Consider the following 138521-nt stretch of genomic DNA (forward strand, 5'->3'; position numbering starts at 1 on the left):
CATGAGGGGACCTCCTCCTTCCTGGTGTGTCGTGAGCGCCGGCATAGGAGACGAGTCGGAGAGTGGTCACCGTGTGGTGTGTGTGACTGTGCACTGGGATATTTACTTGCAGTGTGCCTAGGTTTGTTGTACTGTGTGTGGGGGGGAGTCTTGCTCCTGGCAACTGGACTCCCGTGGAGAGAGGATGAGACGAGGGAAGGGCCGCCGTAGTGAAGGGGGGGAGAAAGGTTAGGGGGGGAGGTCCACAGAGCGCAAGCCGTCCATTTATGAATTGTGGTACTTTTAATAAAGTTCTCGTAGCTGTACCTCCGGTGTCCTGGTTGTCTGTGGTGGGTGGATCTTTTGGGAGAGCCTGTGCTGAGGTAGCGGGGGCCAACGTTGATCGCCCCTGACATAAGCTGGAGGTAAAAAGGTGCACGGCTGCGTGTAATTTAAGACGCTTAATTGTTTCAATGCAAGTCTGAATGGCAGCCCCGTCTCGGGCATAGGGTCATCTTGTTTATCTGATTGCAAATGAATGTCGTCTTTCATGGCCATAGTGTGGAGGACACAGCAGTGCCAGCTTCACCTTGCATAACAAACCCACCAGCTTTTCAGCACACCGATAATGCACTCCATCACTGAGCGAGTGTGTGTAGCCTCCCGTAGTGTTTGCCATGAGATGCAGAAAACTGAATGTTACATCTTTTGTTAAAACAAAATATTTCTATAATAATGAATTGAGTAATTAATATGTCCATGAACAAATCAATCTAAATAAATGGCCACCAAAGAGATCAGTGATATATGGTTTAATTACAATTCTAGATCCCAAAGCTAGACTGACCCAAACAGAACTAATAATTATGAAAAGTGAGATCAAGTCTTGAAGATAATCTTGTAGAGAATGTTACACTCAACATTCCACTCCAATTGTGAACATTTTTATTCATTTCATTTTCATTTTGACATAGGGAAAATAAGGTGTACATTGCTCTTTTACTTACATTTCCTGACTTTTTTTGCTTTGTTGACTGCTAGGGTCACTTACAGCTTACATGGAATGCGTCTTTAACATTTTTGTTACTGCTCATTTCACATGCAATACGAGTGACTTGCCATACCAAGTGAAATGAGTCGGTATGATTTGGACATGACTTTAGCTTAATGTACGACCTCCCAACCACTTTTCAAGGTCTGTGCATTTAAAAAAATACTATTTGAGAAATACTTTTTTCTCATATTACATAAGTAACTATCACAAAGTGAACATATACATCTGGATTTCCTGCTCTCCTTTTTTAATAACTGTAAGCAACAAAGTAAAATATATGCCAAATCATTTCAGTTATTTTGAAAGTTTCCAATATAAAGACTGCTTGAGATACAAAAATGCCTAAAGCATATTTAAATAACTTATATACTTTTATTCCAATCCTTTTCTCTTGTCACCACTCATACCTTGACAAGAGCTACAACAGCAGTGATGGTCTACAGGATAAAGGACCAAAAAAAAGAGACACCTGTCATCAAACTCATGATTTTTTGCTATCAGTTTATTGACATATGATTCACAAATATAGTAACCTTTATGGAAAGATGATGTACAATCTGGCCACTCTTAAATCAATTTTGATTTTATTGATACTACCGTACATATTTCTCTGATGCCTCATTGACTGACTGCTTTCAGCTGAACATACAACATCCAACATCCAAAATCCACATGAGTGCAATCTCACCCATTCAGTTTTACAGCATTTAATTGTCTCATTGTCTCCTTTGACACTGCTTTTGGACGCACCTTACATTGCTTTCTTGTTCAACACAAACCAGTCACCATTCACATATAATGAATGGATCTCACATATGCTGTACTCTTAGTGACTCTGACTTTGAGTCTTTCAGATGTAACTCTGTCACCTTTAATCTATTAAAAATGACATCAGAAAACTGTACCTGCAATCTTATATGTATTCTGTATAATGCTTACAATTGATAGTGCAGAAACAGCAGATAAAGGTACAGGTGTGATAGCAGCTTTACACAGTTGGACATAGGGTATTTTCACATGTGTTCAATCATCTATAGACCACTTCTATGAAGAAATATTTTGTTTAATAAAACAGTACAGATTTGCAGTCAAAATGAGAACTGTACACAGAAAATTGAAAAATATGAATTAAATAATGATCGGATTAAATGTACCATTAGTGAACATAAAAAGGCATTCTTTGTTGTTTTAGAAAAATTGGATGAAATTTATTTGAAATGCTGGTGTTTACTGCAGTCATCTAATAAATGAAACAAGAACAATGATATGATTCATCATTTGAATATTACACCACGAAAATCTGGCACAGAGAGTTTGTCCATACTGTAGTGCAGTCAATGAAAGTCAATTTAAAACTAAAATAATAATATGACTCACGTTAATTTTTGAGTGTTTCAGGGAGCTGGTATTGTGTAGGATACAGGGGTGCCTTTCCAGTTCGTACTTCATTTGAGTCTTTTTCCAAGATGATCATGATGTACTCTTAGTTTCTTTGACAGTATAATTGATGGAGTTGCAAATTTTGCAGGTATCTTTGGTGAGACTCATTTGTAGCAGGATTCCAGACTGGTCAGCATGATGCCTTCATTTTTCTTCTCGTGTCGACTTGCATCCAGCTGCTTTGATAAATGGAAGAACTTTTTCCCCAAAAAATTTTACAATCTAGGTACTTCAGTGATTAATGCAACATACACATCTCAAGGACAAATGTATTCTAAGTTGCTTTTTAACCTGTTTTGAGCCATTGCACTGAGTACCATACTGCATGCAGTGACTGAGTCCAAAAGGAATGATTTTACCTTTTGGCTGACATACAATTGATTTGTACTAGCTTACTGCATAAGAGTGCACTTCAATAATATCACATAATAACTGGCTTCACAGTGCTTCTTAAACCAAATGTGAAATAGTATTTGAAAATAGGCCAGAAGGTCTGATCTCTCAGTCCGTATACAAGAGGACTGAGACATCTTGGGAAGATGATCAGTCCCAGAAATGCTACATACTGTATGTTCAAGGCAGTGAGGCGGTCCAAGTATTGATACGCTGATATGATTATGGAGTCGTATGAGAAAGACGCAAGATACAGCCCCAGTTGAATCAAATGCAGCAGCACTGTTTTACGGGCCTTATTTGCTGACATTTTGTCTGAGGCAGCTGACCTGGCTGCCACCACAATACCGATATATGTGTAGATAATGATGGCCCCAACTGATGTGAAATAAATGCCAGAGAAGGTTTTATTTATAACTTCATAAACCTCCAGATGAAACACAAGGGATCTTGTACAGAATCTCCATGTGGAGGCAAATGTAGATCCTGTGATCACAAACAGAAATATGTCAGTCAGAGAATTTAATGAGCCCAACGCCCATATAATGCCAATGGCCACACCTGTCCACCTGCTGGTGGCGATCTCAGCATGTCTCAGGGGAAAGCAGATGGCGACGTACCGCTCCAGAGACATAACGGCCAAGTTGATTGGGGAGATAGGGAATATGATGTCAGCTGTCAAAACCACAGCAAGACACACATAGCGACTGAGGTACAGCTTCCCCACAGCAAATATGTACAGCAACAAAAAGATCAGCAGGTTTAGAGAATCCACAAAGAGCATGTTGGTCAAAAGGATGTAGCGTGAGGACTCCCGAAAGACGGCCTTGCTCCTCAGGGTGACCAGCATGACCAAATTGATGTAGAAGAAGAAGAAACATGGCGTCATGGAAAGGACAGCTTTAACCGGAACCCCCTTGTTTACTGGCAGCTCTGTGACATTGGTGTTGAAATAAGTGGCGTTTGACATGTTCTATGTGCATGTAAAAGAAGAGAAGAAGAGAAATGTGCATTGGACGTAACTCATTGAAATAAATCATAAATGGCACGATTACGTGACTTCTTGAACAGCATCTCAGATTACTAAAAACAAGGCAAAAATAAGTAAACAACATTTTGTCATCAGAAGACAGGCTACCATCTAGGGGAGGCATTCAATATAAAAATAAGTCAATATGAAATAATTACAGAGCCAGTGCTGTTTTTATAACTTCATTCATAATGCAAAGACAAAAAGACAACCACAGTATTGAAATGCTTGTCTGAATAAAACTGAACTACCAGCAGTTACACAAATCAATCTCAATAGATGAGAGGAATACTTACAGTCATCTAAATGTTCATGCTGTGTAAAACCCCTTAGGCAGTTGTAGTGAATGAAGGGAGAAGACAGTCTGTGAGAGGTGACGCCTGTCCTCCTCATATCAACCAAGCACAGAACCATGTGACATCAGACCCCTGTGTCATGTGACATCACAGCTACCCACAAAGGGGGCTAATTAGTAAAGAGTGAGAGTTAGACAGGTGTGTGTCTGACAAGTAATTAATGATTAATAACCTAAAAGAGCAGTCATAAGAGAAGACAGATGACAGGTATGCCCTAATCAGCCCCAATCGCCCAAGTGTATGCTAGGGTGGGATATGATATACTGAGTTGAAAGGGTGTACTGGGAATACTGAAAGCAGGCACAAGATGAGGAGGCGGTTCTTTGAGCTTTGATTTTAAGAAAAGTTTCATTCACATTGCTAATTGCTAATTAGGGTGAAACACTCTCCTTCTGCTCCATGTGTCGCTTTTTTCGCCTGCCATGAGGAAATCTCAGACATTAATAATAATTTGGAAATTTAGTAGCATATAAAAAATACAGTTTGGCACATACTTGATATGTGGAAACACACAATTTTTACTAATATTTATTTTTGAAGTATTTAAGATTTTACGTTTTTATCTTTTGTTGATTTTTATATTTAAAAAGTAAATAAGAACTTTTATGTTTCGTGCCTTAGATTTAGTACCGGAGTAAACACTTCTCTGACGGCTTTGATTTGTGTCTTTCTGTCCCATGTCCTGTGTGACGGTGACATGTGTCCAACAACATCAGCATCACCCAAGTGCTCTGCAAGATCTCACTGCAGCACAGTGGACAAGCGCAAAGCAAACCTGGCACTGAGATGCAGCCCACAGATTGAGGGAAGGAGACGTCAGATCACCCACGGCTGCTGGATCATCACTGCCCTCACCTGGTGTCAACTGGGGCTCCTCAGAGGCGCTTGAAAAGAAGAAGCCAGAAGCCACAGGGGCTGAGTTAGTTAGCTGAGCCTGAATGGGTCGACTCACTCGCTGACAGAAATCACTTCTTTTCAGACTGGGATCCAGAGAAATCATTTTGGCCCCTGAGCACCTTGTGACTGCCGGGAGTCCTCCCTCCCCTGAGTACCATTACCTCACAGACACCAGGACACCAGAGCACCACCCACCGCTATACCAAAGCATCCTTCATCAATCTGTGCTGTCTTCAATAAACGTCCCTGCAGGGCTTTTGCTCACTGCTCATTGTGTTTCCCGCTCAGCGTAGTTTCCCCGCAGCACAACTTTTAAATTCAAACCACCACATATCACAACACTGAATGTTTATATTGTCCCTCATATATACAGTGGATTCAGAAAGTATTCAGACCCCTTCACATTTTTCACATCTTCTTATGTTGCAGCCTTGTGCTAAAATTGTTTAAATTCATTTTTTTCCTCAGCAATCTACACTCAATACCCAATAATGACAAAGCAAAAACAGGATTTTAGAAATTTTTGCAAATTTATTAAAAATAAAACATTGAAATATCACATTGACATAAGTATTCAGACCCTTAACTCGGTACTTAGTTGAAGCACCTTTGGCAGTGATTACAGCCTCGAGTATTCTTGGAAGACAAGCTTTACACACCTGGATTTGGGGATTTTCTGCCATTCTTCTCTGCAGATCCTCTCAACCTCTCTCAGGTTGGATGGGGACCCTCGGTGGACAACCATTTTCAGGTCTCTCCAGAGATGTTCAATTGGGGTCAAGTCCTTGCTCTGGCTGGGCCACTCAAGGACATTCACAGAATTGTCCCTAAGCCTGCATCGTCTTAGCTGTGTGCTTAGGGTCATTTCCCTGTTGGAAGGTCTACCTTCAGCCCAGTCTGAGGTCCTGAGCACTCTGGAGCAAGTTTTCATTAAGGATATCTGTGTAATTTGCTCTGTTCAGCTTTCCCTCAACCCTGACCAGTTTCCCAGTCCCTGCCACTGAAAAACACCCCCATGACAGGATGCTGCCACCACCATACTTCACCGTTGGGACGGTATTGCGCAGGTGATGAGCGGTGCCTGACTTCCTCCAGGCATGATGCTTAGAATTGAAGCCAAGAGACCAGAGAATCTTGTTTCTCACAGTCTGAGAGTCCTTTAGGTGCTTTTTTGCAAACTCCAAGTGGGCTTTCATGTGCCTTTACTGAGGAGAGGCTTCCGTCTGGCCACTTTGCCATAAGACCCAGAACGGTGGAGTGTTGCAGTGATGGTTGCTATGCTAAACACAAACTTGCTTACAAAGAAAAGTATGGAAAAATGGGATAGCAGGTGCACTCCCGGCCACTCAATTGCTGGAATTAAACATCCTACAATGAATTTAATAGGTTTTGGTCATATTTATTGTGTTTACTGTCATCAAGTTATGAACTTTTTTGTTTGGGAGTGATCTGCTTACAATGTTTGCATGCCTCTTCATCTCAAAGGGTTAAACTTCATTTCATCTCTAAAAAACTTACCCATATTTCCTACTGGGTTACATATGAATAAAATATATGCTTTAGGGGAAGTTCCCAGTTTGATTGAGAATGAGTAGGCCTCTATGGTTCTTCCTCTCTTTCTGGCATTCCCTGAACTGTGACAACTGACCACATATCTGAATGGTTTTTCAAAAATAATTTCCTGTAAAAAGCTTTAAAAATGGGTTTTTTTTATTAGAGATAAAGCAAGTAATTAGCCTGAAAGGTGGCCATAAACCACATCCCTGGAATGTAGGGTAGGGTTGAAGGTAACATTGATTTGTTGAAATGTAGCAGAAATAAACATCACATTGTACATTGTAAACACCCTATCTAGCCTCCTCTTCTCAATTTGAGATATCATAATAAGCCTTGATCTTATTATGATCTTTCTCAATTAGTTAAATCCAGTAAAAATAAATAAATAAATAAATAAATAACAAATGCATAATATTAGCCATTGGGCACATATTTGTAGTTCAATCACATTGTTATCATTTCGTAAATTCTTGAAGTAAAATTGATCAAGGTATATTATATCCATTCATTAATGCAAATGAATACAATTTTTCACGTTACATACTTAACTATCACAAAATGAACATATACATCTGGATTTCCTGCACTCCTTATTTAATAACAGTGATCAACAAATTAGAATAGTAGTATAGCATATCTAGTATATGTACAAATAACTTAAAAATGTTATTCCACCTTCTCTCTTGTCACCACTCATATTTTGAGAAGAGCTACAAACGAAGTCATGGTCTACTGGACAAAGGTACAAAAAAGAGAAAAACCTCTCATCAAACTCATATTTTCTTCCTGTCAGTTTGGTCAGATGTGACTCATACACTTAATAATTATGGAAATATGATACACAATCTGGCCAACTCTTGAATCCATTTTGATTTTATTGATACTGCTGTACATATTTTTTTCAGATTCCTCATTGACTGTTTTCAGCTGAACATATAACATTACTTACACAGTGGATAGAGTGCAGCTACACCAATTCAGTTTCACAGTTTTTAACTGTTTCGCTGTCTCTTTTGACACTGCATTCGGATGCGCCTTATGTTGCTTTTTGTTCAACACAAACCTGTCACATTTCAAATATAATGAATGGATCTCACATATGCTCTGCCCTTAGTGATTGTGACTTTGGGTCTTTCAAATATTACTCTGTCACCTTTAATATATTAAAAAATGACAGAAAACTGTACCTGTAATCTTATATGCATTCTGTAAAATGCTTACAATAGATAGTGCAGAAATGGCAGATAAAGGTACAGGTGGAAGAGCAGCTATATACAGCTGGACATACGGTATGTCCATGTGTAATCATCTATAGATAGCTTATTTGTTTAATAAAATGGTAAAGATCTGCAGTCATCATGACAAATATACACAGAAAATAGACAAATATATATTAAATAATGAATGGATTAAATGTACTATCAGTGAGCATAATAAAGGCATTTTTGTTGTTTTAGAAAAATTGAATGAAATGTATTTGAAATGCCAGAGTTTGTGACACAATAAAAATGATATAACTCCTTATTTGAATATCACAATGTGGATAGTTGTCCTTCATTTTTCTTCTCATGTCAACAAATATTTTATGCTCTGAGTACTTAAGTGATTAATGCAACATACAAATTTCAGGTACAAATGTATTCTAAGTTGCTTTTTAACCTGTTTTGTGCCATTACACTGAGTACCATACTGCATGCAGTGACTGAGTCCAAAAGGAATGATTTTACCTTAGTGCTTTTGATCGCTAGGCTAACTTACAATTGATTTGTATTAGCTTACAGTATAAGAGTGCATTTCAATAATATCAAATAAGAACTGGCTTCACAGTGCTTCTTAAACCAAATGTGAAATAGTATTTGAAAATAGGCCGAAAGGTCTGATCTCTCAGTCCGTATACAAGAGGACTGAGACATCTTGGGAATATGATCAGCCCCAGAAATGCTACATACTGTATGTTCACAGCAGTGATGAGGTCCAAGTATTGATACACTGCTATGATTATGGATTCATGTGAGAGAGATGCAAGATACAGCCCCAGTTGAATCAAATGCAGCAGCACTGTTTTACGGGCCTTATTTGCTGACATTTTGTCTGAGGCAGCTGATCTGGCTGCCACCACAATACCGATGTATGTGTAGATAATGATGACCCCAACTGATGTGAAATAAATGCCAGAGAAGGTTTTATTTAGAACTTCATGAACCTTCAGATGAAACACAAGGGGTCTTGTACAGTATCCCCACTTGATGTCAAAAGTAGATCCTGTGATCACAAAGACAATTACATCAGTCAGAGAAGTTAATGAGCCCAACATCCATATAACACCAATTGACACACCTGTCCTCCTGCTGGTGGCGATCTCAGCATGTCTCAGAGGAAAGCAGATGGCAATGTACTGCTCCAGAGACATAAGAGCCAAGTTGAATGGGGAGATAGGGGTTGTGATGTCAGATGAAACAACAATAACAAGACATATAATACCATTGAGTTGCACCCTCACCACAGCAAAGATATACAGCAGGAAAGAGACCAGCAAGTTTATAGAGTCCACAAAGAGCATGTTGGTCAACAGGATGTAACGTGAGGTCTCCTGGAAGACGACCTTGCTCCTCAGGGTGACCAACATGACCAAATTGACATAGAGAAAGAAGAAACAGGGAGTCATGGAAAGGACAGCTTTAAATGGATTCCAATTGATCACCTGTTGCACCGTGACATTGGTGTCAAGAATAGTGGTGTTTGACATTTTCTACGTGCATGTAAAAGAAGAGAAGAAGAGAAATAAAAAAGTGTTTGCTTCATTTTTTTCTGATGTGCATGATTTAGCTTTTCCAGAAATATCATTAATGCCATAACTATGTGACTTCTTGAATATTATCTTAGTTTACTATGAACAAGACAGAAATAAGTAAACAACATTTTGTCAACAGAGCACAGGCCACCATCTAGGCGAGGCATTCAACATAAAAATAAGTCAATATGAAGCAATTACAAAACCAGTGCTGTTTTTATCACTCAGCTTAGTTTAGCTTCATATATAATGCAAAGACAAAAAGACAAACACAGTATTGAAATGCATGTTTGACTAAAGCTGAACTGCCAGCAGTTACACAAATCAATCTCTATAGATGAGAGGAATACTTACAGTCATCTAAATGTTCATGCTGTGTAAAACCGCTTGGGAAGCTGAAGAGAATGAAGGGAGAAGACAGTCTGTGAGAGGTGACAACTGTCCTCCTCATATCAACCAAGCACAGAACCATGTGACATCAGACCCCTGTGTCATGTGACATCACAGCTACCCACAAAGGGGGCTAATTAGTGAAGAGTGAGAGTTAGACAGGTGTGTTTCTGACAAGTAATTAATGATTAATGACCCAAAGAGCAGTCATAAGAGAAGACAGGTGACATTTATGCTCTAATCAGCCCCACCGGCCCCAGTTTATTTTGGGGTGTGGTAGGGTGCTTCAGAGGGTGTACTGGGAATATGGAACATAGGCATGAGATGAAGAGGTAGTTCTTTAAGCTTTGACTTCAAGAAAAGCTTTATTCACATTCACATATGCACACCATTAGTTATATGCTGTGACCTCCAGTGTTTGCTTTTACGGTGAAACAGTCTACTTCTGCTCCATGAGCCGGCTGGTCGTGTAAATATTCTTTTAACATTTCAGTCAATGTAATATTTTCTGGCAGGTAAAATATAGATTGGCAGGTGGAGAGGACACTGGTGACACAAAATGTGTTTCCCACATAGTCCTGTGACCCTTTACATTATTGTTTGTAACCAATTCCTTGTACTCTGATCGACCAATTTGAACAACTGAGATTTTTTAGCACATAAAAATTACACTTTGGCATATAAGATATGGAAACCTCATATTTTCGCTAAGTATTTATTTTTGAAATATTCAAGTTTTAAGTGTAGCAATCATTCAATTCTTTGTTTTATCCATTGAGAATTGGTGTTTTTTTACACATACACAACAATTAACATGAACATCAGCCAAAATCTTACATTTAGTGCCCCAGTAAATAAACACCTTTCTGAGGATTTTGTAAAGATTTGTGTCTTTCTGTCACATCTCTTGTGTGATGGTGACATGTGTGCACCAACGTTAGCACCACTCAAGTGCTCTGCAAGATCTCACTGCAGCACAGTGGACAAGCGCAAAGCAAACCTGGCACTGAGATGCAGCCCACAGGGAAGGAGACGTCAGATCACCCACGGTTGCTGGATCATCATTGCCCTCACCTGATGTCAACTGGGGGTCCTCAGAGGCGCTTGAAAAGAAGGAGGCAGAAGCCACAGGGGCCGAGTCAGTTAGCTGAGCCTGAACGCATCACTGACTCGCTGACAGAAGTTTCTTCTTTTCAGGCTGGGATCCAGAGGAATCATTTTGGCCACTGAGCACCTCGTGACTGCAGGGAGTCCTCTCTCCCCTGAGTACCATTACCTCACAGACACCAGGACACCGGAGCACCACCCACCGCTATACCAAAGCATTCTTCATCACTCTGTGCTGTCTTCAATAAACGTCCCTGCAGGGCTTTTGCTCACTGCTCATTGTGTTTCCCGCTCAGCGTAGTTTCCCCGCAGCACAACTTTTAAATTCAAACCACCACATATCACAACACTGAATATTTATATTTTTCTTCATTTATAAGTATATTTAAAGATACAAATAGTTCTCAATATCCTATGAATATTTGAGTTAATTCCTTATTTATCTATCCTTTACCTGAGTAAAAAATACTGACTAAAAAATTCCCCTTTGTAGCCTTTTATCAGGAATTATACTGCTGTTTATAACATTGTATCAAAGGGAAAGTAAAAATTTAGTTCCTTATGATCCAGGCATGTGTTTTGTTGTAAAAGCTGCAACTACCCATACTGCTTGTAACCTGCTCTTTTTGCTAAATAATGCAATCTGGCTTGGTCTGTTTTCATAATGTTCCTAATTTTTCACATCTGTGTAACTGGAGAAATAGCTTCATTTAAAGTCCTTATGAATCTGAACGTAAAATGATCTTTTATGACCCATTTATGAGGAGGAGTAGAAAATTATGGAAAGAAAATGATCTGGGCAATTCCACTGCAACAAATTGATGCATTGCATATGCTTAACTGTGCCACATCTATCTGTAGCCCTCCTCTGAGTATGTCTAAGATACACAGTGTCAGGACTGCGGCTCCTTAGCCGGGTTTGTTTTTGTTTTCGTTTTTGTTTTCCCTGTCCATGTGCTTTTGTTTTTCCCTGTGTTCCAGCCCTGCCCTGCTCTCCGCCCCGTCTCCGCCCACCTGGTCACCTGACTGGCAGAACAGCCGACATCAGAACCAGCTCGAGTCGGTTGGCAAGACCCTGGAGAGCTTTGCGGTTAGCCTGAACAACCTCTCCACTCAACTGCAGCAGCTCCAGCTCGCACAACTGTTATCACCCTGTTGACCGGACGTGCCAGAGAGTGGGGAACGGCAGTTTGGGATGCCCGCTCGCCTGTGTGTTCCTCCTACGCCACCTTCTGTGAGGAGATGAAGTGGGTGTTTGACCGTTCCAGATACGGTCATGAGGCTGCTCGGGAGATGTTGCAGATCCGTCAGAGAGGGGACTCGGTCTCCGATTACGCCATTGACTTTCGGAACCTCGCTGCGACCAGTGGCTGGAATCAAGAAGCTCTGTATGACACGTTCCTCCATGGATTGTCTGAGATCAAAGACGAGCTTGTCACCCGGGATCTGCCTGCCGATTTCGATGCCTTAGTTGACCTCGCCATCCGTGTAGACCACCGCCTGTCCGCTCGTCGAAGGGAGCGAGCAGAGTCCCGGAGATCAGCGGAGGAGTTCCGGAGGCCCCCCGAGTACCTGGATCTGAAGGGGGTGTTTAGTAAATCCCGCGCCACCTCCTTGCCACCTCACCGGCCCTATGACTGCACCATCGATCTCCTGCCTGGCACCACTCCACCCCGGGGCCGCCTGTATTCTCTGTCGCTACTGGAGACGGAGGCCATGAATAAGTATATCCGGGAGTCCCTGGCTGCCGGCATTATTCGCCCTTCGTCTTCTTCTGCCGGAGCGGGTTTCTTCTTCGTGGGCAAGAAGGACGGCTCGCTCCGCCCCTGCATTGACTACCGGGGGCTTAACAGCATCACAGTAAAGAACCGCTACCCCCTTCCTCTGATGTCCGCTGCATTCGAGTCCCTGCAGGGAGCAAGGATCTTCACAAAGCTCGACCTCCGCAATGCCTACCACCTGGTCCGCATCAGAGAGGGGGATGAGTGGAAGACTGCATTCAACACTCCGACGGGGTACTACGAATATCTGGTCATGCCCTTCGGTCTAACTAATGCCCCATCTGTCTTTCAGGCCCTGGTTAATGATGTTCTCCGGGACATGCTTGGTCGGTTCGTGTTTGTTCACTTGGACGACATTCTCATCTTCTCCCAGCCGCCTGCCGAACACTCACGCCATGTCCGCCAAGTGCTGCAGAGGCTATTGGAGCACCATCTGTTCGTTAAGGCTGAGAAGTGTGAATTTCACCAGAACTCTGTTTCTTTCTTGGGGTGTGTCGTCTCTGAGGAAGGGGTCCAGATGGACCGACGCAAGGTTCAGGCAGTTGAGGAGTGGCCACCGCCGACCTCCCGTCGTGAGCTCCAGAAGTTCCTGGGGTTTGCAAATTTTTATCGGCGGTTCATCCACAATTACAGCTCCGTCGCCACTCCTCTCACCTCCCTGACTTCACCCGCCAGACGCTTCTCCTGGACTCCGGCTGTCGCTGAAGCATTCCAGGAGCACAAGAAGAGTTTCACCACTGCGCCTGTGCTCATCCAGCCTGATCCTGACAATTCGTGGTGGAGGTGGACGCCTCTGAGGTGGGAGTAGGGGCTGTACTCTCTCAGGTGTCTGCGCAGGACAACAAGCTTCATCCCTGTGCTTTCTTTTCCCGTCGGCTCTCCGCATCAGAGCGCAACTACGACATCGGCGATCGAGAGCTGCTGGCGGCCAATCTGGCGTTGCAGGAGTGGAGGCACTGGCTGGAGGGCGCTAGTATCCCGTTTCTGGTGTGGACGGACCATAAAAACCTGGAGTATCTCCGTACTGCAAAACGCCTTAACCCCCGTCAGGCTCGCTGGTCTCTGTTCTTTGCCAGGTTTGACTTCGTCCTCTCCTACCGCCCAGGTTCTAAGAACGGCAAGCCTGATGCTCTCTCTCGCCAGTCTTCTTCACCTGAGGAGCCACCTGAACCCAGCACCATATTGCCCGCTCGTTGCTTGCTAGCCGCGGCAACATGGGAGATCGAGTCCCTGGTGCGCTCAGCCCAGCGGGGTGAGGCCGGTCCCAGTGCATGTCCTGATAACCGCCTGTTTGTTCCCGAGTCTGTTCGTTCGCAGGTTCTGCAGTGGGGACACTCCTCCAGGCTGGCCTGTCACCCAGGGGTCAGACGCACTGCTGCCCTCATCGAGCAACGCTTCTGGTGGCCGACTATGGAGGAGGATGTACGCAGCTTTGTCTCCGCCTGCTCGGTCTGTGCCCAGAACAAGCCCTCCAATCGCCCTCCTGCAGGGTTGCTGCGTCCGCTGCCGGTGCCCAAGAGACCCTGGTCCCACATCGCCTTGGATTTCGTCACTGGTCTGCCCCCATCAGACGGTAACACTGTCATACTCACGGTTGTTGATCGGTTCTCTAAGTCCGTGCACTTCGTAGCACTGCCGAAGCTGCCCACAGCCAAAGAGACTGCCGAGCTTATGATCACCCATGTGTTCAGGCTGCACGGGCTGCCAGTTGATGTGGTGTCAGACAGGGGGTCCCAGTTCACTTCGCACTTTTGGAGGGCGTTCTGTAAATTGTTAGGGGCATCTGTGAGTCTGTCCTCAGGCTTCCACCCACAGACTAACGGCCAGACCGAGCGGGCTAACCAGCAATTGGAGACGGTGTTGTGTTGCCTGGCCTCGCAAGACCCCAGCTCCTGGAGTCGGCTGCTGTCCTGGGTGGAATACTCCATCAACTCCCTGCCATCTTCTTCCACCGGCATGTCCCCGTTCCAGTGCTGCCTCGGCTACCAGCCCCCTCCATTCCCGGCTCAGGAGGAGGAGGTTGGCGTCCCTTCAGCGGAGGCGTTCGTTAGCCAATGTCGGCGGACCTGGAAGCGCACCCGGACCGCGCTTCTACATGCTACTGCCCGAATTAAGCGGGCAGCTGACTGGCATCGGTCCAAGGCTCCCCGCTATGTCCAGGGGCAGCGGATGTGGCTTTCCACACGTGACCTTCCTCTCCGAGTGGAGTCCCGCAAGCTGGCTCCACGTTTCATCGGTCCCTTCCCCATCACCAAGGTCATCAGTCCTGCCGCAGTCCGGCTCAAACTGCTGCCATCTCTCCGCTGCATCCACCCAACCTTCCACGTCTCCAGGGTCAAGCCTGTCGTCCGCAGCCCTCTCTGCCCGGCTCCGCGAGCTCCTCCACCTCCCCGCCTGATCGATGGCTCTGAGGCGTACACTGTACGTCGCCTGCTGGGAGTTCGGCATCGGGGCCGCGGACTGCAATACCTGGTGGAATGGGAGGGTTACGGCCCGGAGGAACGGTGCTGGGCCCGTGACATCCTCGACCCTTCCCTCATCACGGACTTCCGTCGGCAGCATCCTGGACTGCCTGCCGGGACGCCTGGTGGCGTTCGTGGGGGGGTACTGTCAGGACTGCGGCTCCTTAGTTGGGTTTGTTTTTGTTTTTGTTTTTGTTTTCCCTGTCCATGTGCTTTTGTTTTTCCCTGTGTTCCAGCCCTACCCTGCTCTCCGCCCCGTCTCCGCCCACCTGGTTACCTGACTGGCTCCACCCGCCTACCTGCACACCTGAACCCCATCTTGTCATCAGCCTTGCCCTATATATTCCTTGTTTGTTTAATGTCTCATCGCGAGTTCGTCTCAGTTTGTCTGTGTCGCTACAAGCCGTTTTTCCTGTTCTACCTGCCTGCTGTTTTACTCTTCTCTTGCCCGTTTTCTTGACCACGTTTTTGGATCCGGTTTTTGGTATTGTTAGCCGTGCTTTTCTGGTTTTCTGACTTCGCCTGTTTTGACTACGTTTTCTGGATTCCCCGTATCGGCTTAATTAAACTACGCTTTGTGCACCCTATTCCGCTGTCTGCGCCTGAGTCCCTGCCTGAGCCCTGACACACAGCTGGGTTTGAAAAGGAAACAGATAATGTACCATAAATGAATGGAAATGATACAAGGTGTAAGTTGTATGGGAAACGATTCACTTAATAGAAAATAGAAAAAAAACATGCATTTTGTAGTTACGTAATAGTAATTTGAATGCATCAATTAATTCCCCTAAAAGAAAATAAAATAAACAGGACTTTTCTCAGTATCTTTGTTTTAGAGTCATCCTGTGTTTGGGTGCACTCTTAAAATGAACATAAGTGTGAATGTCTATGTTCCATAAAGACACATTTCCACCACACTGTTGTATCACTGACAGAGTCGGTGTCTCCAGCAATGATGCTTCTGTCTTATGCATGCTGTTGTCAATGACATTAAGCCAGGTGGCTCGCCATCACGATTCTTGTAATGGAGTGCATGTGTGTTCCATGGACCTTTGTAAAACGAACAGGCATATCCGGGGCAAACATACAGACTCCCAAGTTGGAGGAAAAGACATAAATTTTATTTCACAGACTCCTTTGTTTGCCTCCTCAGGGTATGCAAACATACCCTCACCATGGACTCTACAAACTAACAAGGCAACATGCAAGGTGCCCAAGTGGATGTGTAGGAATTTCTAAATCTTGGACATGGCTGACTTCCTTTATAAGAGCAGCATTCAGTTAGTAGGGGGAGAGCTGGCTAAGAGGGCAGTAGTGTCAAGAGCAGCTGTGTAATTAACGTAGCCTCTTTTTGCCTGCTTTAGGCAATTATTGTTTGTATTTTGTGTTCTCTTTGTTTGCACTAATATTTTTTTCTCGTTTTTATTGTTACTTTATTATTATTTTTGGTGTTTTACTTTATTATTTTTTTTCCATTGCCTCTTGGCTATTTTACAACAATTCTATTAAACTGATTATCTGTTATACCCTACTTCTATGGTCTATTTTAATAATCTCAAGTATCAACTCAATTAAATATCCATTTTAACCACACAGTAAAGTATTCAACTATAAATGAATTAGCAATTCATTTTACTACCTAGAATAAACTGAATTTAGTTATATATTATATATATATTATTTGGCTGTAATAAGTGCTTCGACTTAATTAACCTCTGTGTTAATGTAAATTATCAGCATGAAGCATATTAAGACTTCAATAGAATAAATGTGTCTTCCCTTTTTACAGTGTACCATTCATTTAGCATACCTGGCCAAAAAAAACTAAATTAACATGAGGATGCTAGTAGCAGCATAATGTAAATTGTCACAAAACTATGAACCATACTTGGTAATTCAACCAAAATGAAAAAATTCTAAAGATAACACATGAATGAATAAACCCATATTCATGGCATAGTAGCTCAAATCCTTACTTTATCGAGGCATTCCATGAATTTTACATCAATTTATGAGAAGCTATAACCGTACCTGGCCTCCTTTATATCAGAGTGGACATGCTGTTATGCTAAAAAGGCAAGCTCATTCACTAAGAGAAAAGAATGGAAAAACGGGATTGCAGATGCACTCCTGGCCATTCAGTTGTTGGAATTCACCTTCCTACAGTGAATTTAATAGGTTTTGGTCACATTTATTGTGCTTATTGTTATCAAGTTATGAAAATTTTTGTTTGTGAGTGATCTACTTATAATGTTTGCGTGCCTCTTCATCTCGTTGGGTTAAACTTAATTTCATTTCTAATAAGAAGTTACCCACATTTCCTACTGAGTTACATATGTATAAATATATGCTTTAGGGGAAGTTCCCAGTTTGATTGAGAATGAGTAGGCCTCTATGGTTCTTCCTCTCTTTCTGGCATTCCCTGAACTGTGACAACTGACCACATATCTGAATGGTTTTTCACAAATAAACTCAGTACTGCTATAAATATGGAAGTTTTTGCATGGAATGCGTCTTTAACATTTTTCTTACTGCTCATATCACATGCAATACAAACGATGTGCCATACCAAGTGAAATGACACGGTATGATTTGTCCATGATTTTAGCTTCATTTACAACCTGCCAACCACTTTTCAATTTCTGTGAAATCAGATAATATTATCTGAGAAATATATTTTTTCAAATTGCATAATTAACTATCACAAAATGAACATATACATCTGGATTTCCTGCTCCCCTTTTTTTAATAAGAATAAACAACAAAGTAAAATTTATGCTAAATCATTTTTCGTTACGTTGAAAGTTTCTAGTCTAAAAAGAATACTTGAAACGAAAAAATGGTAGGTATATATACAAATAACTTAAAAGCTTTATTCCAGTCCTCCCCTCTTATCACCACTCATACTTTGACAAGAGCTATGACAGCAGTGATGGCCAACCGGATAAAGGAAGAAAACAGAAAAACACTTGTCATCAAACTCATGTTTTTTCTGTCAGTTTATTCAGATATGATTCACGCACATAATAACCTTTATGGAAATAGGATACACTATCTGGCCAACTCTTGAGAATCAATTTGGATTTTATTAATACTACTGTACAAATTTCGCAGATTCTTAATTGACTGACTGCCAGGGCTGGCCCAATGCATAAGCAAACTAAGTGCCTGCTTAGGGCCCTTGTGGCCACCAGAGGGATCCCAAAAGTGCTTGAAATGTCCCACGAGAGCTTGAAATGTCTTTTTTGTGATATATTATGTCAATGGTAATCATACAAAAACGCAATATTATTTTATAAAATTGATAATGGGTGTGTTAGATTTACAGTATGTGCGCGAATGATCGAGCATTGACAATAGTCAATAGTATTGGCAGCGCTGAGGCAGTGGGAGGCAGCCAAATTAAATTCTTCTTAGGGCCCCATAAAGGCTTGGGCCGGCCCTGCTGACTGCTTTCAGTTAAACATAGGACATTACTTACATGAGTGGTTGGAGTGAAATCTCACCCATTCAGTTTTACAGCATTCAATTGTCTCATTGTCTCCTTTGACACTGCTTTTGGAAACACCTTACATTGCCCTTTTGTTCAACACAAACCTGTCACCATTCACATATAATGAATGGATCTCACATATGCTCTGCTCATAGTGACTGTGACTTTGAGTCGTTCAAATGTTACTCTGTCACCTATAATCCATTACAAAATGACATCAGAAAACTGTGCCTGTAATCTTATATGTATTCTGTACAATGCTTACAATAGATGTGTGCAGAAACAGCAAAAATCGGTACAGGTGAAAGAGCAGCTTTATACAGATGGACATAGGGTATATCCACATGTGTGCAATTATGTACAGATAGCGTCTTTGAAGAAATATTTTGTTTAATAAAATGGTAAAGATCTGCAGTCATCATGACAAAAGTACACAGAAAATTGACAAATAATGAATAGAATAAATGTACTATCAGTCAACATAATAAAGACATTTTTGTCATTTTAGAAAAATTGGATGAAATGTATTTGAAATGCCAGTGTTTAATTCAGTCAGTTAATACAAAAAACGATAAAAGCGATACGACTCATATTTGAATATCACAACATACATAGCGGGCACAGGAATTTCTTCCATACTGTGGTGTAGTCAATGTCCTTAACTAAAGCAAAATATAAAATAATAATATGACTCACGTTAATTCTTGAGTGTCTCCGGTAGCCAATATTGTGAGATACAAGAGTGCCTTTCCATTTTCAACCTCTTATTGTCCTTTTTTTCCAAGATGCTCATGATGTATGTTCAGTGTGTTTGACAAAATAAATGATAGAGTTCTAAATGTTGCAGCTGTATCTTTGGTAAGACGTATATCTAGCATAATTCAAGACATCAACATTTCTGGTCTTCATAATGCCTTCAGTCTTCTTCTCATGTCGCCTGACATCCAACCGCTTTGATAAATGGAAGAACTTTTTCCCCCAAACATTTTACAATCTAGGTACATCAGTGATTAATGCAACATACACATCTCAAGGACAAATGTATGCAAAAGTTGCTTCTTTACCTGTTTTGTGATATTACATTGAGTAAGATACTGCATGCAGTGACTGAGTCCAAAAGGAATGATTGGGCCTCAGTGCTTTTGGTCACTAGGCTGACATACAATTGATTTGTATTAGCTCACAGTATAAAAGTGCACTTCATTGATATCAAATAATAACTGGTTTCACAGGGCTTCTTAAACCAAATGTGAAATAGTATTTGAAAACAGGCCGGATGGTCTGATCTCTCAGTCCGTATACAAGGGGACTGAGACATCTTGGGAAGATGACCAGTCCCAGAAATGCTACATACTGTATGTTCAAGGCACTGAGGCGGTCCAAGTATTGATACGCTGCTATGATTATGGAGTCGTATGAGAAAGACGCAAGATACAGCCCCAGTTGAATCAAATGCAGCAACACTGTCTTACGGGCCTTATTTGCTGACATTTTGTCTGAGGCAGCTGACCTGGCTGCCACCACGATGCCAAAATATGTGTAGATAATGATGACCCCAACTGATGTGAAATAAATGCCAGAGAATGTTTTATTTAGAACTGCATGAACCTCCAGATGAAACACAAGGGATCTTGTACAGTATCCCCACCTGGTGTCAAAAGTAGATCCTGTGATCACAAACACAAGTATGTCAGTCAGAGAATTTAATGAGCCCAACACCCATATAATGCCAATGGCCACACCTGTCCTCCTGCTGGTGGTGATCTCAGCATGTCTCAGGGGAAAGCAGATGGCGACGTACCGCTCCAGAGACATAAGAGCCAAGTTGAGTGGGGAGGTAGAGGACGTGATGTCCGATGAAACCACGATAGCAAGACATACAAAACCACCAAGGTTCACCCTCACCACAGCAAAGATATACAGCAGGAAAGAGACCAGCAAGTTTATAGAGTCCAAAAAGAGCATGTTGGTCAACAGGATGTAACGTGAGGTCTCCTGGAAGATGGCCTTGCTCCTCAGGGTGACCAGCATGACCAAATTGGCATAGAGAAAGAAGAAACAGGGAGTCATGGAAAGGACAGCTTTAAATGGAACCCCATTTTTTACCTGTTGCACTGTGAGATTGGTGTCAAAAATAGTGGTGTTTGACATTTTCTATGTGCATGTAAAAGAAGAGAACAAGAGAAACAAGAAAATCTTTGCTTCATTTTTTTCTGATGTGTATGATTTAGCATTTCTCAAAAATATATGCCATAACTATGTGACTTCTTGAACATTATCTTAGCTTACTATGAACAAGGCAGAAATAAGTTAACAACATTTTGTCAACAGAGCACAGGCCACCATCTCGGCAAGGCATTCAACAAAAAAATAAGTCAATATGAAATAATTACGAAGCCAGTGCTGTTTTTATCACTCAGCTTAGTTTAGCTTCATATATAATGCAAAGACAAAAAGACAAACACAGTATTGAAATGCATGTTTGACTAAAGCTGAACTGCCAGCAGTTACACAAATCAATCTCTATAGATGAACAAAATACTTACAGTCATCTAAATGTTCATCTAAATGCCGTGTAATGCCGCTTGGGAAGTTGAAGAGAATGAAGGGAGAAGACAGTCTGTGAGAGGTGACACCTGTCCTCCTCATATCAACCAAGCACAGAACCATGTGACATCAGACCCCTGTGTCATGTGACATCACAGCTACCCACAAAGGGGGCTAATTAGTGAAGAGTGAGAGTTAGACAGGTGTGTTTCTGACAAGTAATTAATGATTAATGACCCAAAGAGCAGTCATAAGAGAAGACAGGTGACATTTATGCTCTAATCAGCCCCACCGGCCCCAGTTTATTTTGGGGTGTGGTAGGGTGCTTCAGAAGGTGTACTGGGAATATGGAACATAGGCATGAGATGAAGAGGTAGTTCTTTAAGCTTTGACTTCAAGAAAAGCTTTATTCACATTCACATATGCACACCATTAGTTATATGCTGTGACCTCCAGTGTTTGCTTTTACGGTGAAACAGTCTACTTCTGCTCCATGAGCCAGCTGGTTAAGTATTCTTTTAACATTTCAGTCAATGTAATGTTTTCTGGCAGGTAAAATATAGATTTTCAGGTGAAGAGGACACTGTTGACATACAATTTTTTTGCCAGATACTGTCGTGACCCCTTATATTATTGTTTCTAACCAATTCCTTGAACTCTTGATTTAAATATAAAATCATTTTTCTACTTTATCGATTTTTATAGTTAAAAAGTAAGTAAGCAGTTATATTGTTTGTGCCTTTGATTTACAGCTGCAATAAACACCTTTCTGAAGATTTTGATTTGTGTCTTTCTGCCCCATGTCCTGTGTGACAGTGACATGTGTCCAACAGCAGCATCACCCAAGTGCTCTGCAAGATCTCACTGCAGCACAGTGGACAAGCGCAAAGCAAACCTGGCACTGAGATGCAGCCCACAGATTGAGGGAAGGAGACGTCAGATCACCCACGGCTGCTGGATCATCATTGCCCTAACCTGGTGTCAACTGGGGGTCCTAAGAGGTGCTTGAAAAGAGGCAGGCAGAGGCCACAGGGGCCGAGTCAGTTAGCTGAGCCTAAACATGTCACTCACTTGCTGACAGAAGTTTCTTCTTTTCAGACTGGGATCCAGAGGAATCGTTTTTGCCACTGAGCACCTCGTGACTGCAGGGAATCTGTCCTCCCCCGAGTACCATTACCTCACAGGCCCCGACACCAGGACACAAGAGCACCCACTGCCACACCACAGCTCCCTTCATACCTCTGTGCTGTCTGCAATAAACATCCCTGCTGGGCTTTTGCTCACTGTTTGTTGTGTTTCCCACTCAGTGTAGTTTCCCTGCGCCACATATTTTAAATCCAGACCATCACATATCACAATACTGAATATTTATATTTTTCTTCATTTATAAGTATATTTAAAGATACAAATAGTTCTCAATATCCTATGAATATTTGAGTTAATTCCTTATTTATCTATCCTTTACCTGAGTAAAAAATTCCCCTTTGTAGCCTTTTATCAGGAATTATACTGCTGTTTATAACATTGTATCAAAGGGAAATATAAGTATATATAAATGTACAAACATTTCTCAAGCCATGATATTCTATGAACATTTGCCTTAATTCCTTACTTATCTACCTCTTTCCTGAGAAACACTTTCTAAAAAAATTTCCATTTCTGGCCTTTTATCAGGAATTTTATGACTGTTTATAACATTGTGTGTCAGGGCTCCGCCCCCTTAAGCCGCGGTGTTTTGTTTTTCCCTGTCCATGTGCTCTTGTTTTCCTTGTGTTCCAGCCGAGCCCTGCCCCGCTCCCCGCCAACCTGATTTCCTCATTGCCTTCACCTGCCTGCCTGCTCACCTGCATCCCATCTCCTTGTCACCCCAGACCTATATCTTCCCTGCGTGTTTCTGTCTTGTTGCTAGTTTGTTTCAGTGTGTTTGTTTTTTACCTGTCTCGTCCCCGCCGTAGTTTTCGCCGCATTGCTGATCCTGCCTGTTTTCCTGACTACGATTTCTGCCTGCCGCTTGGACCCGATCGCTTACTACTCACGTGCCTGGTTCCTGACCCTGTCTGCCCCGACTCTCGATCCTGGATTTGCCCCCGGACTGCTTCTCTGTGTTTCGAACCCTGCCTGTCTCTGGTCTTACGAATTGCCTGCCGATTTCAATAAACGCCTGGAACCGAAATATCCTGTGGTCCGCGTGCGTGTCCCAGTCACCGGCGTAACAGAACGAACTAGCCAGCGTGGACCCAGCGGACCTCCTACAGCTGAGGGCAGCCCTGGAGGGAGGGAGGGAGATGCTGCTGATCCGCCAGGGGCGTCGGTCGGTGTCGGATTACGCCATAGATTTCCGCACCCTGGCCGCCACTAACGGGTGGAACGCGGAGGCGCGGTACGATACCTTCCTCCATGACCTCATGGAACCCATCAAAGATGAGCTGGCCACTCGGAAGCTGCCTGCCAGCTTCGATACATTGGTGGACCTGGCCATCCACGTGGACCAGCGCCTGTCGCAGCGACGCCGGGAAAGAGCATCCAGCAGTCTGCCCAGCCCTGTCCATGAACAGCCCCCCATGACGGCGGCCAGGAGCCCTGCACCTCCACCCCCGGGAACTCCAGAGCCAATGCAAGTCAACCACACTCGACTGTCCCCCGCAGAACGTCAGCGGAGGATCAGCACCCAGTCCTGCCTGTACTGTGGGCAGCCTGGCCATTTTGTGGCGACCTGCCCGGCAAAAGCCAGCGCTCACCCGTAGCGAGGGGAGTACAGGTGAGCGTAACCCCCTTACACCATTCCCCTCAAACCCGCCCTTTGTTTTCAGCCACCCTGCTTGTCGGAGGTCAGGTCCATGCAATCTCCATCCTGATCGACTTGGGGGCCAATGGCAGTTTTATCGACGCCGACCTGGCAGCCCGGCTGCGCCTGCCCCGCATCCCGCTGCACTCGCCGCTGGAGGCCCATGCTATCACCGGGGCCCCTCTGGTCCGCGTTACCCACGCCACTCCCCCGGTGAACCTCCTCGTCTTGGGCAACCACCACGAGGACATTGTGCTCAACGTCATCGGTTCCCCGCAAGCCGCCGTGGTCCTGGACCACCCCTGGCTAGCTCGACACAACCCCCACATTGACTGGGAAGGTAACCTGATCCTGGGCTGGAGCCCTTTTTGTCACTCCCACTGCCTCCGGGACGCCATGGCCCCTGTATCGCTGGTTGCTCCCACTCCCGAAGATTTCCCAGACCTGTCAGCACTGCCGCCTGAATACATGGACCTGAAGCCGGTTTTTTGCAAGTCCCGTGCCACCTCGTTACCCCCTCATCGGCCTTATGACTGCGCCATCAACCTGCTGCCCGGCTCGTCCCCGCCCAGGGGGCGCCTTTCCTTGTCTCCACCGGAGACAGAGGCCATGAATAAATATATCCGGGAGTCCCTCACGGCCGGTCTCATTCGCCCCTCCTCCTCGCCTGCAGGAGCCGGATTCTTCTTTGTGGGGAAGAAGGACGGCTCCCTCCATCCCTGCATAGATTATCGGGGCCTCAATGTCATCACGGTAAAGAACCGCTACCCCCTGCCGCTTCTGTCTTACGCCTTTGAGTCGCTACAGAGGGCCAACCTTCTTCATGAGACTCAATCTCCGCAACGCCTACCACCTGGTCAGGATTCGAGAGGGGGACGAGTGGAAGACGGCGTTCAACACCCCATCCGGTCATTACGAGTACCTGGTCATGCCTTTCAGGTTAACAAATTCACCAGCCGTGTTTCAGTGCCTGGTCAACGACGTCCTTTGGGACATGCTGAACCGGTTCGTGTTCGTCTACCTGGACGACATCCTGATTTACTCCCGCTCCCTGCCTGAACACGTCCAGCACGTCCGCCGCGTCCTCCAGCAACTACTCGAGAACCACCTGTACGTGAAAGAGGAGAGGTGCGCCTTCCACCAGAGCACCACTTCCTTCCTGGGCTTCGTCATCACGGCGGGAAGTATCCGTATGGACCGGCAGAAGGTTCGTGCAGTCGCGGAGTGGCCTCACCCCACCTCCCGTAGGGAGCTGCAGCAATTCCTCGGCTTCGCCAATTTCTACCGCCGCTTCATCCGCAATTACGGTACTGTAGCGGCTCCCCTCACCGCCCTTACATCCATCAACCGAGTGTTCACCTGGTCTCCGGTAGCCGAGGAGGCGTTCCGCGACCTGAAAGCTCGGTTCACCTCGGCACCTGTCCTAACCCAGCCCGACCCTGCTTGTCAGCACGTGGTGGAGGTGGACGCCTCGGACGTGGGAGTGGGGGCTGTCCTGTCCCAGCGCTCGCCTGCCGACAAGGTCCACCCCTGTGCCTATTTCTCCCACCGCCTCACGCCCACCGAAACGTAACTACGATATCGGCGACCGGGAGCTACTGGCTATCAAACTGGCACTCGAGGAGTGGAGGCACTGGCTGGAGGGGGCGAGCATTCCGTTCCTGGTTTGGACTGACCACAAGAACCTCGAACACATCCGATCGCTGGTCCCTGTTTTTCTCCCGTGTTAATTTCACCCTGTCCTACCGTCTGGGCTCTAAAAACGGTAAGCCTGACGCCCTCTCCCGCCAGCACACTCCAGCCAAAGACATCCAGGAGCTCAGAACTGTCCTGCCAGCACGATGTGTTGTTGCGGCGGCCCTTTGGGACGTTGGGACCGCCGTCCGCGCCGCCCTCCAGAACGAACCGGGTCCCAGCTCTTGTCCCCCTAACCACCTCTTTGTCCCCCAGTCCGTTCGTTCCCAGGTCCTGCAGTGGGGGCATTTGTCTAAGCTCGCCGGCCACCCTGGAGCCCGGCGCACCGCGGCGTTCATTGGCCGGCGGTTTTGGTGGCCCACCATGACGGATGACATCCGGAGCTTCACCGCCGCCTGCTCGGTCTGCGCCCATAACAAAACCCGACCCCCCGCCGGTCTGCTGCAACCCCTGCCTGTTCCCAGACAGCCCTGGACCCACATCGCCCTGGACTTCGTTACCGGCCTGCCCCCATCCGACGGTAACACCACCATCCTCACCATCGTAGACCCGTTTTCCAAAGCCATGCACTTCGTCCCCTTACCCAAACTGCCCTCCGCAAGGGAGACCGCTCTGCTGCTGGTTACACATGTGTTCCAGGGCCCCAATTCACTTCTAACTTTTGGAGGTCTTTTTGCAGGTTACTGGGCGCCACTGTCAGTCTGTCCTCCGGTTTTCACCCCCAGTCCAACGGCCAGACCGAGCAGGCTAACCAACAGCTGGAGACGGTGCTACGTTGCCTGACATCTCGGGAGCCGTCAGCGTGGAGCCAGCACCTTCCCTGGGTCGAATATGCCGTTAACTCCCTTCCCTCTGCTTCCACGGGGCTATCGCCCTTCCATTGCTGTCTCGGTTACCAACCTCCCCTGTTCCTGGCCCAAGAGGAGGAGGTCGGGGTCCCCTCGGCAGCAGCATTCGTCCGACGCTGCCGCCGCACCTGGAAACGCACCCGACTCACTCCTCACCCACGTCTCCAGGATCAAGCCCGTCATCCGCAGCCCTCTCTGCCCAGCTCCCCGGACTGCTCCGCCACCCCGCCTGATCGATGGAGCCCAAGCCTACTCTGTACGCCGTCTGCTGGAGATTCAGTGTCGAGGGCGTGGTCTCCAGTACCTGGTGGACTGGGAGGGCTACGCCCCCGAGGAGAGATGCTGGGTTCCTGCCAGGGACATACTGTCAGGGCTCCGCCCCCTTAAGCCGCAGTGTTTTGTTTTTCCCTGTCCATGTGCTCTTGTTTTCCTTGTGTTCCAGCCCCGCCCAGCCCTGCTCCCCGCCAACCTGATTTCCTCATTGCCTTCACCTGCCTGCCTGCTCACCTGCATCCCATCTCCTTGTCACCCCAGCCCTATATCTTCCCTGCGTGTCTCTGTCTTGATGCTAGTTCGTTTCAGTGTGTTTTTTCACCTGTCTCGTCCCCGCCGTAGTTGTCCTGCTTCTTCGCCGCATTGCCAATCCTGCCTGTTTTCCTGACTACGATTTCTGCCTGCCGCTTGGACCCAATCGCTTACTACTCACCTGCCTGGTTCCTGACCCTGTCTGCCCCGACTCTCGATCCTGGATTTGCCCCCGGACTGCTTCTCTGTGTTTCGAACCCTGTCTGTCTCTGGTCTTACGAATTGCCTGCCGATTTCAATAAACGCCTGGAACCGGAATATCCTGTGGTCCGCGTGCGTGTCCCAGTCACCGGCGTAACAATTGTGTCTATGGGAAAATAAAAAGCTCCCTATGATCCAGGCATGCATTTTGTTGTAAAAGATGGAACTGCCTTTAACCTCCTCTTTTGTAAATAGTAAATCTCTGGTCAAGTCTCTTTTCACAATGTTCCAAATATTTCATATCTCTGTATCCGCGGAGGCACAGCTTAATTTAAAGGCCTTCTGAAGCTGAATCTAAAATGATCTTAAACTCCTTCAGCCCAGTTATGAGAGAGCTGGAAAATCAGGGAAAGAAAATGATCTGTTCAATTCCATTACAAAAAATTATGCACTCCATATGCTTCACTGTGCCATATCTATCTATAACAATGTACTTTGGGAGGAGTTCCCGGTTTCATTGAGAATGGCTAGGCCTCTATGCTTCTTCCTCTCTTTCTCTCGTTCTCTGAACTGTCATAATGAAACACATATCTACATGGTTTTTCAAAAAAAAATCAATGCTGCTGTAAAAAAGGGTTCAGTTGGATGCACTATGGAGAAGTTACTGGCCGGAAAGATGGCTATAAACCATTACCCCCTGAATACAGGGTAAGGTAGAACTTAACACATTTATTTGTTGAAGTTCTGCAGAAAAAACAGAGTAAATGTCTAAGGTAGCCTCTTCTTCACAATTTTTTTAGTTAACTATTATTTTGAGCTTTATCAATTTATTAAATCCAACTAAATTAAAATGCATAATGTTAGCCATTGGATACACATTTGTAGTTTATGCATATTTTTACCGTTTAGAAAGGACAGAATTTGAATTGGAGAGATGCACAGAAATATTTGCACAAAACTGTGATCTGGTCAGATCATCTATGATCTATTGATTAAGCATAATTTTAAAGCATAATTAGAATTGTTGTGATATACATGTGATTTATCAGTTGCTCAGAACTTCCCTAGGCACAATTAAAACAATACTCCAATGCAACATATTTCAGAGAAAATTCTTTGCTATTAGGAATAATCACAAAATGTATTGCTCATGTGCTTGATCACAGCATAGAGGGGCGAGTGCAAGAATTTACAGGGAAATCAGACACATGTCACAGAAGCATTCTTTGTTTTAAGTTGACTCAGGTCAATTTCAAGGTGACCATTTAACATTCATTTTCATATTATGGGCATGTAGAGCTGGGTGACTATCATTTGATCAACCCAAACAGAATATCTTGCACAAAACTGTAACAGAAATGTGGCCACTAAGGATTCAAGCCCATTACCCTTTGGAGTACAGTGTTTCACCCCCAACTCCACACTGCTATAGTGTAAAGAAAAAAAAAAGTGAGGAAACTCTGGAGGCTTCTGGAGAGAGCAGTGAGTCTCTGCTTTAAGCTGTGCTGAACTTTGCTCTTCTTCTGAGCACTGACCTTCTAGGCAACATGACTGTGACACGCAGGCAGAGGTGAAAATGAGACGTCGACCACAAGTTCAATCTTTCCAACCGATAAACATACAACGGACAGTGATAGTATATCACATTCTGCTTTCTTTTCCTGTAGGTAAACAATGAGACTTTGTTCAAATAAATACCCTCACAACTGTGGCACTGTGAGAGTAAAACTGTTTAACCTTTCCATACAGTTCAGGGTTTTAGTAGTAATTTCGTACAGAAATTAATTCTTCACTTGACAACACAGTTGTTCACAATGGAGGGACTCTTCTCTTGATGACAAATATCATGATGATCTGTATCATTCAATAGTCTATGTTTTTATCAATGTGTGTCAGTCTAGTATTCAGTAAAGACTCTAGGAACCTGTTTTTAACATTGAACGTTACACATTATTGTCATAATTTACTATCATTATTATAGTAATTTACTGGAGTGGATTTGTATTTATTTCGATATATAATCAATGTCATTTACCCTATGTAACTATACCAAAAAAGGTACGATAATATCACGATAAAAAGTCCACGCTGCAATATTTATCGCGATATTAAAAAACGAAGAAAAATAATGACTTGAAAAATGTCCTTTATTAAATAATAAATCAGCATATTCGTATAAAATGTGTTTTTCCTTTTAACTTAAAGTGCTTCTGTTTTCCTTCTTTAATAAAATAAAATAAAAGTAGCCAGCCCTAAGAATGTGCAAAAATTGGCATGAATTGTCTTTGGCAATGAATGATTGAATTACATGTATCTACAATTCAGCGGCGGCTCCTGCCAAATTGCTAAAGGGCGGCAATTGTTGCGATGATGGCTAAGGCGACCCGTTCAATGGGTAAATTAACAGCTAGCTAACTAGACATTTTCACATTGCATTGTCCAAATTAGTCAGCTAGCTAACTTGACATTGCAAACAAAGCGTTAGCTACTTCGCAGCCTAGTAACCACGTTTTCCTGTTCATACCAGCTCCGCGAAAATCCCTGGTTATACGATCTCTCTCTCTCTCTCTCTCTCGCAGCTATACTAGTGAAATACCCATGCAATATCCTGGTAGATTTTGTCACAGTCGCGATATCGCGAAATTCGATATATCGTTACATCCCTACTAACCACAGTTCTACAATTTTTTTTTTAGCCGTGAGCTTGTCTTCAACATTGTTATAATGTACTCAAAATGCTCACATTTTTTGTAATATTAATATTAGCGTTAAATTGGTTGTCCAGTGCATATAAAGTGTGACTGATAAGATGTCTGCAGGAATGGAGTCCATGTAGCAATAGTGAGAACACCTGTGTGTAGGGGCGACTTTAACATGTTTATGGATATCTCAGATATACATTGCCATCTAGTGGAGAAGCTGTAACATATAAATAAATTTATAAAGATAAGGGAATGTACTGTATGCAGTCCAGATGTTACATTACATTCATTTAGCATACTTTTTTTTTTTTTTTTTTAAATCCAGGGCGACTTCCAACACAAAAGAACAGAAGTGTATCCATTCAAGTTGAATGAGCAATAGTGGCAGACCAGGCTAACAACACCTTCAAACCAGTGAGTGTGAGCACAACACCATTCAAGCACTACCACAAGTCAACTTTTGCTAACCTGACTAGACAGTCTAAAAACTAAGGAAAGCCACAAAAAGAAACTACCATACATCACAGTCACAAGATCACAGAAACCATCACACATTACAATACTGGATATTAAATATTCCAATACAAGCAGCAGGTGTTAAGGGGTGGGGATTGAGGTGGAACTGAGATGCAGTCTGAAGAGATGAGTCTGCATCAGAGGATGGCCAGTGATTCTGCTGTCCTGATCCCTGTGGGAATTTAATTAAACCACTGGGGGACCATCACAGACAGACATCTTGTCAGAGAGGAACGGCCCCATTGGAATGGGACAGTCAGTTGGCCTGTGGTTACAGAGCGTAGTGATCTGGGTGATACATACAATGTTGTAACAGTGCAAGTGACAGTACGATTAATATAGTTAGTATGCATTCTCCAGCATAACCTGCAAATTTACAATTCAAGCAAAGTCTCAAAGTTCAACTGTATCCACACTCAAGTTCAAGTGTGATAATTGGGAGTTGTCTATAACAATATACAGTATATTACACACATTGGGTCTAGAAAGTCTTTCAAAATGTCTTGTATTTGAAAAGTGACAAGTGAAATCACTTTTTAGAATTGTTAGCAAATTGTAACCAACAATATCTGACAATCAAATACCTCAGTTTTTCAAAAACAAAAACTATTAAAAATGAAAAAACTTTGAATGTCTTGGTTGCATATGTTCTTCTTTGCAGTAGAGCTCGAGTTCAATTATATTACGACGGGACCACTTCTAAACAGCTCTCTTCAAGTCAGTCCAGAATTTTCAATGGAGTTGAGGTCAAGGCTCTGACTGTGTCATTCCAGGACATTGATCTTCCTCTTTTTTCAGCCATTCCACTGTGGATGTGGCTGTGTGCTTTGGGTCATTGTCATGCATCTTCAGCTTCTTTGCAGAGAGCAGCAGGATTTTTCCTGTAAAATCTTTTGGTATTTTGCACTGTTCCTGTTCCCCTATATCCTCATCAGAGCTCCTTTCCCTGCTGAAGAAAAACAGCCATATCGCATGATGCTGCCACCACTATGCTTGACAGTATGGACAGTGTTCTTAGGCTGATGGGCTGGGTTGGCTTTACGCCAAATGTATCATTTGGAATTAAGGCCAAAAAGTTCCACCTATGTCTTGTCAGACCACAAGACCTTTTTCCACATGGCAACAAGAGATCCAAAGTCTCTTTTTGGAGGGACAGCATGATCCAGGCAAGGTTCTGGTGGTGCCATATTTAACCTGTTTTTTTATTATGTTTTTACTATGTTCCATGATATAGTTAAGTCTTTTGATATCTTTTTATAATCCTCCTCTGATCTCTAACTTTCAGCAATTCAATCTCAGAGATGTTTTGATGACTCCTTGTTACTCATGGTTGCTTCCTTACATTGCCAAGCACTAACAAACAAGGAAACCTGCTCAGAAAGCCTACAGGAGCAGCTGATTTTATCCTTATTATTATTGTTATGATTTTTGTTGTTATTTGTTTTGAAAATTTTTGTTGGTATTGTAATAAAGATCATTTAGTTATATTTTGTGATTATGTGTGTTTGTGGCTGATTCAGTCATGGGTGTCAAGGAAAATGGGCTGGCTCTGCAAAATTATCCTCTAAAGTTCATGTCTCGGTGTTGTACTTTGATGACAAGTTTCAGTTACGTATTAATGAGTTTAAAAAGATTTTGCCGTTTGTTTTAAAGTAAGCAACCATTTATCAAACTGATTTGGATCTAACACCTGACATGAAAAAACCAGCTATAACCTGTTTTTAATATACTTCTGCAGCTGTACAACTTACCTTTGATTATGATTACAATTCCAACAGCTGATATGATCCAGTGTGCCTAATATCTGTTGTCTTTATTATCAGCATGCTTCCATTAAAGTGAGTTACCTTCATAAACACAACATCCAGTGGTCAACATTTTACACAAAATGACACTAGAGCATATTTTTAATGTTTGGATAGCCGAGGAACAAATTAAATAAGAAAAAGAGTTAGCAATGCAGGACCAAAAATGCAAACTGGCAACAAGATTGTCTCTAAGGACCTGACATGTCATCATGCAGTTACCCCACATTCACGCTTGAGTTGATTGAGAGCACATGAGATAAGATACTGAAGGACTTTGTACAGATGTTTTAAAACATTAGAACATTAGAAATGTCAAAAACCCTCTGGTTTAGTAACTCCTAGCGCAAAGGTGAAGAGTTGCTTTTCCGTCAAGGAAAATCGATTTTTTTCTGTAATCCAAACAGCAATGACCGTGACTGACACGTTTTGTTGAAGGAAAACGGATCAATTTCGGGTCATCAGTGGCAAACGGAGTTCACGGCATAAATACTTCTTATTTCGTTCTTCAGCTTCACACACAAGTAGGCCTACAACTATGATACAAGGTGAAACTGGTGCTTTGGCTAATATATTACTTGGAGCAGGGTATTGGTGTGTGGTGTGTGAAGAGACCACAAAGGAAAAGCAACTTTTAGCGCTTATTTTTGACTTGCGTGCTACAGGAGACAGTGCAGCTAGCTAAACTAATTTTGTTGTCGTTATCTACATGAGGGGAACTATGCGCCTAAGTATCTGAGGTTAACTAGTCTCTAGATCAATCAACAGAAATAGAAACAACAGAATAAAAAATAACACTTAGGTGGCTGAAATTGGTTACTTGCATTGGTGTTGTAAATTCCTAGGACTGTGGCTTTTTGCGAGCCACCTACCTTGCTGACCGGTAACCCAGCTGGCTAGTTTGCTAACCTCAGCAGCTCTATATGGAGCCTTAACAGGAAACGATCATCTTAACGTTGTATTAATCCAAACAAAGGTGCCTTGAGGCTAATGCAAGGAAGCTATCCTTACCATATTCTAAACCGTCAAGATGCAAGCATTTCGTCATTGTTCGACTGCGGGCTTTTTACATGCACGGACCGACTTCCTACTTCCCCATTCCAGTATGGCAGCGTTCAGGAGAAGCGTCATGTCTGTTGCTTTAAGGTATGATTGACATGAATTTTATCTGTCTCAAATTTGCATTACACAGGTTCCGACTCGTTCCAGTCCGAATATGTTTATCTTGAATGTTTTCTCTAATTTTAATTGTCTTCTGTAATGCACCCTCATGTTAAATTAGCTAGCTAGCCTAGCTGTCAACCAAAATAAAACCATGCGTAGCATGGCCCTGGTAGGTTTGACATTTAGCTAACCTAGATTATTTACAATTAGCCAATCAGACAGATTTTCTTCTCAGCACAGCGAGTGTTCAGGTGGCAGTTTTGGGTTTGTTTTAAGATGCCCAATGCTGTTAGTGTTTTACTTGCAGATGCACTTCCGGCGTTCTGAGCAGCAGTAACATCACCACACGCAAGCGTCTGTCAGGACTTCCCACCGTGATTCGGAAGAACTGGATTACCCTGTGCACAGGCGGCGGGCTATGCGCTGTCCCGTTCTCGCAGGTAATTCTCATGAGTAAACTATGTAAATCATACGCACAACCATTGCTGTTTAAGTTATGAATTTCTGTCAGAGGATAAAATTCCATTTTCAGAATTCATGCACTGAGTATTAATGAAAGCTGCGTCATTATTGCGAAAGAATAGAAAAGATTCCCTTCTTTTACATTACATTATTGTCATTTAGCAGACGCTCTTTCGATTTACACAGGTTACAATTTTTCCATGTTATCCATTAATACAGTTGGCTGTTTTACTGAGGTAATTCTGGTTTGCGTGTCGTGCTCAAGGTTAGAGCAACAGTGCCTTAGAGAGGAATCAAATCAGCAACCTTTTAGATACGACCCTTGCTCTTTACCACTATGCTAAACTCGAACATAAACGTCACCGGTAACCCTAGGGGAAGCTCATTGTTTATTTGCTCATTGCGATTGTCGATATGTGTGGAGCAGCAAAGCACTAATCAGGGCGTGCAGAGTAGTACAGCATCTTAGTTTCACCTCACTCAAGATTGGGTTAAGCGTGCAGGACAAACGTGTTCATTGGTAATAGAAAGTGGCAAAATGCTTGGGATCTGATTTGCGTGTATTTTGTGTAGTTACATGTTGAACAAATTTCTGATAAGAATCCTTAAATCCTTATTTGGAGAGGTGTTAAAACCAACTATAAACAAAATTAGTCACTTTGATTTGAATATACCACTGTGATCATCAACCTTGGTAGAAGTGGTCCATTGTACCAGTGCCATTAATTCACAAATTGAGGAGAAAATGTTGTCTCGGGTTCTGAATCATAACACACAAGGTGTAGTCTCCAACTCACTGTAATGTATGATAACATTCTCTTGACATTTAAAATGTAATAGAGACGCGAAGAGTGTTGTCTAGGTTTCAGGCCCTTCGTGTTCATTTGTTCGCTGAAGCCCCCATTTTGGTCATGGGTTGAAAAATTTGCCAGTGTGTCCTTTGTACAACTAGTCTGAGAGAAACCTGCAACGACTGTAGGTCAGGTTACCTACTACACAGGTAGGATGTCAACACAGTCACATTTCAGGGAACCGAAGGAAACAGTGGAATGTCATGGTTCTTTCTTTCTTCAGCAGCAGGCGGAGGGGCTCTCCCACGAGGCTCTGATTCGCAGGGCTTCCTCCTTGGTGACGGACAGCGTTAACACTTTCCTCTCCCAGACCACCCTGGCCCTGGTGGACTCCCTCACACAGTATGTCAAGGTATGAGGTGCTTGCCCAGACTGTAAAGATGCCTCATGTAGAGGCCCTGTACATACACTCTCAGTCAAAAGTTCTTGATTTTTACTGTCTTCCACATTTTAGAATAATGGTAAAGACATCAAAACTATGAAATAACATAAATAGAATTATGCAGTCGCCAAAACAGTCAAAGTAGCCAAAAAATATTTCTTAATAGAAATTCATACATAGGCATCAACTTTGCTACTCATATTTTTCTCAGGAAACAAATTTCAAGCATTTAAGTCTTTGGATCAAAATGTCTGAATGCTTGTTTCCCACTATCTTAATCAGGTCTTAACTTTGGATGGGTTCTGTAGCTACCAGGCCTAGCTGTGACTCACAAAAAGTGCAGATGCGGATAAAATCGCAAGTGTATTTTCCAGTCTTTATAACAAGGTCCATCTGGGAATGGTCCCAGAGGGATATAGTGTTTGCCGGGTTTAGTTTCAGTCATACGCTTACTAATCAGTCATTGTCCTGACTTAATAAATCTGGCCTCCCTGCTTATTTGTTAGAATGCTTGCAGTTAAAAGAGGGCTGGAAAATTTCAGAAGCTGCTGCCCATTTACAGGATTTGAATAACCCAGCTTAATCCTTTCAGTAATTCCATAGAAACAACGTATTTTTTAAGGGGAGTAGCATGTTTTGCTGTATCTGTTGAGTTTATACTTACATTCTCCACTGTTTTATTTTATTTATGTACACAGTGCTCTCTCCATGACTGAAGTTCTTTATGTGCTTGAGGTTGTCTGGGTCATTGCTACTGCAATGAAATTGAAAGATATGATCAATCGAACAGCTGGTATTTTTAAGTCTCTCACTTTCCCTGGTCTTCTCTGATCCCTGACATGACAGCATAGAGACCAGGCCATGTAGATTGATTTTGATATGACACTGACCATTTGTGGTTCTGTTCTGTGTAAATAGGCTGCCCACACGCTCATGGCCTTGCAGAAGCGCTATGTATCTGTCATCAGTAAACTGAGCCCCGAAGAAGAAGAGGCCATATGGCAAGTGATCATTCGCCAGCGTGAGGAAGTAGGTGTCTCTGTCACACAGCAGGGGCGCTAAAGGTCACATGCACACACGCACACACACACACACACACACGCGCACACACGCACACACACAGAGTCATGGGCTTTATCATCTATAGATGATGCAGTATTTGTCCAATTGATAGAATGTTACAATGTTGCAGTGAAACAGAACCCATGCTGCAGCTACAATAGAGGGTTTTTCTTTCCTTCTCTTTCTTTCTCCCTCTCTAGGTGAGTGACAGACGACAGGAATGCAGGCGTTTTGAGTCGAGCTGGATGAATGCCATTAACCTCTCCGAGATGGCAGCTGAGACAGCATACAATGCAGGTGTGTGTTTTTGCTTAGGTGTGTTTAAGTACACTGAATGCTTAAGGTCAGATAATTAGGGGTTGTAGTTAGGGGACAAAGGGCTTAAGACTAGCTTGAAGTTTATGATCACACACAAAGAAGGCAGGCGTACCTGTTTATAACAACATTACATATGTAACACTTGCTGTTGCACTTTTTAATATGAGTGATGAAAACTGTTATGGAAAAGAGAGATGGGGTTGAATGTTTTGGGTTGTGTGCTCATGGTGATGAAATGTTTGAGTGTATCACGAGGCAAAGAAGCTTTGTAGTCTTTTGTAAGAGCTGTCAGCAGCATCATGTTTCTGGATGAGTTGCACTTACTGCTGAATTAATTTAGTTACCATCCAACAGGAGAAATTAATGATGCAGAAAAATACTTTTGATATGTAGTTAGCTGGAATTTTTGAGACGGAAATTATGCAAGGTAGAAGTGCAGAGCTCTCTGAATAATAAGTATTGTATTATTTTTCCTTCTTTTTCCATGATAAAATGAGTTAGATTCAGCAGAAGCACAGACAGTTACCACACACACACACACACACACACACACACAGGTTATGTTGCGATATCCTGTGTGTGTGCTCTGATGAATTTATCACTCTCCACAGGCTGTGTGCTTGCAGCCTTCAAGGAGGTGTGAGTCACACCCCTGTTGAAGAAAAGGACTCTCGACCCATCTGCCGACCAGAATTATTGACTGGTCTCTTTCCTCCCCTTTCTCTCTAAGACACTTGGAACATGCAGTGGCTAACCAACTATCTTCTTTTTCTCTCCCCAAACAAGCTGCTTGACCCCTTTTAGTCTGGCTTCAGGGCTGGTCATTCCACGTAGATTGGCCTCTTCTCCATCACTGAAGCTGTTCAATCAGCTAGAGCATCCTTCCACTCTTCAGTGTTAATTCTTCTGGAACTTTCTGCAGCCTTCAATACAGTGGACCACACTGTACTTCTGTCTACCTTGGCTACATTGGGGATTGTTGACAATACTCTTCTTTGGCTTCAATCCTACCTCTCCAGATGCGCTTTCAGGGTGTTCTGGAACACTGGTTTGTCTAGACCTCACAGCCTGTCTACAGGTGTCCCTCAAGGCTCTGTACCTCGCCCCCTCCTCTTCTCTGTTTACATACATCTCTTGCCTCTGTCGCCCTCCCACGGCTTTTCGTACCACCTCTATGCTGATGACACTCAACTTCATTTATCTATTGCGCACACACAAGACACACAAGTCTCTGCACACATCTCTGCTTACCTGAAGGATATTTCACAGTGGATGGTGGAAAACTCTTTAACCTTAACCTTAAAGCTTAACCTGGCTAAGATTGAGAAAGTTTACATCCCTTTCAAGTCCTCCCTGTTTCAAGACCTCTCCCTCAGTCTAGACTCTACAAGGCTGTCAAAGGCCTTGGGTTAATGCTAGATAATCAACTGTCCTTCTGCTCTCAGGTTGCAGCAGTGAGGTATGCAGATTCCTTTTGTACAACATCCAAAGGATCCACCCCTACCTCACCATGTATTCTTTGCAGCTCCTAGTTCAGGCCCTGGTACTCTTATGCCTGGAATACAGTAACTCCCTCCTTGTCTTCCTGCGTGTGCCATCAACCCCCTGCAGCTAATCCAGAATGCAGCTGCACAAATTTTCTACAACCTCCCTCAACATGGTCAAGTCACACCCCTCCTCACCTCACTTCACTCGCTTCCTGTTATTGCTCACATCAAGTTCAAAACCTTGGTGCCGGCATACAGGACAGTGAATGGGACAGCCCCCCATACGTACAGCCAGTCTTCAGACTGTATGTCCCACCCAGATAACTACACTAACTACACTGCATCCATGAGGCATGGCACAATGACACAATGCCTATCTGTATTGGTCCCCCAGTGGTGGAATGAACTTCCCACCTGGGTCAGGACAGCAGGATCACCGGACACCCTCTGATGCAGACTGACGACCCACCTCTTCAGACTGCATCTCATTTCACTTCAATCCCCACCCCCAACACCTGCTGCTTGTTTATTTTTACCTATTACTTGTGTACTTGTGTATTACTAATGTGTGGATTCTGTGATCTCATGACTGCATTGTATGGTAGTGTGTGTACATGGCTTTCCTTAGTTTTTAGACTATCTGGTCAGGTTAGCACAAATAAATTTGTGATAGGGCTTGAAGGGGTGTTGTGCTCACACTCACTGGTCTGGGAGTGTTGTTAGCCGGGTCTGCCTCTATTGCTCATTCAACTTTAATGGATAAACTTCTGTTCTCTTCCGCTGGAAGTTGCTCAGGATAAGAGCGTCTGCTAAATTAATGTAATGTAATGATAACAGCACCTCTCCTCTCCTCATTTGTGTCTCCAGGGGCAGACCAGGCGTCCGTCACTGCACGGACCAACCTGCAGGTGGCGCAGGCACATGTGGAGCAGGTACGGCAGCTATCGCTGGAGGCGGAGAGGAAGCTGGCAGAGACCAAGGCAGAGGAGATGGAGAGGAACACGCAGTTTGCCTCCAAGACTGTAGATGAGGACATTCCAGAGGCCTACCTACGGGAGGATTAACCTCCTTCACCCTTTTGAATACCTCACACACTATTAACCCTCAGTAATTGGCCCCTTTACTCTCAATTCTGTCCTCAAACGCACCACTCATATACTCTGCCCCTACTGTAACACACACCATGCCTGTTTCTCTCAGTTGCCCAAGGTTACCAGTGGCAACATCTAGCATATCCTATAGGTAGTTCACGTAACTGACTTTAGCAAAATGCCATATAAATGTTGACACTGCTTCCAGTGTTAGCATTCTGAACTGAAGCAATAAAGCTGGAACAAAACTGCATTTATGGGACAACAGGAAAAGAGACGGTTTATTTCAGGAGGATGTCAGTGATTGAAGTGACTTTTTGACATTACAAGTCCAAACTTGAAATATATGCCAATGTAAGTGTTTTGGTGTAATCTTGTCAAGAAACATAAGGGAGAAAATTATAAGTGCAATTGTATTTATCACCAATTCTGTTTTTTTCCCCTTTCTACACCAAAGGCTAAAACAGATCAGATACTTTAATCTATTGTAGCCTCAGAATGTTGTGTGAAGACTATCATGAAGTGTGCTGTGGTGTGGAGGTGACACTTCTGAACTATTTTTAGGTGTATGTTTGAGATTTGCTTGTATGTAAATTCTAAATGTGAATTAAATATTTGGAACATACATTTATATTACGTTATTGTAAGTTAGCAGTTGCTCATATCCAGAGTGACTCACCTAGGTTACAGGTTGAGGCAATTGTGTGTTGAGTACCTTGCTCAAAGGGTACAACAGCAGTGCCTCAGTGGAGAATCAAACTGACAATGTTTTGCTTTCGAACCCTGTACCTTTCCATTTTGCCACACTGCTGCCTACACTGAATGAAATTTAAAATGGGCAGAGGCAGATGTCAGCTGTTGTGCTCAAACTTGTATCTTTCTCCTGTCCAACGTCAGATGCTAAGTGCAGCTGTGTTGGGTAGTATTTGAATGAGTGAGACCCCTGAGGAAAACCAGGTTGTTGCTGAAAGTGTTTGTGGTTGGCCAGCAGGGGTCAGTGGACTTTCTGGATCAAGCATGAGACCAATGTAGAAGATGCCATCTGCTGGATGAAACATTAAACAGAAGCTCTGACTCTCAGGTCATCAAAGATCCTATGGAGTGTACTGCAACATGCAGGAGGTTGCCTTAATCCCCTGGCCATATCTCCATTCCACAGTCTGGTTATTTGATCGTGACTCTCTTTAACTGACTAAATTTTCAACAGCAGTTGAAAAAAAAACTCAACCATCATAATGAATGAACTGCATTTGAATAATATGGGCGATTTCGGTTTTAAAAATGTTACAGTTCTCAATTTCATATTCTTTAACGTTAATACATTAATTTCTGTTAATTGATATATCCAGTCTGATTAAATGTATTACTCATACCAGCAGATGGCGCAGTACGTCTATTAAAACGAGACTGCATTCATTAAATGCGTTCCGCCGTTTTTCTCAACTCGATTCCGCTAAGGAAGAATATCGAAGTTTTAGACGTGGAAACGGGCTAAAAAGGAGATGGGTGTAGCTGATACAGTGTGGAATTAGGGGTGACCTCCAAATGGAAAAGATCTTGCTTCAATAGTATGGTAACGTGTCCTGTACAACAAAGATAAAAATGGATTTTAACCGTTGGTGCCGTGTAAAAGATTTCACGGTGCGAACGGCTAACATTCAATATGGGTCCTGAATATGTGACAGGCTACATTCAAAATATCAACAAGGTATTAACAAACCACCAGGTGCTATCTCTTGTCCCATGTTATTTTCTTACGGTCTGCACGCATTCGGTGGTAAGCAGCTTTTTCTTTCCCCGAATACAGTCGGAGTGGGATGGGGTATCTTTCATGGGAAGTAGCGAATCAAATGAACCTTAACTCCCGCGCGGAATCTGAATTACAAACGTCCTTAATAGATATTCCGTCTGCGTGGACACAGAAACTACACTTCACTGCAGCTGAAATGTTGGATGGATCTGCTGTAACGCGAATGATTATATCATTTATGAAATAATGAAATAATATGGTACTAAAATACATGAATATAGGTAATACTTCTTTGTATGTCTATGTGTTTCCTGTTTTATTAATCAATTACTTTCCTGCCCAATGTCGGCTGCGTATATGTACTGTATGAATGCCAGCAGTACCTGGCTCCAATTTCCCTCAGGTCTCAAAATGATCTAATCCTAAACCAGGTCATAAATCCCACTTATTCAGCAAAAAGGCTTTTTCAAGGGAGTGCTGGTGAGTTGTAGGCTCTTTTTTTTTTTTTTTTTTTTTTTTTTAAAGTAATTAACAACAACATAATACAGCTCATCAGTTAGGATTGATAGTTTCTTGGACACGCTGTACCCCCATCTGATCAATACAGCCACAACTTAATTGTGAAATTGCAACCTAAATAGAATACATTTCACAAAAAGAGGAGATGATAGTATATCTGTCAGGATCACATTAATCACACTTTCATGTTGATTTTCTATGAAGTAGTTGTCTGGATGTTGAAATTACAATAGATAATTTTGTGAAACGATAATATAAAATGTTTAGAAGATCATGGACTGTCATTCTGTTTGGTATTTGGTAATGATACAGTCTGCTCTACAAGCATGAAAAAAACAAATCCAAAATATGAGTGCCAATATAATTACTGACATTACTGTAAACCAAGTTACAACAAACAAGGTATGCCACGTTACCTCACACAAACTGAATAAGAACTACTCTGAAGCAAAGCACCCCACTATTTCCTTAAAGTCATTCATGTAACATCATCCTGTGTTCTTGGTATCTAACTTGACGAGACTGTGATCTTCAAAACTTTATGTGTCACATCAAACTCTCAAATGTAGAAAAGTTTTGCTGTGCATCTTTCTCCTTCATAAAATCCATCAGCTCAGCTCCATCAGCTCTGGCAGTGCCTCCAGCCAAAGCCTCTGAGGCCTGCGGTCAAGGACAGATACTTGAGGCTCTGGAGCAGAGGGTGGAATGTTCACATGCACATCTGCACAAGAAATACCACCCCCCCCCCGCCACACACACACAGACACACACTCCATCCGAGGAATCTGGTAGTGCTTTGCTACCAAAGCGGCCTTACTAGTGTGGACTCTATTTTGCCATTTTGTGTTTCTTCTTTTCTGACAGAAAACAGTCACAATGGATGAAATCCCAGAACGCTCTCATCACACACCTAGAGCTTGTAGCTTTTAATGGAGAGTGACTGATGGGGATAACACCCTAAATTTAAAAGCATTTGGTAAAGAAACAACTCCTGAGGTGGCAGCACTAGGAGGCCTGAGAGCGGAGGGCCAGGGTCACAGCCATGGGAGAGGAGCCTCCTATTGCACTAATGTGTCTGTATGTCTCAGCACCAAGTCCAGTTCTCAGGCAGTTGGATTTGCTACTCATGAAGAAAGAGGCTCCATTTGGCCATCAGTTATCAACTGAGCTACCCAACCCACTGCAGACAGAACACAGCAAACTCACCTAAACCTGAAGAGTTATTCTGCCTGCAGTCTAGAGTATATCTAGCTCTGGCAAGGTGATATGTAATATTTATGCAGATATGATGCTTTTTATTAATGCAATATTTTTGTTTTTCCTAAGTATGACAATAAACATCAAAAGTAACTTGTTCTATGTAAAAGCATCTGGTTTCTAGATTATGTATGCATATTATGAATCAGCTAGCAACTATAGGCTACTGTGATTGGGCATTATTTTCTCCATCCCAAGGGATACAGTGGTCTTGTACTAGCCAGGTTTCTACTAGGTTCACTGTGTCAGCTTCTTAGGGACTTGTCAAGCACTGATAGCTTATTGGGCTGCTATCACTGCTGCTCCTTTAGTGCACACAAATGATTCAATGCATACATTTTTGTTATATCATATTTTTGGTTTCTATTTACTTATAAATGAGAGAGAATGAGAAATAATTAGCAGTACATTTATGCCCTAAAGCTTATTACTATGCAGAAAAAACATAAAACTGAAAATAAAATGATCATTCTGTAAAGATCTCCACTGCTCTCCCAGCCTTCCCTCACCAGCAGAGATTAATGAATTATTTGTGCTTTTAGTTTTGCATGGAAGAGCACCATAGGAGCTCATCAAATAGCCAATTAGTGTCATTAAAGGAAAAAAAGTAAACTCTAGAAACAATTAGCATGCTTTCAGCTCAGATGAGTCAATTTGCTCATCATCTGTCTGCCAGCAAAAACACCCTCCCAAGGCAGGGGTGACATCAAGCCCCGGAGCTGTGTGTGTGTGTGTCATCACATAAAGCTAGTGAGTAGGCAGTATAGCTGGTCTGGGCTATATCATTTGATAAAGTAAATATAATAACAACATCAATGCCATTTTGACAGTAGAAGAGATGGGACAGTAACCAATGACACTACTCCATCCTAGTGTCAGCTGCCCGAGAACTCCCTCACTAACGGTAATTATACATTCTCAATAAGTATAGTCATACATCATGCATTCTCAACAAATTCTCAGTACCCCAGGTTAGCTGTGTCCACAAAGCTGACAAATGCATACATTTGGGCAGCAGTGTAGCATAGTGGTTAAGGAGCAGGCCTTGTAACTGAAAGGTTGCTGGTTTGATTCCCCACTGGGGCCCTGCTGTTGTACCCTTGGGCGAGGTACTTAACCCATATCTGCCTCAGTAAATATCCAGCTGCATAAAGGGATAATATTGTAAAAACCTGTAACCAATGTAAGTTGCTTTGGATAAGAGTGTCTGCTAAATGCCAGTAATGTAATGTAATCTAATACATTGGTAACTGCAGGGAGAAGGTGAGTGAGGTGATGAAGGCACAACAGATGATCACATGTATGCAGCAGTGTAAAAACTGAATTCTCATGATGCATTTGGGGTAGATGGAACTAAGACAAAGTCATCCCTGTTTTTCCCTCTCAGCTTCATTCAAACCTATTCCATCTACCCAGGTGTTTGTGTTTTCTTTTTTTACTCTCCCTCCATTTTTCTGGGTTCTTCTTTTCTCTTAATTTTAGGCCTTTCGCATCTCTCAGACAAGCACAAGCACCACTGTACTGAGTGGTGTAGAACCCTGAGGCAGTGAGAACAAAGCATAATGGGAAGCTAGGGACCCTCTATCTGAGATCCACATGTAGTACAGCTCAGCAGGAGGTCTCTTTGACAGTACTGCCTCTACCTTTAGAGAGAGACAGACTGACACTATCACAAGTTCTCTTTAACCTGTATGTGCTTTGGAGACCCATGTCTATTTCTGTTGCTAATAAGGCAAACTGAAACTGAAAAACTAAAGTGCCAGAGAGACAGAAATGGAGATACACAATGAGGGAGAGGGGGAACCTGTCTCTACACAGGTACTACTCTACTCTGCCATCAAGCAGCTCCCCACCAGACAGGGTAATTGGTAAAACCAGACATGGTTTCTATCAAAGAGCTGCAGCTGCAACGTATTGACATTTGCTGTTGCTTGCTGAGATTGTTGCTTGGCAATTTACAGTTGCTCATCATACCTCCAGGAGAACCTCCCTCATCAACTTGCAGTTGCTCGCTGCATGCCCAAACACCCGTTTCACAAACCTACCGCCATCCTCCATGCCTTTGTAGCGCACCCCTCCCCCCCTCACTTTGGAGAGCACTTCAGACCCCCTTGAGCATTCCACCATGAGTGGAACAACAACCGGGGGGGGCTCTGAATACACAAGAAATAGATTACCTTCACGGGGGTAAAAAAAAAAAAAAAAGGTTTCTTGGGGTGTTGTTGCCACATTTTTGCTCTATTTCCTTGATGTGCGACAGTGCACTGCAGGTGTGATCACATGGTGACAGCTCTTTATGGTATGGTTAGGGGAGGGACTACAAGGAAAGAGGTAAGGCATATCAGGGGTGGACTGTTCTACCCTCTCCCAGTAATTTTTTTTTTTTTTTTGCAAACCTGAAACAAACCCTCTCTGCTGGTCTGAAACAAAACCAATTCTCTCTCCACGAGTCTGCCTGACTCTCTCAACCAGTCATAAACAAACCTGTCTTTCTCTCCAGCAGTTGAAGAATCAAACAAACCCGACTCACTCTGCTGATCAGAAACAAACCCAACCCTCTACTCTTGCCTGATCAAACCAGACTCCGCCAGACAGACCACAGTTCAATGACTTTAGACTCAAAACTGATCTTCAGTTCCAGTTTTGGATTTTGTTTTCTTTAGATGAAGGAAAGGGCAGTACTATGACCAAAAGATATAGAAAACATTTGCATTTAATTAATGACTTATTACTTTGGCTTATTTTCCACAGATTGATTTTTGGTGTTCAACAAAAATGAAATTGTATTAATCCTACTTGATGCATTAACAAAACCCTCAGTGTCTTCCCATCATGGAGAAGGAGAGATGGCATGTGAATTTGATTTTTCTTCTTCTGCTGTATTGGATATTTACATGTCCTAGTAATTAGAATGAAACTACACGGAGCTGCCCTGCGTCACAGTATCACAATTGAGTATGATTGGATTGGAGCTGTGGGGGAGTCTCTGTGGAACAGGTTTAAATATTTCAGGAGCCTGGGTAGACACTGCTCGGTTAAAGCTCCATGGGAGGAGCATAAGCTTATACCCAGTGTAGCAGGACCAGGGGAGTGGTAGTGGAAGGGAACTATATGCCTGCAGAGTGGCTCCATTGCCTGACACATCTTCCAGCCAGCCCACAGCCACACACCTGTTGCCAATGAACTCTCCGCTGGCTTATTTAAGGCTCCTCAATGTCTCATTGGGTGTGAAGTACTGTAGAAGGGGGAAAGAAAGTATGGGGGGGGGAGTGGGTATTGTTTTGACTGAGCTGACAATTGAATCTGTGTACTGAGAAATGTTTGTATAAGAAACTGCATTTGTGTTTGCTCCTGGATCCTGTTTTGCCTGAGTTTTTGCCTGCTGACTTGGATTTGGTTGCTGCTCTGGGGACCAGTTTAGCTGCCCAGTGATAGAGAGAGGGACTGGGGGAGGTGCAGGTAGGCTCCAAATGGAGTTTTTGTTTTCTTTTTTGCTTTCTTTTTTGTTCAGCTCCATTGCTATGGGCAATGCATACTTGTCACAATAAAAGTCCTGTGGTCCGTTTTGCATTACATTGTGTTTGGTCTGTCAATTTATTGCAAAACCAGTGATAACTGAATCTGTTGCTGTAGACTGACACAGGTGAATTGCATCATAGAAAAACAATGCATTATTGTATTTGGGTCACTCACAATTGAAGGTTTTAAGTTAGAGTTTATGCTGTATCTGCAAATACTTCAACCTTAATACATTTTTCATGACAGAACAGAATCATGAGGATATTGTCATTAACTTCAAAGCTACCATTTAATTTTAAGCAAATGAATAACACTGGCACACACAAGTTCAAATGACCACAAACTGAATGCTCAGAGAAATATACATCTCATTTTGGCTTGTAAGGCAGAAGTCTGCTGCTTCCTTCAGTCCTGACTTTGCATGTGGGACAATAGACAGAAACCATCCTGCAAAATAGCAATGCATAACTATGTTCTCAGAGAAGGCAGAGCTGAAATTTGAGTGGCAGTATAGATAGATTAGGGTACAGTAAGCAGTACAGTCAAGTTGATGAGGCAAGGGCTGTGGAAGAAGAGACAGAAAAAATACAGTGCAGGGAAGAGAAATCGGAAATGGACAGGTGGTAGGACTACGTGAGATAAAGACAGAACAGAAATGAGAAGGTCAGACTTGAAAATAGAACAGGAATAGAATATTGACAATAATAATCATAAAGAGAGAAAAATGAGAGGTCTCACCAAGGAAGTGATAGAATGAGAGTACTAGTGCAAATCTACAGGAGACTGATCTTTGTGAGGGGTGGCAGGGACACTAAAGCTCAGATGAATGAGGGCTTATCCTTTCAAGCAGTCTGAGGTCATGGAGTGCTGCTCCACAGTAGCCAGGATCAGTATCTCCAAAGTCATGGCTTTTTGTCTTTCAGGGTCAGGGGACTGCAGTGGTTGAGTCCAGTTATGTCATGAGTGCATGATGCATAATGAGTGCATGTTGGTATTGTAAAGCACACATGTAGGGCCAGATGCAAGTATTCCCTTGGGTTTCAGAGAGTTACAAAAGACCTACAACATTTTTGGGGTTTGCAACACTTCCTTACAAAATGCAGAGAGGCTTAAAATACTGAAATATATACCCACATCAAAATTACTAATGGCAAAGCTAACACTGGCCATTGCTTCAAAACACTCATCCATATTATTACAATTATAGGGGTATATGATGGCATTCCAGGAAACTACAACATTCCTAGCAACGGTGGCACTCTTTATTGTGTTCCCCAATACTGAACAGGGAGATTGGGAATGGCACAATGAAATTTCATTCAAAGATACAATTTACAGTTCCACTGATTACAGCCTCATTCACATACATAGCAGATATAAAATTGGAAACAAGCTTCAGTACCATCTGAAAAATGACAATATCAAGATTAGAATACTCCATTATAGTTACCTAACCATTATAAAAGCATACATGTTTGTATTATAAAAACAGTAGTGAATAACCTATCAGTGCCCTGAAGTGTTTCTTCTACACAGGACGCTGTCCACTCGTTTTATTTTCATCCACTTGACCTTTATTGGAAGAGTCAATACTTGCTAAACTGAGATGGTCAGTATTTGGATCACTGGCCTCTCACCCTGAATAAATTTACTAAATGTTTTTTTAACAGATGGCATTCTTCGAAATGACCATGTCATCAGCTGCATTTCCTGCTGTTTCAAGAAAAAATGTCAGCTGCCACAGAAGTTTTTCCTGTTCTAAATATGGATGGAAGACTGACAGATAAAAATGCAGTACGATATCAAAGCTACTCTACCTGCTTTTCCACATTCAAATAAACCTTAAATTAAAAGACACTTACTGGGTTTTGTAAATATATGTATGACACTGCAATTTGTGTGAAAACAACTGGAAAGAATGTGTAGTTTTGTAAAATGTAAGACCCTCTACTTTTTGATTGTGTCTCTCATTTTAAGTTTCATTATGTAATCAACTGAGAAAAACTGTGTTCAGAAGTCCAATATTGAGATCTTACATTTGGAGTGTGAGACAGAGAGGCTGTGTGTGAAGCTCTCATGTTAAGTTCTGCCACAGAAGGTGAGAGCACAGCTCATGCACAGCCCCTTACTCCCCTGCCTCTTACAAACCCCACTCTTTGAGTGAGGTGACAGAGTGAGCAGGCAGCCAAGACTCATGACAAAAACAAAAATGCTGACCCGGTTTGATTCCCACTCCACAGAGGTACAAATGGATGCTTTCCACAATTGCTGCTGGCTGGGATTAGCTCATTATCATGTGTGTGTGCCCCAGTTAATGGACAAATATGACTGATAAGGAGTGGCAGCGGGTGAACAGATTGGCTGCAGTGGATTAGGGCTGCTCATGGGGGGTGTTTGAGAAGGATTAGTGTGTGTGTGTTTGGGGGGGGGGCTAAAAATTTTGCCTAAAAATTAGCAACCACCAATAGCAGGTCCCCAGCTACATGTGGGGAGAATGCACCAAACAGTTGGCGTACAACTAGTGACTAGTTCTGGACATAGATCCACATGCCAAAAGTTGTTGTCGTGTATAATTTTTGTATGTTGAAATTTTCATTAAAATATTATGCATTTTCCCCTTGAAATGAATGAATTGAGATGAATTGTTTTGAACCAGCTTTGTTGGGATTGTTGGGATCTGAAAGGGTCTTTGAAAGTAAAATGGACATTGTAATCTGCTTTAATGCATAGCAAACTTGCCAGCACCTCCATGTTGTCCTCACTTAAATTTGAATGCCATTTTATAGCCATGGATTATCTTTTCTCATTAGTGTTCAAAGTACGTTTTGGGGGATGAATTATATAATTTAACTATGTTCCATATGGGAGTAATGTTCTTTTTTGTGACTTATTTTCGTGAAGCAGAAATACACTATTTAAACATTGAGCTGAATATGCTTCTCTCCCGTGCTGCTTGGGGAAACACATTATGGGAGAGTCATATAAAATTTCTCTGTAATATATACCTGCAAGTAGACTCAGACCAATATATCAGGTATTCTTTGCTTATTCATTGGAGCACCTCTTTAGAGTGTGGTTAGTGAACCTCTGCCCCACATTGTAACTGCAAGCGTGCCAGAATGTTTCCAAAACACTATTTTCGGATGGACATATAAAGTGTAAAGAGCTGTTATGTATTCGTGTAGCACTGTCACCATAGTACTTGTTGGTATTTGTTGCACAGAAGGAATGCGCATGAGGAAATGGACAAACAAAATCCAACGTGTTTATGTAGCAAACACTCTTTTGTCCTAGCTTGAGAGGAGGCAGTGAAAGTTACTGTTTTCTTACTTGCACAACAGGAGACCTGGGATTCCACTGGTCCCATTATGACCAATTTGTACATTCCCACGTACAAATCAGGATTTTTTTTCCCATGAGGCACCAAGATGACATTGGGTAAATCTGGGGACAATCTGCTGAGCAAGGTCAACATTATAAGTCAGTGTTAGGGACTAAACTTGGCTACTCCTTTGTAACAGAGGAGTAGTAGACCACACAATTACTGGTAGATCAGAGTGAATATTTACTTTGCAAAGCATTATATCACTGTTTGACTTCTCTACAACCTTCACATTTATGCCACAGAGTTGGCATGCTGTGGCAATAAGATGTAAAACTAAAATGTACTACTTACTAATTTCATGTGTCTTCATGCTCACTGTTTAGCAAGGGAACTTTGGTAACAGAACTGGAATTCTTATTTCAGTGTTATAAAGATATTTGGCTCCTTGACCAGTTTCCAACCAATTGCAAGTGTAGACCCCTCTCCCTATACTCACACAATATGAAGGTGAGGGGCAAAACAAAAAATGTAAAAAAAAATGTAAAAACGGTGAATATGTCACATTCCTCTAAACCCAAACCATGTAACCTCTGCTGTGATTTATACTGGAGAGGAGGATGTCGTTGCCTGTAACACTACTTAAGGGAGCCATGCTTTACAGTTACTGAGAGTAAACAGCTCATTTAGGAGAGGTAACAGAGTAAACCTTACAAGTAAGCATTTTGGATTTATGAATGGAATACTTTAAATACTCAAACATTAAATCAGGAAAGGGCTTTGATTTTCTATAGTGATGAGATGTGAAATAGTACATAGAGTAGAATCGTTTACTTTTTAAATTCATAATGGTAGTTAACAGGTTAACACTCGATTGATCGCCCTCACCTGTGCTAACTGTGCCATACCAGTGCTCTGCAGCCAAATTGTTTGTATCCCATTCATCTCCTCTTGTATGCAACCTGAAGAATGGCGAATGACACCCAAACATTACAGTTATACAACTACTGTACCCCCAATTAAATTATGTAGCCAGCTAGCTAAATGTAATGCTCGTAAGAAAATGAAAATCATTAATTTCAAATAAGAGGCACCCGATGCACGCCCATTACCCCTCAGACTCTCTCATCCTCGAGGACAGCAAACTGTGGAGTGAGGTAACAGACATCCTGGATTCCAGACAAACCAACAAGAAAAATGTACCTATTCAGTTTAGCTGTTCGATGGAAGTCACGAAGTCTTTAGCTATAGTGCTGTATACACATGGTACAAACGTAAAATTATTCAGTAAAGACAAATGAATGATTTCTCAGGTGACGGTTGACATTGTTTTATCGGTCTGTGACAGTATTATGACAGTCAGGTGTGCCAACCACCCCCCCATTTTTACCCTAGTAGTGGTACGGTCCAAACGCAACTGGGTCCCTATGGAGTAGTTGCTGAGGAGGCACCAGACTTTACAGCGAAAACGAACGACTTGGCGTGTGGAAATCATGGCGGGGAGAATGTCACTTCATTGCCACGGGAATTATCCGCTTCTCCTGGGACTGAAAGCCGTCGTTTTTAGTATGTTGATCAATGTGACAGGTACGTAAAATCCTTCTACTTGTTCGGCAAGATCACCTCCTAAGAAGTTCACAGAGATAACGCCGCTGGAGTTGCGTGTTGAGCGAGTGTGTTTGAGACGCAGACCTTGCGGGGTGATGCATAGCTAGCGGATACGTCGGTAAATGTCATACATAGCTAGCAGAAAGCTGAAAAGTTATTTGCAGTCTTCGTAGGGGGTTCTAGTATTTCTGAGAGACTTTAAACCGTTACAGATTGCAAAGCATGTTTGTTAACTTGACGGGGTGTATTTTATGATTCTGCCGTCCCTGATTGATATAACGTTACATGGCTAAGGCCGGATTTGATATTAAGCGTGATCAGATATGTATGTGTGTGTGCTGGAATGATCCTGTTGATGGGGTGACCTGTAGCTGCCATGGAAACGTTATTCGCGCAGAAAGTAGGCACTGAGAGCAGTTGAAAAGGCCGACTTTCTGGTACCAGTTCGCAGACAATCGTTCACGCTACTACTCAGTACAAAGGCGCACGGACATAGAAAACAGTTACAGACATGGATTGTTTTAGCTAGTTTGCATTCCCCCTGAAACGCGGCACATGTATAGAGCTGGATAGTTCACTAGCCGGCAAGCTAACGCTAGGTGGTCCTTCGGAAACGCAAATGCCAAGTTAGTTAACTCCAGAACGACGGCTGTCTGAATTGTACTACTTTGGTTCGTTATCAAACCAGCAGCCGAGCTTTGCTTGTATTTCGGCTTGCTAGTTTCCAGGTGACCGGTAGAAGTCAAGACGTTGCTTCGATAAGCATTTACCATCGACAGAAAATACAATATCAATACACGGTGTTGCATAGTTAATATGCTACCTCTTAAAAGTTAATTAGCCAGCGAGCCAGTTATCTCTGAGTCTTATTGCTCGGCTAATCTATTTTACATCTAATCTCTTTGTAATACTGTCTCATTAGTGGTTCATTATTTCATGGCAGTCCCTTGTCCCACCAGTAGCTAGCTAATTGTTTCTGATTTGGGCCATTAAAATAACTTTTCAATTATGGTATTTTCACAGCCCAAATTAGAATCAATTACTTTGTGCTCGGAGTGGGTGTAAATGTTGGTACGGCTGTTTCCCAACAGCTGTGTATAGAATGAGTGCCCTGTAATTTTACACGCAAACCCGACAGATATTTGATAGTATTTATATCTTGGCAAAGCAAAAGGCGACGCATTTATATGAACCGTAACTATAACTATCTTCATTACTACAGTGTTTTCAGTGTTACATGGCTGGTCTGGATTTACTGACTGAAGAATACGTCTCAAGGTATTTATTTATTTTTTAGGGAAATCGACGTCTTTAACACTTATTAAATGCCTTCAAGACGACACATGCTTATTCCATTTGTGGTTCTGCGCTGATTTAATTACGTTGGTTGCGTTCGTTTCATAAGTCCATACTAATTAGTACGATACTGAACGCATTGAATTTATTAAATTACCATTTTTCCTTAAATTATCTCAGTACGAATTACACTTATTAAAAAAGCATTCTTACAAATGGCCACGGAAGGTCTTTTAAACGGTGGCCTGGTGATGAAAGGCGAAAAAGAACGCAGCGTGACGGGTTTAGATTGTGACCGTGGAGGCACCTGTCGCGCCTGGCCGTTTTGATGTTCGGCGGTAGACCGTGTTGAAACAGTTGCTGTTTCGAGGGACAGCTGTTTATAAAAATGGATGTGGGGCTAGTGGGAAGAAGGGAGACGTGATGGGGCGACAACAGAGTGAAAATGCACAATGTGGTCGTTAAGGTAATGGTGGCACTCCAAGACAAATAGAACGACAAAAGAAGTGTTCGAAACCCTTTCTTTTAAAACACTGCTGGGTACGTCTCTATGATAAATGTGAACATTTTGATGTAAAATATTTATAAGTGTTTAGTGCCTTTCCAACTCGTGTTTACATACAGCCCCTCTTCTCGAGCTGCTTTCCCTTTTGGATTAATAAAGTACTATGTTATCTTATCCTATCTTTTCTTATCCTCCAAATTAATGTTTCATTCAGGAACGTGATCCATTTTAATTCCGAACTTTGCGACGAGATAGCGCTCGGGGCCACTCAGAGTGAGCCTGTCCGATAGATTGGCTAAACTCTGATGAACTCTTGTGAATTCCTCTATTGTTTCACATTATATTCTCACACAGGGTCTCGTTTATTATGTTAAAGAAAAGGAAACAATGAGCGCTCTGTCTCTGTGCCACATTGCCTAATGTGTAAACAAATCTTTTCTTTCCATTAGATAAAGTTTTCCTAACAGGAGTGGTTATTGAATTTCGGCAGTATTTGAACAGGAAGCAGATCTTGGCAAAACTTCTCATCATTTTAATGTGCAGTGCACTTTGATAGATTTTGCTTTCTGCCTGTATTCACGGAATGCTGCCTACTGTGCGCTAATTTAAAAACTACACCACCCACCCCTTTCAAAAAAAAAAAAAAATCCATGACATTAGTATGTCCACGACTGGTTTCATCATTATGCTCATTACACTCTTCTGAGAACAGATAAGATTGTACATTTGCGATATGATAACTGCAAGTAAAGGTAAAGGGTGACTACAGTAGTGTCATCATTTGCCGCAGGCAGGGTAATCTCTCTATGTGCTTCCCTGGCCACCTTAATGATGACTTGCACACACACCCAGACACGCTCACAAACAGACACTTCATCACGAGACCTTTTGTCATGTCGGGTCGCAAGGCCCCCTCCCTCAGGTAGCCCAGGCACAGTCATTAGCTGCCAGTAATGACTGACAGCGGCAGCAGGGATGGCCTGGACACAGCATAAGAAAAACAGTTAAAATACCACACGAGAAAAGGGGGATTACCTCTGGTATGCTTCTTGGTCTCCTTGTTTACTCACTCATTGCCCACCAAGAGCAAATGTTCTGAAGTACTACTCTGTTTCTGGAGTTTGGGGTCATAATTTCATAACCATGAACTTTGCATAAATATTGTCACCATACCAATGTGTTTTGCCCCAGGAAACTGTAATAGCATTTATTTGGTATTAAAACTGAGACTTCAGGTAAGCATCCTATATCCTTAGGTTAGGCCAGTGTTTCTCAACCTTCTCCTGGAGTACCCCCTGCCCTGCATGTTTTAGATCTCTCCCTACTCCAACACAGCTGATTCAAATGATCAACTCATTATGAACTCCTGAAGCTGCTTAATAAGAAACTGATCATTTGAATCAGCTGTGTTGGAGCAGGGAGAGATCTAAAACATGCAGGGCAGGGGGTACTCCAGGAGAGGGTTGAGAAACACTGGGTTAGGCCATTTGACTATTAAGTCTTCAGATCAAATGAGATCGTGTTGTGTGACCATAAGAAATAGCCATGACGTATCTTTAGTACATCACTTCCATTGCTTTAAATTACACCTGCAGCACTAGATGCGTGATAGAGTTGTTGGCCAAGAGGCTGGACAATGCAGTGGTGCTTTATGAACATGTGTTTGTAAATATTCGATTCAAGAATTTGTATCTTCTCTTTAAATTTAGATGATTTTGTCTCCACAGCAGTACTATATCTGTACTGGAAAACTTCTGCCTTTCCATTATTAATTCAGCAACTACACTGTTGATCCATACATGCTTTTGCATTATTGCAAGAGATGGAAGGATGGAGAAAGTAAAATATGTGACCAATGAGGGTTAAGGCAGAATGGGCTAAACCTGAATACAATTTTTTGCATCAGTGTGCTGTATAGTTTGTTCATAAATGTTTACTGGTTCAGTGGCTTGAAAGTTGTCAACTCATTGCCCAGCCAAATCATCTCAAGCATTTAAAAAAATACTCTTTTGCACATCAGCCTGCCATTCAGAGTTACTAAGCAAGGCTCCTGATTACTGTTCTGTGTGCATTTTATGTACAGAATGCACAGGAGGCACACTAATGGGTAAAATAATGTAGTCAGAATTCTATGTTTAGACAGAACACTATTGCCACTACCTCTCCTGTAGCATCCAGTAGCAGCAATGTTGGGAGCCATGCACCTGTGCCTGTTTAGGTTCATCCTAATTCCTCCTGGGAGAGGCTGTTTTCAGGTTAGGAGGATCAGATGACCTCCTCTGAATTGTTTTGTGAGATTGGCCATTCTACTAGTTATTTAGGGAAACTATTTTTTTTTTTTTTTTTTTTGGGAGGGGTGTTGTGATGAGCATACATTTTATGGGCAAGGGGAGAGTGAAGCAGGAATCTAGATGTGCTCAAAGAAAGTGGCCTAAAAATTACTTTTGAGCTAACAGTATATTTTTTGTTGTAAGTCACAGCGGAATCCAGGGACTTGAAACACATCAGAGCAATGAAGCTAATATTCCATCCTTCTGGCAATCTCACAATGCTATCATATTTCCCATATCGTACTGTTGATAAAGTAACCTAGCACTGTATTTGCAAAAACAAGATTTTGTGAGTAATTTCTTTTCAAGCTAAGTATATTTGAAGTAGTGGATATTTAAACTCTTGTAAAAGATAAACTGGATAATCCTTATCATCTGTAACATGTTAACTAAATAAATCCACATCCCAACTTACATTATTTGCTTGGGATAAACCTTGCATGTAATACTATTCTTACGGTTAGTGTTGTAGTTATGTTCTAGAAGCATAATAACTCACACACAAACAGTTGACAGCCAGGACTGTATTCGATTATTTTTCTTTAACATGGTACTTGTTATACTTATTTTCACATCTACCTTCTACCTTCCATCACTCTGTGTGTGTCTTTGTAAATGTAAGATCTTTCCATGCCCTCTGTAAACTGACAGCTACCTCAGCCTGTTGTGATTATCACAGTGGTGGGTTAGGTCGGACGCCCCCTCTGGTGTGGAGGTCAGTACCCTTGACCTTCAGCGTCTCAGACCCCTTCCTCTCTCAGTTGCTAACATGTCAGCAACTCCCCTTACCTCCCTCTTCCCAGCCCTAAATGGCTTCCCTCCATCTTTCCCTCAAAACCCCTCATTTATTTATCGATCTCTTAGTGTCCCTCTTTCAACATCTGCTTGCTCTTCTTTAATTCCCCTTGCTCACTCAGTCTCTTCTATCTTTCTCTCTTCCCTCTTTCTTGAAGTCAGTAAAAGCTTTGATGGGTGATGGGGGAATTGAAACATTAGAAGACTAATGTGAGGTTAACTCAATCCACTTGCTGGCTCCTCCGCTGTCTTGTTTCCGGTACTTAAATCATTGCTGCTTGGCTCTGCCCCCCTCCTTACTAGTTTATAGATCGAATGACTATGGTTATGATGATTGTGGAAACAGAAATTCTCCTTTCTAATGGACTGCTCGGTTTTAGAGTACATGTATTGCCAATACATGATGGTTTAGTTCAAGGTTGCATCAGTGCTGCTACAACCAAGATTACAACCATGTTGCTTCAACATTGCAGCAAACATAATGTGTCTGCTGGAAAATGTACACAAGAGCCGGCACAAGAGTGGGCAGTGGACATTGTGGCTGTAGGTCTTACCATTACACAGAGCAAGATATACAGTACAGGTACAACATGGTTTGCAACAGTGTGAATGTCCGCTCAAACCTGAGGTGTTAGTGGTATTACCTACAAACGAGGTCAAGGTGAAGATTGTTTGCTGTTTTTCTCCATAGTAATAAAGTCTACAGATGCTGATGTGATTTGCTATGAAAGTACTCCTTACATGTCATGTCATTCACAAGGTCAGATTTACCACTGAAGAGATGTATGTTAGGAGACAGCATTCAGTTGCGTTTGTGAAAGCAAAATGAATTAGCTTTTTTGAGGCTCTGCTGGTTTCTTTTATGAGTGCTGGAATAAGTCTCCTCTGTCTGTTTCTGTCCCTCTGAAAGGCATGATGGGGCTGATAGAGAAAACGTCCTCTGCCGGCTACCTCAGCATGTGATTGTTATTGTAGATTAATGCACGGAATAATATAAAAGAATGGAAGTACCACCACTAAATGTTCCTGTAAGCCTCTGATTGAGCTGTCTTATAGTTATACCTTTCACTGTTGGACCTGTTGATAAAAATGATGAGAGTTCTTTAGTTAGGTAACCACCTAGCAACTTGTCAAAGAAGGAGCAAATCAACTACAGTTAGAATGAAGATTTCACTTGCATTTCACACTTAAGACTTCACACTTTATTATAGGTAAAAAGTGACCCGTAGCTAGCTAGGTGATGCAAGTAATTGAACAAAATAAACCACTGCACAAGCCATTTTATGAGGTAGAAGAAGTATTGATAGTTAGTTGGCTAGTTAGTTAAGCACTTGCATAAATCAACAGCAAAGGCTAATTGTCTAGCTAGCTACATAGTGAGTAAGATAATGGTTCTGACTCCTGCATCATAACCCATTCATAGGTCCACATAATGATTGGTGAATCTGCATGGTATGGGCTGTAAACTGAGGCCAAATTTCACTCCAGTCATTCATTTTATAGATTTGTAAAATAACATTAGCTAGTTAGCTACTCTTGAAAGTGCGTTTCAGAAGGATTTTGGAACAGCTGTCTGCCCGCAGCTTCCAAAGATTAAGACGAGGGAACAGTTCCAAAGTCGGATGAAAAGACCTTAGTTACTGAAAGTGTTTGCTTCATTCCCATATGTTTAAGAGGAGTGTAGAGTGGAGAGGCTAGGCGGGATCTCAGCTAGAATGTTGTTTATTCTTTCCAGTCGTCTTGTACTGAATCAACTGAGAAAGTGGCTTTTGACACCTCTAGCAAGCCACAAGACACAAACTGATCCAGCTGTCCTGTAGGAAGCTGGTAGGGATGTGGAGAAGCCCTGTGCTTTCATACCTCAACCTTTCTGTTGTCTTGTCACGGGCCACTCACTGCTTCGCTAATATGATTAGATATAGGATGAGCATTTGTGCTTCCAGTGTGCATTGTTTTACTGTTTACTGCTACAATGGCTGGTCCTCTTAGCGACTGCTTATGGACCACAGAATGGTTGGTAAATGAATGGGGAACCACAAAGATGTCTAAATCTTTTAAGTGAAAAAATACAAAGTTTTGTTGGGCGTGGTGTGTGTGTGTGTGTGTGTGTGTTTGTGGGGGGGATTAGGTCATTGCTAGAATTATTTGGAAATATAAATGCACAGTGACATTTGTAATTAGTCACCACTGAACTACAGTTCCTGGCATTTAAAACTGTCTGCGTGGTTGTGTGGGATGTAACTTGGCCGAGGGGTGTCACATTTATCGTGGTACATGGGGCAGTGTATGTAGACGGCATGATACCGGCCAGCAAGGGTTTTTTGGGTGGGTCTGTGCATTGGTCCATCAAGTACTGTTGCACCTTTTTCCATCGCAGAAGAAATAGTACAGAAATGAGCAAGCGATGTGACCAAGCTAAGTGGCGATGTAGCTGGAAGAAAGTCATGTGGTGACAGAGGAGGCAGTATGCAATATGCAGAATGGAATACAACTGAGGTGCAGTGGGTCTTATTCCCAATTCCACTAAAAGATCACTTGTTAGTGTAGTGTCTCTATAAGAAGGAGATGAAGTCACCTTACCTGCGTTTTGTGTTCTTGTTGAGCTGAGTTCAGATTTGGTGTTCTGTAAAATGACAGTCACAAGGGCAACTAGGCACTGAGATTAGGTTGCCTTGGGGATAACAGGAGTGGGTACAATACTAAGTGATTCCTTTTGAAGTGAGGTTAAGCCCTCCCCTTCCCCCGCATCCACATGGTGGCTTGTTTTAAAAACCCTATGCTCCGGAAGCAGGGTCATGCAGCCGTTCATTGTGCTATAGTAAGTGTAGCAGATCATGGACACTGTGACCAGGACAGCTGTAAAGTCTAATATAAAGGTGTAAAAAGGAAGGGCTCTGGATTCATCTTGAATGTAGTTGACAGGTGAACCGGTGAAGCAATATGTATAAATATGTATAAAGACATGCAGATATGTTAGAGGCAAATTTGAAGATGACAACAATGAAAGCTTTGATTCGACTGTGCTGTGGGAGGGATTTAGCGGGTGTTTTTGCAGTGTGTCCTCTCTTTGCCTCCTTTTTGTGATGGGGTGAACTTCAATCACCCCACAGAATGTTTCCTCATTAATCCTATTAGCTTTTCTGTCTTTAATTGTGAGCAAGCGGACCGTTTGGGCTAATCCATACACTGACCCACCAACTGGGCGTACAAGTCTCAAGAATTGAGTTTCTGTGTGTGTGTGTGTGTGTGTGTGTGTGTGTGTGTGTGTGTGTGTGTGTGTGTGTGTGTGTGTGTGTGCGTACGTGCGTGCAAGAAACAATTGCCCCCCCCCTTGCATTAAAAACAAAATTGGAAATGCATCATTGCAAGCCAGCTGACTGTAATTTCCAGTGTTATAGAGGATGAAGTCTGTTTGTAAGTGGAGTGGTGTATTTGCTCTCTAGTAGGGAAGCTGCCATTATTATTTACCTAAATGTCCACGTGTTATTTTTATCTCCGTCTTCACACCGTGGTCTCGCTGCGTGTCACACAGCGATAAGAGAGCAGGTTATTTTAAACGAACGCCCACATCTCAGCACAATGCTCTGCAGTTGTGCAACACTATAGCAACGCTGGGAAAAGTTACACAAGTGTGTCCGTTTATGAGGCGTGCCGTGATGCGGTGACTCGGTAACACCTAACCTTGTGGTGTCACCCTTCCTCATGGGCAGATGAGCCCCCCCACTCCCACCTTGCTAGCCTGCTCTCTGCCCGATTCTCTCCACTCACTCTGAAGTAGTGCTTTTAAATGAGGTGACTATTCCTCCTTCCTCGTGTTCATGCTGTGTTATGCTAGGGTAATATGTGTTGCCTGCGTTTTGTGTCCATGTGTGTAGTGTACTAGTGTCGCGTTTTGTGTCCACGTGTGTAGTGTACTAGTGTCAGAGTTTATGATAGGAATGGACAAAATAGCTGTCTGTACTGTCTGGTTTTGAACCTCCCTGATCTCATTGTGCTACACTGAACCTTTGCTGTGCTTTTTGTGTGTGCTATAATTGTTTTTTTTTTTGTGTGTGTGTTTTTTTGTGTGAGTATATCGGACTAAGTAGGTCTATTGTACTATTAATTCTAGCAATACACCTAGTAGGTTTGTGATTACTGTTTGTAAGTTCAGCCTGTCTCCACTGTTTAGGCCATTTACATGTATTTTGTCTTTGTATTGCACAATATGTGTGTTTAAAATGTATTTTATATCTGTATTGTACTGTGAGCGTGTCTGTACTATGTGTTTGATTGTATCATGTCCCGCCCTGTCCCTGTGCCAAGCTCGGCTCTGCCGCTGCTGCATTCTGTCCTTGTGCTGTCAGGGGCTGCTCTGACCTTCGCCTCTGCAGTCCTGGGGACCAGAGAAAACGGCCCATGAAGAGGGGAGCGTGTCAGTCCGTGTCTCACACCAGAGATCTACACACCTCCTCTTGCTGTTAAGCATGGCATGCAGCACACCACAGTTAAGAGGGCTCCTAACATTAAAAAAAAACATTATATACGTCATACGCGTCACGTGGGACTGTGGGCGTGCGGCTCTGAAAGAAGAGCATGCTCATTTGAATGCACAGCAGCGTAATTTGTAAGAGGCAACACATTTTGAGCCTCAGCAATGTATTTTAAGCACATTGCTTAAAATAATGTGGGGTGGGGTTGGGGGGGGGGCAGCCAAAAGAATGTTTGGAGGCAGTAAAGTAATTAAAAGTAGTTTCAGAACTCAAGACCTGCAGGCTTGATACAAAGAAAGAACACGTAGAACTGCTCCGTCAGAGGGGAAGGACAGAAATGGGCCTCTTGTCCGAGCTGTGAATTAGCCTACTTGATTATTGGAGGGGAATTCAGGGAGTGAGGACATCACAGAAAATGTTAACTGTCATTTTGCCGAAGATAATCAGCGCAGTCTGCTTTTTTTAAGGTTTGGAGATTCTGATTTCCCTGCCAGGTGTTTTGATGATTTTTAATCCTCTCAGAGTGAACCGCTAAGAGTTGATGCCTGTGCTTATCCAATTGTGCGCTGTGACACAGATCAATATTAAACGATGTGGAGATGCTGCAATAGCTCAGCACCAGCACTAGAGAGTGTGTGTCCTGCTCTTTTGAACACCACTCCCACTACAGAGAGGATTTAAGAAAAACAGTGATGGACTGGCGAGTGTTAAAAGTAGCAGGGCTGGCAGGGCAGAAAGGGGCACAGTGTGTGGTTTGGAGCCGCTTCACCTCTGTGATCATTTAAGTTGATATTAATCCTGATGAGGCACTGAGCCGAGGTCTCCCAGTCAGACTAAAACTAAGTGATCATCTTCTGCAGGAAATCTGTCAACCTTGGGTACTTCATTGCGTGGTTGAAGGATTGAGAAAGATTTGACAACAGAAAGGCATTGCATCAAATAACCCCACCCCTGCCCCCGCCTTGACAGTTATGGAGCAGTCGGCCAACACTCCCCATCAACAACCCTTGCATCCATTAGTAAATGGCCTAGCGTGACCCCTGCTAGTTGCAATATTCGGTGCTCCAGCAATGCAATTATCAGAAAGGTGTCACATTCATTTTCAGCATTGTTTAGCATGGGGTTTGGGGGGTGGGGAGGTGGGGGGGATCGTATGACAGGGTTATTATTAGACCCAGTGTAAGGAGGTTGAGTTTGTAATAGTTAATGATGCCTAATTGTAACAGTTTAAAAAGGTAAAAATAAGAACATTGGAGGTGACCACGCAATGTCGGGGTGCATTTCTGCTTGTGCGTGCCCCTGTAGCGACAGCGCGGAGACTCGCCGTTCTGCAGTGCACCCGGTTGGAGTGTTCAGTGTGACTGAACTGGAGTAAACCCCCCTTCTGCGTGGCCGCACCCCTCCTATTCACTGCGCTCCACTGTTTTTTCTCCTCTTCCTCTTTTTCTGCCAGAGGGGCTGGGCACGGGAAATGGGCCAAAGGGGTAATCACTCAACTTGTTTTTTTCGTTACCTCTCTTCCTCCTGGAGTGTTTTCCCCCTGTTATTTCGCCACTTTTCTTTCTTCGCTGCGCGTTTCCTTTTGTTTTCCTAATCTTTGTGTTGTGGGACCTGAGCACACCGGAGGGAGCAGGAGAGATTCAGAGATTAGTTGCGCTGAAACTAATTAGGCCTGCTAAACTCTGCACTTCCTGTTGGGTGTAGAGGGGCACCCAGCGAGCGTGTGGGTTGTGTGGATAGGTCTGAGGGTTCCACAGATATGATTTCAAAGTGTTTATCCGAAGGTATTGCGTATTTCTATTTTTGCTGCCTTATATATGCCTGTTTTCGATGCAGAAGTGTATGTCCTCCCTTGGTATAAGTGAAGAGGGAAGACATACTCTGCTGGGAGGTGATGACCAAGATGCTATAGTGTAGCATGAATTGAGTGGGTGGGCATGTTGTCTGTTGTATGCAGGTAAATCACAGACATGCTTTTGGGGCAGTATAGCATAGCGGTGAAGAGCAGGGCTTGTAACCATAAGGTTCCCCGCTGGGGCACTGCCGTTGTACCCTTGGACAAGGTACTTAACCCAAAAAATTGTCTCAGTAAATATCCAGCTGCATAAATAGATGTAAAAATTGTGACGTATGAAAGTCGCTCTGGAGAACATAGGTTATCGCATCTGCTAAGTGGCAATAATTTAATGTATGTTCTGTTTTTGTCTGTTTTGTCCCATTCTCCATTTTCCTCTCCTGTTCATGTTCAAACTGAAAACCCGAAGTATGGCCTCTTCTGTACCTGGCAGTCAGGAGAAACGGAGAGGACCATAAATTTACCATTCTGGAGATTAAAGTCTCTGGCTTGTTCAGGTTTCCTTTTCCCATGATTGCTTTATTTTCCTCTCAGAGCAGAATAGTGCAGATCGCACCACTGTGCAATATCTGTTGTTTATTATCTGTCACCGGACACCTGATAAAACCTTTCTCTGTGGTGCCCCCCTCAATCTATTCAGCAGGACACTATAGTACAGGGTTAACCGGCTCCAGTGTCGGAGGGCTCCGGGCCAGCAGGTTCTTCATCTCTCTTTTAACCATTTGAGCGCTCACAATCAGTGAGGGAAGCCAAACTGCCATGATTAAGCGGCTGAGTGTTCCAGGCATGTCACTCCATGATCGTGGTCAAGTTGTCTGGCTCTGGGGATCTCACATGCAAAGTGAGCCTAGATGTGTGTCCAATTCAGTCCAGCTTTCCACGAGAAAGCGTATACACCAAGGTATTAATCTGGACTAACACACCATCGCATCAAACAACCTCTGGGACCTGACCAGCCCATGACACATGATGCAATTTTTACCATGTGGAACTTTCTTTTTTTATTTTAAATCTGTCTAGACTCTCTGTGATCCACAGAATCCATGTTATGTTGCATTGTTTTCTTTTTTCCTTTTTTTGGTCTGGTTCTGTCAGTTATCATATAATTGCTTGGCAGATTCCTTTTTCCAGAGCAACTTGCATACAGTATCTTACATTTCATCCGTTTGCGAATGGGTGTGATCCATTGTTTGTTTTTTGTTTTTGTTGTCTCATGCCTGAGAGCCAAGCGGGTGCAGAGAGACTGCTGAAGAGAGGAGGAGGAGGAGGAAGAGGATTTCCTTGTTTCCCTGTGGTGTATACTAATCTGTGTACTGTGGTCTTTTTGTGGTTTGCACTGTGTTCAACTGGAGCTAGTTTCAGTGTCTAGAACTTTGCTCTAGACAATGATTATTGCCATTTGTATACTTTTTTATTATAGACCAGTAAAAAAAAAAACCAAACCTGACATTTAACAGGAAGAACTGCCGAGGGAAACGTAATTAGCAGCAATAAAAAGGAAAGTTTCCATAAAAAAACGTCTTGCTTACTCAGGTTATTTCGTTTGGTTCTTGTTGATGAATAGGCCAGAACTCGTTTTACTCAAATGAGCTGTTGAGGTTATGATAAAATGTGGGGTAGAAACACTTTTTCAGTCAGAGCTTTTTCATTCTTTCCCTTCTCTGCCTCTTTCACTCTCACACTCTCTGCCCCTCTCTGTCTCTTTGCCTCTCTCTGTCTCTCTGGCTGCTCTGTTAGCCAAGTACCTAACGCTCATCAGTCATTTATTTCCTCTCTTGCCCTTTTGGCTAAATGAGCGTGATGATAGCATTTATTCACTTATTTCTTCCAGCTGCATACCTGTTTTAGGCATTAACAAAGAATGTGGCTTTGTTTAATTATACTGGGTGAATATTGAGTCACTTTTTCCAGGATTTTATGCATTGTCTTAAGAACCTTCTGTAAAATTCATGTCAGTATCTCTCTTGGATGCCCTGAGTTGTGTCCGACTAAGCAAACAGTTTTGGCAAACTCTGTTCGCCTTAAGATTGGGCAGACAACTGCACACAGTTGACCATAGAGTTTTGACAGCTCTAACCATTTGTATTTATCTCTGCTAGGAAATGTAAGAAACAGTCTTGGGTCTGTGGTCTCATCACACCATCTCTGGTCCACAGTCTGTGTCTCATAGTCTCAGGCAATCTGACACCATGGTAGCTTTTCATGGGGCTTCCTGGTTTCTCTGAATTAGGCAAGACTTTCTCAGTCAATGCTGCTGTGGGAGAGGTTTGAAGGAGATGCCATGCAGTGTGATGTTAATGAGTGTGAGCAAGCAAAGAAGGTTCATCTCTGCCCTCTCATATATTTATTTCAGTGTGCAGTCTACATGCTTTGTTTGAGCCAGACCCCGATAACCTGACCGTTAAGTATGTAAAAGGTCATAATTTGGGAAGGTGACCGCGTTGGCGTCCTCTCCGTGCCTCGTTGCGTTTCGATTCTGCCACCAGAGCTAGGAGCGCATTGCCTCACTCCCATCACGAGTCAGAATCCTGTGCAGGAGGGGAGTCGGTCTGTCTGTCTGTCTGTCTGTCTGTCTCCGATACACAGCGGGGGCAGTTGCTTGCAGAGAGTCAAAGTTTTCTGCATGACAGAACATGCACCGTCAGCATGGTAATTGCTGGGGGTGGGAACAACAAACCACCCGCAGTGGGGTTATGGGAAACAGGTGCTAGTTAGTCTTCCAGTCCTCTCTCCCTCTCTCTCTCTCCCTCTCTTTCTGTCTGTCTATCTTGCCTGTTTGCATGTGCATAAACCCTCCACACACACACACACACACACACACACACACACACACTCAGACCCCCTCCACCCCACCAGTCACATACTAGGAGACATTTACAACTCCTGTACAACAGCATGCTCGTCAGCGCACCACTTCACCAGTCCTCTGACAGATTAAGTGTTCAGTCACCCCACTCTCTCTCTCTCTCTCTCTCTCTCTCTCTCTCTCTCTCTCTCTCTCTCTCTCTCTCTCTCTCTCTCTCTCTCCCCCCTCCGCCCCCCTCTCTCGTGCTCATTCCCCTGCTCCCCTGCCAGGAGTCCCTTTGGAGAAAAGCTCTGTGATCTATTATTCATCACTCGCTGAGTGGGCTGACGCTCAGCTACATCCGAAGTGAGGTACTCGGCCCGGGGCTCATTTAAAGGGCACCTAGAGGTGTTCTGTGAAAAACGATCAGTAGCGCACCCCACATCTTAATGTGTGTACATTGTTGATTTAACTTGATTTGAAATTCTCTGGGAAAAGTTATTGGGGCATTTGTGCCTGTCTTGGAGCTGGTTGGTTAATATATGGTCTACCAAAGAGATTTCCATGGGCTTTAATACTTTTTTTTTTTCCCCCGTCAGCGATGGCCATGGTTCAATTTAAAGAGTGGGACTTTTACCAGGTGGTTGAAGGTGAAATTAGGAATGACTCAAGGACACGCACGCAGGGTTCCATGTGTGTAATTGTGTTTTCTCAAACCGGCTGGCACACACATGCGTTCCAGCGCTTTTTATTCGGGCTCACCTGAGCTGGGTTTGGGGGAGGGAGGGCGGGCGGGGAGGCCCCTCCAGGCATTCCCATGTTTCTTCTCCGCTCCTCTCCCAGCGGTGTCTCCCCACGCTGCGCTTTGATGTCAGCTCATTAAGGCAATTCACTTCACCCCCCGCTGCTCCCTGGAGTGGAGTTAAACCGCATTGTTGCGCTAATTTATGCACTTAGGAAAATGTATGAAGAGTTTGCATCAGTAGATGTGTGTATTAATTAAGATGCAAACGCAGAAAGCAATCTGCATCTCAGGAATACACGTTGACTCCTTCAGACTGTACATCTAAAGTTGTGAGTTGCTCAGATGGAAAGCACTGGTGGTGTGGGTCACCTAATGGTCAGCTATCTGGCCTGGGCTGCTGCTTCTTAGTGCCAGCCTAGTTGTTTCAATATCACTTGATCCTTGGCTGCTATAGAAAAGCCCAGGTGGCTTCATGCCTGCTAGTGTACTGTAATGTTGGTCCTGGTCTATAGGCCTGATTCCGTTTGCTTGATGATGTCATGACAACACAAGTACACAGTGGAAGTCAGAGCTGTGACAGGGGGATAGGTGCAGGAGGGGTAGCTTCCTTGCTACTTGACAGTAGTTAGATAAGTGATGGATTCTGAAAAGTACCTTGGAGAATGCAATTTTTTCACTAACATAGTTTTCATGTAGATATTCTAGAATATTCATTCTCTTCACATGATATCATTGCAGTCGGTCACAGCCCACTTTGTAGAAATGTAACCTAATCACAGCAGTTCCATGTTGGCAGACCTTTCAGGTGGCCTTGGACTCGAGCTGACCTGGTGTCAGTCCTGTAGTGAGAAATAGATAGGAGTGTCATGGAGCTGTTACTACTGCCCATTTTGTTCTGTTTGATAGCCTTGGCACAAGGCTGTTATTGTAAGAGTTTCTTATTTTTCACATCTGTGAAATTCACAAAGTGTCTCAAGACAATTTTAGATTACAAGACTTAGTTAGACGTAGAAAGTTGAACGCAGTATAGCCTGTACTACTCTTTCATACTATCATCAGACATGACACAATATCTTTAATTCACTCATTCCAAGCCTTGTATAATTATTTGGCCAGCAAAGGTGCGTGTTTTGAGTTCAGAACTTGCATTTAACCAGTGCTGTGAATGTTAGCCCCGTATCGTTGGGAAAGTAGGTCAGTTCGCAGTAACGTGCACCGCTGAGAACCAGGCCGGTCAAATGGGCCATACGTAACGCGTAAGCACGGTGTGCCTGGATGTGCGTGCAGCGGTGGTATGAATAATGCAGCGACGAACGGGCTGCCGTGCTCGGGACGGCCACCCTGCCACAGCGGCGGCGCGTGGGGCCGGGGTCGCCCCGGCAGGCGCTGACTCCTCCGAAACGAGACGCCTCCGATTCCCGGCAGCTGGGAGGTGGGCGGACAGCAGCGCTTGGACGCGAAGCACCGGTCTGGCGCTCGTAAGCGGCGGACTTAATCCAGGGCGTTACACTCTGGAAACCCCTAAACCTGGACAGGCTGCGGTAAAATATCCAGCTGTATAAACGGACACGTGAAATGTAAGCTGTGCAGCGCTCCCTAGATGAAGGCTCTTGCCACGCCACTTTGCCAAGCACTGTCAGAGCTTAGCTTTTGAGACAGTATTGCTGGGTAACACTGGCAGGTTTCACCATTCTACAATATTATTTATTTGGAACGACTTTGTAAAGGATGTAGATGGGTTGGTTATTGTGTCCTCGACCCTCTCACTGAGGGCTTGTAGGACAGAGGTTGTTTGTCCACCCCCCACCCCCCCCAGGCCCCAGCACACCCCTTTGTGCTTGTTTGTTGCCCTGGAAGTTTTTAATGAGGGCTCACTGTATGTGGGCATACCGGGACACCCAGTTACAGGCCTGATTAGATTACAGTAGTAAGGGGCGGGGGAATTGCTGTGCGTTTGGTGTAATGTAGTCACATTGGTATGTGGACCCTCCGGGGGGGGGGGGGGGGGGGGTCACAGTCATATTTGTCTCAATGATGGGAGCGTTGGGAACACTGGGGACATCCCAGTGCCTTGCTGTCAGGGGGTGATGGCAAGGCTGGCACAGACGAGCCTGTTCCCCCAGCACCTGCCCCCTAATGCGAATGGTGCTGTAAGATCCTCTATTTTCAGTCTTCCATCATGCATTACAGGTGCTTCCCTGTGACTGTCCTTCAGTTGGTTTAGAGAGAGCAGTGAATGTGCTGGGGTGTGTGAGTGTGTGCTCCCCGTGAACATCCAGGTGCTTAGGTGTGTCTCAATTTAAATGTTGGCCCAAAACGGAGAGGTCCACTCCAGAGATGCGTTTTTCTCCACAGGTCGTCTCTGTCTTTACATTTACATTGTATTTTTGTCATTTAGCAGACACTGTTATCCAGAGCAACCTACGTAGGTTGCAATTTTACCCATTTGTACAGCTGAATATTTCCTGAAGCAATTGTGGGTTACATACCTTGCCTAAGGGTTCAACAGCAGTGTCCAAGGGGGGACCGGCAACCTTTCGGTTACGAGTCCTGCTCCTCAGCCACTATGCTACACTGCCGCCCCATGTGTTGTTTTCATGTTTTGTTGCTACTCCTAGCGCTCCACTGATCAGCCCTCAGCTCACTGACCTTCCCTGTCCTGGTCACCATGTCCCTGGGCAGAGAGCTGTGGGAGCTATGGGAGCTTAGGGCACAGGGGAATCTCTCAGGCTCGGTCTGAGGCGGCCTGCTTCCAGCGGTAAACCTGCGGCGCACGCCGTGGATTACGTGGGGCTCTGGAACTCTGCCGGGGGCGGCCGGGAACCCGTCCCTTCACACGGCGTAATTGGCTTGATGTAGAGAAAGTGACCCTGGCACTCTTTTAAAATATACAACAGCAGCCCACCGCTCTAATGGGATTTCAGACCTCCGTGTCCTGGCTGGGATTCAGCCAGGTTTCTCCCCTTGTCTCTCTCCCCTCCCTCCCTCTCTTTATGAGCTGAGCTCCCTTCCTCTATTCCTGCCCCTATCTCCTGGATCTCTATCCGTCTCTCTCTCCCCGCTCCCTCTGAAATATCTGTTCCCTGATCGCCCTCTCTCTCTCCTTCTCTCTCCCTCCCGCCTTCTTGAAAATATCAGAGTCCAAGAATAAAGAAGAGTAAGTTCACTTGATCTAACTCCTTGTTTCCATCCACATCTTTCTGTTCTGACTCCCATGGCTGTGTTCTGGTGTATGCGGGGCTTCATAAGGTAGCCGGTCCAACTCAACAGCTTGCGTTCTCACATGTGCAGGAGAATGTTATGTGTTGGCAGGGTGGTTGTAGTTAGACAGGAAACGGATGAAACAGGTGGTGTTTGTCAGACAGATCTCAGTACAGCATTTCCTGTAAAAGGCAGAGCAATAGATGCTGACAAACTTGGGCCAACTGCTGGAAATATGCTTATTTCTGTTTTATTGGTGGTAAACCAGGATTGCTCAGTGCAGAGGTTAGGAAGGAGCAAAAACTGCGCAAACTGGTCCTAAAGATCTTTTCAGTGGTAGCATAAAGAGCAATGCTGGCCTCTAATTACTGACGAGATGGCAATGGGCATGATGGGTAAATTTAAATGAGCAGAATAGTAGAATAGAATAAGGTCAGGAGGACAGCAGATATAAGTGGGAGAACAGTATCTGTTTGTGGTAGAGGTAAGGGGGCTTTTTGTAGATGGTGATATAAACACCGTCTCCATGCAGTTGTGCAGTCAGCAGTCCCTGACAAGTAAGACATTTCCGTGAGGTTTTACATCTCCAGAGATTTTAGGCTGCTTCCCTTTAAAAAAAGATTGGGGGGGGGGGGGGGGGGGGGGGCAACGTAAAAGCAAACCATGTACCAAGTACAAAAAAAAAATCAAAGTGGGTGGTATGTCTCTCAGGAGAGATTCCAGTGCAGATCAGCCCGTTTTGGGGACAAGGCGAACAGGGAGGTGGGGAGAGGGAGTGAAATGGAGAGGGGAGAGGGGGAGTGGCAGGATGGAAAACTCTTTCTGACCCACAGAATTGTGGGAGAATGCCACATGCTCCAGGCCGCAGTGTGTAGCGCGCGGGTGAGGAGTCCTCGGGATTTGTTTGTTGTTTCGTGCCCCTCCCCTGGCTGTCTGCGGTCCACGCCGTCCTGTGCTGTGACGCATTGCCCCACACTGCCCCGTGTTGTGTTGCCTGTTCTGTATTTCGCTGGGGGACATTTGGAAGTCTGTTTACTGGAGAATTTTTGTGGCAGAAAGCATCCATTTAATGCTCAAGGGTGCACACCCAGTGCCCAAGCCCCCCCGGGGTGAAACATACACAGGCAGGCACACGTGTACATGCACAAATTGACACTGACAGACACCCCCCTTTCATGAAGCTTTGCCCCTTTTCTCATCTTCCTCTTTTTCCTCCTCCTCTACTTGCAATTGGCACATCAGTTGTTCACAGTTCACATTTGTGTTTGGTTATGCTGCACTCTTTTCTGTTTAGCTCTGGTTGTTCAAAATGTTATTTTCATCCAAAGCAAGTTAAGGTCAAAAAAAAAAGAATTGGATGCAGAGAACGTCTCCACACATGTGCGTGCATTTTAGTCGCATTCCGGAAACTTCTGAGAGAAGGGGCCTTGGGTACGCTCCCCCACTTCCAACCTGACCTCCAAATATCGCACATAGAAGCAATGCAAGACCTGAAATAACCCCTGCAGAGTCTAGAAACCACACCGCCGGCATTTTCCCTCAAAGAATGGTGAAGCAGTCAGCGCAGCGTCACCCATGCTAAACTTTCCATGTGTGTGCAATCTAGCGACAATGAGGAAAATATTAAGAAGGAGCAGTTTCCTCTGAGAGGAGCGCTGAAGAATGTCTCCGCTTATGAATGGAAATCCCGTTGCATAGCTCTGCTCATGCACGCAAAGCCCCCCTGCCCCCCCCCCCCCCCCCCCCCAGCTCACGGATCCTGAGGCCGGGACGAGACGCTGGCAAACGCTGCCTGCAGTGGCATCTGGAGAGAGCAGTTTGGACTCCTGCACGTTCGCTGTGCTCGCTCTGGAGAAGAGCATCTGCCAGAATTACCTAGTGTAAATGAGGGACGTTTACAGTACATTTACATTTATTAATTTGGCAGACGCTTTTATCCAAAGCGACTTACAAGGTGAGGCAGAGTAAAACACAAGGAAATAGCCATATAAGGAGTCAATAGAAGGAAGAAACGTTCCATTATAAATGTAGGCAGTAACTGCACGGTGCTTTGTGTTTGCCCCTACCGCTACGCAACTGTCTGGCCAGACTCCTCTCCTTTGGACCCCCCCCAGCCTAACCCACCTTTAACGTTGTTCGTCATGTACTTCACTTCCCCTCACCTGCAAAAACCGCCTGAGGCAGTGGTGTTAATGGACCTTAAGGAGATGATTGCAGATCTGCAGGAGCTCCCTCAGACTGTCCTGTTAAAAATACACTCTGAAGAGGCTGCCTTTGGAGAGAGAGCACAAACTCTCATGCGTCTGGTGCGCAGTCACATAACTGGGCAGCGCTGGGTTCACTGACTACTTGTAGAACACGGTTCAGGCTTTGAGTCTTTGCACCAAGAAATATTTGCACCAGAAATGTATGTTAAATGCACCTATCATGCTATTGTAGATGCCTTACTGAAATTGTTAATGGTGAACTTCTGTTAACATGCATGATCCTCCAGATTGTGTAATCCATGGGTCTGGGCCTCTGGGTCCACTGTCATTCAAATATCTGTTGTTCGTTATCTAGTGAAAATTGGACAGACTGATACTCCATTGTTGGGGGGGTCTCGTGTTTTCTCCAGTACCAGTAAAGTATGTGTCCCTTTGACATCTGTTGTAGCCACTCTGTTCGACCGCAGACAACCGTGGTCCCAAGCCTGTGGTTTGTCACCAAGCCCTTCATTGTTTGGGCCTTTAAAAACTTTTTACAGCAGACACATGAAATTTCTGAGACTTTCATTTCTTCTGCAAATGTCCAGCACAGGATTATGCCAAATTAACAGCATATACAAGCAATGCTCTGAAGTTAGAGGCCAGACAGAGACTGTAAACCTCTGTCTCCCTCACCAAGAAGAAAAAATCATGTGAGAGTTCAGACCAGTCAACCTGCAATAGAGCCTGACAGGACAGGACGGGAAAAGCCAACATCCTCCGTTCCCTCAGCACAGCACAGAAATGGTGTGCCACCTTGTCGTAGTGCTGTAAACGCTTTCCTAAAGGGCTTCAGCAGACATTCGAATAATGCTCAGATAATCATGTTGTTTTCCATCTCTTGAAAAATGCTTTCCAAAGACACGTGTTATATTAATCCGAATTTCACAGAGCAGGAAATGGCTGAAGCAGGCGTGTCTAAACAGAATGTGTCAATGTCCGACGGGACCTTCCCAAAACAGCATCTGCAAGCCCTGTTGCTGTCTAAGTAAATCAATTAATATTGGGAAAATTGGCCCACACGCTCTTCAGGTGTAGGATTTCAGTAAAAGCCTAAACTGATAACGTGTTGTGTTTAGAGACTGTCTTACTAAGAGAAATGGATTTTTAGGGATAAAGTTTGCCTTCAGATAGCTTTTTTTTTTTTTTATGCTGAGAGGTGATGTTTGATAGAGGGCTGAAGTCACCCTCCCTCTGACCGTGCTTTCCTCTCTCCCTGCACTCTGTCTGCCTCTCAGTGGCTCTCTCTCCTCTCCCCTCAGCTCACTGGTCCTGAAATCAGAGAGAGCAAAGTGCAGCAGCAGCAGCAGCAGCAGCGCCTCAGCTAATGGCATCCCATTTTAAACGCGCCTTTTCTGAATCACTATAATTAGAGACTCTCGGCGGCAGGCAGTTCTGCCATTATGGAATTTTAAAAAGCTCACGCCTCAGACAGAAGAGTTCCTTGTGCCCGCCTTTGACTCGCTCATAACCCTCATCACTTTAAAAGGAGGAAATACAGTAAATGGGACTCTAAATAGCTTAATTGAATCTAAATGTCTTACTCGACCATTTCTTCATCTGAAAGAAAATTGCATGGTGACCATACCTGCTGTGGTTGTATGCCTGGCTGTTCAGTGTTCTCCCGTCTTCCTGGATATTGGTGTCTCTTTTCCTTAACCATCTAATGCCAGGCATGCTACTGGTGGAACACCACCAGAAGGTTGTGTGTGTGTATCTCTCTCTCGCAGTCTGTCTGTGTTTCTCCCTCTGCTTATACAGTGTATGTATGTAAATGGTGATCTCACTCACATTTTTGACTTGCTACTGTAGCATTACTTTCACTTAGTCATTGACAATAATAAACACAAAGATATAGCTTAGAGAGTTGCTATAAGTAGTGGGTGTTGTTTTGCATTTCCTGGAGTTTCCTCAGCAAGCTCACAAGGATATGGCATAGAAGCATAGTAACATGCACAGTAAAAATTGTACCCACATCCTGAGGTGGTGGCACAAAACTTGTGTGGTTTATCTGCCCTGACTCTCTCTCTCCTGCAGTAGTGAACTCATGGTGTGTACACTCACAGTGCTCATTTGCAACTTGCAGAAAACTTCAATGAGCCAGCTTACTTGTGTGCCTCATAGATGTGTGCTACACTGTGTACTGTACCTCTTTGACTTTGTCCTCTTGGCTAGTAACAAGATGTCACACTTTCTTTCCCTCCAGTCTCCCCGTGGGGCTGCCCAACTCTGCCTTTTTTGAATCGTGTCACGAAATGACCCTCATGACTCAAAGTCACGGTCACGAAACGAGCCCAGTTGATATTCAGTGAAAATTAAGGAAAACTCAGAAAGCTTGAAAATGTCAGAAAAGATGAATGGAGAGAGAATGACCTCCAGACTTCTCTCGCTGACTTCTTATCGATTCACTGCAAGGAAGTAAATAAATAAATAAATAAATCACCTGTTAACCGAGTGAGATTTGCTCTTTAAAATGGCATCCTTTGACAACAAAGAATTAAAATTATACCTCTGGGCAACAAATTCATGATTTATACTAACTGGAGTGTGCATGTGTGGGTGCTTGCATGTTGGTGTGTCAGAGTTAGCGGGAGGCTTTACTTGTATAGGGAACAAGCATGAACTACTTTGTTGACACGAGGAGACTTGAGTGGTCAGGCTATTCCAAGCAGGTTGAAAGTAGATGCGGTCTGTGTCCTAGCCCGTTGCGTGATTTATTTTCCTTTACCTTCTTTGTAGTGCACTGCATGGTGGTCCAAATCAAGAGCGCTAGGGGTGTGACACAGGATATGAATCTGCAATGAAAATGAGTTCATAGCACAATCCCTGCCACACAAGCACGCTTCTCTTGCGCGCTTCTTACCATCAGAGTGAGTGTGGGAGTTTCTCTGGGATTTGTGAGCGTGTTGCGGGTCCCTCTAGTTTCAGATGAAAGCACAAGTTTGCCTTTAAAGTAAAAATGGAACTGAAATGGAAGCTGTCATTATTGACAAGGTGGTCCCAGCACTGCTGTATACTGCACCCCCCACCTTTTATATTTGATGCCAAATCAGTATTGAGTGCATCAAGAGAGATTTAATGCTTTGAGATCTTAAAAGCCGTGCTTGTTAGCAGCAGAGCTCACTGCTGTTTCTGCTGAGATTGAGTCATCAAGGTTTTTTTTTCTGCTGAATAAAGCATCTCTTTTCCTTGCTTATTTACTTGCTTTCTCTCTCTGTATGCCCTTCCTCTTCTCTCCTTCACATTCATCCCTTTCCCTTTGTCTTGCTCTCTGTCAGTCCTAGTTTCATACCCCAACCTGGAAAAACGCAGTTCCCACCACGGCCAGTTGAATGAGACCTGACTGTGGGCTGGGAGAGTGTTTTTGGGGCTTCACCCTGTTAGTTAATGATGAAGATTCCAACTGCTTTAGAGACCTCAAATGGAAGGAATTTCTGGGAATCCTCAGAAAGGAAGAGGGGATTTAAACAGTTTTTTTTTTAATCGGCAGTCTCTTGTGTGATATCGAGTTAAAGGTACAGACCCAGCCCAGAAATCCCAGACAGTTGACTGTCCCCCTGGAGTCACCCGGGGTCCCCCAGTTCAGCATGGGCTGTGTTTTTAGGCACGCTGTCCTGGAGGAGGGACACACCTAACGCTGTGTGTGTCCTGCTGTGTTGTGTCTTCCGCCGTTCTCAGTGTTGCGTGTGCAGCTATCCAAAAGTCTGTGTTTTCTCGTCACCTCAGTGTGCCAGATGGACCTTTTGCATGTCATCCTAAGAAGCGTTCGTGTGTGCATGTATTTCCTTGCATGAGAGAGAGACAGACATGGAATGGGAAAGAGCGAACGAATAATGAACAATGATGACGTTAGGGAGAGGAGAGATCAAGGGGAGCTGGGACTTTCCCACAAGAAGGTTGAATTGTTTTCTAAACCCTTCTCCCCGCAGAAGTAGACATCGTGCCTCCGTTATAAACACTTTCCATTAATTACACCGCATATGGCAAAGGTTTGACTGTGGAGAGAAAGAGAGAAAACAGCTGAATATTGTTTTTGTTATTATTCCTGGTCTTTTCTGAGACTCGCGATTGAAGTCAAGGATGAATTGTTTCCATTTGTGATCAGACTGTAGATTGTCTCCATCGTGCGACCAAACCTCCACCCCCACACGTCCTAATTTTTTCACTAATTTTCTGTTTTTCCCCCTTCTTTAACAAGAGGAGTCTTCTAAAATGCTGTTTGATTGACAGAGTCTGGAGCGTGCTTGGACAACCCAGCAGATTTATAATGTCTTAAGCTGGTGGAAAAAGCGAGAGAGTGTGAGGGTGGGAGTGGGAGGAGGAGGAGGAGGAGGAGGAGGAGGAGGGCAGGGGATGCCGTTGCAGAAGAATATTGGAAATCATCATTTTTCACATCTCTCATTCCGTCTGCCAGGTCTCATTTCTTCAGGCAGTTGTCAGTTTAACAAACCCCGGGTGACGACACTCGAGAGGTTCCAGAGCCGAACCTGCCGTTCTGTGTTTTGATCGGCACTTTAAAAACCAGAGGCGAGAACTCTGGGGGAACCTGGGCTTTTTGTAAAGGAGGAGTTTGTTAGGTAAAAACGCACATGACAGACACAGCCCACAATGCAGACAACAAGAATTTTTTTTTTTTTTTTTAAACCTTCTCTGCTTGAGTTGAAACCTGCAGCAGGGAGTGAAATTACATTCAGTAAGATAGACGGAAAAGAAACTGCTGATTTGTTTAAAAAGTCAGGGGCAGAAATACAGGAATTCAACCCTCTTGCTATCTGTTTATGCCATTAGAAGGTAAGCATGAGGCAATACACTTAGCTCATAATGCGATGTGTTTTGCGAAATGGGGAAATATTATTTTCTTTCCTTCCTCGAGATATCAGACCCCTAAATAACAACATTTTGTCCCATGCTTATTGGAAAGTAATGGCTTGTGTATTACTTGGATATGTCACACATCTGAGAGAGGTGAAGAGTAGCTCACAACGGCACAAGACGTCCCTGCCTGGTATAACCCGAAGGATTCTGAATGATATATTTTTGTTTAAGCATGTGACATGTATTCCATACCTTTTGAAGTGTTCTTTTGTGTACGTTTCAGCATACACCATTGGTTTTTAATAAAGTCAGTAAAGAGACCGTGTGAGCAAGAGATAGACACCAAGATAGAGAAAGGCACAAACTCTTGTTCATGGATGTATTGCACTACACTATGCTGGCATTAATTAAATCAGGAAAAAAGTCTCCACACACTGTGATAGTCAGATCAAGTTCAGAGCTTTCTGTGTTGGTGAACCAGAGTCTCTGTGGTAAAAGGAAAAGGACATGTGGCTGTAGACTTGTACTCCGAGCAGCTTTCGCACCAGGAGATGACATCAGAGCGTAAAGCAGCTTTTCAATGTTTAAGGGCATGTATTTAACAGCTTGGTTTGGGCATGGTAATTACAGCGGAGGCTCTTGCATTTCAGCACCTTAGATATAGCACCCCTGCGATTTCACAGAAACACCCTCGGAACCTCAGGTTGGCCTCTAACATCACACCTCCGAAACGAGTCTCTCACACATGGGGACAATAAGTCCTGCAGTGACGTGCCACCCGGCTCCTTTAACCTCCCAGACCTTCATGACTGCACCTCGAATCCATTCTCCATGCACTTAGAGGCGCACTCTGACATTGACACTTGGCTGTTTCACCGCCAGTGTGTTGGGTGGCTGGCTAAGTAATAATAGCCTGGAGTTTGTGTCAGTCCGGATCTGGCTGGGGTGCAGGGAGTAACTGAGAACAGCCTGCTGCCCTAATTAGTCGCACCTGAGTGTGAGGGAAGCGAATGGCAATGAAACACAGGTGAGAAGTGCTTGCTGGGAAATGAGAGAAGCAGAGAAGCTTGTTTTAACTGTGTGTTATAAAAAGAGTTTCATATACTTTTTAAGATTTCCTTGCATTCTGAACTGCAGGGCTTTGCCAGGGTGGCCCTTCCACAGTTTTGTAATTCGCCAAATGTAATAAAGCCTAGGTGTGAGGGAAGTTTGCTCATTCTCCCCCCCCCCCCCCCCCCCCCTCCGCACTGGTACCCCTGGTTGGGATGCCTATAATGGGTAAATTCTTCCAGGCCACCAGCTGGTGGTTACAGCAGAACTGATGAAATCTGATGAATCATTCGGCCCGACCACAGTCTCCGCGCTCTCTGGGAGAGATCGCTCTGATATGCTGTGTCAGAGGCGTTGGGAGGGTAACATCCCTGCTGCAGGGGAAAAAAAGGGTGGCGTGAGCACATTTGGCAGGGATCAGCCCTGCACGATCGCCCTGCTGAAACCCTGTGCGGTCTTACAGTTTCACATCTGGCACGTTCTGTAACCCATTTCTATAGCTGCATTTTTCCCAAAGGTCTGCTGAGGTCAGGTAGCATGAGCGCAGCATAGGAGTGTTCCTCCTCGGATTCGTGTTGACCTCGTGTTTAGAAAAGGCTGGGACTTCGGGGCACTAACGCAGCACCAACTCACAGAATGTGGAAGGACAGAATGGACAGGGCCAGTAAAAGCCTGAGGATGTATGACCTTTATTGGAATGCTTCACCCTCCTGCTCAGCATGAATTTATCATAATGTACTCTTGGCAGGAGCTTGCTCAATACAAGTGAAATGTGTATTTTGCCCTCTTTTTCCCAGGAGCTTGCACAGAATGTACCTGTCTGTGAAGTAGTAGGAACTGGCAGAGTACACGCATGCCTGTGAAGTAGGAGGACCTGTAACAGAATGTAGCCCTGTGTGAAAGATCAGGAGCCAGAACAGAATATACCTGTCTGTGAAGCAGAAGGGTGGTAGAATGAACAGGATGTACCTGTATGGGAAAGGTCAGGAGCCAGAACAGAATGTACCTGTGTAATAGCAGCTCTCTGTACAGCTCCCCTGCAATATCGGTGCCCCGCAGAGCTTCCAAATGTGTAGAAAATTGATTTGAAATTAAATTGCAGCACATCAGCAGCACTCAAATCTCGCACATGAACTGCCTGATAGGAACGAATAGTGATGTTTTTCCAGCAAGTGCCCCTCCCTAAGCTGCTGGCTCGAGTGACCTGGCCATTTGTCAGATGGTTTATTTATTTATTTTTTTGGGGGGGGGTGAGGGTTATTTTAGACCCTATGTGCATTCCACAGCGAAGACTCAAGGCAGCTGACCAGGTCATTGGCCCCGTTGGTGTGAAACCTGAGGTCGAGGGTTTCACTTCAACTCTAAATAGTGATTTTAACCCTATGCCATTACACCTTGCGCACGCGCGCGCACTCACACACTCACACACTCACACTCACACACACACACACACACACACACACACACACACACACACACACACAGAGGACATGGCTAATATGTGAATAGGTGGTTGAGTTGATGGTTGAGAGGCCTTTTGATTCATGTCTTCCAGATGGCCTGTTTCTTAATCGCGGCAGTTAGGCCTGTTCATTCAGGTGGAAGAGTGGTGGCATATATGATGGCGCCAACCATGCCTCTAACATTCCCATCATGCATCTAACATTTGGGAAAAAAATGGAGGGAATGGTTAATATCCCTCTGTGTGCAGCACCTGTGTTTGACACATGGAATTGCCTCTTTGTGTTAGGCTTGGCTCCAGTGGACTGTCACAGTGAAGAGCCCCCCAATTTGGTTCTCCCTGTCTGAAACACCTGCGAACAGTCAAGTCTGAAGTGTCCCCTGCGCCTCCTGTCCCATGAAAATGTGTGACCAACTGATTATTTCGCTCCCTGTCAATCACCTCACCTCCCCCCACTCCTTGCTGGTGTTCATCTCAGATGTAGTCGGCTCAGCTGTGCTGGCTTCATCGTCCGAAACACATCCCATGACTCTGTTGATGTTGTGAACTCGAGATGCACACACGCTTGGCTTTCGGCTCCAAGAACAACAGCAGTGTCGCGGCTCGGTGTTCGGATTCCCAGCATACACTTTCACATCTCTCCTCTGCTTCCTCTTTCTCCAGCTTTCGCCACGCCATTTTCCGCTGTGAAGGTGGTGAATCGCGTAGATCGGAGCCACAGCAGAAAGCTGCTGTAGCAGAACGTGCTCCGTGTCAGCAGATGAGCCTGCTCTGACCGTCCTGTCAGACGAGACAAATGATCTTATTTCAAACCGTTCTGTGCATACACATTCATTCTCCTTAGTGTGTCCTGCGCGTGTGAGAGGAAAGCTGACGAAGGAGAATGAACAGTGGTGAATCCGCGGAGATGGCCGTGCACTAGCTGCCTGGACAGCTGTTCTTACCCAGCCCTCTGCTTGCGTCTGTGTGTCTGTGTCTGTGTCTGTCCGTGTGTCTGCGTCTGCATCTGTGTGTCCAAGTGTGGGAGAGTTTAGAACTTTCATCTCCCTTAATTTTTTTGTCTTTTCCCAAGATGCGGACAGGCATGTGTGTTTCTGTGAGCAGTTATTTCCAGGGAGTATTTCAATTAGTGGGCCACATTGCGGAGCAAGGCCATGTGGTGCTGCAGTATCTGTAATCTGTGGGGTATCTTCTAGGGCCAAGGGGAAAAGGCAGGATTGCTAATAGATTTCTGTGTTGTTCTTCATACCCTTCTCTTTAAGTAGATGGTAGTCATTAAACATACCCTACTTCACTCTTGGATTGCTTGTGTTAAGGATGCAGATTTTAAGGGCCATGGTGGTGTGGAGGAAAAGGACCAGGCAAGTGGGGGTGAGGTAGGGATTCAGTTCTTGTTTCTAATTTCTTCTGATTGGTGAAGTGAGTCTGTGAGCTCCAGATGTGCAATAAGCTTTTCTTCATGCTCTCCCATTCTTATTTTTAGACACTTCTTGCCTCTGTCTTTATCAGTGGTTGCCTTCTGTCACAGCAGGCTTTCCCCTGTGATTTAGTTATTAATATCCATACAGACTGTAGTCCCTTTTAGTTATTAATATCCATACAGACTGAGATCCCTTTTTAGATAGTAATACCCATACCGACTGACGTTCCTTTCCCTCAGAATGTGAAAGTGCCGAGACCAAACATGGCAAGAAATGACCTGGAAAGGAGTCGTCCCGTGGATGTGTGTCTGTCTCCCATCATCAGTCCGCTTCTTCCAAACAGGATATTCTCTTTGCTTTTCTCTGTCCTCCTTCCTCCCTTTTCACGGACCTCATACTCTCCCATGAGTGCTGGCTCTCGGCCGCGGTATTGTATTGGCGCGATCGTCGCCGTCTTCGTGAACTCGTCCTTGGCGCATTCTTGTGGAAGTGTGTATACTCTGGTCACCAGCCAGACAGGGTCCCATGGTCTTCCTCTCCTTGCCCCTCCTTCCCTGAACCCCCGCCCCACCCTCCCTTGCGCCCAGCCCCTCTCTGTCTGCCTGGAGAATGCTTCTGTGACTCGGGCGCGGAGCTGAGATCAGAGAGATGGGGAGAGATTGGGATGTGAACGGGCTCGGGCTTTGGGGAGGCGGGGGTGGGGGTGGTGTTGCTGGCACAGCAAGCGGCCGGCCGGAATGTTTGGGCTCGGTTGCCAAGCAATGCGCAGGGTTTTGATTTACGATGACGTCTTCCGAGCAGCAGCTTGTTGCAATTAGTGATGTCGGGGGATAGAAATTTAAACCCAGAACATGCTTCAAATTATATTTCACATGAGTTTGTTGCATTTTCTCATTTTTTCCAATCTGTGTTATTTTTTTCTTCTGCTTCAATGCACAGTTCACAGGACATAAAGGTTAGGAGGTGGATGGAATGAGTTTGATTCCTGATGCTGATCAGGGCCTCCTTCTGTCTTTTAGTATGTGACCCCACCCCCATCACCCAGCAGGATTTCAAAACCAATTAATGATGCATAAAAGCATGAAGCTCTAATTAGGATCAGGTGGTTCAGCACACAGACGCACTTGCCACCCGTGTCTTCATATTTCATTTAATGGAAGGAGCGAGCGTCTGCTTGGTTTGTAACATGGCTGGACTGGGTGATGCTTGACTCTTTTAAAGGTAAATGCTCTTCACCCAAAAAAACATTTATTTATTACACCCTTCTCAAAATAAGAAAGTGATTGGCTGCTGTACTTTTGGTCAAATGTTTTCCCATCCGTCTATCTGTTTGGACCTTTTATCAGAAATTTGGTTTTATGTAGGTGCAAGTTATCTATTTTTATTCAACCACTAAAGGAAAGCAGGATGGCGGAAAGCGCTGCTACCGCCACTCCTCTAGGCCGCGTTTGAGAATCCCACAAAGCGGCCATCTGTCTCGCCTCTCCTCGACAACAAAGATGGTGAAAAGCCCCCCTGCCGCCGCGCTGAAGTCTCTAACGACGGCCCTGCTGTGAACAGGCCTCACGCAGGCCTGCTGCTGGTGGCTGTGAGAACTCACACCGCAAGTGACCGTTTAGGAGCAGCGCCAAACGCCACACGCTGCCAGTAGCTGCAGCGGGAGGAGTACAATGCCCTAAAAGGGGTTTTTTTTTTTCTTCAACACAGCAGCACGGTAGCATGTTAAAGAAAAGCTTTCCCACAGGAGCACAAGGTAAAATCACAGCAAAATCGGGCCTTCTTCAGCTCCCGTTTGCATCGAATGAGCTGTATAAATGTAAGGGCCAAATAAGAGCATCTCAGACCTAAGCTTATAGTGGGTGTTTGCATTCAACAATGGCAGGCGTCTTAACGGCTACAGCAGCTGTCAGACCTGCTGTAGGTAATGCTCTGTTACTTCTGTCGCAGGCCAGCAGTTGCCTTCCCCACTTAACACACACAGCAGTTCAGCTGGCCACAGACATCAGTCGTATTTCTTCATTCATGCTGGCAAATTGCTTTCTACATTGGATGGAAATAAACTGCATGGTTTACAGGTTTATTTGTACAGGAAAATAGGTGGCAGTGTAGCATAGTGGTTAAGGAGCAGGACTCGTAACCGAAAGGTTGCTGGTTCCATCCCCGCTGGGACACTGCTGCTGTACCCTTGGGCAAGGTACTTAACCCACAATTGCCTCAGTAAATATCCAGCTGTATAAATGGATAACATTGTAAAGAACTGTAACCTATGTAAGTCGCTTTGGACAAAAGCGTCTGCTAAATGAATAAATGTAAAATGTAAATGTAAAATGACTGCATTTACCCTATATGCCAGACTGAATGGGGGAGGAAAAACTACCTAGCCTCATGCAAAGGGAGAGTATGTGAGAATAAATGCATTGTGTGTAGCAGTCAGCAGTGAGTTCAGCGATGTTTTGTTTGCTTCTTTGTGTTTACAGAGCCTGTTTTAACAAAGCGGCCACATTACAGGATTACGTGAGAATTTGAACTAGTTAGAGGATTATTTACTGTCCCCACACAGTAGCCAGAGGGAAATGAGTAGTGTTGGAGAGGACCGCAGCTGTCGGGGTGGAACAGGACGGCCAGCCGTCCCCACGTTACCCCTCTCCCTCTAGTGCATGTCTGGTTCCACCACTGTGTGTGGTGGTGGTGCTGTGCTCGTAATCCCTGGCAATTAGTGGCAAAAGAGGGAGATTAATGCGAGGGAGGAGGGATTGAGGGAAGCAGCAGACTTTGATCATTTGTTTTTATGAGTTTTTCTCAGTTGCAGAGGTGATTTGTTTTAATGTCCCCTGCATATTTACTGTAATTTCTCTTGTAACTAGCGTAATGTAATCTTGGTGTATGTGGTTGTAATATTATTGTCCTGCCTGTGGACAAGTCTGTTGTGCTCTAACCATCTCCTGTATTGCTAGTATTTGGTGTCATAACTTAAGGCCAAGGTACCTCCAATAATGTGTACACACAGGGCAGTTCTGGTTTTTCTGTAGTCAATATGGTACAGACAGAGAAACAGTGGGAACAGAGTGAGTATAACTGTGAAAGAGAGGATGGGGAGAGTAGACGGGCTTGTTCAGAAGTGGATTCCCACGTTATTGCCAGGAGTATCAAATCTCACACCACACTGAGTTCAGCAGCATGATGTATATTTTCCTCATACTGTGCCACAGTGAATCATGCGTGTTAATATATTTCAGCTTGATGCAGGCCATTCACGATCGCTCGCGTCTCGTTTTAAGTCTCCCTCGTACATGACTCTACAATGTAAGCCTGCAACAATTTATATATGATGGCACCAGTTTTCATATAATGTGTCTGGGCCTAAACTGTGTAATGCAAATGATTTTTTGTATGTCCTGGAATGTCAGAACAATAGGTGATGCAACAAAAGTCAAATCAGAATGGGGGACCGTATGGCAGCAAGCAGGGTGATGGAAATGGCGGTGCTCTTTTCATAAAACACCATTGACTGTCGTAGAATACAGGTTTGCTTTTTAAATGCAGTTCACCTCCTGCTGTTTTGGAAGCCCTTTCAGTACAGCTCTCTCCTTTTTACCACTCTCTCCGTTTCTCTTAATGGTGATCTGTCTCCTGTGTGATTGATCTCCCCCTCCTCTTCTGGCAGAATGTGATGGAATGGGCTTTGTGAGTGGCATTCCGTAATCTCATTGCCTTGTATTTCACTCTCTTACTGTGCCCCTCTCACTTACGTACTTGGGTGCAGAGGGTCTTGGTAACAGACACAGTTCACTCACCTCAAAGCAGTTGCACCCCTTATCAAGTTGCGCAAGTTCAGGGGGGAATGGAGAAGGTTTGCACTGTGCTGGTCATTTTGGTTGGGGTGTGAGGGGCTGTTCGTTTTTGTTGGGTGTGTCTCAGAGAGCAGTCACACTGCTCATGTCAGACGACCAGTGGCTTGTGCTATGCTGTGCTCCTAGATTCAAGACCAGAGGGTGGTCATGAGTTTGAATCCCATGGTGCTCTACTGTGTTGCTTCAGGAAAATTCCACACTTTGGAGGCCTCTGTTGATCAAATAAATAATGCAGTTGAGGAGTCGAATGCAGCTAATGCAGCCATTGATCTGTCATCTTTTATCTGGCACTGTACAGGAAGTTATGAACTGCACTCAACTGGAAACGCATACAGTAAGGGTTTTCTTTCCCCGCGAGGCAGCACAGTATGAATCCAAAGAACACGCAAGCTTGTGCGTGTCTGCACACACCCAGCCGTTTACACAGACACACTTTTTCAAGAATAGCCGAATGCTGCTGTCATTGCAGAATGTGGCATTGTGAGATGAACGTCACCTCACTGTAATGCCACAGTTTGTCCTTGTCCTGCCTGTTTTCTCCACCCTTACTCTGCTGCATCAGAGAATAACTCTGGTGTGTTGGAAGGAAGGCGTAGACAGCGTGAAATGCTCGTCTGTTCCACTTCTGGCCTTTACCTTCTGTCCATTGGTTGTGGCAAGGGCTTGTTGTGTGTTTTGATATTGTGTTCCTCTGTTGGTGGTTAGTTGTCCAGGTGCGGTTGCTTGTGGCGAGGGTCTAGGTGTTGTGTTTCTGTGTTGATATTTTCGAACTGGATTGAGAGCTTTTGGAGTTAGTATATAGGTACATCAGTAGTTGCCCTTACCTTCATGCCAGATTTCCACTGCACACAGAGGCAGAGCAGTGCTGGTAGCCTATGATATGCACAGCCAGCAGTGTCCCACAGTGGAGGCCAATGACCTCTCTTTCCAGCTCTGATCAGTTTCGTCCCCCCCCCCCCCCCCAGGTGTGCTCAGCAGCCAGGTGCTGGTGCCGGAGAGGGTGAGCGCGGTGCTGGGGAAGAACATCACTCTGGGCTGCAGGGTGGAGGTGGGGGCCAACCTGAGCCTGACCCAGAGCTCCTGGGAGCGGCGCCTGCCCTCGGGCACCGTCACGCTGGCCGTCTTCAACCCTCAGTTCGGCATCTCCATCTCCCCGGACTACGAGAAGCGCCTGTCCTTCCGCTCGCCCTCGGCGCACGACGCCACCATCGTGCTGGAGGACGTGGGCTTCGCCGACATCGGCGTCTACACCTGCAAGGTGGCCACCTTCCCCCTGGGCAACACCCAGGCTTCCATCGCTGTCAGCGTCATGGGTACGGAGACACACCCCTCGCTCACACACACTCTCACTCGCACACACAAACACACGCCAGCACACACACGCACGCACAAACACGCGCGCACACACACACACTGCCCGTGTCTGTAGGTCTGTGCTCATGTGTGTGTGTGTGTGTATGTGTGTGTAAATGTATGCACTTGAAGAAGAGCTGCCAAATCTGTTTATTGTAGAACAGAGGCATCTTTAAAGTTCCTCTTTTAAAAGGCTGTTGGCAGTACTTTGCTGAATGTCTCGTTCATGGAGAGCCAGATTAATGAAAGTCACTGTTTGAATTCTCAGATTGTGTAAATGAGTCCTGACCAAACTAGTTTATTAAAATTCTTAATTCCAAATTCATAATTCCTTTTTCTGAGAGTTAAGATATTTATGCACCAACAATAAGCACACATACACATAACATACACACCTGCTGTCTGACTCTCATGTATTTACATGTGGGCATACAGTACTTACAGAGGCACACACACAGTAAGCCTGTGGGACCAGCAGCCATCCACTCTAATGACCACTGCTGGGCTCCCTGACCACAAAGTCAGAACAGGACGCCCTGAGCGCTGGCTGACAGGAAATCGTTACCCCGCCCCACTGAGCGAGACGTATTGGAACCGCGCTCCTTCCCGACATCTCCCCATCTCCAGCCGGGCGAGGCAGGGAAAGGTGGCCTGCAGAGCGAACTAACCCCCCCTCCACAGACATCCGGACGTCCCCGTACGGGTGCGGGGAGCTATAATTAGGGCAGCAAGAATGCAGGGTGCAGGGGCACGCGCAAGGGGGCGAGGCCCCTCTATTTTTAGGGACTCTGGGTGCAGGCTTATTTAGATTTGCCATTCCAGGGACAGCGAGGTTTCCAGACACGGGGAGATGCCTGAGGGATTAAGGTGACAGGCCTGTGTTCATCGCTGTATCGCGTGAGGGCTCCTGAAAGGTGGGGACTGTCACCGTGACGGGAAGTGCCACAGCTGTTTCGGGGGCAGGAAGAAAGGGAGGGAGGGAGAGCTAGCACAAGGACAGGAGAGGTGGGAACGGGGTGGAAATTTTCCAGTGTTTATAAGGAAGAGAGGTGACGGCAACAGGAACGGAAGCGTAACGTGACCCCCATCATGCGGCACGGACGGAGTGTGGTGAACGCTCCTGAGAACTTCCTCTCAGTACAGCATGTCGGAAAATATGAATGAGGCTGTGAAACGGTACTGCTGCGGTCTCGTTGTAAAAGGAGCCACGCAGGTGGACATTACACAGAATGTCCCCCGCTACACACACACACGCACACACACACACACACACACACACACACACACACACACACACATACCCGTCAGCACAAATCTATTTGGGTCTCTTCATTGAGCTACTCAACAGTGCAGTCGCTCAACAGCCGGCTTTGTAATGTGATCAGCTGAGAGAGAGAGAGACTTAGGATCACTACTCCACACACAGCACTGAAACCTATACCACAGCCTTTACACTCCAATCCCTAAGGTTGCAGAGTAAATATCCATTCACAGCACTAAACACTAACCCTACACTGCACCTCCACACTAGCTCTGAACACTACACCACAACTGTACACACTTGCTCTGAAGATTATACAACCATGAACATGACACAGTATCTCTATACTGCAGCCCTGAGCACGATGTTGGAAGTGTGGCTGGATGAGATTTGAGATGTTTTTTTGTGTCCATCTATAATAATGTCCATGCTTCCCCATATGTCTGTTCATCTGGAAACCAATATCTCTCTCTGTGGTGGATCTGAGTAAATTGTTTTCACTCAATGACAATAACAATAGAACAATTAATTATTAAACAATTAACCTCACTGGCTGCAATTGAATGAAGTGAGCTCAATGATTGAAAAATAGCAACTGGAAGGTGAGGATCCTTATTAACACATGTAGTGCCTCCTTCACACTGGGGTAGGTCTGAGTAAATTGTTTGTCTTGGCTCTGCGGTTAAATCTGGCATCTCTCGTTTGGGTAGATGCCGCCTGGCCCCCCAAGCTGTTGCAGGAGAGGAGCCCCAGTTGTAGCATGTGCAGAGGTGCTGAATGAAATGAGTTCAGAATGCGGTGCAGTTCAGTGAAATGACCAATGTGTGCACACTGATACATACACACTCATGTACACTCACACACTCTCTCTCTCTCTCACACACACACACACACACACACACACACACACACATAGTCCTGCAGTGTTCATCCTCTGTACCATCCTGCTCCATATCCATGCTCACTATCTCTTCATAGCAGTGAAGAGTCAGTCAGTCTAGAGAAAGGACATTATTAACAGACATCTGAGCTCTTCTCTCACTCCAGTTTTTAGGTGTTACTGTCTTCTGTCCCTTCAGCTGATAAATTCACCTCCTCTCCATCTTCCCACTGCTCTCTCCTTCTTGCTCCCTCAAACCTGACTTACTCATTCTTCTCCTCTGTTCTCTCTCTCCCTCTCGCTGTCCCTCTGCACCCCCCCCCCCCTTCCTTCCCCCCGTAGTGGAGCCGAAGGTGTACGTGTCGGCGGGCTCCATGGCGCTGCTGGACGGCGGAAACGAGACGGTGGTGGCGACCTGCACGGCGGAGCGGGCGCGACCCCCCGCGAAGGTGTCCTGGGAGTCGGACCTGTTCGGCCGCTCGGAGGAGCGCGTCCACGACGAGCCGAACGGCACCACCACCACGCAGGTGCGCTACACCTGGCACCCCACCCGCCACGCCCAGGGCCACACCCTCACCTGCGTGGTGCGGCACCCCGCCCTGCAGACGGACTTCCGGATACCCTACCTGATCAACGTGCAGTGTGAGTGCTCTCGAGGGGGGATTCTGCCTGCCTGGAATGTGCTTGTTGTGCCCGGTGTGTGTGTGTGTGTGTGTGGGGGGAGGGGTTTGCTGGAAAGAGGGGTTTTTTCTCAGCTTGGGGAGGAAAGGCACGTGACTTTGCGGTAGATGAAAGTAAAAAGACTTATTCAGACTCTGACAACCTACCGGAAGTTGGACGCTTCCCGGACAGCTTGTTTTGGCAGCAGATTGGCGATCCCGTTTTGGTTTTATGATTCTGCGAGCATCTGGCTTTCATATTACCACAGTATATTAACGATCCAGACAACAGGCCGTGATAATTACAGACATCAGTAAGGGACCCTCAGTCTTCTTTCAGAGGAGCAGCAGCGTGTTTTGAGAAGCGCTGTGTGTCTGTGGAGCTTACACAGTCCAAACCAGCGCTACCCCTCTCCCTGTCTCTCATAAACCCTCTGTGAAAGGAGCCCTTTAGTGCCGTAATCGTGAATCCATCTTTCCTTGGCCAACTGCACTCTGGTGGTGGTGACTGTTTGGAGCATTTTCATTTCCCTTTAATGAAGCCGTTTTTATTAAATATTGATGAAGGCCCACCTGCCACAGGAAGTGGGCAGAAAATGACATGCACTTCAGTACAGTGCATCTGGCCTGCCATAGCTAGAGACAAGGACAGGGATCGAGACAGCAGGCAACCACCCAGCACTAATAAGTAATAAATGATTAGACAGACACGTATAAAACTAATTTTATAGCATGTGTGTCTATGTATACAACTGTCATTTTACTGCTGTAATAATCATTACATTTGCAATGTATAATCTGTGTAATATAGTCTTTGGTTTAAATGTTTTTTTTATGCTATGTACTATATGTTGGCAGTATTTCCACAGTGTAGGCCTATTCTAATGCTACTAAAGCATAATTGAATTGAATTGAATAGGGAAAAGCTTTTAGGCTTATAACACTATATAAAGCCTGTTACAGGCACATCCTCTCTGCTGGTGCTTGTAGAAGGCATGACTGCATGGCTATAAAACCAAATCTCTGGAGGGCTCTTGTATGCCTGCATTGCTTCAATGACACTGGGGTTGCTTTCTAACATAGGAAGAATACACACAACCCCAAACTATCTGTTGTTGGCAAACCTAGATACAATTGGAGCATGAAATTAATTCTGAGTTCTATTTGGGGGTGTCATATTTGAATAAATATTTGAAAATTAAAACCCGAGGATACATCAATCAGACGGGCCTTACAAAAGGCTTACTGGTAAATGCGCCCTACCTTCAGCCAAATTCATTCAGAGAGCAGCAGTAGCTGACCTTGCAGACGGTCTATAAATGGATATTATTACTCTATGGTGCTGGGCAGTGGGTGCTCAGCAGTTTGGTCCCTCAGTGGTGCTGGATTTTCGGGGGCTAGGCTGGGGTGCTGGGGACAGATCTGTAGCCGTTTGGCCATGCTTTGAAACCTCTTCTCCCTTGACCCATTCCAGCCGCGCCGGAAATTGTGGTGGTGGGGTACGATGGGGACTGGTTCGTAGGCCGAGAGAATGTCCAGCTTCAGTGCCGAGCCAATGCCAACCCTCCAGCCCATCACTTCAGCTGGGTCAGGTGGGTACATGGGTGCTTTACGTTGTCTGACTATAGTACATGCTGCTACAGTTGAACCAGGTGTGTGTTGCTCTGCACCATCCAAAGTAAATGCCATAAAACTCCATGAGTTACCGTTTTTGGTATTTCGGTAACTCACACAAAGTTCGGCCACACAAAGTTCCTCAGTCCTTATTTACTTCCCCCGTCTCTGCCAGGTTCAGTGCTCCTGCTCCCAGCCACTTCTCAGAGTGTTTTCTTATTAACAGTGGAGCTCAGCGTTGCCATTAGTTAATGGCGTAAAACCTGTTGAGGTCAGCCTCGGGTTTCTGAGCATTCCGAACGTTCCGCGGAATCACAGACGTTCCGTCTGGCTTACATTGGATACAATATGGAATTGTAATGTCTGACCTCAAGGGCTTTAAATGGAAAATTGGTGCTATAAAAAAATAAATGCAGAAAAACCAGAAGTGTCCGATATATAAAAGTTTCAAATGTCGGATGGTTATTGCATCACGGTCGAGTGCAGGATTTTTCTGGTGCTCACACGTGTCACTTTCCCAGGCTGGACGGAGAGATGCCAGAGGGCGTGGAAGTGGTCAACAACACCCTGATTTTCGGGCGCCCTCTGCAGCGGAATGATTCGGGGGTGTACAGGTGCGAGGTGGGAAACGACATCGGCCAGCGGAGCAGAGACCTACGCGTGCGGATCCAAGGTGAGAGACAGCCACTCCTTTCTATTCTCTTTCTCTCTCCCTCCCTCTCCCCCCAACACACCCCCTCACTCCAAGGAATGTGAAGCCATCAATTCCCACTGATAAACTGAAATCCCTGAGCAACAACTGTGTGTGAAGCTGATGTTCATGACATAAATGGCTGTAGTTGCACAATAAAGTCCATTCTATGGCAATTTCCCTCCCATATAATAACAACCCAGTGGAATTTTTGTCATGTCACACATGTACGGTAAAAAATATTTATTGTGTTTCTTAAGAGCCAAGTTTGTATCTGGTCAATTTATTTGAAGGATCTCACATTTTAATAGAGCTGATAAGGTGTTTTTAAGCTATGCTGTGATCAAAATCAGAGGTTAAAATGAATGCAAGTGCAAGTTCAAAATAAATGCCACACTGAGACTTTCTCTCATGGAATATTTTGTCCTGTTGCCTTTTTATAATGAGTTTTAATGACTTCAAGCTTGTTTTTTTTTTTAATTGGGTCACATTTTATGTTAAGGGTCTAATTACACTTAGGAACCAGTTGCTAAATACATTGCTACCTATTAAGTGTAACTTATTTCAAGTGCAATTTTTTTAAGTATCCATCAAACAGTGAGAAGGTAGGAAATGGGTAATAAACATCCAGTCATTTAATTTGCAAGTCGTTTAAAACATGTTCTTCTGGTTTGTTCATTTGTTTTGTCAGGTTTTCATGTTGATAGGGTTAAATTAAGTGTTCCTGACCAAAGGGGTATACCGTCAGTGAAAATGGAAATATTTAATATTTAATTGGTGCATATCCTCTTCATTTTAAGTGTTTTAAAATGTCATACTAGTTAACCAGCAATAATATGTTCATTGTTTTCTTGTAGTATAAATAAACCCTTGCAATAGAGCGTGGCCCTAAATTGCATGTATAGGCAGCTTTGTCTGTGGATAGCCTTGCCTGCAACTTTAATCATGAAATCAGCTCACTGTAATGTGAGGAGAGGGAGGAGGAAAGTCTGTGTTGTCTCACTGTGAAACTTAAGAAGGAGCAGGCATGTCTTTGTGACCAGAGCGATCATCCATAACCATCAGCACATTCTCAGATTTGTCATCGTGGCAGAACGGTTCTCTTATTTTTGTCTGTCACCTAGTGGTAGCAGTCAAAAACATCCAATGTTGGCAGAGAGATAATGGCCCAGGCTCAGGAAACCAGTCCTTTCTGGAAGTCTATCATCCCAGCCCCGGCACTGTGTGTGTGGGTGTGCTTGCACGTGTGTGTTCCATAATTTTTCTCTTTACTCTTTTGGGTTTTGTATCATTCTGTTGGCGTGAAACATGAGAAATGTGTCTCTACTGTAGGGATCTTGCTTCATTCTTTTAATCATTCTGTAACTAAAAAATCCCTCCTTTAGTTTTTGGTATTTGCGTCCCCCTCACAAAATAAGAAAAATATCTTTCAAGTTGCCGAAACCATGCTGCCATGGTCTACCTGTGTGCATGGTGTCAGAAGCTGCTCAGCGTTTCAGTGCCCCTCGCTGACTGTGTTAGAGCTGCTCAGGCTGACACATGCTCTATCCAACATTTAAATAAGGCAATTACACCCATCTGTCCCTCTTCTTGCTCCCTGCTGGCCGCTCTGCCAGTGGGTTCACACACACACACACACACACACACACACACACACACACACACAGGTATGGATTAGTCCACCTCTCTGCGCTGCAGTTACGATGGTTCTTTTCCACACCTCGTCTCTCCGTCCGCCATCCCGGTGTTGCACATGTCGCCTTCCCCTTCGCTGGTGGGGACGACTGCAGGCCCAGGGGAGACTGGCTGCGATGTGGCACGTCTGACTCCCCGACCTTGAGCCGTTTCTCCCCACCACTGCTCTCCCGCGCAAGCTGCTGTTGCTGCTGCTCTGCTGTCTGAAAGCGGCAGGGAGGCAGGGGGGAACAGCAGATTAAGCTTCCTCACCCCCTCAAGCAGGTCCCCCTACCACATCAGAGGAATAACACATTTCCTTGCTTTGGAGATTAAGTGTGTTTTTAAATACATTTTAAATGCTGAATATAAGATGGAGGTGAATCACTACTATACACCTCTTCCAGAGTTTGATTCCTTTACAGCTATTTTCAGAGCTACTGTGCTTGTGGCTGGAGAATTTTGTGTGAGAGTGTGTTTTTTTTCATCTGGAAAACTGTGGAATGTTGTATAACCCCTATACACCCTGAGACCGGTCTCTGTCTCCCTGCGTTCATCCCTGTTGTCACAGAGCAGAGGACCAGACAGAACTGGTGACTGCATTTAACTGTTCCACATCACTTCCCTGAAGTCAAAGGGCCAAGACGGACACCAATATAGAGACGTGGTGCTCACGGACACGTGAACTTGAACGTGCGCGCCACACACACACACACACACACACACACACACACACACACACACACACACACACACACACACACACACACACACACACACACACACACACATATACAGAGACACATGCTCACATAGATACAGGTAGACCCTCTATTGAATGTTTTTGTTTTGTGCTTCCATACTGTCAGTGAAAATAAAATATAATAAACAGAAGCTCAAGAATCACGAAAGGTGTTTGGAAGTTAAAACTGACCTATTTTTGAGGATCGTTACAGCGAGTGATCATTCGAGTGGGATGGCCAAATTGATTCAGGATCACAAAGCACGCTGGGGGTTGACCTGAAGTCCTTTTCAACTCAAAACACCCCTCCCCCACTCGACCTCATCAGATTAACCCCCTCTGTAGAGTAGCCGCTCCCCTCTCTTCTTTGCCATAGCCCCTTCTCCTTCTCACCCCCAACCCCCCACCCACAATAGCTGGATTTATGACCACCTGTTCTCCTGTTTTTTGTTTTTTTGTATCTGTTGCTTCATCCTATAGACATTAGTAATTGTAGAAGTGTCTTCCCAGCTTAATTTGTTCTGTGCCCACAGTTTTTACTGCAAATGTTGAAACAACCATTTTGCATTGCCACAAAATGTAAAGAATGTCATGAGAATGATAGAATGTGGCAGCTGGGGGACTGTAGATCTTCTCCCCAGTTTTTCTTTATCTCTCTGAGATGAAGACGAGCACTCCCTCCCCCTCTGTATTTTTGTTATGTATGTGCACCATGCAACAGTCTCAGGTTCCCACTCTCTACCATACATGGCTGAGCTTTTTAGTCAAAGAATAGCACTTTTGTTATGTTCTTTGATGTCACCCAAAGTGTCCTTGGACTGTCATCTCGAAAGTTTAACATTTTAAAATATTTGTTTCCTGTTATTCGTTGTTGCCAAGCTTGATGGTGCGGAGTCAAACCTGGGACTGTTGTGCCTATAGTTTTAGAAGTTTAATAGAAGTTTGAATGTAGCTTATGTGATGTGTGTCCGTCATGTCAACCCTTTTTATTCAGATGTAGCTGGTGCTGACATTCTGTACCTTTCTCTGTTGGTCCATCCCTCCTCTACTCCCCCTGTCTCTCCTTCTGCCCCCCCCTCCTACCCCCCCCCCCCCCCCCATTAGAGCCTCCCTCTACCACCACCACGCTACCCACCACCCCTGTGCCTGTTCTTACCACCGGCGCCTCTGCCACCACGCCTCCCAACAAGCAGCGCGCCCAGTTCACCTCCCCGACGGTGGCCTCCCTCCCCGAGGGCAGCCTGGGCACCATCGTGGGCGGGGCCGTGGGCGGGGCCCTGTTTCTTTTGCTGCTGCTGGTGCTGGGCGGGGCCTGCTACCGGAAGCAGCGACGGACCTTCCGCGGCGACTACTACACCAAGCAGTACTTGGGCCCGGCTGACATGCAGAAGGAGCCCCAGCTGGACGTCCTGCAGCCCCACGAGCTGCAGGAGGTGTACGGGGGAAGCGACCCGGGGAAAGGCAGCCAGGACCTGAAACCTAAACCCAGCAATGACGTCATCCACCCCGACAAAGACCGAGAAGAGTGGGGAGACAGCGGCCACATCAACGGCCGCCGGTCCCAAAGGGAGGGGGGTTATTACCCCAGTCACCACAACCACAACCACCACAACATGCACCCGCGGGGTCCTCCCATGTACACACCTCCCACTGTGAACAACCGCTCCCCCTACCTGCCGGAGGACTGCTATGACAACGGTCCCGATAGCGACTTTGTGTCCCACATGGATGGTTCTGTGATCTCGCGCAGGGAGTGGTATGTCTAGGAGAGGACTTGTCTGGAAAAAAAGGAGAAATAAACTGCAAATTCACTAGCGAATCAAATATGTTGTCAAAGAAGGCAGTAGAGTGTTAAAGATAAATTAGAATTCCCCCAAACAGAAAAGAAAGAACCTGTTTCCCCTCACTCTCAAGGAGGGAGAGGGAGTGTTGTGTTTGATGAAGCAATCCATTATTTCTGTTTTAGTTCCAGGGAATGCCAAGGGGCTTCTAGACAGTATGTCAAGCATGTGAGGCTTATAATACGGTACTTAGGAAAAGGATTGTTTAGACTACAATTACTGTATGCCAACTTTGTAATTTCACTTTACCTGTGAAGGTAATGTGAGAGGGTGTTGTCCTGCCTATGAGATATGTTGTTTGCTTACATGCACCTGTCCTAGCCTGGTAGTGTTGTCTGGTTTATGACAAACTCACATCAGGTTTTTTTTCACTTGCCTTTTGATCAAAAATATATTCTTATGTGTAGTGTTGCAATCAGCACTCTTGTCTGCATCAGGGTAGAATGGGCACACTTGTGTTAAATGTTAACCAAATCACTTTCATATAAAACAAAGGCTTGTAATGTTCACAGGGCTTTGCTTACCGTTGAAATACCAGTCGTGCCACTGTATCGTGTCCGCCGTCCAGCCACCTGACGCTCGTCATCGAGAAATGGAGTCAGCGGGTTGCTCGTGGATGCCGCCATCTTTACACGTCTCATCCCTGAGTCACATGACATCGTGCCTCCTATCTTACAGAGATCTCATTGACTCCTCTGTGCCAACGCTGCTCTCCAAAAGGCAGATTTAGTGATTTACGTGATGAAAATAGAAGAGGTCGTGGGCGGGTAGACCGCGGTGGATAGAACCATGGGACTCCGAAGTTTCCTGTGCCAACTATTCTAATTCTCCAGGTATCCTCCCAAAGGCAGATTTAGTGCTACATACCAGACAGACACAGAGGGTATAACAGAGGTGGAGGGAGAGGGAGGATAGTGGTGAACTCCTTCAGTTGTATAGGTTTCAGCTCTTTCACAGCCTTACACTCCTCTTTGGAGAAAGATCAGCTTTCTTTTGGCCGTTAGCAAGAGTATGTTACTCATTTTAGGTTGTGATTCATGCATGCTCTTGAACCTGCAATTCGTACTTAATTATTTATAATATTGTCACCCTCATTTGAATGTTTGTTTTAAGTTTAGCCAGGGTCAGTCACGTGTCCACTGTAACAGGATGGTGTCCACCCTTTTCTGAATTGTGTAGTGTCACTCAGGATGCTCTGTACAGCCAGCAGTTAGCACATGGCCTCTCGACATTTTAAACCTGGTCCACCTGGAGTGCAAGATCAGATGAGGTGAACGGGATGTAGGGAAAATCCAGGAGCCGTCAGTTTAAGAAATAACCTTCACCTGTTAAAGCACTGCTGTAAGGTTCTGATGCGTATGTGGAGGAGATCAGAGCAAAGTATTAATATCTGTCTGTGGCACATCCCAGAAAGCGCTGCTTTTAGCTGGAGGAGGTCTGGCTCTTTCTTGTGGGGTTTTAGGATGGAGGGATTCAGTTGCCAATTTAATTAGGCCTCTTTATTTTTCTTTATAAGCATCCTTCCCTTACACCCCCAGTCGCCCATCCCATCTGAGCCCCTTGCGGAAATGTTTTGAAGTACCAGAATAAACACGCTTACATCTGGCACGCGCACACACACACGCACACATACATCAGCTGGATACCGTATGCTGCCCAAACTCATCTTTTAACATGCATCCATCTCTCAGTCTGAGCTTGGTAATTTGTACTCCCCTCCCCTCCCCTCAGCAACTCTCTGATGTTGGTGACTGTAGACCAGCTGGTGTTGCCAGTACATCGTTGTGCATTACTGTCAATGGCCAGAGAGATGCTGCTGGATTTACACCTGACCCCATTACCCATCAAACATCACCACTCACCTGCTGGCTCTCGATTTAACCTCTCCACACCTGTAACACCCCACCCCCCCACTGGGCCTTGACCAGACCAATGCCCCTCTAACCTAAGGGTGTTGACATTCCCTTCGCTCAATTTCATTCTGGACGTGAAGCTAAACTTTAGATTTGTTATGTTTGCAAATAATTTGTCTTTTGTTGGCAAAGGTGTGTATATATGTTTTGTATTGAGTGTATCCCTGGTTTCTTTGAGTTGGAAAGAGAATACAATTTGTGTGTTTGTGTTTTCCCATGCTGTCTATATTCCTGTGTAATTATGCTTGTATGTGTCACGTCTTGAGTGGTCAGCTCCATAGTAATGTCAGATTGTTGATGTGACTGGTCAGACTGCACTTGGGTGTGAGCCATCGTTTTCTGGCTTTGCCACAATATTCCAGCCATCGCCAGGACTCTGAGGTATTATTCATGTCAGAAATGGTATCTTTTTTCATGGTCTGGGAATACACAGCCGTGTCTCATCTTCATATCATTGCTTCCCATTGCATTTTGTTCCTTTTTTTCATCATTAAAAGTTGATTCGAGTAAAATGTTACTGAAGGCTGACTTCATATGTCGGATGGCCCCCGAGGAAACGGCAAATACTGTAAATTGTTGCATTTCAGTTGTGTACAGTCTAATATATCTACTAAGAAAGGAAATAGTAGTAATTATAAACCTTTTCCATTTGCAATCTTAATTTATCGCAGCACTGTCAGTGGTGTGATATTGGTGCCTTAATCGGGAGGTGCAGTGAAAGAAAAAATATATGTTATTGTTATCCTATTAGTGTAATTAATATTACTCAGCGGAGTGGGGCAGACTGAGTGCTGTGTGGCAGAAAGGGTATGGACGCCATGTTGTCTTCAACTTCTCTGCCAGGCGACTCGGTCATCTTCCTTGCTGGTGTTGCAGAGCATAGTCTGCAAGAGAGAAACTTTTTTTTTTTTTTTTTTTTTTGCCAATTTGTTACCTTGTTTTTGACATCTCTTGCGCACACACAGTTTGACAGAGAACAACAATGCCTCCTTTTCCTTGTGGAATGACATTTGTAACATATGAGTTACAAAGCACCTGAAAATGTAAAATAGTTCTCACTGGAAATTATCAGTTGTTTACTAGGGGAAAAGTACAAAGTCGGCCAGAGATGAAGTAAATTATATTTGTGTGTAAATATGCTGGCTGAGGTTTTTGTTGTTTATTAATTTGCTTCTTTTTTGTACTTAGCCTGAAGAAATTTGACAGTGGAGCACACTAAAACACCACACCCTCACTCAGTATACTGAAAAGGTGTTTTCTTGTTCCATTCCTTTCTGATTGAGTTCTACAGAGTATTTGATCATTGTTTTCCTGTTTTGTACATAAGAGCTATTGTATTGTAAAAGATTGATTTACTGCAAAAATGATTGGATACTGTATGGATACAAGTGAGCTTTTTTGTATTTTTTTTAGATCCTTTCAATTGGAATAAAGCACCTTTTTTCTGCTAACTGCATTAACTTCAATTTTATTGTCCTAAATGTATGTATTAGCTGGAGACATTTTATTGTATGCATGTGTTAGTTTGTCTTAAGCAGTTGTAACAGCACAAAGGTTCAGGTAGCCATGGCACAGGCAAAGGCAGTTGAAGTGGTTGGGGCACTGAGTGTATGACCTTTGAGGAGGAATGACACCTTCAGCTTCTCTGTAGTGACTTTGTCCACAGCCTTCCTGTCTGTCTGAAGTCCATCTTGTGTGGCACGGTGTGATGCTGTCATACACTCGAGTGCCTCCTTTCTTTTTCTGCCCCTCGTGGGTGTGTTGTGATCGTATTCCCGCAGGAGCGGTCGGAGCCAATTGCGAGCTCTCCTGCTCGTGTCTCTCTCTAGATGGTTTCGCTTGCCCCTTTGCGCGGACAGTGCCCTCCCCATGCAGACCTCCTCTCCCGCTATCTCTCAGCTCCGCACTGCATGCATTCGCCGCCTCATCAACTCCTCCGACCTCGAGGCCCCTCATTCTCTCCCCTATGTTGACACCGCTGGTGGCGTTTCCATGACAACAGCCTCCCCTCGGGTTGGTGACAATGGCTGGTTCCCCTGACGTGCCATCCAATACCTGCTCTTTCTCTCTCACAGAGCAGCAGAGGGAGAGAGAGAGCGAGAGAAACAGAGAGAAGCACAGAGAACAAGGTCAAAGGGCTGGCTGGAGGACACTGAGAATAGAAAGGAACTTGTGTGTTTGTGTGTGTGTTAATTTTCACCCAAGGTATCAGTGCCATAATATTTGCCAGGTTAGCAAATGTCTACCCCATTCTCGTACCCTGTGTCTCTGCTCTCCCTCTGGGGACTGCTTCATTGACTTTAGCCCCTGCTGTGATCCCCTTGAAGGACTATCTCTGTGCCCTTCACCTGCAAGTGTCTGTCTGCTCGTTCAGTATGTACGACGATGACCTTTCCCATAACACTGTTTGTCTCCGCTACCTTTGCGTGGAGCTGTTTCACTTAGACTAGCTGTCTGTCGTCACAGTCCTGAAAGCGGCTTATTTGAAAAAACAGGTTTGATGCATTCAAGGGAGAGTCATCTTCCCAAATGGGAATGAACATGCCATCAGCAATTTCAGTATCGGATGACAGGAGAATAGCTGCTTGTGTACACGCTGGCCGCCTATACCCCTCTGTCACCCATTTACCTGTGAAGTGGTATTACAGAGTTTAAAAAAGCTTCACTGATGTTTAAAGAGTATTCCTGTCTGGCGAAGTGTCAACCTACTGCCCTTCTTCGTACGGCTTTAGAAGTGAGAGAAACAGAACACCTGTAATCGCTCCTGGCATGCGATTCAAAGAGATCACTTCTGCCGCTCCCTCAGCACTTCAGTGCCGTGTTCCTAATCCACTCTTATTTTTCACTCGTCCCCTCTTCAGTCTGCCGTAACCGCGGCCTAATCCATCAGGGTAAAAGCTGATGTGTTTGTGTGGGATATAGTGGGCAAACACCTTGCTTGTGTGGAAGCAGAGGATTTTCTCTCCCTCTCTCTGTGTCTCTCTCTCTCCCTGCATGCTCTCTCATTTCTCCCTCTCATCTTATTTCTCTTACTCTTTTTTCACTCAGCTCTCTATTCTACCCCAACTAATTTCTTTGTCTTTGATTTATGATGGCAATGTGGCATTGTGGAACTTGCAAGCAGAATCGAGCAGGTTTACTCCCCAGATGGGTCACTGCTGTTGTAGCCTTAGGCAAGGTACTTTAACCTGAATTTCCTTGCTGAATATCCAGCTGTTTAAATGCATAATATGTAAGCTATGCGTGCTGCCCTAGATAGGGACATCTGCAAGGCAGATAAAAATAAATAAAGTCCAGCTAGACATTACATACACAATGAAGGTGTAGAAGTATGTTGAGCATGTTGACTACCCACAGAAAGTACTGCATCACAGAACTCATACACATTTGTGCTGTGCGTTGGAGGGGTGAGTTATGGGGGTTAGGCCACATTCTTTTATTTCCCATAAAAACAATTAATCATGTAAAAATCACTGCTCTCCTGCACAAAGACATTCAGGTCTTTCCCTGTGGTTGTGTGGCCCTGTTTGGCCTTTCCCCTTATCCAGAGGAAGAGGAGCAGGGGAGGATGGTGCTTGCCCTTAAGATACTATGCTAGCTAAACCATCTCTACAAGGTATAAGTATGTTTAGACCTTTACTCTTATTGGCTGTTCAAAATGAATTGATTTAGATCCCTGCTATTACTCTTTATCTCTTTCTCTGTCTTGTTCTCCTTCACTCTGAATTTTTTTTTCAACCCCTTCTTCCTCTTTCTCTCATGTTCTCTCTTTCTTTGCCTCTCGTTCTCATTTTGTCTCTCTCCCTCACTCCCTTGCTCTCTCTCTCTCGCTCTCGTTCACTTCTCACCCGTTCGCGGGTTGACGGAGCCGAAACTGAAAACGCACCCTCTTCCACATGACTCCAGAGAACAAAAGGAATCAAACAATGGGCTGCCAATTAACAGAGCCGGTCAGAGCAATGGGGAGTGGACATCAAAGGCCACCAGCTGACGCAGCGGGACCAACAAATTGTTTGAGCTCAAGTGGTCCGGAGAGGGGGGGGGGTTGTGTAGGGGAGTGAGAAAGCACAATACGTGTGAGTGGATATGAAACTGCATCGGTACGGTGTGTTACATGAAATACAGACCTGCTGCTCATTTGTCCTTGCTCTCTGCTTTGGGTCAGTGTAAAAAAGATATTGTCCCATTGAAATACTTCCCTCTCTAAGTGAAACTGATAGGTAGAGTGATGGAGCTGGAGAGGGGTGGATTATTATGAACCTGGTATGCATTGTGGAGGGTGGGTATGAAGCCTAAATTGATACAGTATGTTAAACCCGTTGTTAGTTTGTCTAACAACTGCTCCTGCTAGTGTAAGCCTGTCTAAAAGCCCATCGTGCCACTGAAATATATCCTTTCAGATTTAAAACTGATGAAGAGGTCAACAACACAATGAAAGGACACAGAAATATCAGAATCTGTGAGAATTCTCTCTGTCATGTGACCCCACATTGTGCTGTCTGACCTCTCTTTTAGTAAACCCCTCTCCCCCCCTTGCCCATGTGAATGCACAGGTCACCACGGATCCCCTGGCTGAGCAAACAGCACCTGATATCCCTGTGGGTGGCATAGTTTAACCCAGGACTGAACTAGTGGGTGGTATATGTGACGTGCTGGATTGGCTCCATCTGTGTGATACACCTGCTCAAACCCTGTGAACGAGGCCCTGGCCTTCATGGACCTAAAGGGAGCCTCTGGTTGTGTCTGTCTGTTTGTGTATCTGTATGTTCACCTTCATGTCTGTCAGAGCACATCTCGTTTGTGTGTGTCATTGTGTATGAGTTTGCATGCATGCATACCATGGTGTGTACACATGCACCTCTGAGGGTAACTTGGGATGCCAAAATGTGGTGGGAGTTTTACATGTAGAGAATGACTGTGGTTCTTTTGCAGCTACCTTCACACTATTCAAGGGTCTTCAGGGTGTGACCACACCCAGTGAATGTCTGTGAAAGGGAAAGGGGAAACAATCCATCCTTCAGTTTTCTGAGGGGAGATTTAAGATCTGAAGGAGCAGTCCACGGTAAATGCAGTGAAAGTGAAAGGGGCTTTTAGAAAATGTTCAACAAAAGCAAATAACAGCTTTTTGTCTGTGGATGCATCTGGGCACAATAACCGTCAGCTGAATGAAAAGGAGAAGCTCTGAAAAAGGCCCCAGTGAGAGGCTTCTTTTGTCCGCCGTTTTCTTTTTGTCTCCTGTAAGTGAGAAAGCGGAGACAATGGGAGGTCTTCTCCAAAAACGTCTGTATTGTTTCTGTCGATGTGTTTGGGACACTTTGAGCAGATTGTTTTTGGGCCTCTGGATGGCCACTGTACTGGGCATTTTAAAGCTGCTTCTCAGCTTGTGGTAGTACTGGTCGGTGCTGTGTCTGGCCGGTACTACTGCAAAAAAAAAAAAAAAAACAACAACATAATAATAGTTGCTCTCCATTTTATGACATGTCTGTTGTGTACATCGCCTAAAGATACACATACAGATTGACTCGAAATAACCCAGGCCTTATCCCATCCAGGACAGAGAGCTGACATCTGAACAGGGGTGATCCTGTTGAAAATGTAGGATGATCCTCTTCAAATATTCATCTGATCCTGTTCAGATGGGGCTCAGATGGTTTTAAGAGGAGAGAGGCAGAATGCTGGCTCAGATGGTGCAATGTCCCCCTACAGCATAACCGTGCTGTTCTGGAGCAGTCACATTCCTGCATTCACTTTAAATCATGTGTGGTGACTCCTGTGTCCCCCTGGGAGACATAAAAACAGAGCTGACAGTGCAGTATAAGGCACATGCGTGCATATTGGGGGTTGTTTGCCTACACACACTAACGCATGAGAGAGACTGTCACCATGCCAAAGGGCTTAAGGGCTAGCTTACTGAAGGTAAAATGAATGCTCAGAGGTCGGCAACCTCTGGCGATATCGACGCAGTATTCCAGATGATCTCTGAACCAGTATCATTAAAACAGAACTGATCTCAATCCCACCACTAAGCTACTTCTCAGGGGTGAAACAGGTAGGCAGTGGAGAAAAAAGTGACCGCTGGACAAGGCACATATTGCAGCGCCTTACACGATTCATTGTGCTACACGGTGCCTTGCATGACATGGTGTGTTGCATTTCGTGGTGCCATGCTTGCCATTGTCCATTTTGTCATGTGCTGTGTTTTGTGGCACGGCACGTTGCACCATTTAGTGCATTTCACTTCTTGGCACTGGCATTTACTGAGTGAAGATGACCATTTCCTGTCTTTTCTGGTAGGTGATAGGTTAGGAGAATGGTTAGTGGACAGCGTGTGGGTGTACCCTGTCTGGAAGAAGTAAGCTGAGTCCCCCCTGAAGACCTCTCCCTGGCCCTCTGCTGGGTTTCTAGCGGAAGCACTGCGGAAGTGCAATTAGAATGATGGACTAGAGAGAGTTCTGTTGGTTTGAACCTTAGGTTCCTAATATTCCAAGGTGTGAATGGCGTATCCATCTTGGATCAAGGTTGTCCATTTGCCAGATATAACAATTCGTGCCTCATGAAGGGTGGTTCTCTCCTCAGTGGACCAACCTATATAAGGGGCAAATGTGGGTCTTTTGTAGACCCACACAACAGTATTCACCAGACAGGAAGAAAGCTATTTTGAGCAAATCTGAATATTTATTTTTTTAAAATATTTTCCACTACATAGGAAGAGGTGCATGTCTGTACTCTACTCCTCCTATTTTGCAGTCACCAAATGTGCAGTCTTCCTTTTTGCAACCATTCATTGTTTGTTTTCCTTTTTCAAATGCAAGGGAGTAGTCATTGAACCTGTACTTGGCCGGGATCTGTTTCTGCTTAGCATCTTTGTAAAGAGACACTATGCCAGTGTGTTCTCCCTGTGTAGGGCCTGTTAACAATTACATTTATTTTTGGAATTTGGAAGCTTGTTCCAATATTCCACATTGGACTTTTTAATTATGATTTATAATTAATAACTCTAACTGGCATTTAAAAAGCAGTGCTGACCTGAAGCTGGTTTTTGTTAGTATATATTAGCGTTCTGAGGTTTAGTATCAGCTGACTGAGAGAACACTTTCTGGGCCTTGGGTTTGCAGAGTCATGTCTTGTAAAGAGTCTGTTGGACTTCTATTTGGGTACCCCATAAAGTTTATTGCCCTTTCTGGATTTGGATTTAAAAAAAAATTAACCAATGCAGCAGTGCGTACATTATTAAGTATTTTTCTCTCTGTTACTTTTATGCCATTACTCTCTGTTAATTTCTGTCAACTTTGGAGGGCTGGTGGGAGTTATTAATTGCAAATCTTGAAATGTACAGCCACCCACCACATCACAAGTTGCTTACAGTCTTTCATGCATTCTTTGAACCTTTTGTATAACAGGATTCTTCCTGGAGTGAGTGACATAAAGTGCCTTGCTAAAGAGTACAGGCTCAGTGTCCCATCTGGAGTTTGAACCAATGATGTTCAGTTCTGAAGTCTGGAGCTTCATCTGCTACATCATGTGCTTCCCACTCTCCCTCCAAAGGACTGTACATGGTACACATTTTGGCTTTTTTCATGTACATCTGCAGGAGCCCCCCTGTCTCATCAACTGAACCCCCGTCACCACCACCCCTTTACCAGACAGTGGGGTTTGCACACGCTCTGTCATACACATGGTGTTGTGTAACATTACTGCGTGATCCCGTTTGGCAGGGCCACTCCACCGTCCACCGTGCTTAATTAATTTGAATTAATTGATGCTAATCCTTGCCTCGGACTCCCCCCGTTGCGATGGATAACGAGCGTGTGATTGAACGAACAGAGGGTAAACAGCGTGCTAACACTGTTACACAACAGCACAAAGGCTCGCAATGGCAGAGAGAGAGAGAGAGAGAGAGGGGGAAGGAAGAGGTGCAGAGCGAACAGTGCCAGCCCCTACAAATTGTAAGGAAGCGTAGGGAAAAAAAGTATGTCAAAGCCTTTAACGGTGAGCAGCATGAAGTCCTAATTACGGGGACTTAGTGCTGGCTTGTGCTAGACTCACGCTGTGCATGGTCAAGACTTACGGCCTGCTTTTCCTGCCCGTGAGTGCAAGGCAAGTAAATGAGGTTTCCTCAAGCAGTGGAAGATTCTGCTGGGTTTGGTTTGGTTGAGGCAGGGGGGCAGAGCTGGGTAGCGCTCTTTAAAAAATAAGGGAGATATTTTGACATATTTGTAAAATATTACTTATGACCAGCTTTATTTACAACCACATGCTTCCCCATTGGTCTGTGTATGTTGCCTAGGTATTTATTTTCAGTGGTAAGCCAAACTGTATCATGCTGCTCTGATCTGTATCGTTATCTTGTTTTTCCATACAGTACTGTGCTGTGCCGTATATTCTTTCATGGTAATGTACTGTGCTGTTTTTTTTTTTTTTGACATTGCATGTCTCTCAACTTTATGTCATATTATCTTGTTCTGTTTTGCTCTACGCTGGACTATTTTATGTCATACTGTATGCCTCACTTTGATGAGGTGTCATGCCTTCCGTGCCATGCTGTATCATTCTGAGCCATGTCATGTCCTTCCCCCCACCACCCCCACACACCTAATATTGGGTCATGTGGATGTCAGACACTTTCATATGTCACTTCAGTTGGCCTGAACTATACCACTAATGCCTGGTAGTGATTGCGGCACGGCTCAATGGATTGTGTGGCTGAGATGATCTTGCTGGTTATGTTCCAATAGCACTATTAGTTTATCTGTGCAGGACTCTAGTGTCTGCATGAATGGTTAAAGATGCAAAACCTGAAGTGTCATATAGGCAAGTATTCAAAACAGTGATCAGTCAGCTCACATTTTTTAGTCGTGTGATTCATTAAGGATTTGCACCATATCTTTAATTCCTGCTTCTGTTTTTCTGTTTATTTTTATTTTGTTGTCAACAGTCATACATAAGAAGCTTTTGCACTTCCTTAATTATGTTACTGAAGTCCACAGTAATTACTCTGTTGACCCATTTATGCAGTACTGTCATTGCAGATGATGAGACTGAAATGTGCAATCAATTCAGTTAAAGGTGGGTTGGGTTAGCAATATAAACCAAGCTTGTTTCATGTGTCATGTCCGTCAAAAATATGAAGCATTCAACAACATGATTTGTGGGGAGCTGACTGACCATCTCAGTTGATTACGAGCCTGTACTGATAACGAACATTTGTGTCCATCCATCATGTTGGCATAGTCTGTGGTGTTAATTACCCTGCACTACACTATGTCTTCCATGTTGTGCCGTTATGCCATGTGCTTTGCAGTTCTGTGCACTCATGCACATGCTGTAGTCTAATGTGTCACTGTGCTGTGCTCCCATCATGCACTTCAGACTTGTCCCAGAAGCAGCAGTCCTCTGCAGTGGCAGTGGCGGGCGCAGTCGTCGGGGCCATCCTGGCCCTCTTCCTCATCACAGTCTTCACCATCGTTGCCCTCCTGGCGTGCAAGAGTCAGCCGCCCACCTATACCGACAAAGTGTGAGTATCGCCTGTGTTGTTATCCATACATCTCCAACTTTAAGCCTCATCGCATATCTGCTTGGCAAATATCCTTATGGCACAGAGACCACTTCACAGCCACCATTCATAAAGCCAGTTATTTAGAGTGTTGACAGCAATAAAAGAAAATGCAGAAACGTCTTAGTCTTTCCCAGCCGTTCCAAGCATGTTTGCATCAGTTTGGTGCATTGGTTGGACCCACTCCACAATGTTGTGCTCATCAGACACAGAAGCAGGCTGTCTACCTGAGTGGATGCAAGACACAGGCATGCAAATGTCTTTCATTACAACCAATCAGGGCACTGGAAACGAACCTTTTCTGAGGAGAAGCTCTAAATAGGCAGTGAGTCCCAGCTTTAAGAGGAAACACATACACGTGGTTATTCTGCTGCAGTATAAGAGTCAGCCACCCACCTGAGAGCGCATTCACCATCCCAGACCAGACAGATCTTTCTCGCTATGTGTCTTTACTTAAACAAAGTAAAGAAATAAGGGCTCATTAGTTCCTCCAGATGGCTAATAGGCTCACCGCTCAAACAGCCACAGCCCTGGTGTTGGTCTGGCGGAGTGTTGCAGTGAAGTTCAGGGGCTGTGTGGCCCAGGGGACTGGTTGACTGTGCCGTGAGTTGGTGCCTAAGGCTGGCTGAGCTCCAGTTGGCTCGAGGGGAAGTGTGAGGATTCAGGGGAGGAATTTATCCAGTGCTTTTTACTGTGCATTACTCCACATCAGTCCTACTGAGCCCAGAAGAATGCCTCCCACCTGGTGACTGAGAGACATAAGATACAGGCACACAGACACTGGTGGCTACTACAGCACTCTGTGTGTGTGTGTGTGTGCGTGTGTGTGTGTGTGTGTGTGTGTGTGTGTGTGTGTGTGTGTGTGTGTGTTTGTGTGTACATGCACACAATGCAAGTGTGTGGGAGTGAATATGTATGCACCAGATTCTAGCAGGGTTACTCTGTCAACAAGAACTTAGACAAATGCCTGGAGGCCATTATTTAAAATAAGTCTGTTCACTGTGTGTTTTTTGTACTTCAGAATATGGTAGTGTGAACTGAAACATAATTATCTGAAATACCTTTATGTACCTCTATAAAATAGACAATAGTATGCAATAGTAGACATTGGTAATCTGCCCCTCTGCAACACTTAAGAAATCTGCAGATACTTAGACTGTGGCCTTGTCCACTGTACACTGATTTGTCTAATGTCAAAAGTGGTTGTGATTTGTGTAATGTAATTGTAGCATCCACACCTGTAATGTGAAAGGTAATTACTTACGTAAGAGGTTGATGTCCTGCTTGAGTAACTTCTCCATTTTAATAGGTTTTTCAAGCACAGTGTTAATGTCATGAAATATAAGTAGTTTGTTCTCTACTCAGTATTGCAAAAATATGCAAAAAAAGCCCCATATGGTTACATTCATCTATTCCCCCACTGTGCAATTAATGCGGAAAATGATATTACTTTACTGCACCGGGACTTAAAGAATTTTCCGGTGTAAGTCCAGGACTGATGACATCACCTGTTTTCCTTTCTTCCATGCTGTAACTCTGGGACTCTTTAGCCTTTACGTTGGTGAGGCAGAGATATGTGTCTGCGCAAGCGGGCTGTTCACTCCTGACACTGAGTCATTTAGTATTTCAGAAGTCGTATTGGTCTGTCAGAGGGAGGCGCCACTGTTGTCAGGGACTGCAATGATGATTAAATGCTTCCATTCCAGCCCCAATCCGTCATCCATCACGAGCGGGTCTCTTAACACCCATTTGTGTCCCTTATTGACAACAGTTATTATTAACAAGTTTAGAATTGGAAATGCCAATCAGTCAGGCTGCTCTGAGATGGAGGACTATCTTGCCGCATATCACACAAACTGCTCCCCTGTCTGAATAAAGAAGACAAAAAAGAGAGAAGGCAATGGCTTAATTTGTTTTTAATAACATTTTATATCCTTTGTTAATGTGCTTTGTCATCTTTCGGCTGCTAGGCCTGAACTTCAAAAAAAGTATGTCTTCTAGGCATTTCTGAACAGTGTTACCAAATATTACAATTGACTCATGAAAGTAAAACTTTTCTTGCCCTCTCTTAACTGGTCCAGCTTGAAAGCATTGTGAGTACGCTTCCACACGAACTGGTGTTGTGGTTGCCCTCAGAATGAGGGTTTGTGTCAAATTGATGTCCCATTCGCAGAATCAACCCACTCTTGGCTTTCTCTTTACCAAGGCAGTTTGGAATGTAGTGGAATAAAATTCATCTTCAGTATTTCACTTAAATATGATGGACAATGCAAAATTTAACCCATTGTATTTGTCTGCAATGAATAACGTGTAGTGTACAAATGTCATCCTGAAGTTACATTCATACTGAAAAGTAACACTAAAAACAATATATGATTGAATAGATTGATTTTCTTAGCAACAGCATGCCACTCCTCTGTTCTGTGCACTTACTAGATGATTAGGCTTCAATTATACTACCAGACCACTGCTCCACGTGCCATATTTCTCAAATGTCCAAGCGCATTAAGAATATTAGTGGTGTATCATTGGCAGGAAGGAGTAAACAGAAACACCAGTTGAGGGTTTTCTGTAAGATTACGTTCACTGATGCATGTTTGCTTTCTAGTGAACTTTTGTAGTAGTGAACTTGTCTTTGAACTCAAAGGCACAGGAAAACAACAGCCATGGTTTGGATTGCTTTGAAGAAGAAGTGGGGAAAATTACTACAGCATAATTTGAACTCAGTCATGTTCAAACCCCCCTTCTCCCTCATCATCTGGGCAAAAGATTGGGAGCCTATGGTCTCATGGTGAATCAGAATGAGCTTTGCATTTGTTCATGTTGTACCAAGAGAGCAAGGAGTTATGCTAGCTCAGATTCACTCGTTTTCTTTCCACCTTTGAGAGCGGTAAAATATCCGAAAAGTTCATCTTATAGTGCTTCCTTTTGGGCAGTATGAATCATTATCTCAATCATTAAATGAATCACCAGACACTGTTTGCCCTGGACTGTCTTCCAGTCTTTACCCTCAGAATGTTGAACACACCTGGCAGAGTTTCCTGCACAACATAAATGGCAAAAATGAATATAAGGTACATAAGGAAGATATGTCATGGACATTGGCCGTGAATGAATTAAACTCAGGTTGTCCTACATGAAGAAAAACATTCAAAGATAAAAATACCGCACCAAAGTTCAGCTATTTGAACAACTGTGTCTGTTGCACTGTTGTGACATATGCTATCTGTCTATCTATCTACTGTATCTATCTATCTATATATCTATCTAAAAATCTTTTCCTCTGTACTCTAGAGATGAGTTGGCTGTGTTTTTGTGTCATTATAAGCTGAAAGCAGACCATCTCTCCAGACTCTCGTGTGCTCACACAGATGTCAACGCTGAGCCATAAATGTTTGATTTCATGCGTCCTCTGAACTTTATGTTCTTGCTTGCCATCAACACACTCACTAGAGTACAACACAGTGCAGCACAAAAAAAAAAAACTAAAATAGACCTTTCCACTGAAGCTTTTTCCACTTTTAAGCTCTTTCCACTTCGTAAGAACTGGAGATCGTATGAAGATCTGAATGGGGAATAAAAAGACATAAGGGAATGGTTTGGAGGAAAATCTCTCTCAATGCATCGGAGCAGGGGAATTCAACACAATACAGAATATGAATGTAAAAAATGGACACGCAACCATGAATTTCACTGTTTTACCATATTGCATCTCTGTAGCCTCATCAGGAGAAGTAATTAGTTAGGTGTAGTGTAGTGTGTATACTTCAGGCTCAATCTAAATAAAAACTAATAGATAGCACCTAAAACTTCAAGTAGTATTGACTAGAACGCACAGACAATGGATACACCATCAAAACCAAAAAAATTCTCCCTCCGTATTGGAGGGAGAATTCGTAGGACAATACAGAGGACTACAACCAAACCCACAAGCCCCAGGGGATCCTACAGGATCACAATATGAACAGGACACCAGTCTAACAGACAAAAAATAACAAAAAAAAAGGGTAAACCAGAAATGGAAATTCTGATGGTCAACTCAAAAGGAAAATGTAAAAAAGGGTAAATCCCATTAATGATTTTTAAGATTAGTTAAGATTAACAGGAAAGGGGAAATTCTTAAATCTCATCAGGGAACTCATACCTTGTCAAGTTCCATGAGAAATAAATCTCTACTAATATTATCTTGAGAGAGCACATCCATAGTAACTGATGACTCCATAAATGCATTGCTTTTTGCATTTGGAAACTACTCCTGTGTGGCACATAGAATTTTAAAGTTATCATTGCAGACAGATAAGCTGCATGTAACCAGCTTACTAAGACCTTTTACAGGTTTTGATCCTTGACATTTCAAAAGATTTCAACCATTGCCTAAGCAATAAGTTGCATTTCACAGTGCACCTGAGAGATATTTTCAGCCGTCACACAGTAAATGGATTCAGATGCTACTTGCAGGGATTGACCACAATGTGTACTCTCTTATCTGCCCTAATATTTTTTAAACCAAAGTAAACAGAGGGGGATGGGCTACAACATTGTATCAACATTTATTATTAAATAATTAATTCATTCTATTTATGAATTTTAAGCACTTGGCCACTCATGTGGCTTTATGACACTGTCCGAAATACAGGCTGAAGCCTTTAGTTGGACCTTTAGTTGGAGCCTTAGACGACTGCAGTAGAATGATAAAGTATGTGTCCATTTCCTCACATATTAAGCTGTGGATGTACCCAGTCTACCTCAGACACTCCGCCAACTAAAGACACGTCAGGTCCCTTGCCAGTTCTTCAAAAGCTACATGGTTCTATTTCACATTCAGGCTAGGGAATTGGAGTTACAGTCTTTAGAATGAGATGGCTGTTTTCATGAGGATGAGAAAAAATGAAATGTGAAGATTAAATACAGAAAGTTATGCATCTTATGCATTTTTTCCCATTTTATTGTTGGTCCCAAAATAATAATGAAAAAAACAAATTTTGCAGTGTTTTTCTTTATGCTACATTTTTCCAGTTGAGAGTGTTGTTTGATTTGTTTTTTAAAAAATGTGAGGCCACTGTAAAGACAGCTTCAGACTAAATGTGTTCGTAGTGTTTTGTCACACACATTGTGGAAATCAATCTGGTGAGACAGGCAGTGTTTGATGATTGATTACACAGACACTTGGAGGAGAAGCAGGCCAAACAATGAGAGGTAACTGTTGCCCTAACTAGCGGGATATGCAGAGGAGGAGGTGTGAGTAAATGATATTCCTGGAAAATGTGGAACGTGCATGCCTGTTCTCAGAGCACATATAATCTCCAAAAGAACCACAACTACAAGAACTCCAACGATAACTTCCCGTTCTTGAAAGGCATGAACAATGGTTCTATGAGAAGACAAAATCAGGCTGTTTTGTTGGACGTATCTCTTGTGTGGCTCTTGACTGGGTGTGTGCTTAATGTGCTCAACAAACACTTTCCCCAGGATTCAGTGTCTAATTCCATTTTTTCCAGGAAAACTGATTTCAAGTTTCAACTGAATATACATTTAAATGGTACATTAATGATTAACTCATGTATTTGTAAGAGAATAGCCCAATGCACCTCTTTACTGATATTCTTGCAGAGTTACTTGTATATATGTGTTATGGAACTATATAGATAGCCTACCATCCATAGACAAGACACAAACATGCTGCAAATCTGTCTGTGGGAATGCATAGGAAGGACCAGATGGGAGCCACTGGCCTCATCTTTAATGACTGTGGTATGCGGTATGTCATTTGTACTGACATTGTAAATAAAAATGATAAAGGGGCACTGCTGTTTCTCTGGCTCTCCATGCGCCCCGACAGCAGCAGGTTGTTCTTAAGGACAATAGCTTCACAAGGCCTCAGAATCTGCTGTAACCCATCCAGGGATACGCAGCTGAAATGATCGGTTTCAAGAGCCATGCATCTGTTGCTGCAGACAGCCAATGTAAACACGATACTGACCTCTCAGGGAACTTTAAATGGTCCAGGGAGAGAGTAACTGCATTTATTTTCCTCATGTGCTCTGGTGAGACACTCAGACAGAGAGCACGTGCCCCACCCCAGAAGGGTAAGTCCATGCCCCTTCTTTGAAGTGGTGCCAGTTCTTGCAGTTCTTGGCCGTCTTCTTTGAGACATTCAGGTGGTTCTAGCAGTCCAAACCAAGCCTTGTCTGGGTGCACCTCTTCTTGTTTTCCCATTAGCTGGATATTTTACATGAGGTTCTTTAATGTTTGAAATCAATCTATTACTCCTCAAGTTGTCTTGTATTTTTCTATGGGAATGTTTTTATGAAAAAACATAACTTGGATTGCCCTCTGATTTGAGAGGACATCTTTCCACGTTTCATGCCCAATTTGTTCAGTTCCCCAGTGTTTTTCTGAGGGACAGAGAGAGAGCTGGACTTACTAAGATATACTGTATGTGCTATATCTGCTCTTCATAGCAAAGTGCTTGTTTCTTGTAACTACAGCTTCTTACACACTTTTAAAACAGGTCAAATGCTGGTCAGTTCAGCTTTTCACATTTTTCTCTTTAATTGGGCCTTTTCTACACTCACTATCATATCCAGGTTGAGTCTGTAAAAATGGTATTTGACATAAGAGTTAAAACTTCAGGACTTGGTCACGCTCAGTGAATTTAAAGCTATTGTTAAGAGTTTGGAAACAGAGTCTTTTGGGAATTGCAAATGTTGTGAAAATTGAAAATTGATTGCTTTTGTACTTGTTGTACTTTGCACTTTCTACTTGTCCTTCATCCTCTTGTGTATTTTTTATGCTTATGTTGTCTTGTTTTGTCTGAAACTTGATGTGCTGCTTTTCTTGGTCAGGTCTCTCTTATAAAAGAGATTTTAATCTCAATGGGACAAACCTGGTGAAATAAAGGTTAAATAAAATAAAAAATAAAAAGATTTAGAACTCTTCAGTCTTATGCCTATTAAGAACGTCTGTAACTATAATGTCTACGATGTGTAGTGGATTTTTCCCACAGTGCTGAACTGGGCATGATGAAAGTTGCTGCTATGAATTGGGAGAATTAAACTTAAAATCACAAAAGGCCACACAAGAACTTAACTGCACATGCTATGTACAAATTATGTATTTAATTATTGCCAGGTATCTGACTTTCTGCTGCTGTGTTCAGCTTCATAGGAGTGTAAGAAGGCCCATCTGTCTGTGACACAATGACTAAGGGTATTATCTGTGACTGTATTTGAAAAGCATTCAAGACAGAAAAGCAAGCAAAGTGCAAGCTACTGAAGCATTTTTACACAGCAGTAAAATGTTTTGCACAACCCAAATCCCAATTTGTGTCAACACATCAGAAACTTACTGACATCAAGCACCTGTCTTACATCTGCAGAGGCTCTGTATCCTCAGCTGTGGTGCTAGCATGAGCCCCAGTACATACTGTCATATGAATTCAAAGTGTCTGATTAATCGCCCTATGGCTAAACAAAAAAGCAAAGCTGGAGAATGCAATTTTTTTTCAGTGAAGGGTCTTACTATCATTCTGTTGTTCATGACTACTTTGGGATCCAAAGGAGTGTCTTGTGTATATCTGATCATTTGCAGGGAGTTAGACTGCATTTTACATTTAACTATGAAGCAGACACCCTGATCCAGGGCAACTTACTGTACGTAGGGTACAATTTTTATATGTTATCCATTAATATGGGAGGATATTTACTGAATCAATTGTGGGTTAAGCATCTTGCCCAAGGGTATAACAACAGTGTCCTAAAGCTGAATTGAATCGGAGACTTTTGGGTTACAAGCCCTGTACGGAGCAGTTTATCTTAAATGGAGATGCTGCTCAAATCTTATTTGTAAAATGAACAATTTTTAAGGAGCATTGTGTACCTGTTTCTGAAATGTTTAATTTTCACATTGATGTGAATTTCATTCCTAGCTGGCTAGCTACCTTACATTCAGTTCAGTTTATTCAGGCATCATTAATATTTATGAAACAGTTGTGGATATTTACTGTCACGTAACATCTCCGATAAGGAAAGCACCATGGCCTACACAACTCTGAAACAATCTTAGGATGAGTGGATGTTATTATATTCTAGCTTCATGAGTCTTATTAGACCAAACAGAGGAACCCAAAGTTTGGATGCACTCATATTGTAATGAAAAAGACATTTAAAAATTAGCTTAACAGCTAAACTTCACCATCTAGCTGAAACCAGTGCACATTCTTTTGTCAGCAGTTAATGGTTAGGCAATCCATTGCATTATAAATGTATTCCTAAAATAATATAATAATGTAGAACAGAGCCCTGTGACTTCATCTCTTCCAACTCATCAGAGATATTCTCTTCTGTCATAAAATTTGCCTTACTTGAATGACAGGTGGTTTCACCAAAATATGCCAGAGGTCTCAAACTGAGGTACAAATATATAAAATCCACTCTTGCCTGGTTTGCGACCTTAGAGATGCATGATGTTCTAGTTTATATTTGGTTCAGACCTTTAGACTCGCCTCATGTCCTTACTTTACATTCAGGAGTCAGAACCTCAGACCAGACGACATTATGCCCATCCAAAACCTCTGAAATATTCATGCCTCGAGTTTCATTAGTATCTGATCAATAATGCAGATTTATCTTTGTGAAGGAGAAAGAGAGAGATGGAGAGGCAGGGAGGAGAAACTGGGGGATGGAGATGGGAGTACCAGTATTGAGGATGACAGAGCTTTCAAAGAATACAGAGTTATGCTCTTTTCCTGGATGAAAGCAAAGGGAGTGAAATGAGAAAATGCGATGACACATTTCTCTGGCCATAGGTTCTATTTTTTAGACGATCGGAATGAAGATGAGTTGAAACAGAGTGTTCAAACTTGTAGGACTATAGAATTCAGGGCCAAAGGCTACAAATGATTGTTTGTGCGTTGCAGAGAGTGAATGCCCTCAAAAACATACATGGGATTCTCGAACTAGCTGTAACTGGTAAAATTCACATTTAAGAACTGTTTCTCAGAAATAGCATGACCGTGTGCCTTTGCCCTTGATACATATGCAATTCTTCAAATACATATTTATAAGTGGGATGAAAGTGCTACAGCAGGGAGGGGATTTTGTGAATGTGGACCATTAGTATTCTGTTGAATATACTAAAGCCAATTTTAAGTGCAAGCCTCATACTGTATGTGTGTGGAAATTTTATGACCAGTGAAAAAGCAGGCATTAATGCTCTCTCTCTCTGTGTATATGTATACCCTACATATATACCACTAATTAGGAAGGGATGATAATGTTGCAGAAAGCAATTTCATATTCTTCACAAAGAATTATTTTCCAGAAAATATATTCTAGTGTGACAACTACTACTTCCAACAGCTCTCTAGTGCAATGTTTTCTCTTACGATCAGACGAATACATGACAAGCTATGTCTTCCAAAAAAAGAAAACACCAAACCTTGTTTGATGAATGAGGTGAGAATCATACTGACAGCCTCCCTCAAGTAGTCCTGTAGGTGGCAGCGTATAGGCTAGTATGGCTAAAGCAAGTAATACTGTATGAGCACATGTGTTGCATTTAATTAATGCTTGGTGGTGTATTAGAAAGGGAAGCTTTGTCCAAACATAGTTTGTTTCACACTGACAACACAGCTTGTCCTCTCTAGCCAGCCAGCCTTTGGCCATTGGGCGGGCATGTTGCTAGGATCTGCCATTGCTTTATGTTTTGGTTGTATCCTTCACTTGGTTATTTCACATTGTCTGCATTTGCGTTGTATACACACAACATCACTGAGCACAATAGATGAAACATAATCTAATGTGTTCTTACAGGTGATAAGATGGCTATCTTAGGTTGAATCTCTGTGTCTCTGAATGTCCTGGCTACAAAGATACAACTCATCTCCCAACCAGATCCCGATGGACCTGACTGTAATGGGTTATTTTGACCTGAAGACATGCATTAGAACTATGTGAAAATACTCCAAAATATGTTGTTGATGGTGGGGGGAGGGGTGATTGCTTTTTCACTGTGTGCTCCAATTATGAAGTGTTTTGTTGTTCATCACAGGATTGATCTTCCTCCAACACACAAGCCACCTCCGCCCTACACCGAGAGAAAGGCGGCCATCCCATTAGCTGTCAATCACACACAGGAGACACACCCCTTTCCTCAGGTGAGTTGTCTCTGACTTTTAGTCTCCTCCCCCTAAGACATGTCTGTCTTTTTCTCAGGTGAAATTATATATAAGCAGTGGGCTTATTCCTGTGAGGATGACATCACTGCTGCATTGCTGTTGTGGTGACATAGCAATGGCTATCTCTGAAACAGAGTCCTGTGTGGGACTATTAGATCCCTCTCTAGCACCCTTTGCCATTAAGTGGACTTCACATATCAAAAATAATCAAATTTAATTGATTATTTCCCATTTTTTATTATTGTTTAAAGATCCTAGATTTAGAATCACATTTCATAAGATATAACACAAAATGATTTGTCACACCAGTACTGTTTCTTCATGCAGTTTTGATCTGATGGTCATAAACAGGCAAATGTGTCATATCCATGGCTTCAGGATGAATGAATTCTTAATGTCAGAAAGTACCTTGCTCATGGCTTACCGCATTGGGTAAACATCATTAAAATCTGAAATTACTGTTTTGAAATCAGGGGCCCGAATTTGGACCTGCTAAAAAGAACATTGGGTCATTCACCTCACACGTCGGCAATATCTGCCAACATAATGTGATTCGAAATCAGTCCAAAAAACGTCTGCCACCTCTGTGCCATAGAAAGCCAGGATGGCCAGCATTTACTAATTAGCAGTCCTCAGCTACTTAGAATCCAGCAAGCCACAGCAAGTGCTATAAGTATGACATTCCCATTAGAGGGAAAAATGCTAATGAGGACATGGACAGTGATGCATTGTGGTTCATTATTCAGAATTGAACAGAGCGCTGTGAAGGTACCCTTTCTGCAGAAACACGGGAAAATAGGGTCGGCCTTGCAGACAGGATTTTTAATTATTACCTCATTAACTGATAATCACCGGGGTTAATGACCTGCAATGTTGCACATCTTACATAACAAATGTCGACATAAACATTTACACTTACAACATTTACATACTGTAGCAGCAGCAGCATAAAGAGGAAAAACACGTGGTGCAATCACCAACGAAACACAAACGAAATGCTCATTGAAAAAGGTCAATTCGTGAAATTAATTTCAATTCATTTCCTGAATTAACTAAACTGAAGTGGAACTGAACCCAGCTTTGACTGAATGCGACCTCAGTTCCTCTCCCTGGTCCTCTTTGTTGCAGGTAAGAAGGGCGGACAGACGGGGCGAGATGGTGGAGAGAGCACGGGCAGCTCACAAGGAATCCCGAAGTCCCTCTCACGAGTCGCTGTCCTACCACGGGTGGACCTGTCACCACAAGGGAACTGACCGCGTCTATATCAATCACCGTGAACACTATGTGTGACAAGCTTCCAGTGAGCTCCCACGCTATTGAGACTATTGTAAGTGACTGTTGTAAGAGACCACGGTGTCTAAGACCAAGATCAAAAACAAAGATCAAGACTGAGACCAGTCAAAGGCCATTTAAGACGACTAAGACACCGAGATGCACAATGTCTGATGTGTAGATAATTCTGCGTCATGAATGAAAATAATAAAAATGCCAAGACCTGGTCTTGAGACTCCATCACTGTAAAATTCTCCAAACCCACAGGGGTCTTTTTGAAGTAAGCCAAAACATTTTTTATCAACCTACCACAATCTACATTAATGAGTTGTAACAGTGGCAACAAATTATAGTGTCACTCAACACACATGAATAACAACCCTGGACCAATCAGGGCTACAATAAATGCACTCAAATCTACCAGGGTTAAAGAAACCGCCACAAACCAATCAGTTCCATGGTAAATGGACCCAAACTGTTCAAGGTTAAAAGAACAGCCCAAACCAGCTCAGACCACTGTATCAACACCAAACTAACCAGGACTATAACAGAGAGAACAGACAGCTCACACCCAGTTTCAGGCATTAGGAGTGATTTAGATTGAGGTTATGCAGAGGAGAGCACATCTTTTCTATGTCACAGTCATTAGGAGATTAGCTGTATCTGTGTACAGCACTATTTTCTCACTGGTAAGAGCTTGGAACTTATTTGACAAAGTGTACTATGGGGAAAAGGTGTTCTGAAAATAAACTGAAAGCATTAACTGAAAGTCAACTCCACAAAAAAGTATCTATAAGAACCTTCACTAAACATAGAGACTTCTGCTCTTTCCTTGTGAAAATTCTCTGTGCTGTCGTTTCTTCTATCTTTGATTGCGCAGACACTTATTTACATTTACAGGATCTTGCTGCTGTAGAATCTTTGGGTATAGTATAAAACCCTTAAACAAAGCAGGGCTACAGTAACAGCATAAATCAGCCAGTACTATAGTCCCCAAGTCCCAACTAACACACCTAAAGGCAAAAGGGTCTACTATATATCATTCACCCTTTAAACTTACAACATATAATGTGAACATATCCATACACTCAACAAATTTATGCATATCATCCAGCATACAACTGATAGGGTATATTGTTAAAAAAGAGCAAAGAGGTTTACTATGAACTAGTCACAAATTGAAGGGATGCATTTGAAACATTTCTCTCTCTCTCTCTCTCTCTCTCTCTCTCTCTCTCTCTCTCTCTCCCTCTCTCTCCCTCTCCCTCTCCCTCTCCCTCTCTACATATATATGTATATCCTGTGAACACTTGGTGATTAAGAAAAACACTTTTACTTCACTGACCTTGCCTGGACGCATCAGTGGAAATGACTCTGAATTTAATAGCTCGGGAATAAGGAGCAGGACTAGCATGTGAGGGTATTATTTTCAATAAAAAGGATGATTTCTGAAACATTTACAGTGAAAGGCAGCTTTGTGCTGTTGATGAAAGTGATTACCGTGGATGGTCCTGACCCTTGGCCCTTCACTGCCCTTACTCCTCTGCTGCATGGGGTTCTAACTGGATGTTGTGAATATGTTGTTTGAATGTTGTATATATGCTGGAAGCACTGTAAGAATTTTAGTCTTAGTTTAGTGGATTTTAATTCAATTTTGGAACATTTGCCTTCCAACATCAGGAATCAAAGAAATATCACACAGATGCCTGAGAGAACATTACAATAAATGTGAGCATCATGTTCACTACTCAGTAGCACAGGAACTTACAGGACCCCTGTGTTACGTTACCATGGGGACTGGAGGGTGATGGACCACTTGTAGCATATGTGTTTCAGTGTGTAGTGTATTGATTAGAAGGTTAACACTAGCTCTGTTTCACTAAAATTTGGTGAATGCTTTTGTAAATGATATGTGAATTGCCATTTCTAAAAAAGTTCCTATTTTAAATATATGTATGTTTTTTGTACTGTGTAGAAAATTTTGCAATTGTTTTATGTGCCATGTTAGTACAGTAACTTCTGTATTTCATAGACATTTACAATATTTTACAATATAATTCTAGGGACAGTCATTTTTCATGTATTTATATGCATTTATATGCAGTAGCATAGTGTGCATAGTAAAGATCCCATAACCAAAGGAACCTTTTAGTCAATGTAAATAAAGATTACAAATGAAATATAAAATTTTGTACAGTTTCGTACATCAGGATTCTACATTTAGGGGCTTCATATATATGTTTTCTGATGTGAAGTGTAGTATATTAGTACCTAAAGTGCTATATATATATATATATATATATATATATATATATATAAATATATATATATAGAAGGAATCCTATATAATCCCATTCAAAGACAAAAGCAAACGGCAAAACAGTCTGGTAAGTGCATGAAATGGTCAGCCTGGGTGAAAGGTGAACTGCTTTCCATGCATCAAGGGTCTAAGTTCAGATTTAAGTGAAAGCTTATACAGATGCCTGTGCTTTACAGAGGAGTGGTCCCCCTGAGGATCATTGACTCATGGGGATGTTTAAAACACCCCACCACAAGTGCTTTCTGCAAGGTATGCACCTTCTGTTCTGGTTTGATCTGGACAGGGCACCAAGGCACACAATGCATCACTGCAATGCAAATTGCAGAGGGACAATCTTTACTATCTTTAAAGTCTTAAGTACTAAGACCTCTTCCAATGGCACTTAAAGGAGAAGGAAATAGAAGTGAGATAGCAGGACTCAAAGCCACAACTAAGCAGGGTAGAAAAAGATGGGAGGCCCCATTCTCCACTGGCTGACCTGGATGGCCAAGGTGAGTGAGGCTTTTTAGGGGCATCTGAGTTTGGTTTGGAAAGATATGGGTGTCCCCAATCACTGTTCTGAGCCTGACATTTAGTGTTATTTCTCTGGCTCAACTTGGAATTGAAGTTTGAATAATGGAGTGAAAAAAAACCCCAAGGGTGCAGTGAGGTGTCCATCTTGATGCAGATTTTCTATGTGTGAGACGCTGGATTTCTTTCAGAATGTGTATGCTTAATACGGGTGACTCATTGCTTGCACAACTACTGCCAAATATGAAATAATGCACAAATATTTTCATGGCTGAGTCTTAGGGAGAAGCCTCAGGGAGAATCTAACAGATCCCCAAACAATGTCTCTCTCGTTCAGAGGCGCTCCAAATGGCCACAAAACATCATCAAGCGTAACTCCATGGGAGACACATTATAAATTCAGGCCAGTTTTTAAGTTGGGGAATTCTGCCTCATTTCTGATATATATCACTGAAAAGTTGATAAATATTAATCTTCGAGGCAAGAGCAGAGGAAAGTTTGTGAAAATTTAGGGGTTCTTAAAAAGTCAGGCTGTCGACATATTTTTCTCTGTTAATATGACCTGATCTTGGAGTGGTGTGATATTTGACACAAGAGGGATTCGACTCAATGAAACGTGTTCAGAGATCCAGGTCCCAGGAAGGTTTATCCAGATGCGGTGGCTCTTGCTTCTTGGCTAAAATACTGTCCTCAGCAGTCATTCTGGACACTCGCCTCCTCTCCTGCTATTACACCAAACAGCGACCCAAACCAGGGCAGCTCAAATTTTCCACGCAAACGAAAGTGGAGTGTTTCTGTCATTTCGCCTCCCTTTGTGCCGTAAATCATTTCGAGTTTTAAAGGAGCAAAAGCCGGAGAGATTACAGGAGCCACTCCAAACATCTCCAAACTGAGTGAGGTGAGGTCTGCCAAGGGCTTTCCTGATGCACTGTTTCATAAGGCCCACATCTCAGCACAGTTCAACGTTAACTGCAGCAAATTAAAGCTTTCTCATAAAGGACGTACAACTGAGCTTCTAGAGCTCAGTTACACGTGATTACTTTAGGCAGGTTAAATATAAAACCAGTGTAAAGGATGGGGGTCTAGAACGATGATGGAGAAATACCATGATGAACATAGCCCTGTGGATCAGATTGAAAGAGACCTTCTCCAGGTCCAGTTTGTGCTTTATGGAGGAGAAAGTCCAGCTCTATATTACACCACAGGTGCAGAGCAGGGGATAGAGTGAGTCTGGCCAACAGGAACAAACGTGAGCAATAGCCACGTTTTGACCAGCATGCCTAACTGTAGAGGAATAGTGCTGGCTAGTGAGCATAATTCTGCTTTTTTCCAGCTATGATTTATGGGATATCTTAAATGCATTCTGCTTTAAAATAAAAAAGGATAAAAATACTATGCAGACATATGGCTGGCTGAACGAATGGAACGAAAGACATATTGCAGTGCACTGCTTCCCTCGGACGCTGACCAGAATGTGTATTTCTGAGACATAAAGGTGCACCCTAAGAAGTGGAGGGCGTGTGACAAGATATGTGGTCAGAAGCTTCGTTATTTACAGACAAAATAGAAGGGGGTTGATTGTCAAATGGGCTGGATGTCACAGTGCTGGTACAAATAATGTTAATTCACAGAACTGTGTCATCTTTGCAGATCAAAGTAAATGCCATCAGACTTAAAAATTAGCTCAGTTTAAATGAATACCATACCCAAAGTATGAAAACTAGCATTGGCAGCTTCGACTTTAATGAAAATCCAATAGAAATGAAAACCCTGGGTTGTCGTTTGTGATGAACAACAACAAAGTTTCTGATATGTGATCATAATTTTCAATGGGGTAAATGAGCTCCCATGTAAACTTGCTTCCATACATTGTAGGTTGGACAAACATGGTATTCTGCTGACCTCCTCTGCATAGGCCTAATACTGTATATCTGACTGGGTTTTCTGGGAGGATCAGGAGTCAAAAACTCAAATGTCCTCTTATTCAAGGTCCTGATCTGTCGCTTATTTAAATTGACTTTCCACACTGAGACATGGCCTCCTGCAGACTGGAGTTACAGCTTGATGGGTTGGTCAAACTTTGTCCTGAGGTGTGGCACAGTCCCTTGCCTTTAGCTTCATTTCAGCTAACCAGCTAACCATCGAACCAAGTTTATTAAATGAGTTATGTAATTAGTCCTTCTGACAATGTGCAGAAGATGCCTAGAGGCTGAGAGAGGTTGAGTTTTGGCTGGCTGGGAGGGCTCCAGGAGAAGGCTTTCCCACCCTGAATACCATTAGTCACAGAGGAGTCTTGCTAAAAAGTGCAGAGGGATTAGGAACCTGAATCTCTACATCATGACAAGACAGTTAAGTGGAAACGCACCAAATTTAGCCAAGACACTAAACTCCGGTGGAGTCTGCAAACATGGAGCCAACATAATCACTATGAGTGCCCTCCAAATATTTTCCTTGTATTTCAGCTTTTATCCCTGGTGAAATATGTTGCAAACCACTCACTGTACTTTTCACAAAGCGATCCCAGTCAAATAATAGAAAGTAGATGAGCCTTCTCTGACTCGGAGGACAGCCAAGCAGCAGCAGGTAATATCTTTTCACGGAGTGCAGGAATGAGCATAGCAGCCTTTAAAGCTACTTAAACCCATAAGTCAAAGCACAAGAATAAGAGAATAAGACATAGATTTTTCAGTACATGTCACAAATTACAACAATAATTTGATATAAATTAGTATATTACTCACTATTATATATTTTTGTTATTTTTTTGATTTTAACACACATTAAGTTATTTTTTAGTTATAATAGTTCTATAATGAATGAATAGTAGGGCAACAGTGGACCATAGCTAGCTAGTAAAGCGCAGGGCTTGTAACCGAGAGGTTGCTGGTTTGACTCCCTGCTGGGGCACTGCCGTAACACCCTTGGGCCAGGTACTTAATCCACAATTGCCTCAGTAAATATCCATAAATGGATAACGTCAAAAAACTGTAACCTATGTAAGCTGCTCTGGACAAGAGTGCCTGCTAAATGACAATAATGTAGTTACAGTTTAGTCATTGTAGAAGTCTAGTACTCTGTTAACTATTATGATCTGTTAATACTTGTTAATACTAATAATGAAGTAAAGCCTGGCACAGCCTGCTTTTTTCCTATATCAAACAGACTGTGTATGTATTAGTGGACTGAAAACTGCAGCAGATGGTACTGACAAAGTAATGACTTACATTTATTTACTGGATGAGGGATCTCAATGTGCTTCACGGTTTGAGGGGATGGCATTTTTTAATGAAACATATCCTTAACAGACAAATAAATTAGTGTTAGAGTGCCAGGAGTTTTTGATCAGTTACCATTCCTGAAGGCTGGGTTGGTCTGCATCCTCATTGACAATTATTTACATATTTTCCTCAAACAAAGACCAAAGGCTTTTAAATTCTTCTTTTTGGCTCTTTAATTTGTTTTTAGTTTTGCATCCAGTAGAGGCCTACAGACACAAACCAGCAGTTTTGCACTTGGGACATCTTTGTGTTCCAGTGGAGCTTGTTGTGTATCCTTCTGATCTGTGTGTGTGTATGTGTGTGTGTGCGCACGTGTGTGTGAGTGGGTGTGTGCACATGTGCGCGTGTGGGTTTGTGCGCGTGTGAGTGTGTATTTGTGTGTGGTGTTGGGCGTCCTTGGTGAAGACTGTTTGTGGGTATGAAGCTGTGATTCATGTTCCAGTGTGAAGCAGTGCTGCTTGCATAGGGACATGTAGGCTCTGTATATCACTACAGAAATCCCAGGGGAGTTATTTACTGTATTTATACAGACGTGTCTTTGACCCTCCCTTTGTAGGAATGGGCTTGTGTCGCTTCTATTGCTTCTAAACTTAATCATAATTTATGAGCTTGAGCCTGCTTACTGTGGCTCAGTTTCATTCTGCACAGTCAGAAAAAGGAATTTTCACAGGAGTTCAAAAATAGGACACATTTATCTGTATTAGTGGATGTCTAGACATTACACCTTCTCAAAAAGAGGCTGTGAGTGCATTTGTATGTTGGCATATCAGCTTAAATGCATTCAAATGGTCATGTGTAGTTTTGGGTGGTGGAGAATGAGCATGTGTGTATGTTCATGTTTGTGTCTGCCTATGTGTGTGTATGAGTCTGTGTGTTCAACCATTCATACAGTAGTCCTGACCAGCTAACTGATTGTGGAACAGGAACTGTATCAGAGGGGCTCTGTCACACCTGTCACACCCGGCACATCCTTGCCGTCAGCCAAGTAACGGCTCTCTGCAAGGTGCTTGAGCCTTCGAACCACTGAGACTCATTTCTCTGAAAACCAATTTGCCTCCAGAATCAACAAAGCAAGCACATGCAGTCCATTTACAGGCAGAGAGAGAAAAAGAACAAAAATGCTATTAGAATTTCTACGACACAGCACAATAAATTTTCACAGCGCTACTCTTGCCCAGATGGAGGTATTAATTTTTATTGTTTTGAAGTGGATTTTAACAATGAGGTAAAATTAGCGCAATGCCATAAAGCTGTCATCAGTACCAATTAAGGCATCGTAGGGTGTAGGCTGCTGCCCAGGCTTCTTCTCACTGTAGTGGCATTTAAAACGTTTTCTCATGAGAGAATGAGTGATTCAAGAAGATATAAATCCTCTGTGCCTCCTTCACCTCAACGTTCTCTCCTGCCTCTCTTCCACCTCCTTCACTGCTCTACTCCCCTTCCTCTTCCTTTTCCTCCCACTCCTCCTCCATCTCCTCCTCAGCCATGCTAACACTGTGTTATGGGGTCAACCTGAAAGCCTGGGACTAATCTGGAAGGGGACAGGCTTTTATTAAAAAAAAGAAAGAAAGAAAAATAGCCATCAGGATTAAGCCAGCAAACAGCCTAACACCCTGCAGTCCTATTGGACAGTTTGGTGACCACAGGGCATGTGATCACAGGGCCTTAGGATCTGAGTTCCAGTGGAGCATTCTGATTGGCTTGTGCCAGTAAACACCTACTGTAACTGTGATCTTATGTCATGCGAAACTCTGATCAACTGAGCTGTAATGGATTTGTCAGCAAAACAAATGCAGAATTTGCATCAACAAAGCCATTTTTGCTAACACAGAACACGGAAACAAAATGAAAACCAAAAGAAAAGCACATCCATGCAAATTCAAATTCAAATTTTAATCACTCAGGAGGGAACCCTACAAAGGGTTGATCCAAACTTACAAAGAAGTAGGTTTTTAACTAATAATTGTTCTTTAAAAGCTGTTCCACTTGTCACCCAGCGCTCTCATGGAACTCTGGGCAACAGGGCATTCCCTGCGTGGAGTGTCAGGGTTGGGTTTTTATCTGTGCCAACACAAGGTGACTCTTACTCCCATAATGCAATCACTCCTTCTGGGAAAGACACCTTAGGGGCGCTTCTGGACAGGAGGTCAGAGGGGGAGTTGATGCAAACATTGGCGGTGGTCTTCCCCTGCCAATGCCTGAAGAGTCCTGACTGAGCTGCTTCTGGAAACAGGACAGGACAGTCATGCACAGGAGTTCAAAAATAGGACACATTTATCTGTATTAGTGGATGTCTAGACATTACACCTTCTCAAAAAGAGGCTGTGAGTGCATTTGTATGTTGGCATATCAGCTTAAATGCATTCAAATGGTCATGTGTAGTTTTGGGTGGTGGAGAATGAGCATGTGTGTATGTTCATGTTTGTGTCTGCCTATGTGTGTGTATGAGTCTGTGTGTTCAACCATTCATACAGTAGTCCTGACCAGCTAACTGATTGTGGAACAGGAACTGTATCAGAGGGGCTCTGTCACACCTGTCACACCCGGCACATCCTTGCCGTCAGCCAAGTAACGGCTCTCTGCAAGGTGCTTGAGCCTTCGAACCACTGAGACTCATTTCTCTGAAAACCAATTTGCCTCCAGAATCAACAAAGCAAGCACATGCAGTCCATTTACAGGCAGAGAGAGAAAAAGAACAAAAATGCTATTAGAATTTCTACGACACAGCACAATAAATTTTCACAGCGCTACTCTTGCCCAGATGGAGGTATTAATTTTTATTGTTTTGAAGTGGATTTTAACAATGAGGTAAAATTAGCGCAATGCCATAAAGCTGTCATCAGTACCAATTAAGGCATCGTAGGGTGTAGGCTGCTGCCCAGGCTTCTTCTCACTGTAGTGGCATTTAAAACGTTTTCTCATGAGAGAATGAGTGATTCAAGAAGATATAAATCCTCTGTGCCTCCTTCACCTCAACGTTCTCTCCTGCCTCTCTTCCACCTCCTTCACTGCTCTACTCCCCTTCCTCTTCCTTTTCCTCCCACTCCTCCTCCATCTCCTCCTCAGCCATGCTAACACTGTGTTATGGGGTCAACCTGAAAGCCTGGGACTAATCTGGAAGGGGACAGGCTTTTATTAAAAAAAAGAAAGAAAGAAAAATAGCCATCAGGATTAAGCCAGCAAACAGCCTAACACCCTGCAGTCCTATTGGACAGTTTGGTGACCACAGGGCATGTGATCACAGGGCCTTAGGATCTGAGTTCCAGTGGAGCATTCTGATTGGCTTGTGCCAGTAAACACCTACTGTAACTGTGATCTTATGTCATGCGAAACTCTGATCAACTGAGCTGTAATGGATTTGTCAGCAAAACAAATGCAGAATTTGCATCAACAAAGCCATTTTTGCTAACACAGAACACGGAAACAAAATGAAAACCAAAAGAAAAGCACATCCATGCAAATTCAAATTCAAATTTTAATCACTCAGGAGGGAACCCTACAAAGGGTTGATCCAAACTTACAAAGAAGTAGGTTTTTAACTAATAATTGTTCTTTAAAAGCTGTTCCACTTGTCACCCAGCGCTCTCATGGAACTCTGGGCAACAGGGCATTCCCTGCGTGGAGTGTCAGGGTTGGGTTTTTATCTGTGCCAACACAAGGTGACTCTTACTCCCATAATGCAATCACTCCTTCTGGGAAAGACACCTTAGGGGCGCTTCTGGACAGGAGGTCAGAGGGGGAGTTGATGCAAACATTGGCGGTGGTCTTCCCCTGCCAATGCCTGAAGAGTCCTGACTGAGCTGCTTCTGGAAACAGGACAGGACAGTCATGCACATGGTTTGGAGTAAGTCTAGTAGAAAACATAAGAAGCTCCAGATGGTGGTAAACCTACCCTTTAAGTCACTTAAGCATTTGTGCCCCTGAATGGAGCTGTTTGATACTGCAGGTGCAGTGCTAAATCACTGTAATTACATTTATTACATTTACATTTATTTATTTGGCAGATACATTTGGCAGATAGTTTTTAGTTTCATGCAATTTTATGTTATATGATTATAATTATAATTATATTATTTAAAGAAGATTAAATTAGAAGATTAAAGAATCTGAAGATTATATTTAGGGGCTGTTTCACTATTAGCAATTGCTTGGTAAGTTTTCCCACTTTGTTAAGCATGAATTTAAAACCATTTTAGAAAGACTTTGGCTGTCCCTGTAATAGTGTTGTGTGTACAGAGTTACTCATTTGCAGAGGTGGCAGGATTCGGGGGACACCTGCAAAGACATCTTCTTGCCAATAGAGGATCAGAGTGAACTTAGACACATGGGCACTAGCATATATTTAAAAACAACAATGGCATGGCTGATGCTTTCTACAGATTAGTCTTAATGCATATATATTCTGGGAGCTGCGAAATGAGGCTGTAAAATATCGGAGGGAAAGTCTGGTAATAAATGATTTAACACGGCTGGCGGCAATTGCTGGGGGAGGTTATTGCGTGTGTGTTTGAACACCTGGGGTACGAAACCTAAGTGATCTGTGGAAAAGTTTGAATAGAACTATGCTTTTGTGCCCCCCTCCATTCCTCTGAGCCCCCAATTAAATCAGATGCTGACTCCCAACACCCATCTGTGGCCACCTCAACCCCCCCCCCCTCCCCCAACCCCCCCCCATCATCCTGCATGCCACAAACAGATCACAGCTGCCTCCCTTCCTGCTTCTCCTCGGCGATTTGTCAGAAGTGCAGTCGGTCTGAAAGGAGATCGCTCTGGAAAGGAGACATTCCTCTCCCACGTCTCCCATTTAACCTGCCTTTCCACACAGCTGTTGAAAGCTGAGCCCCAGCGTTATCTTTGGAGAGGGGCGAGGAGCGTGCCTGCAGTGCCTGTTTTTGTTATTCCGCCCCATCCCGGGTGCCTATGGTTAAAGAGGAGGCAGCACACTTATATACTGTAGACAGTAGCGTTCAGCACAGCCTACACGTACACAGTCTCTTTCGTCTTTGTTTTTTTTTTTTTGAATTTGTATTCAAGAATAAGCATCAGAACTATGGCTGTCTCTGGTAGATAACGTTGGAAGGTTTTTACGGAAGTGAGGAATTTGTGCTCGTTGTTGTGAATCTTCTGCAGTTTTCCTGGACACGTAATTCCTGCAATGCTCTGTTCTACCTCAGTGTATCCTTCATTCTCTCTTCTCATCAGTCTTTTCTCTGCCTTTTCTTCCCTTCTTTCCTTGCTTCCCTCCAGAGTGAATTGGTGCATTGAGAGAAAACACAAAAAAACAGTAATATTATCTGATAGGCATTCCTTCCAACAGCCATGTTTTTATAGCAATAGACAATACTGTGATACTTTTGCTGTGATAAAATGTTATTCTTTTTAAGTATAGTGTGATTTGAACACAAAGCCTGTTTCTCTGCAGTTTATTGCACTGGTATGCAAGCACAGCAGAGGGCAGCAGCACACACACACACACACACACACACACACACACAGTCACAGGTATCCCTGCATGCAGTGGGTGTCTGGTTCACCTGCCACGCCAGCTGCCCACTGTGTCTGTGGAGTAGCGAGTGGTGCTTGGCTGCACAGACTTCTATTTCCACCCAGCTGTCGTCTCACCACATGAGTGCACTGAACAGCGTGTGTGTCTGAAGGGCACAGGAAGGTCAGAGGGTTAAAATGGTTACAAGCTGAGCCCCAGACTTCATCTGCTCTCTCTCATGGACTTCGAAAGGAGATGGGGTAGGGGCCTCAGAGTTAAAATCAATTACAGTGTACTGTACAGAAACCTGTGTGAAGTACAGTAAGGAGAAGTGACATATGAGCAGTGAACAGTGCTGTCATTTAATTTCATGAATATCAAGCAATAACAGTGATGGAAAATGTGTGCATGTATATTTGTGTGTATTTGTGCATCTGTGGCTGAGAGAGAGAGAAATATAGATGAGAAAGTAAAATGATAACACTATTAGTATTCATTTTCCACAAAGTGCCATAGCTGCATTAAAGCAGAAGATTAAATCTAACCTATTCAATATGGTGCCTGCAGACAATGACCCAGGAGGCTTTGTTCCACCTGAGCATTCAGCCTTGACCGGATAAATGTAAACAAATGATCCTCTTCCTGTTCACTGTTTTCAAATCAGATGTCATGATTCTCCTGTAATCCCTTGTAGCCACCAGATGGCGCACATGTTCTAGACATATTTAAGGAAGATGGGCCTGTGAAGCATTTGAGGACATCAATCTAAATGGCAGGTATTGGTGTGTTTATTCAGCAGAAAGGTATGTCTGGTTTATGCCATGTGTATACAGAGTTAAATAATGTTTAATTGGTAGGGTAAGAAACGAACTCTGTAATGTTGCACAATGACTCATTACCCCATTCATTATTTACCTGTTCTCCATTCTGCAGTGAGTTCTCCCCTCATACTGTTCAGATACTGTTAGCCCTCTGTGTAGTTTTACCATCTGAGGTTTGGTATTTAAACCGAAAAAAAAGCAGCCACATTACACTTGACAAAGCTTGTGTAAATAATAAAAAGTCAAAACGAAGTCAAAACGAAGTATGTTATGCCTCTACTCACCAAATGCTAATTTCTTCACCACTATATTAATATTCAAAGACAGCGTTTGGATCTACAAGCCATCCGCAGCAACACACAGACCAAAAGATGTAGCTGCACGCATGTGCATGTATATGCTGTGCACACATGCACACATACACATACAAGTGCACAACAACTTGATAGATGTCCAGTCATCATTTATTACAAATTCACTGGTGCCTTATTTAAATCAGACAGACAAACCTGGAGGTACAGTTACAGACTAAGAAGAAACACCTATAAACAACATTTTTTTTGCATACAGCCTTGTACCAACATTGTATGCAGATTTCAAAAAAAAAAAAAAAAAAAAAAAAAGAGACCATCACTCCACCTGGATATATACTCCATTTTTTTGAGAAAATGGCATTTCTGGCATGTGACCTAGAAACTGTAGAAGAAACAGTAGCTTATCAGGAACAAAGGTGACAATGCTGTACAGGAGCAGTATGTTTTTACACTGTGGTCCAGTGTGGAAGCCAGCTTGCAGACTTGTGTGAAGGATGAGCCCTGCCCTAGACTGACACTGAAACAAAACTGACAATACTGTGTGCAGGCTGATGATTCAAAAGACTCGACTTCCTGTGTTGTACACAGGAATCAGCTTTCACTTTTGCTGGTGGATGTCTCCCTCCACAAAATCTGAAAAATGACCATCTTAGTGAAGATTACAGCTGTTTTTTTCATAGTCTTCTCCATCTTTGCCCAGGGTAAGTAATGCTATGCCTGTGCTATGCTAGTGACATGCGCATTAATTTCTACTTGATTTTCAAAATCAACTGAAAAAAACACATGGAAAGAATCAGATGCTATTTGCTTTTTTTTGCTATTTATTATATATCTTTTAATTAGTTAATGAAGTTTCAGTAATAATATTATACTGTAACTATATTTAGCATCATACTAATCTCAGTGCTACACTTCATGTTTAATTGTGGAGTGTCAACTTTATGAAAAACTGTATTAACTTTATGAAATTTGTGATTTAGAAGTTGTCTGGTTACATCATTGTGCCTCATACAGTCCATGTGCCTGGGTATATATTTGAATCAAATATTCATATCCAGGAACAACAACTTCAGACTCTTTCTGAAGTTGTTTTTTAAATTCTATCAGAGCAATGCTAGTGGATTCCTGTGTCAACTATTTCTTGTTTCCTGTATCTGTTCTATATTTTCTTTGCAAGTGCAGTGTACTTTACTTATAAAATATACTGATGTTGTAATCAAAAACACCAGCATAGAATCACTCCTATAAGCTTAATTAAGCAATCCACATATAAGAATCATTTTGGACCCCCTTACATGTAATATGTTACTCAATGGAGTTAAATGAGGCATAAATTTAAAATGTTGATTGGAACGTAAATGCATTTGTATATGAGATTGTATATTTCTCCAATTACTGAAGCGCATGCGCATAAATTATTTTTGAGAAAATGTTCTCAGGAACATTTTACTTTGCTAAATGCCGAAATAATAACTGTCATTCAGCTGGTAGCAAAAAGGGAATACAGAATAACATGCTTGTTTTGGGGCTTCCAAGTGACTCAGAAGGTAAAGGCACTTGTTTCAAATGCAGGCTAAGCCCTATGGCCCAGCCTTGAAACCAGTGTTTCAATTACCAACAATGACCCACAATGGCAGAGAAAATTGGCTTTACAGAGTAAATTTAATTTCTCATGTGGTCAAGTGTATATACACATAACTTCAACTAAGGACGGTCCTTTCTACTTCAGAAACTGTCTGCTTTATCGGCAGGGTTCTCTGGCATCAAAGTGCATCATAGAATGTCCATTAACACTACGGCTGGCCAGAACATCAGCCTGCCATGCGTTATAGAGACAGATGAAAAAAACATCGCCCAGATCCATTGGAAGAGGATTACAGCAGGAAATAAAGAACACAGCATTGCGATCTTCAACCCCCAGTTCCCGCCAGTAAAATATGAGTGGAACAACGTCTCTCTGGATATCGAGGATCACAGCCAGAAACTGAGGGGTTCGATCCTGCAGTTGCAGGAAGTGGACAACTGGGCCAGTGGCCAGTACATGTGTGAGCTGACAATCTTCCCTGATGGAACAGTCAAGAGGGTCACAAATCTACTGGTCATAGGTACTAACACTGCTCGCACACTGCAATGCACAGCACCTTTAGCATTATTGCAAACATCATCTATTCACCCAGCAGAGGCACAACGTTATATCGTACAGCACACGTGCCTAACTGTACATGTGTAATGCCTGTTTGTTCGTATATACATCCTAGCCTGCCAAGGCCATGAAGTCTGTTTATTTTCTTGGCCTTCCCAGTCACTGTTCAGAAACACACACTCCACCATGTGTTAATTTTTGTTTCCCTGTAAACAATGCCTCCAAAAGGATGAGTGGGTATTATGATACAAGTTACACATAATCCAGGTTATTTACAGGCACTTGTGTGAATGCATGTGAATGTGTCCTCACACAGGTAAGTACTGGTGTAGTGTGTGCAGGTGCGCTTACGCATATTTTTATGCGCACACCCTCTTCCCCTTCAGACGTCAAGCTATCTGCCAGCGTGACATGGCTAAACCAGAGTGCAGGAGAGGGGGTCAAGGTGATGATCCTCTGTAACAGCACTCCCTCTGCAGACAACTATTTCCTCTGGCCCTCCAAGGTGAGCCCCAATCAACTCCTCATAAAATGCGCAATCGTGGAGATCCACGAACAAACACTGATCCTCCGCAGTTAAATCATTAATTTGTTCTATTCATAAAGGGTAGGTCAATTGTAATGGCATTAAATCCTCTAGTAACATGGCATTCACTAAATTTCAGCGCATGTAACTTACTGAAACAGAAAGTATATATTTTTGTTCATGTTCAGAAATGAGGAACTGTAGACACACAGAAGAATGAACGCCCACACCTTTCCTGTTGAGAGCAAAACTTGTAACAGTTGTGTCATGTGTCATGTATCAGTTCAATGATTAAGCAACTGCGTTTTGATGTTATAGCAGGCAGTATTTTGTGAAATTGCTCTGATTCTTACAGTACCAGAGTGGATGCTTCTTTACTACCATTGGATGATGCTCACCGGTTTTGTTGGAGCAGTGGCGAATACTGCACAATAACATTGTTATAATTGTGCGGCCAGAGACCATGAGCTAAAAAAAAAACAGTTTACAAATATCATGAAACATTTTATGTATTTTATGAACATTTTTGAAATTATAGTGACATTTATTCATGTGGCTGAGAGTTCTCCAAGGATGGAATGCAGGAAGAAAGAGAACAGACCAAATGCATGCAAGTAAATAACCAAAACAACAGGCTTTCAAGCATTCTAGCTCCAATGCCTGTAAAACAGGACCAGAATAGCAAGCTTACAGCTATTCTGGCTTGAAAGGATAAAACATGGGTCCACAAGAATATGGCTTTCCACCGTTCTAACTTGATGATGAATGATGAACACATTGAATATATCTTAGTGTAGTCAAGTTTCTTTTCATGTGGTGCTGTTTCTCTCCTTAGGATAAATCATCAGTTTTAAGGAACGAGACAGGATTGTTCCTGCTGCACGAGGTGATGAGGGAAAGCGATGATGTGTATGTCTGTCAGCCAGAATGGTCACTGAGTCACCCTCTCCATGGACAGAACCTCACTACTCAAGTGCGAGTCTGCTGCAAGTGTGATGAACCCTCACATTCACACAAGGGGTGCCCTGCCATCTCTGGGCAGGAGGCTTTATTCCTTGCACCGTTTAAATATTTTCTCTTAGCTCTCTTAAGCTTTAGAATAATTTTAAGTTTGTAACAACTGGGATGCTTCAATTTTAATCAAAGCCATAAGATAAGCATTTCTAAATTGAAAGCACAGAGACCACAGTAAACATGTTAAAATACTTTTCTTGTTCTTAAAAGCAAACAAATGGGCTATTTTCAGTCTCCATCTGAATTTAGGCACTTCATTACACTCTGCTCCCTTCACAAACATCTAACGGCATAGACTTCTACAAATATTATTAGAAGTAATGAGAATAATTGTGAATCAGTGTGAATTAATGTGAATCATTGCAGCCTAGAATTCAATCTTTCAGTGCTGTGCTTCTGTTATGAGAACAGCTAAATGTCTGGGACCTAGTCCTCCTGTTGCAATTTTTATGTTATTTTATCTTATCGACTTATCCACTCAAAAAGAGTGTGCATTGCTATGTTGCTGAAGGTGTAACTGTGAGATTCTTTCAACGTTGTATATTTGCATGCATTACCCATTGTGTGTATTCTGTCATCCAACCCTCCGTATAACTGACCCCAAGGGACCCCTAAGCAGACCCAGGACTGATGCTGCTCCTTTTTGACGCTCATACACTGTTGCACTGTGACTGATTCAGTCAGATACGAGATGACTATTGTCTGTTATTTATTTTAGTACAATTTTATCTAGAATTCAGTCTTTTCTACCTGAGAAAATTCTTCCATATACTGTATATGTCATGTTCATGTTTCTAGTCAATTTTAAAGCATTTTAATCTAAGGTTTCATTTGATTAAACTCCAGAGAACATCTGGCAAGACTTTACGGTGGTATATGCCAGCCAGAGGGCTTACATTTATATCACAGGGTCTTCTCTGTGTCCCAAAGAGTATTTGCCTTTTTTCCACAGAGGCCACAGACTGTGAAACGTCTTGCTTTGCTACATTAGGAATTCACAGATGGCCTGTTCCTCTAAGTCCTTATTCTTTTTTAAAAACAATTTTTCAGTTTGCTTTTAGTGGCTTCAGTTTTTTTCCAATTTGCTATTCTGTTCCAGTTTGGACTTGTTTTCCTTTTTGTTCTTTATGTTTTAGTTCTTTACTTTGCAGTTGTGTGCTTTACCTTGAAAGAGCTTTGGTCATTGTTGTTGGAAAGGTGCTTGATAAATAAAATGTATTTTAATTAAAATTAATAATTCTCTTGTCAGCCTCTAAATGTCAGTTGACTTGGATGTGTGCATGTGCTAGGTTATTCAAGTACCAAAGGAAATAGCAGTGCACATCCATGCATAATATAAATAGCTTCAGAACCAGTTTAGGTTAACCATTTGTAAGCATAAGTTAAAACTGAATACAACCACTGCTAATCTAAGGACTGTAAGATTTCTAAAATAGAATGGGATATTAATAGGTAACAGTTGTGAAACCAGATCACCAAATATAGACATTAAAACAGTGTAGAGCTGCAAACTTCATAATATCTTACACAGTATATCCTGAGACAGCCATGACATTTTAAATGAGTGAAATCCAGGGGACAGTTTTAATATCCCCGTGTCAGGAGCTGTACTCATGCAATATGGAGCATTATAGTATAATAAATAAAACTCCTCTACCCTACACTTACTCAGAGGGAACCCCCCCCCTCCCCCTGTTCTACAGCTGTCTTTTATCAAAGGTAGAGTCACTGCCATGCAAACATAACATGTAGTGTTATCTGATTTGTTAACATTTATTTGTCATTTATAAATCATCATTTGTCATTTATAAATATTAAATGATGGAGCAGCAGAAAAAAGCGCTTGGGGCAAAGTGCTAACATTTGGACATTATGTGTAAAAGCGCACACACACACACACACACGCATATATATAACTATATACATATATAGAGAGAGATAAAATACAGATGCATGATCACAACCTACCATCTCATACCAATTGTCACACATGATATTAGGTTATGATATCAAGTTGACTGATCTTTTTGTTGACATAACTCTTTTTCCAAGATTGATAAGACAGTGTTGAAAAGTTTTGCTGTTCTCACTGGTAGCGAAAGGCATGGTCCATTGGTCAAAGTCACACTTCTGATACTTGACATATCCAAATAGCCCTATTTACATGGTAGTAAGTGCATTCCAGAGAGACATCAGTGATGTTTTTATATCATTGAATTTATTGAATTTTAAAAACCAAGGGTTTTAAAGCAATATACAGCTTCTTACCATTGCATTTTTCGTTACATTCCAAAACTGCTTAGTGCTGACTCCCACCCTTGCAACTATAACATCAAATGTGAAGGTATCATTCAAACAATGTGGGTACATGGACATTTTCTGATCCTTGAGATCACGTTACCAGGAAAGTCAGTGTCTGAGAATGTTTCCAGTTGCCCTGTAGTTATGATGGTGTATGCAGGATTGGACAGTATGAATCTCCATCGCTGAATAAACATTGAACATTGCAATGTGCACGGCAACTGAGTCAGCCATATATGGTAAGATTACAGTGACATGTCACTTCTGCTAGCTGAAACTGAAACTAAAATATAAATGCATTTAAACCTCTAACCAAAGTTCTGAACGGCTAAATAGGTCATATAAAAATACTTCTTTTTAAATGCTATGAGAAATGTAGCCATGATGTAGAAAAACAGAAATAGCTCAGGAAATATGTAGAGGTAACACACAGAGTATCAGACTGGTCAGCTTCTTTTGACTGCTGACAGCAAGTCATGGACTCTTGTGGAAAAAAAGTGTTTTGTCAGACAGATGATGACAAGGCATGACATTTCACAGTGAACCTGCAAATGCGCTTCTCCAGAGATACTTTCAATTTCATCCATTTATACAGATGGGTATTTCACTGAGGCAACTTTTGGTGAAGTACCTTGCCCAAGGGTACAACAGCAGTGCTCTAACAGCAAGTAGAACCAGCAACCTTCTCATTATAAGCCCTGCTCCTTACCACTATACCACACTGCTACAGGCTAAGTACATTCTAACTCGTTTTCAACAAGTGTGGTTTGTTACTGAATGGCTAGGCTCACATACACACATACTATTGCAATTAGTACACTATGAATATTGCTATTTTTAATTTTGAAAAGGTGGAACATGGAGGATCCTTGTTTAAGCCACACACACACGCTCAAACAGCCTGACATTCTTCCAACATCAGCACAGTTTATGCGGGGAAACGTGAAGGCTCCGCCTTCACCATTTTTATGCGTTTGTGGGCGTGTGTGCATGGGTCTGTAGTGCACGTCTGCAGTTGCACTTTTGGTGGATGTACAATGATCAAGATAACACAACAGGAAGACTGAGTGCTGCTCTGTCTGTTTGAAATTGTTTCACACCCTCAAAAGTGTTGCAAATGCTGATAGACCTATTAGATCTGTCAGTTGAGGTGCTCAATGTGACAGGTTCAGCTGTGAGCGTTGCTGTTGAGTGCAGCAGTCCACCACAACTTTGGCATCTCAACTAAGTGAAAATTATCACATCAGGTTTCACATGATTTGAGCAGCTGAAGTTTTAATGAACCAGTCTGCCCTTTTTAATTGTTTCCTGACAAGTGGCACATGGTGACATTTCCTGACAAATGCTGACCCATGAAAAATATATCCTGTTGGCAGGATATTTCTGTATGTAATGTAAAGTAGTGGTAAGGAGCAGGGCTTGTAATGAAAAAGTTGCTGGTTTGATTCTCTGCTAGTATACTGTTGCTGTACCCTTGGGCAAGGTGCTTCACCCCGAATTGCCTCAGTAAATATCCAGCTGTATAAATGGATAAAATGTAAAAAAAAAAAACCTGTAACCTATTTAGCAGTCTGAGTGTCTGCTAAATGACAATAATGTAATGTAATATAATATTACGTAATATAATTTCAGAGACATCTTCAGGGAAAAACCCGGGCAAGTACATCTATGTATAGAGAGATGCTAGATGATTGGATTGCATTTTTTACATAAATCTAGCTACCATAAAATGTTTCTGTGCTCTCCTGAAACTGCTGTCTCAGCATGGGGGGAGAAACACATTTAAATTTTTATTTACACTCATCTTATTATGTGTTATGATCATATATTTTATATTGGTTGGGCAATATAATTCATATTTATACAGTAGTTAACTAATGTCGGATTCAGACTACACGAATTTTTTGTCTTTCATGACGGTCACCATGTCAGACTAGGCATTCATAATGCCATAAAATCGTGCCTCATCTTGGTTGGTAGACTGGCAACACTACAAGTTTGATCCCGACCTACCATCGTTCACGTCCTTGCATGTCGCCGGGGAGGCGGGTCAAGAAAGTGTCAGTCATGGCTACAGAAGCGCTATGTGTGCTGTTGCTGCTGAGTTCACGCATTAACATTACACCAGAGAATTTGCTATCAGCTCCTAAATTGCAGATACAGAATGTGCCTCGTTGTCTCTAGTATACAAACTAGTAGTGTTG

At 43.5% G+C, this 138521-nt stretch overlaps 7 protein-coding genes across 9 annotated transcripts in view; 3 read left to right on the top strand and 4 right to left on the bottom strand.

The window, feature by feature from the left end:
• Positions 1 to 395, bottom strand: part of LOC118774485 (odorant receptor 131-2-like) — a 5540-nt gene extending 5145 nt beyond the window's left edge. The window contains exon 1 of the mRNA XM_036523829.1: positions 281 to 395. Within this exon, the coding sequence (XP_036379722.1) occupies positions 281 to 395 (115 nt within the window). The remainder of the gene's footprint in view (positions 1 to 280) is intronic.
• A 2499-nt stretch (positions 396 to 2894) lies between these two features.
• Positions 2895 to 3836, bottom strand: LOC118774486 (odorant receptor 131-2-like). The gene has a single exon (XM_036523830.1). It carries the CDS (start codon positions 3834 to 3836, stop codon positions 2895 to 2897), a length of 942 nt encoding a protein of 313 aa, XP_036379723.1.
• A 4674-nt stretch (positions 3837 to 8510) lies between these two features.
• LOC118774487 (odorant receptor 131-2-like) lies at positions 8511 to 9452 on the bottom strand. Its single transcript, XM_036523831.1, has one exon. The coding sequence runs from the start codon at positions 9450 to 9452 to the stop codon at positions 8511 to 8513; it is 942 nt and encodes a 313-aa protein (XP_036379724.1).
• Positions 9453 to 19939: 10487 nt separating this feature from the next.
• LOC118774488 (odorant receptor 131-2-like) lies at positions 19940 to 20881 on the bottom strand. Its single transcript, XM_036523832.1, has one exon. It carries the CDS (start codon positions 20879 to 20881, stop codon positions 19940 to 19942), a length of 942 nt encoding a protein of 313 aa, XP_036379725.1.
• Positions 20882 to 32755: 11874 nt separating this feature from the next.
• On the top strand, positions 32756 to 39796 carry LOC118774838 (diablo homolog, mitochondrial-like). 3 transcript variants are annotated; one of them, XM_036524379.1, is made up of 6 exons: positions 32756 to 33500; positions 33812 to 33958; positions 35055 to 35183; positions 36132 to 36242; positions 36476 to 36572; positions 38948 to 39796. In XM_036524379.1, the coding sequence occupies exons 1-6, from the start codon at positions 33345 to 33347 to the stop codon at positions 39142 to 39144; spliced, it is 837 nt and encodes a 278-aa protein (XP_036380272.1). In that variant the 5' UTR covers positions 32756 to 33344; the 3' UTR covers positions 39145 to 39796. The 3 variants fall into 3 exon arrangements, with proteins under 3 accessions (XP_036380272.1, XP_036380273.1, XP_036380274.1); XM_036524380.1 differs by having other exon boundaries at positions 35058 to 35183; XM_036524381.1 differs by having other exon boundaries at positions 33433 to 33500; positions 33826 to 33958.
• Positions 39797 to 51015: 11219 nt separating this feature from the next.
• On the top strand, positions 51016 to 94789 carry nectin3b (nectin cell adhesion molecule 3b). The gene is made up of 6 exons (XM_036524886.1): positions 51016 to 51125; positions 84941 to 85288; positions 87812 to 88111; positions 89603 to 89720; positions 90264 to 90415; positions 93954 to 94789. Exons 1-6 carry the CDS (start codon positions 51032 to 51034, stop codon positions 94613 to 94615), a joined length of 1674 nt encoding a protein of 557 aa, XP_036380779.1. The 5' UTR covers positions 51016 to 51031; the 3' UTR covers positions 94616 to 94789.
• A 36198-nt stretch (positions 94790 to 130987) lies between these two features.
• Positions 130988 to 134984, top strand: LOC118774489. The gene is made up of 5 exons (XM_036523833.1): positions 130988 to 131034; positions 132085 to 132438; positions 132863 to 132981; positions 133838 to 134022; positions 134969 to 134984. Exons 2-5 carry the CDS (start codon positions 132114 to 132116, stop codon positions 134982 to 134984), a joined length of 645 nt encoding a protein of 214 aa, XP_036379726.1. The 5' UTR covers positions 130988 to 131034; positions 132085 to 132113.
• The last annotated feature ends 3537 nt before the right edge of the window (positions 134985 to 138521 follow it).

This window comes from Megalops cyprinoides, chromosome 3 (genome assembly GCF_013368585.1).
Source record: "Megalops cyprinoides isolate fMegCyp1 chromosome 3, fMegCyp1.pri, whole genome shotgun sequence".
NCBI classification, from domain to species: domain Eukaryota; kingdom Metazoa; phylum Chordata; class Actinopteri; order Elopiformes; family Megalopidae; genus Megalops; species Megalops cyprinoides.

Excerpts from the sequence above, each read along its gene's own strand:
- LOC118774838 (XM_036524379.1), top strand. The coding sequence starts at position 33,345 with ATGCAAGGAAGCTATCCTTACCATATTCTAAACCGTCAAGATGCAAGC. Across the intron at positions 33,501-33,811 it reads GTCATGTCTGTTGCTTTAAG|TGTTTTACTTGCAGATGCAC; the intron begins GTATGATTGACA and ends CAATGCTGTTAG. Across the intron at positions 36,243-36,475 it reads TCATTCGCCAGCGTGAGGAA|GTGAGTGACAGACGACAGGA; the intron begins GTAGGTGTCTCT and ends CTCCCTCTCTAG.
- LOC118774486 (XM_036523830.1), bottom strand. The coding sequence starts at position 3,836 with ATGTCAAACGCCACTTATTTCAACACCAATGTCACAGAGCTGCCAGTA.
- LOC118774489 (XM_036523833.1), top strand. The coding sequence starts at position 132,114 with ATGTCCATTAACACTACGGCTGGCCAGAACATCAGCCTGCCATGCGTT. Across the intron at positions 132,439-132,862 it reads CACAAATCTACTGGTCATAG|ACGTCAAGCTATCTGCCAGC; the intron begins GTACTAACACTG and ends CTTCCCCTTCAG. Across the intron at positions 132,982-133,837 it reads ATTTCCTCTGGCCCTCCAAG|GATAAATCATCAGTTTTAAG; the intron begins GTGAGCCCCAAT and ends TTCTCTCCTTAG.
- LOC118774487 (XM_036523831.1), bottom strand. The coding sequence starts at position 9,452 with ATGTCAAACACCACTATTCTTGACACCAATGTCACGGTGCAACAGGTG.
- nectin3b (XM_036524886.1), top strand. The coding sequence starts at position 51,032 with ATGGCGGGGAGAATGTCACTTCATTGCCACGGGAATTATCCGCTTCTC. Across the intron at positions 88,112-89,602 it reads CTACCTGATCAACGTGCAGT|CCGCGCCGGAAATTGTGGTG; the intron begins GTGAGTGCTCTC and ends GACCCATTCCAG. Across the intron at positions 90,416-93,953 it reads CCTACGCGTGCGGATCCAAG|AGCCTCCCTCTACCACCACC; the intron begins GTGAGAGACAGC and ends CCCCCCCATTAG.
- LOC118774488 (XM_036523832.1), bottom strand. The coding sequence starts at position 20,881 with ATGTCAAACACCACTATTTTTGACACCAATCTCACAGTGCAACAGGTA.